Source organism: Pavona decussata, unplaced genomic scaffold (genome assembly GCF_977016875.1).
Source record: "Pavona decussata unplaced genomic scaffold, jaPavDecu1.1 SCAFFOLD_366, whole genome shotgun sequence".
Classification (NCBI taxonomy): Eukaryota; Metazoa; Cnidaria; class Anthozoa; order Scleractinia; family Agariciidae; genus Pavona; species Pavona decussata.
The window spans coordinates 1048617-1188717 of NW_028145742.1; the positions used below are offsets into that span (position 1 = coordinate 1048617).

Consider the following 140101-nt stretch of genomic DNA (forward strand, 5'->3'; position numbering starts at 1 on the left):
GATGGAGTGTAAACTTTCAGCAAGTATAAGATAGTCTTACGGTCCTCTTCAATTAAAATACACGCTTTTGAAGTTCGGAATTAAAAGAAAGAGCCTAAAGAATACTCGACCGCCGAAAAAGAGGATATTAGGGATTTTGAAAATCCTCACTTCAATGAAGCGCACCTGCCTTTGAATGATTAGACCGAAGTGCGGGCTTCGCATGGATTTTTAAATATTGGAATGGAGAACGCTTCATTGCGGTTAATGTTGTTTTCAGCACAGTAAATGCGATAAAATATTACCTCAATCTGAAAAAAAAATGCACAGAAGGAAAAACAAATGAACACAGAACTCCCCTCCGGGAGTCGATCCCGTGAAGTACAGATTACAAGCCCGAGGACTCGCCACGACGCCAACCCAGCAACACTGTCCAAAGGCTGAAAAAAAAACAACACAAAAGTGACGACGCGGATCTACTGAACTGCTGATTAGGACGGCCTCAGCGATGTTTCTTTGCTACATTAGCAAACAACTGCTTCTTACACTCTAGATATGAAAATGAAGGAAGCAGATAACTTTACATGTACACATAATACGAAATATCATTTCATTCACTTGTTCAATTCACGAGTGCGCTTTGATTCTTCCAGCTCAATGCTGATAATTTTTTTTTTGTGAATCTGGGTTTACTAAAATCAATTCGCGACATACTCTAAAGAACAAGTGGGCAAAGTATGTCTAGAAATTTAGGCAAGACACATTTTGCACAAACTATTCTCGCCATAAACACCACTTTATAAAAGAACTATGAATGAACCTAAAGCTATGTGTAAGCGTACCAGGGGTGGCCAGAAAAAACCTGCCCCAAAAAAACCCCATGGGCAAAAAAGGACAGGAAATGTGGGACAGGCCAGGCACAACTTACGTCACCCGCCAATACTCCCAATGAATCAGTGTAAATGGTGACCTTTCCTATGTTGATAGTATTTGCACTTAGAAACACGTCACGAAGTGATAAATTCATGATTTCATCAACGGCGAAAAAAAAAACAAAGCGAAACCGACTGAAAGAACACAACAAAAAAGAAAGATCAGAAAGAGAATTATTGGAGACATGATCAGCAATCGCCGGCCTGCACCGTTTTAACGGACAGTGGTTCTTAGGTCGAACGGGACGCGCAAGCTTTCTCTTAGCACCCTCTAGAAAAGATTTTACCGAGGGAAGGCTGGTAGGGTAAGCTTCAATACCAGCCACAGTGTAACCCCACCCCACACATGATACCGGTACGACTTTCATTCCGGTGCGAGTACACTCCAGTTCCCTCTTGTGGCTTTGCATTCGTTCCAGCATGATACGAGCACAAAAATCTCATATCAGAGCGAATCAAACCGGTGCGAGTTCACCCCGGTAACTGTACCGGAGCGAGATTTTTATTCCGGTAAGAAAACTCATTAGGATGTCATGTAAACACGGTGCGACTGTTCGTTCCGGCAGGAAAACACTCTCCCGGGAGTCTGGAACGGGTAGCTCATGCGTAGTCTTCGACATCCAATCCAAAATGGACGTGGAAATCCATCTTTAAGCTCATGGGGACATACCCCAAAGAGCAATTTACACCTGGAAGAAAACCAGATATTAAAAACTGGATCATTGTATAATGCAATTCCAGGGATTTGATTGGCTTAGGGTGCGTTTCTTTGAGAAAATCCGAATCCGGATTTTTGATCTAAGATCACTCGGATGATAGTGCATCAAAGGAACCAACGAATCCTTACCCAGAAAGGATTCGTCGGTTCCTTTGATGCACCATGATCCGAGTGATCTTGGATCGAAATCCGGATTCGGATTTTCCCAAAGAAACGCACCCTTAGAGGCCAATCAACCAATCACAGTGCTCGTTTTGTTGAGTGAAAGTCTAGGTATATAACAAGAGCAATTATACCATTCCCGAGAAATACTGACCATTAAATTGTCTTCTGGCTGTTCCTGCAAAGTGAAATCAACAAGATTTATCATTACCTCTCGATTGTTTCCGAATAAAACAATTATTCCACTTGCGCTTGTTGGATATCAGATGATTATAGCCAACTCGGAGCTGCGTGCCTCGTTGGCTATCTATCATCACATATACAACGCACGCAAGTGGAATAATTATTAAATATACACCTGCGAAACACAAGCAACTGCTGTGATGTGCTGTGATATCCACAAAACACTCCATTCCTTTGTATTGTGTTCCTCCAAGTTTTTATTCTTGCCATATGAAGAAGATTTCACCCTAAAGCATACATTTTCAGTATTCAAATTGTGAACTTTACGGAGGGGATGACCAATTAAGTTTCATAAACGGTGACCATGCAGTCATTAATTTTAAGCCTGCCGAGAATCGAAGGCATTATCCTATATATAGAATGTGGAGTCAAAAAAAATTTACTTCCAAACGAATCCGGTCATCTTACCACTTTTTCTGTGCTTGTTGTTTCAAAATGTTGTCTTCAAGTCCGGTGTTCGGATTAACCGACCTTCTGGGCACTTCAAAACCTCTCCCTGTTTAAACAAAGTTCTTCATTTTGTTACACCATCTAAAAGTTATATGGTAGAGTTGCAATCACAATTTACTCCAGCAAAATCGTTCGTTGCCGGGATAGCGTTTTGCCCGTGTCGATGCCGACTTTGCTTTGTTCCAATGCTGGAATTAAGATTGTTAAGATATATATACCTTGGTGAAACTGAATAACCTGTTCAAGAAGACCGTTAATTAAAACATCTGCTGTGTGCCTGCCGGTGTAGTGGACAATAAAGCTAAATAAGTTTATGCCTCTTTTACCTGAGGCGGTGGGGGGAAGGGAAAGCAGCACCACTTGAAAACTCCCCTAAGCACTAAAGCTTAAAGCTGTTACAAAAACTACGTGAGCAAACGTCAGCGTTTTGTCAAGTTCATGTGATCATCACATGGCATCTGAGCAGGTGAATATATATTTTGCACTGTCCGCAGTATCCCCATATTGTAGCTTGATTGCTTTATCGCTGCGTGTTACGTCTCCATGTGGTTAACATGATCGCTGACAACTTCTAGCGAACGTGAGTGCACCCGAACGACGCTAAATTTCACTTGAATATCATCATCGATCAGGAACCTACGCATGGAGCTAAACAAGGGATACGAAATTACATTACTTTTAGCCGCCGTGAAACGGACGTTTAACTTTGCACCAAAGCACCTGCACCAACTGGACAAAACAAAATCAAACATTTTAAGAAACATCTGCGAGGTAACTTAAAACAGGAAGTCTCCTTGAAAAAACAGTTTGGGAACAAACAACGTTTGTTTGAGTGAGAGAAGAAGAATGCCTTTTGAGAAGCAGGGCAGGACATTAAAGCTATAAAATTCTTGAATCCTTCAAGTATCGTGCTATTCCCGCTGAATTTCTTACCCTTATGTTAACTTTATGTAACATTGACCGACGTAAGTCTGTGTGCCTGAATCTCAGTCCGGAGTGAAAGCATGATTAAGTATTGAAAGAGTCGCAGTAGTTTCCCGAAAGAATTTTAAAATTATTCATCTTCAATACAGGCATAAGTTACAAACAACTCCCAGTTTGCTTGATAGCTCGATTGTTTCATTTAAAAGAGCTGTACATGTCTTCTGGCTTCGATTCCCGTTCAAGTAAGAAATTTGTTCAGGCTTTCTTTTCCCACTAGCCGTGTTTTTCAGGACCACCGTAATCCTGTGAAGGAGAAAGGCTGCGTCTTTCGATTTATTGTATTCAAACAATACACTTCCCCCATCCGTGAAGTCTTCCTTTTCTCTTTACAGTATTTCTTTTCTTAACTGCTCAAATTGCGTGTGATGAGTTTGAGTGCGGGTTTGTAGTCATCAAAAACAATTCAGTTGCCATGTAGTGTGGCGCATGGCGGTGGACATGAACTATCCTCAGTATCAGCCATTTGGGGGAGGGGTGGGGTGAGGGTGAAGGAGAGAAAGGCCTTTGTCTTCTCACTTCCACGTCTCCTAAGGGTGAGGGGGAAGGTGATCAGGCTTGACGCTCAGAAACACCCCTTTGATAATAACGCTCAAAGATCTTATGCACCGGTGAAAATCACCTGTAGACAAAATGACATCCTAACAATTTTGTTTAAAATTTCTGATTGGCTTGGCAATTCCCAGCTGTCATTGAGATTCTATGAAATTCTGCTATTGATACGAAAATGAAACTGATTCTAATAACACTAATAACGATTCTTTTTCACTTCACGGTGTGTACTGAATACTAAGGCCTGCAATTCATCGACCACATGAAATTTAGCCTCATGGAATCATTACACTGTTGATTCATTGCGCCGAGAGAAATGCCTTCAAACATTTACGTAGCCGAAATTCTGCTCGTGGTCCTTATAATCAGTGGCACTCTTAGCAATGGTGGTTTTATTGTGTTATTCCTCGTCTCTCGAAAGATTCGTAAAGTTGTCAGCATTTTCATGTTCAGCTTAGTAGTGGCTGATTTAACATTTACTGCCGTAGTAATGACGTTCCTCATTGCTCAACTGGACTCAGATTCTTGGCAGCGAGGATTATTAGGCTGTAAACTGCTTACGTTTGTCTACATCCTTGCAGCATCTGCGTCTATCCTCAGTTCCTGTTGTCTTACTGCGGAGCGCTATATCAAAATCATTTTCCCAATGCGTTACTGCGCCATCAAGAACGCCAAGCGTGTCTCCATGGCAACTGCAGTATTGTGGCTGTACTCTATCGGTTCGTCATCATTTGTCTTCGTCGATTCTTCAGACAGCCCTGCCGTTCTGACTAATGGAATCTGTAGTGATTCTTTCTCTGTCAAACTGTTGCTTTCTCTCTTTGTACTTAATTATTGCATACCCCTGAGTGCAATGTTTATTATCTACACTCACATCTGGAAGATCTCTCGGCGGCACCGCAGGCAAATCACCAGTACAGAAAAGGCAGCGAACTTTTCATCATCAGCAAATGGAATTGCATCGGCTAGGAGAGCAAAACACACGTCGATCATTTACATCTTGTTGTGTGTTTTTATCGTCTGCTGGATTCCTGTGTCCGCCTTTACTCTCTTTTTAAAAACACGTTATGATTCGGAGGTGGCCTGGCCCATGTGGGCAGACCAGTTGTATCCATTTTTACATGCCGTGGCATTTTCCAACACAGTCATCAACCCCTTGATATATGCATACAGCAACAAGCATTTTAAAAGCGGGATAAAAGAGTACATCTTCAGACGGTCTTTGAGAGTAAATCCCCTGTCAACGCGTTCCAAACCTGCTTTTACAATGAGGAACTCACAGACTCAACAAGAGAGAGCAAGATGCATGTCCACTCTAACGCACTAAAATCAGCTTGTGTCGAGTGGGTTTTTATAAGGGTGAGAGGGTTAATCTTTGCCTCTGTAACGAGTCCTCAACCCTGGAGTTAAAAGAGATGTTTGTGGTCAGGTCTTTCCACTTGACAGGAGTCCGGCTTGAACCTAACATACAGGTACTGAAGCCTCAGCGTTCAAGGGGGGTAGGGAGGGGGACATTCGTGCACTCATGCCGGACAATCACGACAAGATAACACACCCAAGGTGAAAAGGAGAAAACATGTTCGTCATCTGACTCGTGCCCAGTCGTCTAACTTGTCTTGAAGAAGAACGCGTAAGAGAGGGACTGGGGACTAGTCAGAGGCGTACCTCGTTTCACCCTATCGCAGCATGCAGTCTTAAAACCTATGGATGACTGTCATTAAGATAAGATTACTTTATTATATCACATTCAGGATATCTCTAATAAAAAACTATTTACAAAATCATTACAATCACGTAGTAGAAATAAAAATATATCAGTGTAAGCTAAGAAGATCTAGTAGGCTTTAAAGAACAAGAAAACGACAGAATTAAAACAAGATATTTTGCAGCATGGCAACATCGCGATTAGCCAATAAGTAATTTACATGTTTACTTTTATCGCTTATTCTATTAAAAATTTGTTGCGATAGTTCCCAGAATCCATTAGATGAATCAGGTTTCACTGTTTAGAAATCATTTTTTTAAGTGCTTGAAATATATGGCCTGTATTTTTTAAATTCTTCAAACCTTTGTGTTCCCTGAATAATAAATGAGTTTGAGTAGCTATTTTTATTGAGTTCGCCCAAAATACGCTAATACGCTAATTCTCTAGAATAGTGAGCGTGATCCGTTCAACAGAATCACCAGTGACAGTAGCCATGTATTGTTTGACTTGTTACCACCTACACGTAATAGTGCTTTTAGAGGTAGGGGCCATGATTTCATACTCCCTAGAGTGAAAACTGAACGGTTTAAACGGGCTTTTGTGAATAGATGCCTTTTTAGATTTCTCTCTTGATGTTTTTGAACTTAATTTGTAATCTGTAATGTGCTTGGTTCCTCATTGATTGTAAAGCCACATGTACGCTGTGTCTACTTTTTTTTTATAAGGATTAAAGATAAAATTGCACCTAACCCCCAATTTTTTTTTCGCTTAAATAAATCTTTGCACCTGTTCGAAACACATTGAGCCTTTTTGCGCCTTTTTTCAACCAAATCTTGACTTTTTATAGGCTGTAAAAGTTGCAAAATCTAGCCATCATCTGTCCCATGACCGAGCTAGTAAGGGGCATGGGTCTATTCCTTACATGACGTCACAAACTGCTTTGCATGCATTTTCACAAAGACTTAATACAATGCAAATCAGTTTATGACGTCAAGTAAGGAATAGACCCATACCCCTTACTAGCTCGGTCATGGGACAGATGATGGCTAGATTTCGTAACTTTTACAGCCTTTAAAAAGTCAAGATTTGGTTGAAAAAGGTGCCAAATAGCGCAATATGTTTCGAACAGATGCAAAGATTTATTTCAGAGAAAAAAATTGGGGGACAGGTGCACTTTAAGATTAAAGATTCATGCTCCCTCTGTTACTGCGCATGCATTGGTCCGGGAAATTCTGAATTCTTTAGGACGATAACTACTAATTCAAAGCTATTTTTGAATGGTTTGTAACATTGCAGGAAAAGAAGATCCTAGTAAGGGTTATTGAAACAAAAAGAAAATTGCGTATAACCAGGCATTTTTCAGTGATAATTAACATTGGTAATTGAACTGAGTGGAGTGGAATTTGGTCTGAAATCATACGCGTGATTTCAAAATCAAACGAGCGCGCAGCGCGAGTTTGATTTGAAATCGCAAGTATGATTTTTAGACCAAAATTGCACGACACGAAGTACAATTACCACTTAATTACATCCATTTTGAAATCACAGAATATCATTGTCAATATTAATATTCTATTTGTTTTACTTCATTTCCATTTTGATGGGCTAAAGAAAGGATGCAATTTAGAGCAAAAAATGGTGCAATTTGGGAATAAATTGCACCATTTTGGACCAATCAGATTCCAAGGATCACCAGTGATTTCAAAATGGATGTAATTAAACTTCCAAATATTTCTTTTTTGATTTCAAAATCACTTGCTAAGATCTGCTTTTCCCGCATAGTCATAAGCTGGGCAAGAATACATCTGAATAAGGAGCACAGAACAGGACAGAGAAAGGTATAATTAACGTTGGAAATAATTTTGCTGCATCAAAGCGTATAGTCAATGCAAGTTTAGCAGTCTACAATCCAAAAGTACATCAGAAAATTAACTCTCTAAAGTGGACCCATGAATTTCCCACTGAGTGTTAGCCTTAGAGGAGTGAGGAACCCACGGCCTCCTGGTACAAAAATTTAATACATTAACCACTGCACCACTGCATTTCTATGCCCTATGATAGTTTTGACAAAAAAGCAATCCACTACAAAAAAGAATTACCATGTGAACATCACAAATTTGATGATAAGGCCACCTTGCAAAGCCACATTACATACATTAGACATAGACTTCTCTAAAAGGCTATTTCCGAGTTGCTTTTTGACCTCATTATGAAAGCGAGGCTAAATGCAAAGCGTTTCATATTCACATGCAAAAAAACTAATTTTCATATGAAAAGCTTTGCGTATAGCCTCGTTATCATAATGAGGTTCATAGCAACTCGGAAATAACCTTTGAACTTCATTATGAAAGCGAGGTTAAGTGCAAAGTTTTTGTTATGAAAATTAGTTTTCATTCATATGCAAACAAAGCTAATTTTCATATGGAAAGTTTTGCACTTAGCCTCGCTTTCATAGTGAGGTTCACAGGAACTCGGAAAATGGCCTATTGCTCTTTGCTGTAGTGTCACATTTAAAAGCCGAATACAGGTTGGGGCGCTCCGTTTCTAAACCCAGATTTTCACTGAAGATATATATCAGTCACCGCAATAAAGGAAAAGTTGTTATGAAGAGGTTCTTTATTCATTCACTCGTTAAAAACAACTGTAATTGATATTTGCCAAGAAAAGATCGCTTGCATGTAACCTGACCACCAAGGCTTGAACTTAAGTAATCTTAAGTACACAGTTATCTTCTGTTTTTTATTTTTTTATTTCAGTTGATAAAAAAATACATTAGGCTTTAAATTATGAATATATGTTTCACATCTTCATATTCATTTAGACTTAAAAATGTTACACCGCCCAGAAACATTACAGTGGACTGAATACCGAATAACTAAGGCCACTTTTTATACAACTTTTGCGTTTAATTCACGACGTCGGATCAAAGCTTCATACAAAGCTGCATTATAAGTAATTTGATCTTAAATGTATAAAATTCAGCAATGTTTTGCCCGTGGGTAAGAAAACGCAGAAGCGAACTTAAAAATGTAATTTTTTCCATCCATTCTGTCTCATTGAACATCGGGAAACTTAAATGGATTTTTTTTTACTTGTCAGCAGTACCAATGGCGTGAGCTTTTTGGTCAGATTTAATAGCTCTACAGCAAAACCTGATCGATTTGACTGAACAATATCACCACCATCCTAACATTCAGACAAGCTAACTCCCCAGCGCTTATTGCTCATATGCTAGTGACCGCTCTTATTTAATGGCTTCAAGTTTAGGTCAACAATTGTGTGTACCTTTCTAGATCTTCTGCTGCGTTTAAAAGGGCTGTATCACCTATTTTAGTTTCACTTTGAATGGCCAAAAAACATATTTGAATACGAGGAATCTTTAAAATTATGGTTCAGTTTTCAAGTTACGATAACCCTACTAATGCACAGAAACTAGCATTAATTATGTTTGGCCTGCGGATGGCTGAGATGGAAATGGATTGCAACTTGACAAAATTGGCCAATTTTTTTCAAGTTCTTCCTGTGTATTTTAGAGAAGTCGCTAAAAGCAGATTATAATTAGTTCTTCCTTGGAGAAATCCCTTAATATTTTCTTCCCGGTGTTCCAAGAGCAATTTCGTGTTAGCAAAGAGGTTTTTCATGAAATATTTGAGCAGTTTCGACAAAAATACAGCAAAATCGCCGTGACAGGATCCCTTCAACTGCTTGCCAAGATAAAAATTCGCTCCAGAAAGACCAGGAAACAAAATAAGTCCGCAATGTTCTGTGATCAAATTGCTTTCCCTTTCAGATTGGCATTACCCGGCGATTCGAAAAAATACAACTTAAGGGAAAATCTCCACCAGATAAGGGATGGAAGGAAATTAAACTTGACATGGAAAGCTTGTTACATACGAGATATGGAAAAGACTAAAAGATCAGGAGTGTCAAGTATTGTTAAGAAAAAAAATACTTCATCATTAAAAGACATCTACCTGGTTCCCCCCCCTCCCCGGCATCTACCTTAGTAAAAAAGAAGTGATTTTCACTGACGTTTTTTCCTTTATTTTTCACAAGTTTCAAACAAAATTCAAGCACGTCAAACGCTTTGCGAATCTCCTTTCAATATGTACACACATTTCAATATTTACAACAGGTGACTTTAGCAAAACATGACTCTGCTATGTTACAAAAACACTCTTAATAAAGAATTGACCATGATTGCGCGGATGAGCACGTCAGCTACCTGATACTTTCGCAACAGAGGTGATACAATAGTCGGATGTTGCGGCCTGTAAATCGTTTTCACAATTATTTGCGGTCAATCCATTTTTCAGTTCACTTTACAGAACATTAATCAATGAACGCGATAAAAACTAAAGCAATTTTTAAAGGCGTTTTTCGTATGCGTGTCAATTCTTTCAGTACATTGAGCTGTCAGAGCCCCTTGTCCACCGTCTAAGAAATTTATCTTCTCAGGTACCGACCTAACACGGTGTTTAATTGGCCTACAAACTCTCGAGGTCATTGAAAACCTTAGCCGCCACTTCAAATTTTCATTCGTTTGGCGCTAATGATGTTCTGTGGACCGAAATGCAATGTTTTGTTGATGGTCCATAAAATTTAAGGCCAGATTCAGCGCTTCCTTTTTTTCCCTCAAAGCTGGAGGTATCTTTTTTTTTTTTTGCGTGCCCTCTTTCACCTTAACATTCCTTATCCGATGAAGTTTCAAAATCGAACACAAAAACAAAATGATTAAAATAAACAGTTAAATTTCTATCACGCTCGCTACAAACAGATATGTTCGCGTGTAACAAGCATTTTTATTGAAAGTTCCTTTTAGGGTATACAGCCGTCAGTCATTTTCTGTCTTTGAATTTATTTTCTTCTGCAAGGCGCTGCACGGTTGAACGAGCTGCAATTAAACTGAAACATGCTTTTTTTTCATGATCAAGGCGATCAAGAAAATGGTCAAATCGCGTATTCAATTTCATCAGGAAGTTAATGAAAATCGGCAAATGTGAATTCAACAATGTTTGGGAACTGGCTTGTTGTTATGGAAATACCCAGCAATAAACACTACAAAATTAAACAGCACGCGCCTGGTGTTTCAAAAATGATCGGGCTCGATGACTGATCGTTTTCTCGTTCCAGTAGAAAGGAAAGTTCAGCTTCCCTTAGCAAGCTATTTCGGTTTGACCCCGAGCTCGCTACAAACACGAAATCACTTGCTTTCCGCAAGGCGTTCATTTTTTCTTGTCTGCCTCCTGTTTTGTACTGTGTTAAACTGTAAACAAATACAGCTTTTGTCAACCTCGCACCTGTACATTTGTAAAGCTGTCAACGTAGAGCTAGATTAGGTACATCTCCTCCATATTTCTGCGAAGGAATATCTCCTTTAGCTGTTCTGTGATGTTGATTAAAGCCGGCTCGTTCTCGAGACAAACTCCGACCCTACGACCTTTGCGCTTTCCTTTCAAGAATAACTTCTCCGTTGCACTTAGTTTTCTCTCCCCTGTTTCTTTATCCTGATTTTCGGCATTAGTTTGTCGTTTCCTGAGCGAAGCGTTTTGTCCGGCAATCCTCTCTGAATTGTTATTTTTTTTGGCACTCTTATCTTCAAGTTTTTGTCTATCGACGGTTTCTTGTTTATCCTGTGGCTTAACATCACAACCCGCCGATTTAGATCCGTTCAAAGTTTTATTTTCCTCGTAACGTAAGTCTTTATCTGGCGCCACAACACCAGTTTCTTTAGCAAGAGGCTTCGGGATTTTCTGAATCGGAGGAAGAACCGTATATGTCTGTGGAAATTGGTGTGCTATCGCGGGTGCGAACTCTAGCGTTAATTCCCTGCTCTTTTCACTCTCGATCGTCCTATTAACAACACGTTGTTGAACAGTTTTATTCGATAAGCTGCGGTTAACATGAGGAGTCCTGTATCGGCCAGGGAAAGGATCTGTAGGCACATGAATAACCGGCCGAGGTTTGACGGCCGATCGATACATCGGTACAGCAGCCGCAGATCGTTCCTTGTTGATCGGCCATGTCTGAGTATTCCGCGCTGTTGGCTGTCGAAGGATATTTGCGGCTGGTACAGCTCCCTGAATCGGCGGTAGTTTAAAATTTCGACTGGAGTTTAACGATTTCTCCATGATTATGAATGTCGTGATCCATTCGTGTTCGATTCCAACGTTCACAGCACGCTGAGAGCGCTGTATTTCGGGCGGCCGGCTTTGACAACAGATGAACCTGCTCGATACGGCTCTAGAAAGTCAAGTGACTGGTAACACGAAAAACAATCGATAGGATGAAATCACTAACATGGCCGTATTTAAGGCATTGTGATTAGTCAAGCCATCCCCCAGCCTTGTTGAATTTTCGCCCGTTCGTTTTTCTCTATGCGGCTGCCGGTTTTCTGACTCTACCAAGTGCGTACAAGTTTCCAAACGCGCGCGCATTGCATGATACCAGACGTCGCTGTGTACATTTTCCTTTCTTAATTTATTGTTTCAGCGCTTTAGGGATATTATCGCGCGCTTGGCATAAAGTATAATTATGCAAATGCTTAAACGAAAAAAATAAAAACCGCCCACAGGAAACGACAAAAGAAACTAGCATTTCAGAATTGGATCACGAATCGCTTTAGATTAGCGGTAACAATCTTCTAGGGATGATTGCAGAAGCGAGACAATATTACCTAGTGCGCTCCGGCAATCTGTCAAAAATATTAGCGGTGTAACTTACGGCGCTAAAACCAAGCATATTATGCTGCCATGATTGACACTATGGAGTTTACTATATCCTATTTCGTCATGAAATGTGTCATATTTACTCACCGATTTATTTAAGTAATAAAAATAATGTTTTGTGAGCTTACTTTAAGCGAAGCTCAAAGAGAAATCCCCTTTGTAAGGTGAGAAGTCCTTTGTTGCAACCGGCTTATATTTTTAGTTGTTATGTATGTGTTTAGTTTGTGGTTCAGCTTTGGTTTTGGTGCAGAAGTTTTGGTGGTTATACTATTTGATTTGTTTTCTACCTCGGTTGTTCAGTTTCTAAAGTCCGTCTACGACCAACTGATTAAAAAAATAGATTTAAACTGAGATAAACCAGTCAGGCAACGACTAAAAACAAATTGTCTGAATTGACTATCATTTGAAAGGCGCAAATTAATGAAGCATGCTGTTGGCAGATGGACAATTTAGGCTTTGATGCCTTTTAATGGTAGCCAAACTCCCAGCGTCGGTTCACCAATAGAACGCTGTCGAATCGACTACACTTTATTTTTTTCTCGCTAAGGGACCGTTCATTTTTTATGAGCATGGGGGGGCTGGTGGGATTTAGGGGGGGGCCACGAGAAAAAAAATGGCACTAAAGGGGGGGGCTACCAAAAAAAAATGAGTGAAAGAGGGGGGGGTCACCAGAAATAATTGGCTAGTAGGGGAAATTGAAAGTGGCTCAACACAGAAACAGATGAAGAAATTGAATATTATTTCAGTTTTATTTAATGCGATTTTCCTAACCACTTTTAATTTGTTTTACATACTGAGGTCGAAATCTGCATTTTATATTAACAACAACTGAGGAAATGAAGCATATCTGTTGGAAAAGCAATAATGAATATAAACTGAGGTAGACACCTATGTTTGTACAAGTTCAAATTAATATAAAAACGTATCAGTCTCACTATTGAATCATCCTTGGGGGAGTAGTTTTCTACAAAGTGGTTGTACTCTGAACTATATCAATAGATTGTTTAATGTTCTTTTTAATAGTACTCACTTTTATAAAGACTGTTGATTAGTAAATTATTTGAACCCAGGAGTATCAGTAGACTCAGTAGTATGCCTAGTGTGAACATCCAGATTAGTTTTAATAATAGAACTGTTGTTGGTGACTTCAGTTGACGGTAAATCTGAGCCGTAAGCCATCTTCAGAAAAGCTTGTAACTGTCATTTTTAATAGCAGTACTTTAATATCCAGGCGCGTAGGAGGGGGGGTTCGAGGGGTTCGAACGAACCCCCTTTACAGATCAGTAATGGCGGAAGAAAAAGCACTTAATGAGGAGGTTGAACAATTACATGAGGTGTACCATGCGAGAGAGTAGAATGTCTGCCCTGGTTCTAATGCATATCAAATATGATATGCCTGTCAATTTTGACGAGATAGTCAATTTGTTCGAAGGCCTACACCCGAGAATGATGCAGTTTACCAGCTTGGTGTATGACTATCAGTAGATCGAATAGCTATCAGAACTCGACAGGGCGCGGAATGTACATTGAACTTTCTTGTTTAAGTTGAAACAATTATGCCGTAGGAATGATGTATATAGCTCAAAAAGCTGCTGTAAAACAAATTTGTGATTTGCCTAAAATGGGTCTCAAAAAATGGAAATGAGGTTTCTGGGAACCTAGATTTTCAAAAATTTCCGGGGGAGCATCCCCCCGGACCCCCCTAGTATGCAAGATTTGGGGCTCAACGAACACCCCTATCTAACCCTTACCTACGCGACTGATATCTGTGCGTCCGCTGTTTTTTTCTGTTTAATATGACTCGTAATCGTTGATTGGTATGCTTCGATCCGTATTTTGTTAGTCAGATCTGTACGTGTATTAATTGTTTCTACTCGAAGGGGAGTAATTTCACGTTAACCATTTGCTTGATTAATTTTTATAGTTTCTTTGAGAATCTAAATGGAAATTTAGGGTTTGTCGTTGCCGTAAACGTGTTGCTATCTATAGAACGTTTTTTTAAACAAGAGAAATCTTTACCTAAGTAGAGAACGGTTACTTGTTAATAGTACTGTAAAGAAATCACAGTAACAATTACGTTTATCTTTGATATAAACAGTACATAAGCGTTTTGTTAAAGTTAGGAGTATGATTCGTTTCTGGTTGGGCGGGAGGGGGGGGGGTCATCAGAAAAAAATAGTTCTGCTGGGGGGGGGCCATGTGGAAAAAAATTGCATGCTAGGGGGGGTCATACAGTTTCGTAGTGGCAATTAACCAAATCCCACCAGCCCCCCCCTGCTCATAAAAAATGAACGGTCCCTAAGTTACTAGCGGCGGCCGAGGACACAAGTTGAAACTAAAAGCAAGTAGTTAACGAAAAATGCGTGTTTTCCAATCCGCGAAAAATTTCACCCAGTCTCAATATTTTGTCTCGATATTTCTGCATAAAACAAAACTCAGCTATGCACAAAGCCTAAAAAAAGACGCAGCAACTAGGAAAATTAAAGATGGAATTAATTCAATGCTGCCAAAAACAAAATTAACAATTAACCTCTTCCCGGCCTACGTGTTCTTTGTTTAAATGGTTCACAGCTGCTGTAGATGGAACTTTTTCCACGAAAATTTTGTTTTCCCTTCAAAATTTATCAGGATAATTAAAATTAGGAAAAGTTCCAAAGGAAATCAAAAAGTCGCTTTTTTTTCATCATCAAATGCACGATCAACATGTCGATCTCGGATCTAACTGGTTACTGACGGGTGAGAAGCTGTCAGATGAAAGGAGCGAAAACTGTTAATCATGGGTTGGACATTTTCCCAGTCGCCGATCGAAAGTGATCGAATAACTGCTTATCAAGATTTTTTTTATTTATTATTAATCAGCTGACTTAGTTGAATAATGTATTCTGGGGAAAAGATGACAATTCGATCATCATTTATTGTAAAAGGCAAAAAGTAAATTATTGCATGCAGCTCAGTAAATATTTAAATATGATGGATCGAGGATAATCAGTTGTTTCACTGAGTGCTGCCTTAATGTATGCATACAAAAAGTTTTGCTTCTATTCCTTTATTTAGTCAAACTAGAGATCCGGTGGAAACGTGTAGGATTACTTTGACGCGCGTGGCACGATTAAGCGCATGGCACGTTTCACGTGCTCTCAGCTCGCTCTGATCGTGCCGATTGAAGGGTTTTTAACCTTGTTTTTCGTAAACATGCAAGAAAGGGTCGTGTAAACACATATCTCTGATCTGGCGTTGTCCTCCCTCAATGAGGGGTATCGAATGGTCTTTGCGAGCATTTGCGAGCATGCGAGCAGTGTGTTTATTTTTGCGAGCACGAGCACTTGTCAAATTGTTCTTAAAACGATGCGAGCAGTTGCAAAATTTTTGCGAGTACGAGCAAGCGAGCACCCGTGTAATTTTTGCGAGCAATTCGTGCAAAGGCCAAATTTTACGAGCACTTTAAAATTAAATGGGACCATTCGATACTTCTTCAATGCGCTGACTGTTGGAAACCACAGCATGTTACGATACACTTTATAGCTTCAGACTCAGTTTCGTACTCGGTTAGGCGGAGCAACATAAACAAACGTAAATAAACTATGTTAAAACAAAAACTCGAAAGAAACGATAGAATTGATTTTATAACGCGCGTATAGTCTACGGGTTGGCACATGTTACCAGCTTCTATAGATGATGCATACGGAGTGTATACGGTAATACTAGCATAATAGTACGAAACAGGGATCCTGTACTACAATCGAACCTGTGTTAAGTTGCACCGTATCAAGCGGCCACCCTTGATTAAGCGGTCAGTTGTCAAAGTCCCGAAGATTACTTCCCTTAATTACTGTAATTTTCACCTCTCTTTAAGCGATCCGCTTTGTTAAGCGGTTGCGGTCACCCGTTACTACTGAAGTCCCGGCAATTAAACTGTTTCATTGTCTAGGCGCACCTGTATTAAACGGCCTCTTTGCAAAAGGAAACCAATATAATCAAATATAGCAACGAATAGCCTGCCAGGTAATTGAATTTCTAACGACCTGCAATACTGACTGCAGTATCTTGGTGTTAATGTTACCGTTGCAGTTTCTCAACCGAGTGATTTTGTGAGCGCTTTTGTGCATAAACTGTACATTAATTAAGTTAAAATGGCGTTTTCATTGTATTGACCTGTATTTGACGTTTCTTCTGAGCAACCTGTTTTTTATTGGCTTAAATTTTGTGCCAGTTAACAGTTCTTTGTTTTTTTGTTTCGTTTTGTGTTGTTTTTTGGTTGCTACTGTTGTCTGCAACGCCGCAAAACAATAGACTTGATGAGCAAAAACAATGCACGTGCGTTTTAAATTTTGGTACATTTTTTTGCCGTCCTCCGAGTCGGCAAAACAACAACGTGAAATGACCAAATTCAAGGTTTTATGGAAAACGTGAGCACAAGACGTTGAATTTTTCGTTCTCTTTCTTAGCTCGAACACCACGCCTAGCAATTTGGTTCCTGGGTATAGTTCGCCGTTTTTGAACGAGGTGAATGCGTCGAATTAATCACGAAGTAGCACAAATAAATGAAATTATATTGTCAATGGACGTTTCAGGCGTTTCCGCCACCGTCATTGTTTAAGTTCCCTACTTGATTCTTAGACTTGTGCGCTAGAAAATTGTGTTTGTTTCGCAGCGGGGATGGGGGGATTTTCTTTTGCGGCATAACTTACAAGTATAATAGCTACCGTCGAGCATTAATGCAGGATATAATTGTCCATCTTTGAGGATGACGCAAGAAAGCATAATACTCGATTTATGTGCATTAGGAGCTTTCGCCATGCCGTTAATTTACAAGGCTTAAAATAGTTTCTATTTAATGCTGTTTACAACAAGGGTGTGGGGTCGGCAGGTTTGGTCTCAGCTTCCGACAAACAATTAATTAAGTGCTTTTAGCTGCAGAGGATTTGACGACTGTTTTTGATACTTTGAAGCTCGAGGCAATCACCTGTTCACTGCAAAACAGGCGTTCCGGAGTGTATATCTGACATTATTTTGGCTTTAAATTGTTTGAAAGTTTCCCTAGTGTGAACCAAATATAATACATTAAAGCCGAACGATCTCGAACAATCCTTGCGAAAAATGGAGAAGTTTGAAACAAGAAGTAGTCTGATATAGTATCGAGAAATATAGGTTTCTGCAATATCTCCTTCGTAGGGTCTCTTTCCTTTCCGGAGCTCGTAATAACAGGAGTCGCTCCAAAATGCAGGTGTTTTGACAATGGAACTTCCCCTTATTTTGAACCTTAGCATGCTCTCTCGAACAAAAGCCTGTTTTCTAACTACCTGCCGGGTGCAAAGCAAGCCCACTCACGCCTGTTAACCCAAATCATTGTATACACGAGTGTTTACAAGATTGCGGGGTCTACTTAGTGTTGTTCTAGAGAGAACGCAAATGACAAAATGAACTGTGAAAACTAAGGAAGCGCAACTTTTCCATATCATAAGAAAGATGTGAGAAACACGCTAGATCTCGAGAAATTAATAAGGAGTGATTGTCAGAACTGTATTTTACGTAGTTCTTAATTAACTTTTATTTACTCATTTTAAAATAACGCCTAAATACCATAAATAGTTCCCATTTTAGACTGTATATAATTAACGTGTAGGTGCTGCCTGTAAATTTTCGACTCTTAGAGAATTTTGTAAATTTCGGACGATTAGTTAATGTATCATTTAATTACTGAGTGTCCTGACTAAGTGGAAAAATTGCCAAAGATATCGACACTTGAATAAAATTATTATTATATGAATAATTTCGGGAGACATATCTCAATGTCCAATTGTAACTAAGTTCGTCGTCGCTGTCATGGGGAGCTTTAGCAACGACGGCGGCGACAGCAGCGAAAACATCAATATTAAAATGAATTCACGTTTCTCAAAACGTCGTCGCGATTATTCCAAGTTGTTTTAAATGTCAAATGGAGGTGACATTTCCTGGAGTTGAATTCTTGGAGACCACACCGCGTAAGAAAGAGAAAGAAAAATTCGTCGTCGTGTGTTTACGTCCTCCATAAAACGTCCCATCAGGAAGTTTCACGTCCTAGTCGTGTAGTGATGGTAAAGAAATGTACCAAAAAGGGTAATGCACGTTTTGTTTTGATTATTAAGCCTATTGCTTTTTTGACGTTCTCGTTGCGGCCGCCGTTGGTCTTGCAAAAGCTTCGTAACTGAACTCGCTCAACTCGTTTAGTAATTTTTCACCGTCAACTACCATCATCATCTTCCATATTCTCCAAGTGAAGAGTTAGACTGCATACTGCTCTCTCCCTCTAGTCTCTTTTATCGTCTGTTACTGATGCTGCTTCCACCCACGTTCTTAGTCCTCTATCCTTAAGCTTCCTCTCCACGTTCCTTCTCCACGTCTCCCGCGGGCGACCCGTCGTTTCCTCTTTCCCTCTGGCACCCAGGTGAGAGCTATGCATGGGTGTGAGTGTTGGTACATTCTAAGTGCATGACCTAATCATGTCCATCTTACTCCTAACCACTTGGTCGCTCATTGTCTCCGTACTTGTTCTTCTCGTTGTCTCCTCGTTTGTAACCCGCACTTGCCAATAGATCTTTAATATTCACCTTATGCTCCTGTATAAAAAAGCGTCCAGCTTCTTCTCATCAGCTTTTTAAAATCGCCCTCCACGTTCCACAACCATACAACAATATTGACCGAGATGGCAAGAAACATTGATCGAACTTGAAAATGTTGTTCTTGGTATTGATGGTAAACTGGGTTGTCCTTCCACGTGAATTACCATGCAAATGGTCGGCGAAAAAGAATAATAAAAAACGGACTGTTCCTTTGCTTTAAGCCTGCCTTGAGTTTTGATTTTAAGATCTGATGCTTTGTTTCGATTTGTTCATTCTATTTCATTCTTTTTGCTTTATGGTCCGGTGTGTAACAATAATGAATTATTTTTCAGTTAAAAGTAATGGGTATAAGGTCGTAAATGGTCTCTTCCCAACTGCCTCCATGACATTTTCAAGAATAGATCACAAATTCATACCCACAATTTAAGGAGTAGGGCTCACAATTTATTCATTCCCAGGCCACTGTCTGAGGCAGGATAACGTAGTTTTCGCTACCGAGGTGCTACGCTCTGAAACAGCCTTCCCGCTCAAACAAAAAATCAAACCACCATGAATTGCTTTAAAGAATTTCTGCCAGCAAATTAAATTAAATTATTTTGTAATGAAAAAGTATACATAATAAATTAACGCTCCATAATTTTTATGACTCAAATTTCTGCAAGGCTGAGCGGACTGCGTAGAAAACTTAACGTGACAGCGACATGATAGAGACCAAACCGAGAATCAACAGAATGCGGCAACTGTGGCCAGCTGTTTCGAGCTGGTTGGTTCTCTTCAGCACGGTGTAGCACAGCAAAAAAGTAGAACAACCAACGTAAGTCGAGTGGTCTACCAAATGCTCGTGGTAGAAGTTTTTTGTTTTATATAACGTACGCTATTTATGGACTCGAAATTTCTATCGCGTCGGTAGCTCCTGGCTCATTTTCCATAGAAAACGAGAGCGAATAATCGAATTGTTTTCATGTAAATCAGGAGCCGATGGGCTCCGGTCGGAAGTGGAACTGCGCAAGTGGGGATGCTGTGGTTTCGACACAGGATGAGCTCAAACTTCCGGGGGACTGGGCCCGACGACGTTGAGGTCAACAAAGGCAGCTTGTAATTCAGTTTGGGAGAGAAGTGGTTGAATGACTGTGCATTTTGTCTGATTTAGTTTGAAGTTTAATGGCAGAATCATCAGCAAATACGGCTGAAAGCCAGACGGAAACTTCAACCTCTTTACAAGAGACAGACAAATCGCAAACTGACGGTCAGTAGATGTTATTTTTAACGTTGCTCGGATAGAACTTCGCGCGAAGCGTGCAGCTGGTGTTCCATGCGGCCACCATGTTGTCATTTCAGTTGACTTTGTTCTTGTTTTATTCAATGAAGTCATATTTGTTTAATTTTCAGGACTGGCTGAGGAGGAAGTGGTTCAGACTGTGGAAGAAGTGGACTATAACCCTGACTGTCCAGTCTGTTTACAGTCGTGTTTTTATCCTGTCAAACTTCCTTGCGGCCATATCTTCTGCTTTCTGTGCATAAAAGGTGTTGTTTTGCGAAGCCGAAAGTGCGCTTTATGCCGTCATTCTGTGACTGTAGACTACCTTGAGAATCCTACGCTCATTAAAGTTGTTGAGAAGGATAAGGAGGAAGCGAAAGCCTCCAAATCGGACGAGAAAAATGTCGAAGAAAGCGAGGCACAGGACTTTGTGTGGTATTATGAAGGTCGGAACGGATGGTGGGCATACGACGAGAAAACTTCTCCTGAATTGGAGAAAGCTTTTAAAAGCGGACAGAGGTCGTGTATTCTTCTCATCGCCGGATTTCTATATGTTATAGACTTTGAAAACATGTTTCAAACGCGAAAGAACGAGCCTGGCAGGAGAAGAAGAATTAAACGGGACAAGAGAGACGTGGAGAGCAAAGGTGTTGCAGGAATCCGCATTCCACCTTCAACAAGGTCAACCGCTCCTTCACAGACAGCGGATTCCACGAGCACTGATAAGAGAGATAGCGCTGAAAACCAAACCGAAGTTAGACATTCCGCGACTGAAGTTTCAGATGATTCACCTCCCACAGAGCACATCTCAACAGAGTCTGAAAGGAACACAGAGCCAGTGGATGAGGTGGCTGCTAGGTTAGAGGAAGCATCCCTGTAGACTTACTTCCTTGCCGTATTGGTAAGGGAAATTCAAGCTTCTGAAATATCAGTTTGTTATATGTTTTCCAAGGGATTGCCAGAACTACCCATTTAAAAGGAACACGCTATCCACAAGGACTTTACATCTTCTTCCCCCACCCACCCCCCCAACCCCCTATGTGGCGCTGATTTTGATTTAGGCCAGGTAATGGAGAACTATCGACGCTGCTGGAATTAGTTAAAAGGCCACATTGGAGAGTCTTGTCTCTTAAAATAGCAGAACTACTGTTACATCTTTGCTATTTCAAAATACATGACTCCCAAACTTGATAGGGCTCTTTCCTGAAGTGTCAATGATTTTATGTTGCCAAGATGTTTCAATACCAAGCTCCATACCAAATTATGGAAACACCATATACATTTATGTCATATTTAGCTCTCCACCATTTGAAGCCTGAAACATGTCACAGTTTGAAATGGCAAATACCATGATATTTACTGTATTTGTATAATTTGCATAATTATACCCCCTCCCCTCCCCCTCCTATAGATGCAAACCTTTAAGGTGGTAAATGTGAATTTGAATGGAATTTTAAGAGGTTTCAAGAAGGGATAAAAGAAAGAAAATTATTTTTGGAACACCAACAGACAGTTGCCCCCAACCCAAGAACACACCAGGTTGGTAGAGTGACTGTTTGGGTGTCCATATATTAATTTTTTTTCTCAAATATTTCTAATTTTTAAACTACATCAAATCTTGACTATTTCTTATTTCTCCAAATTTTACTACTTTTTTGAGAAAAACTATCTCCTCCCAAATATACCTAAAAATCACCAAAAAATTTACAAAACACCCCAAAACATTGATTTCTGTTTTGAGCATAGGGTTTTTGTAATATATCAAACACGAGACACAGTGTTTCATCACATATCAAACACCGAGAAGAGAGTTGAAAATACGACGCGTAGCGGAGTATTTTTGACAAACTTCGAGGTTTTTGATATTGTGATGAAACACTGTGACGAGTGTTTGATATAACTTCTCAAACAAACTGATTTTGAGGGAGAAATTAAGGATGCAAAAACGAGGAGTTTTTCATCAGATATCCAAAGACGTCACGGTGCATGATTTCCTTTGTCTTTGGCTTTTGAATTATTAATGAGTTTGAGAAGTATTGCTTGAAACGTGAACGAGATATTTCTGTGAAAATAGCTTTCAGGTGTACCTCTACCTTAAAGCAACCCCAACATCCTTTGTACAAGGGCTTATGTTCTCAAATATGTTTGCTTTTTTCTTCTTAGTTCCTCAGTGGTACAGGACTTGTTACCATCTAGGGCTGGAGCAAAGTCTCTAGCTCAAGAATGTAGCAAAGGAAACAAATAGATCACTTTCCAATACTTACACAAGTTCTCATTCTGCAAGGATGTCCCTTCCCCAGCCTTACAGTTGTTTATATTACTTTGTTCATGTTTGTACAGTTCAGTTTAATTATCACTAGTAGACATTCTGTTCCACTCAGCAGAAAATTAATGTCAATTCAACATTATCAGCGCAGATGACAAAAATTGTGTAGCTAGCCAAGGCAGAGAAATTCGAAGGATACCAGTATATTTTGGTCCTTAATCCCATGACAAGAATGTTATTATTATTATTATTATTATTATTATTATTATTATTATTATTATTATTATTATTATTATTATTATTATTATTTTAACTAACTTAACATCAGGTGTTTAGTCTTCAAGGTTGTTCTTGAATGCCTAGGCTCACAAGCAAGTATGGTGAGACTGCTGTTTTGTCAATCTGGGCCGGGTTGTTCGAAAGCCGATTAACACTAATCTATGATTAAAAGGTAATCAAGGTTTTCATCTCGCTCTTTAAAAGTGATTTCAAACCCTAATTTCAAGCTAAAGGTAGAGAAAAGTCTAAGTCAGAACTGAGAGCCAAAAATTATTTTAAAGAATCTTTATTGATAAGTAATTAAACTCGAATCAAAGTTCATGTTAATCCAGGATTAGCTTAATTGGGCTTTGATCAACTGGGCCCTGGTCACAATGATTAATAGTAATGTCCAGATAACACCTTTAAATTAACAGCTGTGTAAAATTACCAGTACATATATTTGCTCATGTACATTGTGTAAATAAGTTGTAATTAATAAAACTTTAAATTAAAATAATGTTGTGTATTTTACTGGCAGACGTTACAACCTAGCTAGTGTGCAACTGAAAATGTGTTGTTCCACAACATTACTCCATACCCCTCCCATGGAAAGTTTTTGGTTGGGACCCCTTCCCCACCCCACCCCTCTGGAAATTTTAAGATCAATTTTGCTCCCCATCCTGGAAATTCCAAGAGAATGAAGGTATGGGCATTCCCTGGAACCAAATAATGTATACAGTCTAGCCTACTGGAGATAAAACTGGGATGGACCAGCATCCTATCCAGGAAGAGTAGTCAGAGTCTGTGGGACTCATGTCACCTGTATCAAAACAGGGACAATGTCAAAAATAACGCATTTAATGTTTTGCCCTCATTAGATGAAACTCTCCCTGAAAATTGACTGGCAGCTAACATATGGAGTGTACTTATAGTAAATAATCAGTTTGTTATTTCAACTAATGGAGAATCGGTAACTTTTCAGAACAAGATACTGTAACAGTGTGAAAGATGCAGTTTATGCAATGACAAGCCGTATGTTGGTAAATTAGTATTCTTTCATGTCAGCAGATACAATTAATGTACCACACAAATTCATTATATTTAACATTTATTAATAAACACATACAAACAAGGTTTATTTTACCAATGAATGAAAAAACTTTACCTTTCCCAACTTTGAAAATGGTGCTGGTAGCTTGCAAGCCAGATTCAAAGAGATGTACACTAATTCATTGTGAAATAAAAGCAATTTCAAAATCACAGTACATATAAACCAAACTTGAATTAAAATTACAAAGTCTGAATGATTATCTTTACCCTTTATCCCCTTACTGATATATCAAAGAACAAATTCTCCTATCTTATCCCCATACTTTTCTTATAAAAGTACCAGGGAGAAGTTATTAGAATATCGAGAAAATTCCCCTTGGGTGATCATATCCTTAATTGTCATGACCTCAGGGGTTGAATAAGCATTGATATCACAAGGAGAAATTTAATCCTGATCACTGCTAGGGCTTTAAGGGTTAACTTGTGAAAAGATATTCAAGTGTCAACTACACAGTCCATGACTCCCAAAAGCCATTCCAGTAGAGGTTCATACCCCTTGTAGGCCCAACCACATTAGGGTTTGAGCAATACCATCAAAAGTGACTATTTTGCTCCAAAAATAAATACAGAACTTAGTTTCTTACATTTCAAGGCAAAGATGTTACATAAAAAGTCCCTTCAATTTATTTGTAATTGGATTTCATCTTGTACAACTCAGGTTTGTAATATTACTATACTCATAACATCAATTTAATCAATGCAGCAGACAATAGTTACAACAAAATTCTCCATGATGATTGCTTCTCTGTGCGACATTGCCGATCACTTTCGTTTCAAATTAAACACGTCATTGGGACATCTAATTAAGCTGCACACACCAATGAAATGCACTCAAATATGTTCTTTGTTTCTCAAAATCATTGAGAGAAAACAAAGGAAATCATTACTGTGAAGGAGGTTTGAAATTATCACAAAACTTGGTGAACTTTTGCTTTGGAAATCTGATGAAACACTCTTCTTCATGTTTGACAGTTAATTTATCCACTATTTCCAAAACTAATAGAGTGGCCAAGTGGAGGTGCAGTCTGGATGTCCCCAGTTCAAGACCCCCTGGGGTGTACTCTTAAAATTTTAGGGTCCGTAGCCTATGTGTATATAGGGTCTGGGGTGTGCCGCTGGGACTCTGAAAACACATAAAACAACTATAAGATGTTTATTAAATGTCAATTCCAGGGAAACCTAGTCTGGACTACACTCTTCAAGCAGTTGATCAGTTTCCTGGAAAATGATATCCTATCCCAGACTAACTGCTTGAAAGCTATACCCTTCACTACAGGAAATTCCTATATAGCTTACAGTATGTATGGGAGTCCCCCCCCCCCCCGCCCCGACTGCTTGACAGATTTGTTTCATGGTAGTCGGCCCTGTTCAAATCGCTGGCCACACTTTGTTAATAACCAGCTGGTAAGCCTTCTTGCCAGTCGGGAGTTTTAGGAAATTTATGTCACGTTCAGTTTGTTATTTTTATTACAGGGCCTAGACAAAAATTACTCACTGTAATTCTGGTTCCCCTGTTCAAATAATGTGGTTGTTTTTATATATGATTTTATTTCTGACATTTTGTGCAATAAATGATTGCAAAGTTCCCAAATACTTTATTTATAGACTGGACCTTCATTAATGGTACCATTAATATTGGTACTGTAATATTGGACTTCACTGCATCATACAATTCAGGATAGATCAGGCTCATAATTTTTAATCATCCTTGTGCTATGCACTTGGCCAATCTGAAATTACTTCCCCAATGTTTCTGAATAATATTGTGCTGAATCCACTTAGTCCTATCACCATTATAAATAATTTAATTCAAATTACCGTAATGATCGCTAATCAATTTGTCAATAAACTGTTTTGTGATGCTAGCACCAAAGGAAGAAGGGGGATGGGGGGTTGAGATGACGGGAAACAATTTTACAAAGTTGCATTAGATAGTATCTTGGAATTAAGTTCTGATCACACACCCCCAACTTTAACAAACATCCAGTGCCTTTAAAAAACCTTAATATAGGGTCTGCGAGACCTTGCAAAAACAGCTTGGCTGCGATCATCGTTGCACTTTCCCAAAAAACAATAGCATGTAGGACACTGTCCCAAAACTTGACACAAGCCACATTTTCCAGTAAGCAGACCTTCCCCATCTGGTCGCAAGAAAGGGAAGTAATGTAGCCATGAAAAACACAAAGGATGGTAAAGTTCTGAACCAAGGTAACTTTCTTCTACGTGGAACACCAGGCATTTGTCCTCCTCCACTGTAAAACCTATTTAGGATCCTGGAAAGAAAACAAAAATCAAAAGTCACCTTCTTGTCATTAATTGTTGTACTCGGTGTAATTTCTTTGGCATTCATGAAAATATTGCTTGCTGTTTAGATGCTGGTTAGGGTGTTTACTACAATTAATGATTTAATTATTTATTGATTGAAATCACTCCTCAAGTTTCTGATAGCCTGCGTAGCTGCCGGGTTTGTTGGGGTTTGGTGGCCTGCAGCGGAGCCACAAAAACAAGTGGAATTATGAGTGACAAAGCTAGAAGAAGAATGGGGATGAAGGAAAGAAAAACCTATTGATGCTGGCAGACGGTTTTTCTCTCGCTCATCCCCATTTCTTCTTGAGGTTTTGCCGCTTATTTTTCCACTTCTTTTCGTGGCTCTGTCATGGGCCACCAACCCCAACGAAACCGCCAGCTACGCAGGCTAAGCTTCTGACGGTCGGTCTCATGGAATGACCAAATTGAGCCCTATAGATTATCTTATTCACCAAGAAGAGAGAACTAATTCCCACACTTTTGCAAAGACTAAAATCTATATTACCTGTCTTTTTCTGCAAAGGCTTCATGAATCCAATGCTTTGTTTCTTCATTATCCTAAGAACAAAAATTACAATACACTGAATATGCACTGAAACATGCATTTTTGTGGGGTGTACAAAAGAAAAGATTTCAAGTACTGTATTGAAAAACCTGAGAATAGTAAAAAGAAAACACTGACTTGTGGAAGATCACGAGCTGCGTGTCTGCGACAATACACGTGTACTTTCTGGCCTCTTGAAATAAGAAAATCTGAAAGAGATACCGGTGTATTATGATGGCTTAATATTTGTTTCAGATTAATATCTGGTTGTGAAGTTCCATAAAATATTCATATACCCCTTTCATAGAAGGGATTCCCCCCATACTCCACCCCTCTTAAAATACCAATTTAGCTTCATCCTTTCCTATAAATCTTTGTCATTTGAGATCTTACCCTCCTTGAATTTCCAATCCCTTCTGTGGGGGTAGGGGTGGTATGATTATTTGAATTGCCCAAGATTGCCCCCTCTCCCCAAAATCAATGATGAATTTGCATGCAAAGCAAAACATGCCATTTTTCCATCATTGAAATTGGAGGAAGGAGGGGGGGGGGGGGGGCCAATATTTCATTTGAATTGTCCATGATTGTAGGTAAGTGAGGAAATTGTCACAGAAATTCTGGACATTGTGATATACACTAACAAATAACATAAAAAACAGGGCAGTCATAATTGGCTCAGCTCACAAAAATGACTTCACTTGCCTGTCATACTTGGTGCTGGTCTGCGAGGTACAGTACTCTCACTTGAATCACTGTAGGCAATGGTAAGATCATAAACTGCATCCAAATAATCAGGAGTCAACACTTCAAAGCTTGCCTTTAAAATAACACACAGTATTAAGAAATATTAAAATGGTAAATTTATAATATTTATTTGAGATGAAGGTTCATAATATATACGACTAAAGGCATCCAATTGGGGTTGTTCCAGAAAATATCCATAGAAAATATCTAGCTACCTTAAATTTTCGAAAATTTAAGGTAGCTCTTAATCCCTTCCAACAAATATTTTGAGATGTATTTATATGTTCTCTGATTTGTCAATTTAATCAAATCTAAAAGTTATCAACTATCGTCAGTGTTGCAAGAGAATCACAGTGCACTGCAAAGAATATGTAAAGAATATGTGTTACATGTCAACAGTTTAATCATGAATGTGGTAGACCCACAAGACACAGTCTGTTAAGATCTAACACTAACAACTTACTTCAGCAGCTTTTGTTCTTGGGGTGAGAACTTGAGATAACACAGGTAGACCTGTGCAAAGGAACATAAACTATCTGAGCCACGTTACAAATGAAAGTGCATGAATGGATGTATCCAGTCCAAGAAGACGTATATAAATATATCATTTTGAAATGTTATACATGTATATTTATAATACTTTTTCACTTGTACCTTGCTCAGCAGCAAATTTCTGACTTTTTTCAATCACTGCTTTATTTTTAACATTGAATCGTGTGCCCTCAGGAAAAATCACCAACCACATCTACAAACAAGGTAACAATCAGTTCAGTTTAAAGGAGTTTTTAGTTTGTTTCTTAAACATTAAGCACTATACAATGGATGCCTGGGTGCTGGGTGTCCTGTTCATGTAGAGAGTCATCTTCCCACAGGCCACCCACTTGCATAGTCATCCAAAGAGAGGTCACTGAAACCCCCGGTGGGGGGTACTCCCAAAAAAATTGGATAGGGGTGTGCGGCCCGCTTCCCAAAACCCTTTCCCTATTTATGACCATAATCTGCGATTTTCCGTACCCTATTTATGACCTGACCAGAAATTTGATACCCTATTTATGACCTGATAGTGTCTGGTCAACTTCAATTTAAAAACCCCTGGAGCCCAGCGCGTGACCAGAGCGCGTGACAAGCCGTTGCGGAACGTATACAGTTGCCGTAAACATCATGATGAAGAAGTAGCTTCTTTAAAAACAACAACAACGGCAACAAAAAAACGAATTCAAAACTAGAGTGAAAAAATTGATACCCTATATATTACCGAAATGGTGGCAAAATGGCTAAAACCGATACCCTATTTATGACCAAGGCGGCTGAAAAACCACACCCTTTGGTGCCGCACATACCTATATAGCCCATATAAGGGAGTACCCCCCCCCCCCCTTCAGGCTGAAACCATGCTAGAATTTCCCAGTCAACAATATTATCAAACACATACTCACAGGCAGCTTCCGAGCTTTCATTTCTTTAAGTTTCCTAGGAACGGAGATACGGAGATATCTAATTAGAAAAATATCATGCAAGGAAATGTATTTCTCCTTTTATCCATATCAAGGAAACTACTTACCTTACAATATGTTCTTTATCATTTGCTCCACTCCTCCTCACATATATACAAGAGTGCTATCAAAAACAAATTATATCTTGAATTGTTCCATAATATGTCAGAAAGAGTTAGTAAGAAAGATGTTACAGTTATTAATTGATTTATTCTAAGTCTGGGATACAGCAAATCAAATGCACAAGAAGTTTAAATTGATTATAGCCTACAAGCAAGCTTTCCAATCTGGGGTCTCAAGCAAGGGTGTGAGCGGCAAGTGAAGCAAGCTGCAATAGGATTGGGGTGGGGGTGGGAGAAGAGCTCTCCTTCCCCTGCCCCCAACCCAATCCTCAGCCTTGCGGTTTGTTTCGCCCGCCACTTAGCGTCCCAAATACATCTCGCATGAGACAAGAATTGGAGAGCTTATTTGCAGGCTACTTAAATTATATTTTGGACAGCCCAATAAAGTGTTTCATTTCCCATCACTAAACCAACCCTATTTTTTCAAGAAGTAAAAAGGAAATGTTCCTGATTTATGGTCTCACCTGAGCAAAGTAAAATCCATACAAGGGTAAATATTTGAGTCCACTCTTCAGAATGTATCTTATTCTTCCCAAGGAACCCTGTCTGATGCCAAGGAAATCCGATACTATCCAGTCAACTATAGAAAACAAACAAGAAAAAAATCGCCATTGTTTAAATAAATTGATGGGCGTGTGAGGGGTGGGGGAGGGGAGTTGTTCTGTGTGTATAATGTTTACTGAAATTCAATAAAAATTCCATTTGTATGTGACAGGTTTGCCTAGCAGAGAGCAGTCATATTATTCTTTGTTTACATTGTCTTTCGTCTTTGTTTTGTTTTGTTTTGTTTTGTTATTTTATCATTCATTCGTTTTGCACTTTATGGTATAATTAAGCTTATCTACCTGAACTTTGGTGATTGCAAAGTATAATAACATTTTCTTGCTTGTCCCAAGGAATTGGATCGCCATAAAAAATAACCTGACAAAAGGAAAAGGTAGATATTGATTAAAAATAAGCTCAAATATTAAAAAGTCAAAACAGCTATCAGCTGCTTACGAACAGCATACATGATGTTCCATGAATCAGTAGTATTAATCTCGAAAATAACAATCTGTTTCGACCTGAGCTATTTTACCTCTGCTCCAGTGCATGTTTCGTAGAAGAAGCAGACCAGCGATTGGTACATGTCGTACAAAAACTCATCACCACGCTCGTACAATCGACGAGGGAGAGGAAATGACATCAGACGCCAGGCGAGCCATGCGAAAAGATAATGCGGTGCAACTCCTAAAACTACGGTGGCAGGAACTGCAAAACGCAGAATTTGCATGTGGTGTAGTGCATTCAGCATTGTTTTTCGCTTACAGATCTTTTAATAATGCTGGAAACGCAGATTTTCGACGACGAGTTTTCATAAACCCGTTAGCTGAAGAACGGGCGCCATGAATTTGTGAAGGCGGGGTTCCCAAGCAATAGAAAAGCTAGGGTAGGGGTGGAGGTGGGTTGACAGCGCGCCGTTCCGTGTTGTAGGCAAATATGTTTAGGACTCATGAAAGTGGAATAAAAACGATAAAACCATTAATGCGTTGTTTAACTTTATTGCTCTGTATTTGGTTTGTTGATTTGAAGCTTTGGAGAGAGGTTTCACAACCTTACTTGAAGTTTAACTCACAAATAAAGAGCAACAAAATGGCAGGTTACCCTGAAAACTCACATAATTTTTTGATAATGTTTATTACAATTTAAAAAAAAGTTAAAAAGCTGTAATGAACATCCGCCTTTAGAAAGTCTTATTGACAACTGACAAAAGCCATCAAAGCACACAGTTCAACTCAAATAGAGCGATGACAGTGCTCTTTTTGGTTTCTGTTCATTTCATTTTCTGCCAAACCTCAAATGCAAAATCTTTTATTCCGCTTAATATTTTCACCTTGCAGAAGTCAACCTTTTTCAAACTTGCTATGAAATCATACAAGAAATATTTCCCATTTCCAATTCATTATTTTTCAGCGTTAAACGATAAGGGGCAAAGCATATTCGACAGTTCGTTGTCTCTATACTATTATTTTAACTATTTTCAATTAAACAGGGGAAGCGCTGTTTTTTTAAAAGGAGGTGAAAAAACTTTAAATGAAGCCAATGTGGTGAAATATTTCCTTGTCAAAATCATCGTCTAACTATATAGTTCATAAAATTATTAGCAGGGTCTTCCTTTACTTCAAAGCAAAGATGAATATACGGTGACCGTAAAGAAAAAATATAAAATGAAATAAATAGTAAGTTTTCCACGGACAGTTATTTTCCCTCAGACTGTTATGGCGGGAAATAAACACAGACTGTGCCCCAGGCTACCCAATGTCAGTCTTCTTCCAAAAGGCGAAAGGTGTCTCGTTTCAAACGTGATCTGCAGCCGGGTGATGCGCAGTATTATTTCTCTCCTTTTGAAATGACGGATCAGCTCTCTTTGAAAGCGTTCCAAGTCATCTTGGTCGGAGAGCACCTGAGGAACCGACTGCATGGAGAAGAAGACCCTGTTATAATCCGTGATCGACGATATCACCTCAGAATGTACCCTTGTTGTTTTGTGGGTCGGGACATGGTGGACTGGTTGATTCGAAAGGGAGACGCAAATAGCCGCGCCGGAGCTGTTCAATGCATGAACGTTCTCTATGAGGACAATATAATCCACCACGGTAAGCGAATCCCTAGAGAAAGTGGAAAAGTTTTGCAAATCGCTCATAAATACTACATCTATGTCACACACACCGGTTTTAATTTGATTGTTTATCAATTGTAAGATGCTCACATAATATTTTAATCCTCGAGCCAAGAATACAATCAAATTTTTCTATTGTTCAGTCACGCTTCTACTTTGGAAAATTTATCGGTTGAGTAATTATTCTATTATTTGTGGTTAAAAATATACGTCCTTATTATTATAAGCTTATAATTAACGATTTCAGGCTCGCTTTGAGAACATTATATTTACTAACCAAAGTGTTCTTGCAGCGAACGCTTCCATTCAATTCAGCATTTAAGCTTCTAGCTGGGAAAGCCACATCAGATGCTAAATATAATATCACCTGATGTCTGCATTGTTAGGGCTTGTTCATACTAGCGATGAAAAAAGAAGTGGACCACAGAATCATTAAGTTTTTGGTGAAAGTCAAAACAAATGTAATCAAAATCGTACGGTCAACATATAATTTGAAGCAGAACGATCAAAAGGGTTTCTGTTTTCTTCTGATTCAGTTTCAGATTCCGTCACGTACAATCTAGTGAAAACAGGTTGAATGGAATCAGAAGTGAAAGCAAGGATGTTTGCATAATTAATGATGTTCCTCCGAATGAAACCAATAACTAACTCTCCGCTTTAATGAAATTTCCTGACATTGTTTAACTTTATACCTTTTTGCTATTTTACAACTATATACAGAACAATAAAATTCTTCATTTTCCTTTACCTTACTCTCTGAGCAACACAACTACAATACCTGCAGTGCATCATCTGATCAAGTCAAATCTTGTTGAACAAATCTAAGGAGGTTTTGTGTACTGTTGGTGGAAATTTTTTCTGGAACAATATTTCACATACAATTCAGGGCAAACCTACTAAAAAGTTGCTTAACAAATACACTCAAGCAATACAATGCTGCCCGGTATTAATCAATATCTTATTTATTGCAGCTTTGTGCTTCTGCTTTTTTGTTAACTAATTAATTATTCCTTTCTTTAGAGTGGTTTCCAATTGAGTATCGTAAAACCAAAACCAAAGTAATTACTCTAGCCAATCACAACAGGTGCAAGCAGCGTAATGAATCGATCAGAATTCAAAGCAGATACGTGTAACCGACACCAAGAACACCAAGAACACAAAGATTTGCTCAAGCAAGCAAATGAAAAAATTCTCAGTGGCATATGCATATATATAATTGCCAATGGCAATTATGGGCTCATAATTTTTTTTCTGTTTACTAGTTTGTGATGACCATCAATTTAAAGATGAGATGCTATACTACAGATTCCGACGTGATGATGACACAGCTGTTCTTAACCCTGACCTTGCCATAGTTTATAGGGGCTGTGATATTTATCACAGGTGAGTTAACGTGATTAGAACTCCCAGTAATACATCTGTAGTGGTGTTCACAAGCCTACACCATACAACTGTCAGTAAACTCAAGGTTAACTAACTATTTTCTAACTATTTCTCTATCTAACTATTTCTCTAACTATTTACTAACTTGATGTAAAATGGACGCCCTTGGTACCTGGCAGAAAACGTACCTACAATCTTCAGTAAAAATCCTGTTTAATATCCGGTAGGATCCCTCAGGCTTCTATGCAAGAGTTCAGAAGTCGTTTTGATTGTCCATTGTGAAGCAATGTTGTTGTTTCTAAGAGGTTGTGCTTGTCTGTCACTGATGACTCCAGACCACAGATGTTACAACCCCAGGGACTAATCAATGGAATTTTTGGTGGGGGTATGTAGCCTGCATAGCTAGTGGTTTTGTTCATGCGGGGTCAAAAGTTTTGGCAGCAGAGAGACACTATAACGAGCGGCAGGAATGAGGAGGAGGTGGCTGATTCTCTGCCACCAAAACTTTTGACCTCTTGTGAACAAAACCTCCAGCTACGCAGGATACCACTGGGACTCTAAAACCCTTATCCGTTACCAGACCACCTTAGCCACGTTTTGCCACCCTATTCTAGACTAGACATCAAAAATCCCTAGCCTATCCTAGATTTGAGTCTTAATTTGTATCCTCAGGGACCTGTTGCAGACTAAATTTTTATCAATGATACTCTATTTTAGACTCAAACTCTCTGATTTCTATATATATCCCATCCCAGACATAACTGCTTGAAAAACAAACACTTCACATGATCACATACCGATAAAGCAAAGATATGGGAGCTCCTTCCCCCCTCCCCCCTCCCCCTCCTGGAGTTGAGTGAGGCTGACTTCACATTGGTTATGCTCACTTCTGACAATAGGAGCCAGAAAAATCAGCGTCAAACGTGCTATTTTCTATGTTCTGTTGTGGTGGTCTCTCACGTTTCTGCATTGATGTTGCCCAGCTTTAGAGAACACTTGATGGTGTCTGTTGCTAGCTTTTCCTTTGGGCACCCTGAGAACACTTGCCTTTAGCTAACTCAGAAAGTATTTACAAATCTTTTGAATGCAGACTGGACCACACAATGCACAAATAAACAGCTGTTCTGAATACTGCATTGCTGGATCTCTTATAGTAGAGGTGCACATGCCAGATGTTGCTTTATATGTAAATAAATGAAACTGATTGCAGGGCTGACACTACTGCAAGGAGCAGTTTTACTTGGGCCAATATTTCAACTAGTATGCCACTGGTCAGAGTTCTTCGGGACCAGAGCTACAATAGCACCCCAAAGCATTGAATCTCAATGCTCCTGAGGTGATCATTTACAGAGTTCAGAACCCTTCTGGGTATCTAAGTAGAAGCATTTTGTCACACCACAGGGCAAAAAGTGAGGACTGTCACCTGATCAAGTCACGGCCATGCCATGACTTTGTCTACAGGAGTTGTTTTACTGGCTGTGAGCTGGTGGACTGGTTAATACAAACTGGTGAAGTTTCAGACAGAGTGCAGGGTGTTTTACTAGGCAGAGAATTGCTGGATCAGTCGATAATAAAACATGGTAAATACCTTTTGAGAACTGTAATTGTTTGCAATGTGAAGGTATTGAATTAAAAGCATTCCCCTTTAATGCTAATGTGCTATCTAGTCTACTGCAGTTCTACTTGGAGAAATTTTAGTTTGGCTGAAATGATCAAGTCACAATAGAATCTTTAATATGACCAGAGAATGTGTCACATATTTCCTAAAAAAAACTTCTGCCTAACTCAGCAAATTAAATGGTACATTGAGGATGACTTGTGGAGACCCTTGTCATTTTACCCCTTGCAATTCTCTATTGGCTCGCAGGTTTTAAAACCAGGACACTGTAATTAAAGCTAATCACACGAAACTTGATGCACTTGACTCAAACCTTCATACTATTTAATTATTTGTACACGCAATTCAGTCTTCAGACTGCGGAGTGTACAATTTTTAATAAACGGTCTTATCATTATTACTCAAAGCCTTTGAGGATCGAGAAGTGAGTCAGGAAGTTCGAGTTTCAAGGGACCGTCAACTTACTTTTTCCTGGTACTGTATTGACATTTTAACTTGCTGGCCACTTATTACATAAACAGGTTTTTCAGGTAAAATGAATACTTGTGCCAGCCAAAGCAAGTGCCTTTAATGACCAGACCAAGACCAATCAAAATAAACACAACGAACCAACCAGGCAAATAAGATGTAAATGAGAATGATGCATTAATCAGTATATCACATGCATACTTGGAATACAATCTGAGTGCTCCTATCAGGAGTCGAACCTAAGACCTTCTGATTACTAGTTTGGATGCTCTACCACTGAACTACAGGAGACTCGTGGGAGCTAAGGCCATTAAACTAGGTTCATGGGACAAACATCCTGCATGCTGCTTGGATTGGAATGTCAATGTGTGGCATATGCGCAATGGAAATAATGGAAATAGTTAATACATCATTCTCATTTATATACTTAACATATTCCATCACATTATTTCCCAAATGTTAATGGTTTTGGGTGTCAGAATTGGGTTAGGTTTCACATAATGATTGTACTTTTAACTGGTTGAGAAAGTGGTGTGGGATTTTTTAGCAAATAAAAGAGTTTAGTAAAGCCAAGCCAAAGCAAATGCAAAATTAGTTTGCACAATATTCAATTAAAAATCACTACAAGGTGGATGTATTAAGGCAATCTCGAGATTAAGTTTCAGTCTAGCTGCCCCTGAATTGGATGTACAGGACATGTGGTTCATAATCATTTAAAGTAACCCTTTAAGCCCTAACAGTGATCAGCATCAAATTTCTCCTTGTAACATCAATGCTTTTTCAACCCCTGAGGTCATGAGAATTAAGGATATGATCACCAAGGTGAATGTTCTTGATATTCTAATAACTTCTCCCCGGTACTTTTACAAGAAAAGTATGGGGACAAGATAGGAGAATTTGTTCTTTGATATTATGGGTTAAAGGGTTAACTACTGAGATGCAAGACTTGTCTGCTGATGTGTTGTTCCTCCTTCAGTCACAGATGAATTTCACTTCAGAGATGAAAACATCTTTTATCAGTTCATGATTGACAGAGTGGTAAACAAGAAGATGATTGATGCTCTGGGGATTGTCGATGACAAGACTCCTGGTTCACCAAGGAACTTCAGGCGAAGGAACCTTCCTCCCATCAACACAAATCGATCCAGTCCTGTCCCTTTCTTAAAAGAAAGACCAGCAGTTACTGAGCCATATGGTAGGTAACTCAATCAATGACCTATATACCGCATCCAGGGAAAAATTTGACCGTTTTCTGATAATACAAGCGCTGAAAGCCTGAGGCTCTAGGAGTATCCGAGGCATGCTCTCTCTGGGAAATTTTAAACAATTAATTCCTGAAAAATATCAATTCCCGGGTTTTCAAGTCACTGTGACAGTCATTTTCCATACTTAAACCTGGGAATTTTCATTTATTTTAAAAATGTCTATTTGTTGTAAAAATCTGACCGTTTTCTGTAAAACTGTGGAAACAACTGAAACAGGTCTGGATCCACGCCTGTACTAACACCTTCCTGGGGCAGGTACCGTTAAATTCTGACTATTAAGTCTCTAACCCCACCCACCCCTCTCACCAAATAATGCTCCGCCAAATACCAGATGCTAAAATCCTTCAATAGAAAGCCCTTCTGAAGAGCTGTTAGCTTAATATTTGAAGTATTTTATATATCAAACGCAAGGAAGAGCGTTTTATGCGATCGCGAGGAATAGGATAAAAAAAACAAGTGCATCAGAGTTTCTTAAACCAACTTCGAGGTGTTTGGAAATTGGATGAAACACTCTGACTTTCTTTCAACTGTTTGATATAGCTTTTAAAATCCGAAGAAATTCAAACCAAAAGTTCACCAAATTTTGTGATAATTAAGATCGCATTTAGTTCCAAAAGTCCTTCACTTTAATGATTTCCTTTGGTTTCTGGTTATGAATTATTAGTAAGTTTGAGAAGGTGTTTTAATTGTCAATCCAATTAATTTTAAAACGCAAAATTCCGACCAATAATAAACCCACCCGAAAAAATACCCTCCAAAAAATAAGGCCTTGAAAATTTTCTTTGAACAAATAATGGAGCTTAGCCATAGGGCACATAGTCGAAATTTTAAAGTGCTTCTACTTAATGAGCATCCAGTTATGGTCTCAGCAAGATACAAACTGTTTGCAGAGTACCAGACGCCTCCTGACAGTCCAGATTTTTTCCCGTCAAGTGGCAGTCCAAGCCAATCCCCCAGACCAGGTAATGTGACACCATAGTGCAACTTACTGGTGAAACATGTCAATCCGGCTCTGATTTATCAGAGCGCGAATTTTTGAGCTTTTGTACAAAACACAATGAATGCAAACTGAGATAAACAGTAAAAACAAATCAATAATACTTTTGAAAGATATTTAACAATTAGATTATGAGCTCGAGATTTCTATCGCTATCACGCATAGAAATCGAGAGCGAATAATCTAATTGTTTTAGTATAAATCTACTAGTCGTTCAAAACTAAACAAGTAAATTATCTATTTCCTCATCGCAGACACTTCGAAAACGCGAAGAAGCCGTAGCCAATCAGAGAACGGCATTCGTGATAGAACACTAGTAGATTTATATCAACACTGAATATTCGCGTTACCAAAAAAGAATAGAACGTTTATAGTTCCGGCTTGGAAAACTTCTTCGTCTTTCATCATTGAATCGTTTATGTTGCCTTAACTTTTCTTCAGCTGTTTTCCTTCTTTCCATAAAACCTTTTTTTCATTTCTAAAACTTTTTTAACAAAGTAAAGAGACACCGTGTATGCTGTATTTGGTTGAAGATGATTTATCTGTATTCTTGAACCTGACGTAGAAAATATTTTGAGCTCCTATTTTATAACTTAGATGAAGAACAGTTACTTCTTTCTTCGTTCCTAGAACAGTCGTTTAAGTTTCCAAGAGGAAACTCGAAACGGCTTAACGAGAGTGTTTTCACAGAGTAACCTCTTATCTCATTCTTCACTCGTGTTGCCATGTTTCTTAAATAGTTCATCTCAAGCCTGATAGATGTCACTCAGTTGTAACTAATCTTAAGTTATTGTTTAAGTTATTGTTAGAGAAGTAACTCCTGCTGAACTGTTGGATCCAAACGGACCGTATGTCACAAACAACATAAGGGTAAGTGGTCTTCTAAATTCTAACTCTTGCTTGATTTGTTTTCTTTGGAATCACTTCAACGTTACATTTTTTGCAAGAAACGAGAAGCCTTGTCCTTGAGTGATAACTCCGTAGAATAATTAGAGAGAAATAAACGTTCGAACGGTCACAATGTGTACTACCAAACACTCTCTATTTTCTCTGTAAAATTGTGCATACGGAAACGCGCACGAATTGATACAAAGCGGTGTTTCTTCGAGTGTATCTCGCGCGAATACCTCGCGAGGTAGTTGTCTCTACAAGGAGGAAGAAAGCCTTGCATTTTGGCATCGTTCCTCTTCATACTCACCGCCTATACGGTATTTACACTCTCTCCAGCCCAACATTAAAGAAACCACATTTGCTTCAAATGACGAGGACTTGGTCCGCATTATTGTAATGTGGCCTGTTTACGTCAGTGACGAGATGGGTAGGGTGGGTGGGGCCCGGTGACATTATTCGTGGGTGGGTGGGTGGGTGAGGCCTGTGAGAGTCCGTTTACACGTTCATTGTCACCTCTCACCTCTTTGTTGAACTACAAAACATATTTGAACATTTATGTCGAGTTTTTTTCAAAAGAGATTCCTATTACCATGTGTGTGATTGTAGGTAAAGAGTGACGCCGTTGGGTTTGGTTTTGTTGTGCGTGGCTCCAGTCCTGTATACATACAAACAGTAGATCCTAAAGGACCAGCGGCAGCCGCTGGATTGAAGGTTTGTAGTTGCAACTGTCAACATCTGTGTAGGACCGTGTAGATCATGAAATGAATTTCTTGCAGCCAGCTCTGAAGACCCCAGGCGAGTTTGCCGACCACCACTCCACGGGAAGGCTATTCTAAAGAACTTTCCCAGAGATGACCAGGCCTTAAACCGTACGTTCAACATGAACGACTCAGTGTTCGAGAGCTAGACTTCTAGATAAATCTTTTGTTCACTGCTTCAGTAGTTGACTAAGGCCGTTTTCTTGCCATACAGGTCCGGATGTATCTAAAATGCGTCAATGGGAAAGATGTACTGTACTGGACTCACAGAGAGGTTGCCCAGGAGATCCTCAGGGGACAAAATATACTAAATCTTGTGGTTATGACACATTACAAAGGCTCTCAATAGCTCTACGCATCAGAGCTCTCCTAATTCTTGCTCCCATCCGTGTCTTTCCCTCTCGAAATTGCCGAATTTTAAAAAATTAATCTCAAACTTCATGTTGTGAAATACCCATAACTCAATTGTTAGCTTGTGAAAGCTCATTTCTGATGATCACGTTGCAAGATTTCATTCACTTGCCGGCCTGTTCATCGGAAAGTGGTTTTCTTAATTTCTCACAAATTGAATACCGTAAAATTCCGAATATTATTCCCGCCGAATATAAAAAGTCCATTTTCCTCCTTACTCCGAACATCATTCTAAAGCCCTTCCGAGTATAAAGCCCACAGACAGGTGGAATAACTTGTTTTAAGCTGTTTTAGGCTTTTAACATGATACAAGGACAGTGCATCAGCTGTTTTAAGCTGTTGTTTTGTTCAATTCTATCTTTCTCAGAAACGCAAAATTCCCTCGAAAATAAGTCCGACTTTTACGATATTGCAAGTTTCTTTCAATCTAAGTTTGCAGTTTGTTTCACCAAAACAAGCGAGATTTTCCCCTCTAATTTTCTCGTTTTCTTTTTACCAAATTATCGCTCACTATTTCAGTCATTCTTTCAATCGCTCAAAATAAATAAAAAAGAAAGCATTTCGGGGATCTGTCAAGTTCAACATTTTTGTGCATTCGTGTAAATAGAAGAAAGATGAACTTTATTTACAAACACAAGAAAATGTGACAAAAGTAAAGGTCATTTATTTTATTTGAAACATAAATTGAAGAGATTTGATATGAAATAATGTATTTATATATGTGAAGGAGATGAAAATAACGAAATAAACCCGTGACAATCAAATGTATTCTCTCAGTGAAGTCTTTTTCGTCTACCTTAATAACGCCGTTGCCCCTCCCCTCCATTACAAAAACTGATTTTATTGTTTGTTGTTTGTGCATTTTCAAAAGTGGGAACTTTGAACACAGTTTTCAATCTTTTATTGTGGACACAACGAAAGGTGAAAACACAAGCTCTTGACAAGGTATGGAAACGATACGAAAACGCGACTGGGCAAAGCAGGGTTTATCGTAGAAATTAGCCAGTGAGGGCCAAATGGCCCCCCTTCTGTAATTTTAGGCCGGGCCCTTTTTCAAGAAAGGGGGCCCCAAAAAAGATATTTTTAACTTCTTTATACAGCCTATTCAGAAGCAACTCGAGAAAGTGCAGAATAAGAACACAGAAACAAACGAAGAAGAGAAAGGTAATTGAGACAGTAAGAGGCTGTAAATTTTGAAGTATAGAGCGGCGGTCATATCAATCTTATCGTCAGTGATGCTTTCACAAAATAAGTACTTATCCTTGGGCACAATTTTGTGCGCCCAATTTGACGCGCCAACGTAAATTTTATGCGGAATTTTTTATCGATGTCGGAAAACCCGCAAAGCCGCGCTGTAGAACAAACCCTGCAAAGAAAACACTTTGAGGTGTTTTCGGCCACGTACGCATGGCAGCATCCTTTCTACCCTTAACTTTATTTCCATATTATAAAACAACCTGGCAAACACAGCAATTCAGAAATTCATGAAAAAAGCCGCAAAAATAGTGACACACTTTAAAGGAGCTAGAACACGGTATTTTGGGAGAGCGTGTGCATTTTCGTTAATTTAATACGAGCTATAAACGTGAAAGTGGCGATGAAAAATTTAGTTCATGATGAAATCACGACCACATAACAAATACAGACAATCTCTGAACATTGTAGATCACACCTTCATACAAATTAAGCTGATAAACGCGAAAAATTCAGACCGCTGTTTTTCAAGTTTAGCTGAATGCAATCTCTTTTAATCTTGCCTAAAAATGCCCATCCAGGTGTCTTTTTAGCTTCCTTGTTTGTCTTCGGTGTTTTTCTATAGCGTTAAGCAGTTATTTCGAAGCTTCATTCAATTATGACCAGTTTGAATGTTAAAAACTTCTTAAAATTGCGTGATGAGACTTAAGATGCATGTTCAACACACCAAGATTTTAAATCGATATACATTGAACTTGACTTAAATACTTCAGTCGAACTTAATTCACTGGGTAGGGTAGCTGTTCGCCTTTAACTCCAGCCTTCAAATTATCCAATGCAACTGAAAGCAGTTTCCTAAGTGTCGTCTTTACGGATGCAGCAACATGCGGAGTAATGATGACGTTTGGCATTTTAAACAAAAGATGCTCTTCTGGAAGTTTGACTGGTTCTGTGACATCTAAAGCAGCACCACTGATGACACCATTCTGTAATGCTGCTGCCAGATCGTCATGATTGACAGTTCCCCCGCGGCCAACATTGATGAGATGAGCTGTGGGTTTCATAACATTCAATTCTTTGGATGAAATTAAATGCTTGGTTTTGTCAGTGAGTGGCAAACACAGCACTACGAAGTCAGACTCTTGCATGAGTTTCTTCAAGTCTGGACAGAATGTAAGACCTGAAACACAAATAAATAAATGGGAATTTCAATTAGTGGCACATCCACAGAGTGGTTCTTCATCCACCATTTCCTGGTTGAACTAAAATGTTTTTGCAGCGGGAGGAAAACAGGAGAATCCAGAGAAAAATCCTCAGAACAGGGATGAGAACCAACAACAAACTCAACCCATACCTGACGTCAACTCTGGGAAATGAACCCTGGGCCACATTGGTCGTCTTGCACCCCCAGTACTCAATGTTCAAAAATTGTGCTCTTCTCAAAGTTCTTGTATTACGCATTGCACTGCATGTCTTTCAGTTTGAAGAAAGTACCAACATTACTGCTCACCATTTAAATTGAGTAATCTAATCAGTGAATTTTAATTTTAAAATGATCATCACAAAAAATGGCCTATTGGTTGCCATAGTAACATCAAAGTCAGGGTAAACTAATAGACCTGGCATTTGCTTAAATGTTAAAAAACTTTATTCCCCATGGCAGAATGCACCCCTTCGCCCACCCACCCCGGTCTAGTTGGGGTGCAGTATTTCATTTCCAATCATATTTACCTCACTTCAAACATTCAAAATAATCATTTGATTGAAAAGCAGCAACTTCAATTACTTCAGCCATCACAAGTCAAATGCAACTACAAGTACTTAAGGTGACTCCATAGAGTTATTTGGCGCATTGTGACTGGGTACTTAAATGGCGCGAGCACGCTCAGTTTTCCAACTGATATGGGAAATTTCATTATGCTCGCGTGCGAAACAAGGCCAGTTTTAGGCTGAAAAGTCTCCCACAGTGAATTTTTGTGAAAATCGGCTCAATGTAAGGATTTAGCTGGTATTCGTACTACAAAAAATCTTAGGGAGATTTATACATGGACAACTGCAATAAATAGCAAAAAAAATAAATTGCAGAATTTGGCCAAACATATGTTCAGAATTTGTCTTGACTTTACGAGGAGATACTTTGGAGTTTCTCTTCTTTTTACTTATTTTTACCTAGCTGTTTCTCCTGCACTTCTTTCCGAGTACGGCTGTGGTACAAGATGTTCATTTTAAATCCTATGGCCTTTTCAGCAAGAGCTCTTCCAATATTTCCCAAACCAACTATTCCCAGAGTTGAGCCAGTCACTTGCACATTAGAACTAGCAAAATCCTGTTAACATTGAAAATACAAATTAGAAAAGGTTTATGGTATCATTTGTATTCCACTTTTTACCGTAAAAATAATGCCTTTGACTGGACTTATTATGGCTGTGTAAATTAAACCTTTGTCAATCTCTCTAAATCTTTTTATGTGAAGACCACTATAATTTGATAACTTTATTTTTTTCTGTGTTGTGTTTCAAGGGTTTAACTCTTCCACTCCCATGATCTGAATGTTAATTCTCCTGACTGACTGACATGCATAGTTAGTTCACAGAATTTGGTGTTACATCAAACAATATCATCTAGTTGATGATTTTCTTTATTCTCGTCACCTGTCTGGTAGACAATGTATTGATAACATAAGGAGAAATTACATGTTGATCACTCCTGGGAGTGAAAGGTTTCACCCAGTGCTTCTTTTTTAGGGGTGGGGGAGGGGTTCGATGTGACATTAAAGATTGACTGTATATTTTGGACTCAAAAAGGGCATTGTACATTTTTTTTTTTTTGGGGGGGGGGGGGGAGTTAAGTATATTCAGCTAAGGAATCTGTTTATCTTAACAAAACAAACAGAGTTAGCTTTAAAAACTACCTCTTTAGGCCCCTAAAAGTCCATTTATTCAACTTAAATGGCTAAACAAAACTTTACATATCAATTTTTGGTTAGACTTTGCATGCACCTGAAATATGACTGCTTCATTTGCAGTGAATTCTGTAACCAATGAGGTGACATATAATAAGTTTATTTACCTGAAATTTAGTGCATAAATAATATTAATTCCCAGTAGCTGACAGGCACCTGCACACTGTCTGTTTAGTTTGCGTCAGTTGGCATTCAACACCTTAACAGGTGGCAATGGTAATTTAGCCAATTTCCAAATATTTTATCTACCAATCTTGACACAGAGGTATAACAAATTCTGAAGCTGTTCAACATTAAGAAGTTAACAGACTTGTGTGTAAAATTTAATGAAATAAAATGAGACCCATTTAAGGAGAAATTTTTGGATACCACCAGTTGATTTGCCAACTTAATTTTATATATGAGCATAAAATCTTACTTTTTCTCAATTCTAATTTATTTTTCTAAAAGTCATTAGACATCTTACTCATACATGAAATTTTATGAAATACTTGTGATCCATAGTTGTGAGGAGCAAATGTTAGTCAACTGATTTCGTACCTCTTAGGGGTAAAAAAAAATTGTTCAGATCAAAAAACAGAAAAGAATTCTGGTATCTTTTAGGCATTCTTTTCAAAATTTCCGACGATCACCCCCGTCACTTTTATATGGGAGTCCAGCTCCCGGGAGCGACACACCCCCACTAAGAATACCCGGGGGACCGGGGCTAAATCCGCTTCTACCCTCTAGCTACTAGTCTAGCTAGGGGAGGGGGGGGGGGGGCAATATACTTACTCGACTTTGTTTTAAATCAGTTGTTCTTTCTATCTTATCTCCAAGCACGATAGACCTAGCAGATGCCAAAAGCAATCCAAAGGCAAATTCTGCAACAATGTCGCCCAATAAATGCCCGGGAGAGTGGCCCACACTTATTCCACGCGCTGTAGCTACTTCGACATCGATATGATTCACGCCTGTGCTTGGAGTAGATATCACTTTCAAATTAGGCAGCAAATCTATTATCTTTTTGTCCAGCTTCAATTTATCTTGGGTATAACCTCCAGTGCACAGGATGCCTTTAATACGCTCTCGTTGGGCTTCGGTCAAATCAGTCACTGCTACCTGATCCAAAAGATCAAAATCGTTCTGGTAAAGCCTAACTTGTTCAATGTTAGAAGCAGAAAATCTTGGCGTGGAGGACGAGAAACACAGAACAAGAGGATGTGAAGCCATTATCCAAAAACGGAAGAATGAAAACCTTGATTTTAAATCTGTGCAGATGCGAATAAAATATACACATTGGAGAAACAATGGCTGTGTGTGAGCGAGGGACTGGAGCCCAATGATACTCGAAGGGAACCAAGATTACTTTTGTATAGGGGGATGGGGTGGGGGAAGCTGCGGGAAGGTGCAGGGGGTAACAACCTCCTACTTCCTGTATCTCCCCCCCTTCCCCGATCCCCGGGCTTTCCGAGTTCCTCCAGTCAACGTTTTTGTATTTTTTGTCCCGCTTCCCGCCCCTTTCTTGATCTCCCACTCACCCGGTTCCTCCTGTCCCCACCCCCGCCGGTGAACCATCTTTTCACGTAATAACCCTATACTAAGTCCCAGTGAGCTGTTTCTCTTGTCTTGACCTGTTTTAAACGGTCACCTTGCATTGTAAAAGGAAACCACTTAAATATGGTAACAAATAGCGTGCCAGGCAATTGAGCTTCTAATGAGCTGCACAATCGTGGCGTTAATGTTTTACTAGTCTGTTTCAATACCATGTTCTCCTTTGTCATACCATTTTACCGCCGAACTTTCTTAACCAAGGAAATGATGTATTCTGTGCAACCTGTATAGGCCTTATCACGGTTTTCGACGCCATTTTGACGGGTAGGCAAACAAATAACAGTGTTTGTATGGGAATCCGATGTCAAATAATTTTCATAAAACATCGCTTCTGAAAAATTCATGAATTGGAAACTTTTTGTACTAGGAAAAGAATTTTAAGAACAAAATTGAAGGGATGTAGCTGTGACAGAAAGCGTCCAGTCGTGTTTTGAACTCTTCATACATTTCCCTGTATTTTTTCCCGCGAACTATTTTTAGCAGCAGCTCCCGGCTGGTTCGCTATACAGACAAATGTATGGAAAGTTCCAAACACAACTGGACGCTTTCTGTCACGGCTACATCCCTCCAATTTTGTTCTTAAAATCCTTTTTCTAGTGCCAAAAGTTTCCAATTATGAATTTTTCAGAAGCGATGTTTTATGAAAATTATTTGACATCGGATTTCCATACAAACACTGTTATTTCAAGCCTGTTTGCCTACCCGTCAAAATGGTGTCGAAAACCGTGATAAGGCCTATTAAGCGGTCACTTAGCCATTCCTCGAGGGTGACCGCTTAATACAGGTTCGACTGTACATTCTATCTTGCTTTTACACGTTAACTTGCTTTGTTCCTTGGATATAACAGGTCATTACAGTAATCCTACGTGAAAATATGGCTGATTCACCCGGATAGCTTGCGGTTAGCCTTTATATTTGGAGTTCGGCATATCTAGCCAAAAATAATTGCTGATTCTGGCAGTCAGTCGTCGGTAGTGTAGTGCTGTTTGGACTCTTCGTTCGACTCTAAGTCTGAGAAGCCATGTGTGATTTATAGGATCTGCCATCTTGAAAAATGCCCGGGCCGTGAACTATGAAGTGGGCCGCTGCCCTGTGGGCTTTGAGGTGGCCCCCTACAGGACGGAGTAAGGGCGTAGCGAGTTTAAGGTCTCAACAGCTCTTGTCTTGTCCAATCTGCCACAGCTGGCATGTATTGCTATACGTTCGTACTGTATATCAAGCGAGCGATGTCTGTTTATCTTTAGCGTTTTGAACACGTATTAAACGCGATTTGAACGTGTTTTGAACGCGTTTTAAACGCGTATTAAACACGTTTTGAACACGTATTAAACGCGTTTCAAACGCGTTTTAAAGGCGAATTAAACGCGCGTTTTAAACTCGTTTTGAACGCGTATTAAACGAGTTTTAAACGCGTTTTGAACGCGTATTAAACGCGTTCAAAACGCGTTTAATACGCGTTCAAAACGCGTTTAAAACTCGTTTAATACGCTTTCGAAACTCGTTTAATACGCGTTTAAACCGCGCGTTCAAAACGCGTTTAAAAAAGCGTTCAAAACGCACGTCTGGCTCGCATATTTTAAAGACTCCTACGGCCCGAAAACAAAGAACGCGACCGAGAATTTAAAGAATTTGATAACACGACAGAAAACGTAACTCGTACCAGACGAGTACAAAAAACGAGACCGAGAACAATAACTCGTGGCCCGAAGTCTTATCTCTCGGCCCATCACGACCCCAAAAATAAAAAAAGAATTTGATAATGCTACCGAAACCTTAACTCGGTCCGCCTTACGGCCTAAGTAATAAGTACTTATCCTTGGGCACAATTTTGTGCGCCCAATTTGATGCGCGAACGTAAATTTTTTGCGGCATTTTTCATCGATGTCGGAAAACCCGCAAAGCCGCGCTCTGGAAAAAACCCTGCAAAGAAAACACTTTGAGGCGTTTTCGGCCAAATGCGCATAGTAGCATCCTTTCTACCATTCACTTTATTTTCCTACAACAAAAGAACCTAGCAAACACAGCGATTCAGAAATTCAATCATGAAAAAATGAAGACAGCCGCAAATTTAAAATAGTGACACTCTTTATTGGGTGAGCGTGTGCATTTTCGTTAATTTAATAGGAGCTCTAAACGTGAAAATGGCGTTGAAAAATTTAGTTCATGATGAAATCATGGCCACAATATAACAAATGAGACAATCTTTGAACATTGTAGATCACACCTTTATATAAATTGAGATAAACTCGAAAAATTCAGACTGCTGTTTTTGAAGTTTAGCTAAATGCAAACTCTTTTAATCTTGTCTCATCCATGCTTCTTTTTAGCTTCCTTGGTTTTCTTTGGTGTTTTTCTCTGACCAGTTTGAATGTTAAAAACTCCTCAAAATTGCGTGATGAGATTTAAGGTGCATGTTCAACACACCAAGCTTTTACATCGATATACATTGAACTTGACTTAAATACTTCAGTCGAACTTAATTCACTGAGTAGGGTAGCTGTTCGCCTTTAACTCCAGCCTTCAAATTATCCAATCCAACTGAAAGCAGTTTCCCAAGTGTCGACTTTATGGATGTAGCAATATGCGGGGTAATGATGACGTTTGGCATTTTAAACAAAGGATGTTCTTCAGGAAGTTTGACTGGTTCTGTAACATCTAAAGCAGCGCCACTGATGACACCATCCTGTATTGCTGCTGCCAGATCGTCATGATTGACAGTTCCCCCACGGCCAACATTGATGAGATGAGCTGTGGGTTTCATAAGACTCAATTCCTTGGATGAAATTAAATGCTTGGTTTGGTCAGTGAGTGGCAAACACAACACTACAAAGTCAGACTCTTGCAAGAGTTTCTTCAAGTCTGGACAGAATGTAAGACCTGAAACACAATTAAATAAATAAATAAATAAATAAATAGGAATTTCAATTAGTGGCACATCCACAGAGTGGTTCTTCATCCACCATTTCCTGGTTGAACTAAAATGTTTTTGCAGAGGGAGGAAAACTGGAGAATCCAGAGAAAAATCCTCAGAACAGGGACGAGAACCAACAACAAACTCAACCCATACATGGCGTCACCTCTGGGAAATGAACACTGGGCCACATTGGTCGTCTTACACCCCCAGTACTCAATGTTCAAAAATCATGCTATTCTCAAAGTTATTGTATTATGCATTCCACTGCATGTCTTTCCGTTTGAAGGAAGTACCAACATTACTGCTTACCATTTAAATAGAGTAATGTAATCAGTAAATTTTAATTTTAAAATGATCATCACAAAAAAATAGCCCAATGGTTGCCATAGTAACATCAAAGTCAGGGCAAACTAACAGACCTGGTGTTTGCTCAAATATCAAAAACGTCATTCAGCATGGCAGAATCACACTTTTCCCCCACCCTGGTCTAGTTAGGGTGCAGTATTTCATTTCCAATTGATTGAAAAGTAGGAATTTCAATTACATCAGCCATCAAAAGTCAAACACAACTACAAGTACTTAAAAACAGCATGCATCCACTTCTCGGTGTTAATAATAATAATAATAATAATAATAATAATAATAATAATAATAACTTTATTTTAGTGTCAATCTTCTAGCTAGCCTATAATTGGCTTACTAATCGGGGACACTATCCAAATAATTAGGATATTTGTTAATTATTAACACACAACAATCTTTAAAATTTGCAACTTAAAATCCTAGGCTAGAATAACTATATACAAAAATAAAATACATTTCTAGTAATTAACACTTAATTAATTCAAATCTCTATCTATATAATCTACAATCTACAGGCATCTAAAATCTAGCAACTACACGTGGGGCAGTTGCCATTACAAAAGTCGTTCTCCAACAAGCTAGTGAGATCTCTTTTTCTAATATAGCCATGAAGGCCGTTAACATTTGTCTCTCTCTGTCTCCTGGGCTAAGTTTGGACCAAAGTCGTGGTACGAAGAACTTCAAGGAGTGCTTCCCATGCCTGATGCTGTTAAATCGTGGGATATAGAAATCAGAATTTCTCAGATAGTGATTAGATGGCGTTCCGCTGAACAGGTCCAGAATATTCTCAGGGAGTAACTTATGTTTGACCTTGAACATAAATATTGCTATATCTTGCAGATGCAAATGAATTCACTCTTCTTCCTTTGGATGTTTTAGTGTGGCCTAGATGTTGGAGTGTTAGATATTTTTACCTAGCTGTTTCTCCTGCACTTCTTTCCGAGTACGGCTGTGGTACAAGATATTCATTTTAAATCCTATGGCTTTTTCAGCAAGAGCTCTTCCAATATTTCCAAAACCAACTATGCCCAGAGTAGAGCCAGTCACTTGCACGTTAAACCTAGTGAAATCCTGTTAACATTGAAAATACAAATTAGAAAAGGTTTATGCTATCATTAATTTTGTACGTATTCTACATTTTATCGTAAAAATAATGTATTGCTGACGGTAACACTGTGTAAATTAAACCTCTGTCAATCTCTCTTACTCTTTTTATGTGAAGACTATTATAATTGGAAACGTTATTTTTTCTGTGTTGTATTTCAAGGGTTTAACCCTTAAATTCTCATGATCTGAGTGTTAATTCTCCTGACTGACTGACATACATAGTTAGTTCACAGAATTTGGTGTTACATCAAACAATATCACCTATGTGATGATTTTCTTTATTCTCATCACCTGTCTGGTTGACATTGTATTGATAACATAAGGAGAAATTACATGTTGATCACTTCATTAAATTGTTTACCCATTGCTTCTTTTTGGGGGGTGGGGGAGGGGGTGGATGTGACATTCTGGTTTTTAATTTTTGGATTAAGATCCTTAAAAATTGACTGTAAATTTTGGACTCAAAAAGGGCATGGTAAATTTTTTTCTTTTTTTTGGGGGGGGGGGAGAGGTGGGGGAAGTTAAATATATTCAGCTGAGGCATCTGTTTATCTTAACAGAACAAACAGTGTAAGCCTTTAAGACTACCTCTTTAGGCCCCTCAAAGTCCATTTACTTAACTTAAAAGGCTAAACAAAACTTTAAATATCAATTTTTGGTTAAACTTTGCATGCACCTGAGATGACAGCTTCATTTGCAGTGAATTTTGTAACCAATGAGGTGACATAAATATAATAATTTTATTTACCTGAAATTCAGTGTATAAATAAAATTAATTCCCAGTAGCTGACAGGCACCTGCAAACTGTCTGTTTAGTTCACGCCAGTTTGCATTCAACACCTTAACAGGTGGCAATGGTAATTTAGCCAATTTCCAAATATTTTATCTACCAATCTCAAAACAGAGGCATGACAAATTCTTAAGCTGTTCAACTCTAAGAAGTTATTACATACTTGTATGTAAAATTTAATGAAATAAAATGTGACCCATTCAAGAAATAAATTTTGTACACCACCAGTTGATTTGCCAACTTAATTTTTATATAATTATGAGCATTAAATGTTACTCTAATTTTTCTCAATTATAATCTATTTTTCTTAAAGTCATTCACCCCTAGACATCTTACTCATACATGAAATTTTATGAAATACTTGTGATCCATAAATTGTGAGGAAGCAAATGTTAGTCAACTGATTTCGTACCTCTTAGAGTTAAAAAAAATTGTTCAGATCACACCCACAAAATAGAATTCTCGTACCTTATAGGGGTTCTTTTCAAAATTTCCGATGATCACCCCCATCAACATCCTCGGAGACCCAGGGGAAGTTAGTTGGTTAGCAGGGATTTTCGTAGGCGAAAGTTCCCTGCTCCTCGACCAACTGCCACTGGGTCTTCGAGGATGCCCGTCACTTTTATATAGGAGTCCCGCAGACCTGAGAGCGACACACCCTCACTAAGAATTCCGCGAGTATACCCGGGTACCAGGGCTAAATCTGCTTCTACCTTCCAGCTACTTTTTTTTTAACTACAATTTAATGGCAAAAAAGAAGTTCATACAGTGAATTAAATAGGAGTGGTAACATCATATAAGTTATATAAGTTAAGTCAGAAAAAAAGAGAAAAGAAAGCAGACAGAGAGAGAGATAAAGAGATTAGAGTGAGAGGAAGAAAGAGCGACAGAGGGAGAAAGAAGATAAACAGAGCCATAAGGATAGCCTACAAAAGAGTCGGAGACCCCATACAAGGCAGACCACCTAAAGAAACCCTCCCTAGAACCGTTATAATTTAAAGGTAAAAATTAACTAAATAAATATTATTACAATATAAATACATAAAAAATGAAATAATCAATGAACTAGTCTAGCTAGGGGCGCAATATACTTACTCGACTTGAATTAAAATCAGTTGTTCTTGCTATCTTATCTCCAAGCACGATGGACCTAGCGGATGCCAAAAGCAATCCAAAAGCAAATTCTGCAACAGTGTCGCCCAATAAATGCCCGGGACAGTGGCCGACACTTATTCCAAGAGCTGTAGCTGCTTCGACATCGATATGATTCACGCCTGTGCTTGGAGTAGATATCACTTTCAAATTAGGCAGCAAATCTATTATCTTTTTGTCCAGCTTGAATTTATCTTGGCCAAAACCTCCAGTGCACAGGATTCCTTTGATACGTTCTCGTTGGTCTTCAGTCAAATCAGTCACTTCTACTTGATCCAGAATATCAAAATCGTCCCGGTATAAAAGTCTAGCTTGTTCAATGCCAGAAGCAGAAAATCCTGGCATGGAAAACGAGAAACACAGAACAAGAGGATGTGAAGCCATTATCCAAAAACGGAAGAATGAAAACCTTGATTTTAAATCTGTGCGGATGCGAATGAAATAAACATTGGAGAAAAAAGCTTGGCTGGCTCAGGCTGTGTGTGAACGAGGGACTGGAGCCCAATACCGACCGCGCGCTGCTCAAAGGGAACCAAGATTACCTTTGAAGAGGGGGATGGGGTGGGGAAAGCTGCGGGAAGGTCCAGGGGGTAACAACCTTCTACTTCCTGTATCTTCCCCCCCCCCTCCCCGATCCCCCAGCTTTCCGAGTTCCTCCCGTCCCAGTTTTTGTATTTTTTGTCCCACTTCCTCCCCCTTTCTTGATCTCCTACCCCCCCCCCCCTATTCACCCGGTTCCTCCTGTCCCCACCCCCGCCAGTGACCATATTTTCACGTAATACATTCTATCTTGCTTTTACACGATAACTTACTTTTTTCCTTTGATATAACAGGTCATTACAGTGATCCTACGTGAAAATATGGCTGATTCACTTAGGTAGCTTGCAGTTAGCCTTTATAGTTAGGCATATCTACCCAAATATAATTGCTGATTCTCGCAGTCAGTCGTGGGTAGTGTAGTGCTGTTTGCTCTCTTCGTTACACTCTTAGTCTGACAAGCCATGTGTGATTTATAGGATCTGCCATCTTAAAAAATGCCCGGGCCGTGAACTATGAAGTGGGCCGTGGCCCCCTCCAGGAGAGAGTAAGGGCGTAGTGAGTTTTAGGTCTCAACAGCTCTTGTCTTGTCCAATCTGCCACAATTGGCATGTATTGCTATACGTTCGTGCTTTATATCAAGCGAGCGATGTCTGTTTATCTTTCAATAAATCAATAAATCAATCAATAAATCTTTATTTAAACACGGTAAAATCCATCAGGAGTATAAAAATTAGAAATAACCTAACTATCCTAAACAAAATTCAATACCTAACTACAACTAATCTAACTAAAAGCTGTTTTTCATGAATGCCGTGTATACTAGTACTCTAACATTAAAAATGATCATTAACTAATCTTTTGAATTGACTAAGAGATTTAGCTTCTCTCACATGACAGGGCAGGCTGTTCCAGAGAACTGCTCCGCTATAAGTAAAGCTGTTTTTCATGAAATTAGTTCGCGGAAACGGGACAAATAGTTTGTTAACAGAGTCCCTCAGGGAGTAACGCGTTTCATTTCGTTTAACAAATTTAGATGATAAATATTCAGGAACAAGACCATTTACAGACTTGTATACCATTATGGCTTTCTGTATTTGAAATTGAGTGCTCAAGTCTTTCCAATCGAGTTGTCTAATTAAACGGTTAGCGTCAGCATCATAGCTAGAAAAGGTTAAAACGCGAGCGGCACGGTTCTGAAGCTTCTGTAGCCTGTCAAATAATGTTTTACCACAATTACCCCAGACAAGATTGCAATAATCGAAATGAGATTGAATTAGTGCTATATAGTTATATAATGAAGGGTAGGTGGAGGGACAAAAGGTCTAATTCTTTTTATTGCTCCTATTCCGGAAGCGACCTTTTTAGATAATTTATCAATGTGTGTTTGCCACCGTAGATTTTCATCAATAAATACCCCAAGCGATTTGACAGAGGAAACGTGTTCTATCGGAACATTATTAATCGAGAGCTCAAGTGGGTTCGACAAAGTACTCAATTTTTGTCTGGAGCCAATTAGCATGAATTCAGTTTTAGCAGTGTTCAAGGTAAGTTTATTGGAAATAAGCCATTTGTTTAGGTTATCTAAATCGTGATTCAGATTTAACTGTATTGAATTCACATCAACGCCAGCATAAGTGATGTGGGTGTCATCGGCATACATCCTAGGCTGGCACGAAGTTAGGCAGTTTGGCAAGTCATTAATATGAATGAGAAATAAAAGGGGGCCAAGGATTGTTCATTGCGGTACCCCACATTTAAGTGAGCAGATTCTAGAAAGAGTACCATTAACAAGACATCGTTGTGTACGATTAGTTAAATATGACTTAAACCAATCAAGAGCTGTTCCTTGTATTCCATAAAGGTTCATTTTAGATAAAAGGATATCATGGTCAACGGTGTCGAATGCCTTTTTTAAATCAAGGAAAACCACAGCATTAACATTACCACGATCAATATTAAAGGCCCAATTATCCGTAGCTTCCAGAAGGGCAGTTACAGTTGAGTGTAACGAGCGAAAACCCGATTGATGATTAGAAATGATATCTTCATTGGTCAAAAAGTTATACAACTGATCATAAACAATCCTTTCAAACACTTTAGCTATAACGGAAATGACTGAAATACGTCGATAATTATTCAGATCAGATGGCTCACCTTCCTTGAACAACGCAATAACTCTAGCACATTTCCAATCATCAGGAAATATACCAGAGACTAAAGATTTATTAAAGAGAGCACATAGTGAAACTGAAATAAGATCAGCACATTCACGTACAATTTTAGTAGAAATATTATCAAGACCTGTTGCTTTAGATCTACATAATTTGTTTAGATGTGACAAAACAATACTGCAGTTTTAAACGCGTATTAAGCACATTTTAAACAAGTTTTAAACGCGTTTTAAAGGCGTTTTGAACGCGTATTATACGCGTTTTAAACGCGTAAGAAAGTCAATTTGAATGCGTGTTAAACGCGTTTTAACCCTCTCACTCCCAAGAGTGCCATATGGCACAAGAAGTCATTACGCATTCGATATTGGGTCAATTTGTATCAAATTTGGACACCAAAAAGATCTTGGAGAGATCTGCACAATGGAAGCATAAAATTTTACCCCCCTCCTACATAAGACATGATTAACCACCCCTCCATTTTTTGTAACTTTTTCCTCTTACACTTTTAAGACCAAGTCACCATTTGACAAGAAACTACGTGCTGAGATCTGCAAAATAAGCTATAGTTTAGGGGTATACCCAATGTATACGAGAAGTGAAATGTATTTTAAGGTCTTTATTTTCTCGTTTTAAATGCTTTTCATTTTTTTCTGTTACATCCTTTGTTTTAGATGGAATGATTTATACAATGCCGTTTTGAACGCCTTTTAAATGCGTTTTAAACGCGTTTTTAACGCGTAATAAACGCATTTTGAACGCGTATTAAACGCGGTTTTAACGAGTAAGAAAATCAATTTGAATGCGTGTTAAACGCGTTTTGAATGCGTATTAAACGCGTTTTGAACGCCTTTAAAACATGTTTCGAACACTTTTTAAATGCGTATTAAACACGTTTTGAACGCGTATTAAACACGTTTTGAACGCGTTTTAAACGCGTTTTTAACACGTTTTAAACGCGCTTTAAACGCGTCTTAAACGCGTTTTCAACGCGTATTAAACGCGTTTTGAACGCGTATTAAACACGTTTTGAACGCGTTTTAAACGCGCTTTAAACGCGTATTGAACGCGTTTTAATCACGTTGTAAACGCGTTTTTAACGCGTTTTAAACGCGTATTATACACGTTTAAAACGCGTTTTGAACGCGTTTTGAACGCATATTAAACGCGTATTAAACGCGTTTTGAACGCGTATTAAACGCGTTTTGAACGCGTATTAAACGCGTTTTGAACGCATATTAAACGCGTATTAAACGCGTTTTGAACACGTATTAAACGCGTTTTGAACGCGTATTAAACGCGTTTTGAACGCGTATTAAACGCGTTTTGAACACGTTTTAAACGCGTCTTAAACGCGTTTAAATCACGTTGTAAACGCGTTTTTAACGCGTTTTAAACGCGTATGATACGCGTTTTAAACGCGTTTTGAACGCGTATTAAACGCGTTTTAAACGCGTTTTGAACGCGTATTAAGCGCGTTTTTCACGCGTTTTAAACCCGTTGTGAACGCGTATTAAACGCGTTTTAAACGCGTTTTGAACGCGTATTAAACGCGTTTTGAACGCGTTTTAAACGCGTTTTCAACGCGTATTAAGCGCGTTTTGAATGCGTATTAAACGCGTTTTGAACGCGTATTAAACGCGTTTTGAACGCGTTTTAAACGCGTTTTGAACGCGTATTAAGCGCGTTTTGAACGCGTATTAAACGCGTTTTGAACGCGTATTAAACGCGTTTTGAACGCGTATTAAACACGTTTTGAACGCGTTTTAAACGCGTTTTGAACACGTTTTAAACGCGCTTTAAACGCGTATTGAACGCGTTTTAATCACGTTGTAAACTCGTTTTTAACGCGTTTTAAACGCGTATTATACACGTTTAAAACGCGTTTTAAACGCGTTTTCAACGCGTTTCAAACGCGTTTTGAACGCATATTAAACGCGTATTAAACGCGTTTTGAACACGTATTAAACGCGTTTTGAACGCGTATTAAACGCGTTTTGAACACGTTTTAAACGCGTATTAAACGCGTTTAAATCACGTTGTAAACGCGTTTTTAACGCGTTTTAAACGCGTTTGGTACGCGTTTTGAACGCGTATTAAACGCGTTTTAAACGCGTTTTGAACGCGTATTAAGCGCGTTTTTCACACGTTTTAAACCCGTTGTGAACGCGTATTAAACGCGTATTAAACGCGTTTTGAACACGTATTAAACGCGTTTTGAACACGTTTTAAACGCGTATTAAACGCGTTTAAATCACGTTGTAAACGCGTTTTTAACGCGTTTTAAACGCGTTTGGTACGCGTTTTGAACGCGTATTAAACGCGTTTTAAACGCGTTTTGAACGCGTATTAAGCGCGTTTTTCACGCGTTTTAAACCCGTTGTGAACGCGTATTAAACGCGTTTTAAACGCGTTTTAAACGCGTTTTGAACGCGTATTAAACGCGTTTTGAACGCGTTTTAAACGCGTTTTGAACGCGTATTAAACGCGTTTTGAACGCGTATTAAACGCGTTTTGAACGCGTTTTAAACGCGTTTAATACGCGTTCAAAACGCGTTTAATACGCGTTTTGAACGCGTATTAAACGCGTTTTGAACGCTTTTATAGTGCGTTTTTAACGCGTGTTAAACGCGTAGTAAACGCGTTTTAAACGCGTCTTAAACGCGTTTTGAACGATGCGCCCATTTTAAGCACATGTCCAACAGGTAGTTCTAAAATTCAAAAAGCGAATGGTTCATCTTGACCTATTTTTTAAAATTTAATCGGGGTTTTTTTTTTTTTTAGGAAAGACCTATCTTTCATTTGCTGTGAGTGGAAATTAAGAAGGCATTTTGGATTATCAGAAAATCGCTTCTGAAAACGGCGCCTATACAAAAATTGGCCTATTATTGTCCATTTTTAAACTTAAAAAGTGAAACCTTATTCCTTGTATATTCATTTACTTTTCGGTTTAAATTGAAGATACAACCTTCTTCTTCATACAGCCGCGCGTGAAAGTTAAAGTTCTAACTCCAGGAAATCAGAAAAGTAAGTTTTATCAATCCTTGTGGGGTAATTTGGGTCCATTCTTCTATTATTCACACCATTTCACGGCACGCACGTATTTTAATTTGCGGCTTCACTGGTAATGAATAATTAACGATGTCTAGGCATTCTGCGCGATGGCGTTTTGAACGCGTTTAAAATGCGAATGTTGTTGAATGCGTCTTACACGTCGCTGTTTTTTTTTAGAGAATGGGAAAGAATTGTGCGGAGCAACTGTTTAGTTTATTAGATGAGGACCAGAGTGTGAGGTACAGGAAGTTTGAGGCGACTCAACTGCCCAGACAAATAAGAAACAACGTTTTATAAAGCAGACAGATACAAAAAGGCTCTCTGATTGAAAAATAGCTTTATTCGCCAGTTTGCGACCTAAACAATATAAAATGCAAACTGGTGTCAACCACTGCTTCCCTAGAGTCACTGATGAATCACACTTGACACTGAACGCCTTAAAATAATGAAACTTCAACTATTTTAAGGCGAAGTGAAAAAAAAAAAACAGACTTGCGATGGCAAGCGCGGGAAAACTGTCCCGGTAAGCTCCATCCGATCCAATGCCAGGCACGGGAAAATAAGGCTAATAAAAGACTCAGGACTGGTCTTGATTTGCCTCTTTTAAACCTTTTTCACGTTTCATCCTACATATGTAAGCGTCTATTGCTTGACGGCAAGATCTCCAAACCATATCCTTGTGCGACGGTTCTGTGTTGTCAACCTTAAAAACAAGTTCCTTGATTATTTCAACTCTTGTCGGGTCGACTTTATCTTTACCCCGGGATCCCGAAATGTTTTTGCCTTCGAGTTCCTCCAGTGTGAATAGCTCCCGCAACAAATGCACAGAGAAGTTCATAGTAGAGTTGGATTTTGATTTCAGCATACTGAGCTTTTCCTGAGAAATCGGAAAGTTACCGGCCGAGCTGGCAGTTGCAGCACCTAAATCGTCTTCTTCTTCTCCGTTGTTTTCCACCGCGTCTTCAACTAGGCAGAACTCAGCTGGCGTTTCAACATTTGATGGGGTGTGCATTGGATTGCACCCATTTGGTTGGTCTTCCATGATTCGCGCATTCTGCTGGTTACGCATGTCGCCCATTTCGGCCATAAGCTGGTCCATTTTTTGATCCATTTTATCGATTTTTTGTTCCAGTCTCGCTATTGCATGCAGCAAGAAGCCCAGTGTTTCACTATGATAACCATTAAGGGAACTCGTGGTGGACGTCTGGGGAGCTGTCAACGTAGACGGGAAAGAATGTTGATGAGGAGGATACAAGATAGTGTCCAACGATGGTGAAGAACAGATGGTGGGTGAGGGGTGTGTCACTGTCTGCAAAGGATGAAGTACTGTTGCTTGAGTGTGTGACACTTGCTGTGGAGATTGAAGTATTGCCTGTTGAGGCTCAAAAACTGTTTCAAGGGGGTGACGAAACGTCTGAATAGGCTGCACTTCTGTTTGTGGAGGAGGGGAAGACTGACATGTTCCTGGTGGAGACTCCAATACTCTTTCTGGTGACAATTGCTGGCGTGAAGGCTTTTTCTTTGTGGTAGCCTAAGAAAAAATAAACAATATGTGAAATTCCACTCTTTGGACAATATAATCAGCGATCAGACATGCTCTATCCCAGGATTGTATTTTCTAATCCTCGATCTGTTGTTTAGTTATTTAATATTCTGCTAGAGTCCACAACATCGAAAAAAACTGCTGCTCTTATAAAATTGGCGCGAAAACAGGACGAGCTCTAAATCTTATTTCGTAGAAATGGCGTGCTTAGCCAATCAGGAGCAAGAATTTTCGCCGCTCCACCAATCAAGGGTCAGTAATTTTGCCCTCGGTGAAAGGAAAATTAAGAAAAAATGCCCTGTTTTAATCAATGAACATTCAGTAATTTTGCACTCTATGTTATAAGCACAGTTATGCCATTCCGCAAACTCACTCCTCCTTATACCCTCACCGCTTTAATCCTCGTTTAACCTGTCAAATTTCTCCCCTTTACTTTTTTTATTTCTTTCTTTAATTGTCTTTGGAATGAAAAATGTTTACAATATCTAAAATAAATCGACGCACATTTGTCAGTCAAGCGGCGGCAATTGTTTGTTTCTAGTCTCTTGCCTAAAGGCCCGTTTAAACTGTTTCAACATTAAATTACATGCGTTCAACAAAACTAAACTAAATTTCGGGGTCGTTCAAACAGGTCTTTCAACATTGTTGAAAGTGTAAAATATGTCGAAAGCTTGTTTAAAACGTGTTGAATCAAATTTAAACTCGAAAATGTTGAATGGCGCTGAAGCCGTTTGAACACTCCGTTCAACATTTGTCCAACATTTGCCCAACATCCGATCAACGTTTGTTGAACGAATGTTGGTAAAATGTTGAAAACGTTTAAACGGACCTTATCGCGTTTTATTTCTGATCAGTGCACTAAAGAATGTGAATAAATTAAAGTGGTTCGCTGCATAAATTAAAAATGGTTTGCTCTGCAATATTAAAATAATCTTCGCATTTAATTGATTTTTCTTCAATTTTTCTTTTCTGATTTGCTTTTGTTTTTCCTGTCGAATTTTATTTCCTGTAGCTCGTTTTCTCTTTATGTTGTTTTGATTTTGTTATTTTTTTAACCTGTGCAATTTTTTTGGCCGTTACTAGTTTTCTCGTTACTTCGTTACACCGTTTAGTAACACCCTTGTTGAAGAGACTGTGTATTCAAGTTTATATCTAGCTATTGATTGATTAACTGATAATTCGATCGCAGCTATAATGGCTGCGAACGAGTTGCGGTGATGTGATTGAGTCTCGTATTTTAGTTCCATTCATACAAAATGGGAAGATATTTTTTATCAACACCCTTACAAAACAGATCACACGCTGTCAACACGATAACATAAAGGTTAGTCAGACCTGTTTCACTGCTTTCCTTGGCCTTCCCTTCCTGCTAGTTTTGGTCCTTTTCTTGTCCTGGAGAATCGAATCAGAGACGAAATATAAATGCAAATTTCGCGACAAACGAACTGATCGAACGCACAATTTTTCACTCATTTCACTCAATTCACTCATCTTTTCGTAATCAGAAATTGAGATCTTACCGTCACTGATTCGGGTTCAAGTTCTTGCTGCTGAGTGCCGGCGGAGTCGGACATTCTCGGGCAATGACAGTTTGAAGATCTATGATCGTTGATTGTTGATCGTTGATCGTTGATCGAAGATTGAAGAACGCGTACTAGTTTCGTTTGCGCAAGATACACCCGAGATGACGTTCTAGTTAATTGATATGATTGGGCCGAAATAAATTCGCGCGCTGCATAAATTAGCACACTTTTCCTCTTGAGACCTTCGTAATACCCATAGGTATTGAGCATAGTAATCGTTCTCTTAAGGCCCTTTTAAACGATTTCAACATGTGAACTTACATGTGTTCAACACTTTGCTGCACCAAATATGGGGGGGGGGGGGGGGGGCGTTTGAACAGGTCGTTCAACATTGTTGAAAGCGTAAAAAATGTCGAAAGCTTGTTGAAAGTGTGTTGGTCGAATGTTGAAATCCTTATGCGTTCATACCCCAAGAGGTCTGTTCAGAGTTTTCCATTTCCCTCCATCCTGCTGCACTCCTTTGCCTTTGCGTGCGCGGAAATTATTTTCGCCAATATCTTATGGCGCGTTCTTTTGGGACTATTCCGGAATAGGAATACTCGGAATAGACGGTATTTGTGTTCTTTTGGGAGCTCTTCCGTTTTCGATCGGAAAGAACGGAATATTATTCTGTTCATTCTGCTCCCGATAGCAGAATGAACAGAATGGAAGGAATATGGTTTACTCGGAATAGACAGAATACGCGTTCTTTTGGGAAATTTTTGGCGGGAAATCCTACGTGGCCGCTCGCGCGCGCAGACATATTAGTTCTCAGGTCACTTACTCCATGGGTATTCCGTTCCAGATCTTAGGAGAGTTCTTTTCGAGATTGAAATTCCGTGTATTCTGTTATTCCTAAACCGGAATAAGAATAGCTAGAATAGCCCCAAAAGAATGCACCCTTAGTTATCCTTGTTCCCATAGTCTACGATCTTTTGGTCAGCGGTAGCAGCCGTTATCGGATGTCTTGAACGCTCAATGTGAAAAATTACCGACTGCGCTTGCTCAGTAGCAGGAAGCCAGAAACTTTTTGTCAAGGAATTTCAACGCAGCGATAGAAAGTTTAAAATGGCGTTTTAATATATAACCAATTTAGAAAAGATTTTAGTTGCCTTACCTGACGCTACCCTGAGAAAATCAAAGGCTCCTGTGAGCCAACTCGTGAATGCAGAAGTGAATAGTGGTAACCCTATAAAGTACTCGCATCAAACTACGCTACAAGGATTCGTGGACGCCATGCCGCATTGCCAGATAGTCTGAAATGTCAGACGTCTCCTCCCCTAACCCACAGGGTTAAAGAAAAATAAATAAACGATATAAAACATTGTTCGCGTTGTGTTTGGTTGGTCCAGGAATCGAAATGTCGTGTTAAGTTTTCTACGCAGTCCGATCAGCCTTGCAGAAATTTGAGTCATTTATATTTTTGGCTGATTAGATCTTTCACAGATCCTGAGTATACTTGCAGCATTTTCGTTGTGCAGTTCCTTGCTTATTGTTTGCTAACAGGAAATTGAGTTTTTCCCTTTTTGGAGCGTTTTCATGCCATTGCGTTTGTAACGTCAAGCTTTTCCTGCTCGTGGAAAGGAGCAAAACCACGCCAAAAAAGGAAACATTCGACTTCCGGTTGCTGACCGTAGAAGTTCTAAGCCAATCACAGTTAAGCCAATCACAGCTAATAAAATCACAGAACCACCGCACGAGATTCGTGGAAAAACAATGGCGGACAGTATGGAGGACGCGTTTAGGAAAGTTTGCGAGGTTTTCATTTTGAAAATACGTTTGCGTTCGCAGGCTGGAACTTCCCTCGTGGTTCCCGGTTGCAACGCATTTTAGCCTTTATTCAAAAATTTTCACTCTAACGAGCATATATTTGAGTGATTCACCTCCCGAGACTGCTCACAGTCCCCTATTTTTCCGTGGGATTTTCGAGACTCGTACGCTACGCGCGCCATCTTAGTTTGTAAAGGCGAGGGCAGCCTGGGGAGGGTGCCTAGAAGTACCGAGGGGGGCCTAGTCAGTAGTTAAAACACTCTCTCCAGGTTGCCTTCACCGTTATAAACCGAGAAGGCAGGCGTTCAATCGAAGCGTACGAGTCTCGAAAATGCCAGGGGACTGTGAACAATCTACTATTCACCCGGCTCTGTCCCCACCCCCACCCCCGACAGAAACATATTGGAGATGCCTAAAGCATACAGGAAGTTTTTTTCTGATTCTATTTTTGGGCCTCTTCAGTAAATTATAAAAATATCGAATAAACAATATTACTAACAAGGAAGCAAATACAAAACAAGTATAATTTTACATCAATGATGTACAGTACTGGCTGTAACATGGTATTAAGGGATTTCAAAATGAATGAGCCTGGGCATGTGTAACCTGCGAACGCAGATGTATTTCCGGCTGTCACTTCTCTTCGGCGGAGAGAAGCGGCAGGCTAGGGCATGTGCAACCTGAGCGAAGGTACTCAGTCCAGTCTACGTTTTCACTATATTGACATTAAATCCATGTTTTTGAATGCACAAAGGAAAACAGTATTGCTGACATATCAAACTTTTCCTCTCACCATGCCAACCCTCTCCAATCAGAGAAGAACATATTAATAACCTGAGTATCAGGCCTTCCTAGGGGAAGGGGGAGGGGAACATAATAAAGTATATAACCTCCCTAAAAACGAATGCTTAGGAGGCTTGCTACCTATGCCTGACTCCTGCCGCTCAGAGAACAAAGACACTTATAGCGGGGGGCTCAGTAACTGCAGCTGTAATATTGATCCTGTGATTCAAGCATGCACGCGCGCTACAGCAAACAAGGGGTCATTCACCTGATTTTAGCGCGGCCGTGATCAATTATTAAAGTGGCGTGTGATATTAGCATGATTCACTTTATTCTTTCAAAGTTTTATATTTTTCTGTCACTGTGGAAACGAGGTGTTGTTCATAGATCAGTTTTCCCAGTGCAGATCGAAACCGCCATCTGGTTTGACTGGTAACGCCGCTTCTTGACAAACTCTCTTGGGATATGGACACCTCGGATATTGCATGATCAAGGAATTCGATCTGAACATGTTCACACGACCAACATCAGAATTGTAATTAAAACGGAATGTTATTTTCTCATGTCAGGTAATGTAGGTTTTGTCTACTGCGAATTTCTTGCTGTCAACGTTACGAATACACACAGTGGATGTCGACAAATTGAATCGTGCCCAGAATACGAACATCACAGCTGGACGCAGTAAACTCGTGTCTTCCGTCACGAAAACGAAATTTCATATCTCGACTTTTATTTTGTGCTTTAGAGGAAGATACGCCATTCGCGGAAATATTTCCCGCGAGAGAAATATAATGTTGAAAACTGAAAGCTAGTTGTTGTGTCAGTTTCGAATCTTGAGTGTTTTATTGTCGACGGAAACGGCCTAGTGAAAAAACATGACGCAATGTGAAAGGACATCCGTGATTTTCTATTTCCGGTTTTTTCTTGGCCTCACTTCTTTGTTATTTTTGTCTGAGTATTGTGATTGGTTCTTTTTTCTCATGTTATCAAAACGTCTATCAAAACACGCGTTCTAATTGGTTGAAATGAACAAAACCCCAGCTTGTTATCACGTGTGTCAGAAAGCAAATTTTCAAAACATTATTGAATGCGACAGAGCTGAGAAAAAATTGTATATGTAGTCGGTGGTCGTCATTTCGTCTCATTTAATTGAGCTTCTCCGTGATAAAAATTTAAGCGAGTCGTGCTTACGCTGTTAGGGGTTGGACGACCTTGCCGTCTGTAAAGCGTTTCAGTTTCGAATCATACGGCCGATTCAGAAGTGAACTTTCGTGTCCTTCGAAATCATGGTGAAGACGTTTCAAGCCTATTTGAGTCCCCATTGTCACAGAAAATATAGCTGCATTCATTGCCGGGCTCACCTGGCGAACCACGACGAACTTATTTCAAAGGTAAGTGTACTATCTTGATGGAAAACTAATTCACTTACAGGTTGTAAGAGATTGCCTTTCGGTTGTTGACAACATTAACATCAGCCATATTGATTTTATGCAAACTCTATATATTTTGTTTCAGTCGTTCCAAGGTAGCCAAGGCCGGGCTTACTTGTTCAACAAAGTGTAAGTTGATTTTCAAAGGAACATGTTTTCTAAATTGCTGTTCGAATTTAGTATTTCATACCCTAACTATTTTCCTGGCTTGTGTTTTTTCCTCTACAGAGTGAACGTTGGTTGCGGTCCAGCTGAGGAACGTGTTTTGTTGACAGGCCTTCACGCAGTTGCCGACATTTATTGCGAGTGTTGTAAAACAACGCTGGGATGGAAATACGTGAGTGAACGTTTACAGTTTCTTCTTTCTCGGTAAACCTAAATAGTCAGGAGAATTTTAGTCGAATTTCTTGTCGAAAATTTCGCGCGTGTTTTTCGCGGGTCGGTGACCAAAACAAACCTGACATGCAAATTTTTCGCCATGTTGTTACTGACAATACAGTCGCTGCGCTTTTAAAATTAGTCTCCTAATCTTTCATTTTCGTTGCGTTTACTAGGAACACGCCTTCGAAAACAGCCAAAAGTACAAGGAGGGAAAGTTCATCATCGAAATGGCACACATGATAAAAGACAACGGATGGGACTGATGGAGAGAAGACGAACCAGAGGCAACTCAAAATTTTTATATTTCCAATGGATTGCCATTGGATTTTGTACAGAGATTATGTTTTATTCATAATGTGAAAAGAGCTTTTATACTGACTCCCTTATACTTGAAAAACCACACAGACATTCTGATCTATCAACGATCAGAATTATTTAGATCTCTTTCGTAAGAAATCGACGTTTTCTTTGTAAATATCAGAGAAATTTCTACAGCCTTTAAGTTCTTATTGTATAAATACATTGGTTACGCATGTAAATAAATGTCACGGGTGCAGTGTTAGGCGGTTAAGCTTATAATTTCTGTCTTCAACTACTGCTTGTACAGTTAAGTTCGTTATTATAGTGGAAGACTTGTAAATATGAAAATATTCTTGTAGTTTATGATGTTTAATTTAAGTCGAGTGAGCGAATGGCAAGCGGTAAAATAAAATTGTTTTATTGCGATGTATACGAGTTTATATTTTGCTGGGTAAATCGATGACCGAATTCGAAGCTACATCCTCGAGCGATGGAAGAAATTATACAGCAATCGAAATCTTGCAGTAAACGTAAAAGGGTCTAAAATCCAACTAGGAAATGTTTGAGTTCAAAGTGACTTGGTTTCAAAGCATCAGTTTCATTTTCGAGGGAATTACCCCTTGTCGGCTGGAAGGTTTAAGATAGCATATTCTGTGGTCGGTGTCTAACATCTTAAAGCAGATTGTTTACATCCTGTCGAAAAGCTTTTATAAATTTGCATCTAGATTTTGAAGATTTGGCAATTTAATCCTCGGCAGCTGAAAATAAGAAGGAACTCGAGAGCAGCATATATTTTCTATTGTCAAATTTTTATTACGTGACACGATTTAAAATATGTCCTTGTACGGTGCGAAGTTTAAACTTCATTTTTCCTGCCTTATTAACCATTCGTGTAGGAAGTCAAGCTGAAGGTTTAGTAAGCAGGTTTTGAAAACCCGCTTGCATTAACAAAAAGGAATCGATTTCTCATTGTTTTCGTTTTGAGATCTCCGACATTAATCTTCTCCTATGGCGCATGGTGAATTATGTGAACATGTGGAGATTGAGGGGGGAGGGGTGGTTGCATCGCTCGCAAGTGAAAAAATGCCGATTTCGTGAATTCATCAAGGAAATGTTGACGATTTTTCGTACCTGAGGTTCGTGTACGTTGTTGGACATATCGGATATAGAATCTTAATTAACATTGTTTTAAAAAAGAAATTCGTGCGACGTGACAAGGTGCCTGTTTCATAAACCACTCATGAAATATTCAGATTGCGAAGAGACTTGGTAAAAACAACTATTAAAATGCTTTCTAATGCAAAGCACGTTTAACGAGGCCATTATTTATGATAGCTTTAAGTCTTTATCACTTATGGCAGGCAGAGAGAAGACGGTCCAACATTGAAACAGCGGAGGAGAGCGAAGCACAAGTTTTTCACTCCGTGGAATACCTTTTCAATGAATTTTAAGATCTATTTTATTATTTACTTTTTTCAGCCGGGATTGAATCGAGGCTTGGGCAAGATCCAAAAGAGAAATTCTGTTTTGTCCACGAATCCATCAGACGATATAATATGAAAAAAAAAAAAAACAGCGATTTCGTATTTGTTAATTTGTGACATTTGTCGATTGTGCTCGCGTTTCAAGGTTGAACTTCCGGTAGACGTGAAGGCTTCAAACACGCGCTGAACTAAATATTCTCCCTGGAGGCTGGTTAAAAATCATGAATCAAAACAGGAACCAACCAATGCTCCATTTTAATTACGGATCAGGATTAAATATATCAATGAATATAATCCCTCTCTGTCCTTACGACTTTATACTGATAAAATCACACAGCAAAATAAATTGGTTTGCACGTCAGCTGGCTAGACAGAAAATTTCGAAAAATTTCTTTGAGTGTTAATATATACAGTACCCAATCAACACCATCGCCTAATCAAGACCAGCAGTTTAGCTTTCGAAACGTTATGATCCAAACTCCCACTGTGCTTATACAATCGTGAGACAAACGATTCATTTGCATGAGCGATCAAATTCTGAACTTTCAACAACCCAATATATTTGGCAAAGAGTTTTAAATGGCGCTCCAGCTACACTGTGACGATCAGAAAACCTCTGGTACTTGCCTCTAATAATTATGAGCTGACGTTGTTGTTTTGTCTTCTAGGACGGCTACTTCCTGATTAGAGTGAATATTCCCTGATTGCTTTAAGCTTTAAGGCATGTCTGAGTAAGCTTAAATTCCTTAGCTGAAAATCTAAGTCGCTGAAAGCTTTAGAAAACGGAATTTTATTTATCCGAATTTCCAACCTGTTGTTGGCTTAATGAATACCGTATTTATTCGAATAATAGCCGGGAGCGATTTTTTTTCGCACTGAAAGGGGGCGATTATTCGAGGGGGTGTGATTAATCGACGGTGCCTACCAATACTGAAGCATTTTTGCGCGGTTTATGTCTATGCGGGAAAACCAGATGTTAGCAAGGGCTATGGAAATTCAATGAGAGAATTTGGGGGAACCACGCATTTTTTAGAGTGACTAAAAAGTCTAAAAAGCAGTAAAATGATGTATGCTGTTTTCAGTTTTATTATCTCTGAAGAACGCATGGTTACCCTTAATTTTCTTTATGGATACCAAGAGCACTTGCTAAGTTTTGCTTTCTCCGCATAGTTTTAAACTGCGCAAAAACATCCCTGTATTAGTAGGCACCACCCATAGGAAATCCGAGTATCTCAAGATGCGCAGAACGTATGCGCAGTAACAATAGTAGGCACCGTCCTTAAATATCGTTCGCGGGAAGTTGTGTAACGATGTCTGTTCAAGTAGGGGGAGGGGTAGAGGTATAGGGGTTTGAGTATTCGACGGAGGTGAGGGGAGAGGGCGGGGATATTATTCGAGGGACGCGATTATTTCAATTATTTCCATCTGAAGGGAGGGGTCGATTATTTAAGGGGGGAGGGGATTAACATATTTGCCCCTCCGAAAATAAATTAAGAATAAGTTTTCCAGCGTAACGAAGTTTTGAGGGACTTTTTGCTAAAGAAAACTTTAGATTTCCTTCAGAACAGAATCCGAATTTCTGAAGAGATTAATTAAGCCTTCTGGACCAGTTCCGAACAGATCTTCACCAACGTGAACGATCCCCTTGTGAAATAATAGCTAGACTTTCGAAAGTCCCTTCTCATTGTTCGTAGGTGACCCTCCAAAGCTTGCGACTTACAGTTGAAAGGTTTACTTGTAACAAGTCTATATATATAAATTGTCATAAACGGTCGCTAGATCGCTGGCTGGAAAATTCGTTTTTGCCAGACAGCAAAGTGTCCTCTTTAGTCGAGCGTGGTGTGCATGGAGTTCTGGGACTGCTAATAGGTCAATACAGGAGCGGTTGTGTGATGTGAGCCACCGGTCGGATAAAATTTAGAAAAGGTATGAATGGTATGTGTTAGAGAAAAAGCGTTTAACCGCGCTCAACTTTTTCACATTAAGGCAAAACACTTCAGTATATCTCTCATTTTATTTACTCACAGAATTAACTCGGTAGAGTGTGTTAAAATGCTAAATGAACCCATGACTCCTACGTGAGGAAATTGGAGACCTCACGAGGCAAGAGAAAAATATCTTGACCTTGGCGTGAATCGAACCGGCCTTACCTAAGGTTTTCAAGGGTTCATTTAGCACTTAAACATACGCTACGAGTTAATTCTTTGATCCATAATTACCACCATAATCATCCACCACTTGCTCCCGTCTGGCCTTATGGCTCAGTCGGTGGAACAAGGGACAATGAAATCCGGCGGTCGTGGTTTCGAGGTCGAAGATTTTTTAATTTGCTTCGTGCGATCCCCAATTCCTTACTAGGGCTAACGCTCAGTAGGATTTTCATGGGGTCATTTAGTACATTAAAAAACACTGCAGAGTTCGGTTTTTTTTTTATACACCATTTGTATCCTTGGATCCTTCGTATTTGCGCACAGGCCGTGCACGTATAAACTACACGTCATCTAGCTATTGATCACGGGTTCCCACACAGCAAAGTTATGGACGTATTGATTTCTTAGGAATCCGTTTCCCAAATTGCTACGAAAACAATATTTTGTGACCGCGCCTATTTCCGAATTAGAAGGGAACGGTATTTTTCCATTTAGCATATTGGTGTACCAAAGTGATGAACCAATATAGTATACTGTTGTGGTACAAGATCGAAACAAGATATTGCGTGGTCGGCTTTGTCACAGTGGAAAGAGAAAGTGACTGTCCGTAATTAACCACGGCGGCGAAAATCATTTGGTTTGTTTCGTTCACAAGTACCGCTGAGTTTGCATCTACGATATATCAGTTTTGCATGCACTCGCCATATCCCGAGAAAAAAATGGGGCCTATATAAGCTTAAATACTGATTCATTCTCTTGCTTAGTTGAAAATGTTTAAAAAAAAAACATTCTTATCTTGATTGCTGATATCTGACAAAAAAAATACTATCGTCGCATTTTTCTTTCTGAAAATCAAAACCAAGGAAAAAGGCGGCAATCATTTGTATAAATTTTGAGGAATCAGTTGTTCGGCGAATGACGGAATTCTTCCTAGCAAAAGTGTATTGACAACACTTTTCTAAAATTGTAATTCTACAACCATCTTTTTACAGCCACAATTACAACTGGTTTTATCACTCCACCTTCGCTCAGATGCTACAAAGAATAATATGTTCAGGTGCTGACGTTTAAATGCCCACTGGTAACAGCTAAACAATGTTTTTTAAATAACAATTTCATTTTCAATTCTTCCTTATGAGTCCATGAGCTGGCTTCTTTTATATAGACTTTTCGCTCTCGTCCAGAAAGCACTATATTTAGTTATACCGCAAACTAACCGCAGCTTAACGGCTTGCCTTATTTTGACTAATATTCAAGAGGCTCGCCTGTCTGTAAATTGTTAGAGAAGTCACACAAAAAGTATTTCCTTAGTACTTTGAGGAAAAGGGCCACTGATGCCAAATAAACTCTACTATTCCAATGTCAAGAGCTGACTAATATCCGGCCTATATTGTTGATCTGCAATCGCAATTGGAACGGGCTGTGAAAAAAAGACTATTTTATAAATAGAAATGATGTAAGTAGGTCCCATCTCTAGGTTGGAGTTTATGGACCACCACAAAATTCTGTATTTATGTCCCTCTAAAAATAAGCCCCCATTACAATAACAGGCCCTCACTAATGTAGGCCCATAATTGCTGCTTGAAGTTTGCTAACTTCTTGTTCGTAGCTTTGACTTGTCCCTGCCTGTACGGCTTGGCTCAGGCCCTCACGATCAATTCGTTTCGAAGAAGTAAACGAACGGCTGTTCGGACCAAGTGACCCGAAACAGATTGACCGAGATGAAAGACAGAGAGAGGCCTAGGAACTAGGCAATTTCAAGCTCGGTTCAAGTTTTTACTGTCAAGCCTAGCCGTTTTTGAAACGTAAAGTTTCCTCTGGAATAAACTCCTCCGAAACAAAACAACAACAACAGCCATCACTAAACTGAGTCCTTGTGATAAAAATAACGTTGATGTGGCTAGGAAGGAGCTAGAGCACAAGTACTTATCTCAATTTCTAACACTTCACGTTCACGATCGGCATAGAATTGAAAGTCTATCAGATAAGACGAAGTCAAGGGTCAATAAACTTGACAGAATAACTAAAGTAGTCGGGTCGAAAACTGGTTTTCTCCTTTTGTTACTGCGCATACGTTCTGTGCATCTCGGGATGGTCCGGGGAAACTCTTTTGAAGATGCCTAGTGATTCAAAGATATTTTTGCGCGATTTGTGACTTGCGGCCCAAGGGAAAAGAAGTTCTTAGCGAGGGCTTTTGAAATCCAGAAAGAAAAACTGGGGGTAGTCACGCATTTTCGAAAAAACACATCAAACAAGTCAAACAAGAACGATCAGTAATTGCTTTGAGTGAAAATTTTTGTGCAGGTAGACCAGAAGTGTGAGTCATACGCGATAAGATACAAGAGATGAACTTAGGCTTCGTAGTGGTTATCTATTTGGTGAAAAACTCGCCAATTCGAGATTGCTTCAGCTTCCGGCTGAAGGCTACTACTCTGAAGCAATTCTTTTACTTTGCTAATGGATTAATGAGAAGCCTGACCTTTTGCCAGTGTCCATTTACACTGCAATAGAGATTTTTTACAAAAGAAATGAGTCACGATTAAGATGTCTGCGTCCGCTTAATAGAGGAATCCGTTGACGAGGCATTTTTTGCAATGAATGTGGGGGAAATTTTTGGGACTTATGAAACACTCAGTCATACCACTATTTAAAAACACAAACAGTTCAGTGAACCTTAACGACACTCGGTTTTGTGTTCCTCAGAAAAGCGTATGATTAAGGGCGTCATGGTGTTTGAGTGATCGAACGAAACTGAAACTAAGTTAGTGTGCAGTCTAGGCATAAGTATTGTAATTCAAATGTAGTTATGTGCATAAAGGAAAGCAGAAGCGAATTGAAAGAACTGTAACTGTGCGCTTGCTGATGCTTTTCACTCTGAGTTTCAGCTGAGTCGCGTGTACCTCCAAGATCAGTCAACGACAACTGACCCGCCGGGAATCACGCGTCCATCCATTTAGCACAAAGCAAAGGAATTAGGTTTTGCTAAACAGATGGCGAAGATGGCAATGAACGAATTAACAAACATTGAATCGAAAGAAAAACAACAGCTACAGGGAAAGAAAACGGAAACCGAGGAATCTTCTGCGAAGGGAAATGCTGAAGGCGAAAAGGATGGAAACCCTAATGAGTCAGTTTCGGGTGAATCAAACGCAGCCGTTCCTAACAGTGGTCAACCTGGCCGGAGAGTTAGAAGTGAGTATGAGTGCCTTTTCCATGCTGTTATCTTTTATTCTTCCGTTTATGGATTGCAAAAGTGCATTAAAAAGAAAGTGAAACCCCACTTATCGACACTTAAACGAACAGGTGACACAGGTGGTCCAAATTATTTTTTAGCGCTGCTGTTTAGTGCATTTTACTGGGGATTTAGCTTCTAATTTGAATTGTATAAGGAAGAACTGAGACTCATTAGACACATGCAGGCCAGTTCTTGGTTGGGGGCTTGAAACAATGTTAAAAGGTTTTAAAGCTGCCTTGAACTGCAAAGCTCTATGACGTACCCAAGAGCTCTCAAGACAACGTACTTATATCAGATGAGTTGGTCTCATGGATTGCTCAACAGTTTCTATCTGTTTTGTCACATACCGCTTCCATGAGACTACACTATTTCAGACAAAACGTCAAATTCTGACTGATTGCTTTTTCATTTAATTTAATTTGCTGTATGTAAATTGGATAGGTCTGAAACAAACAACCCGAAATCTCGATCGACGAGAATCGCGACCTGGTTGACGGCCAAGGCCCTGGGGACCAGTTTGCGAAATTCGAGCTTACAGTCACTGGTGGTCAGCAGTTTTTCGATAAGACAAAACATAAGTGAACTTCCGTTCCTGTTCCTGAAACAAGCTGAAACAAAACATGGATTAACAATCGAACAACGTACCATGCCTTTTCATCTTCGGGAACTGGGCAACGTCATGTCAGACAGATATGAAGGTTAATATTAACTGTATTAAAACGTCCAAAACCCGGAAATTCTCTGTTGTTCTACAGTGGAACCTCGATTTAACGAAGTGCCACGGGACTACGAAAATTGTTCGTTATATCGAGGTTCTTTTCCATACATTTTAAAAAGCCGGGCTGTAGAATATCGTTCGTTATACCGAGGACTTGGTTATAAAGAGGTTCGTTAGTATTCACATTTGTCATCCGTTTCCACCACAGAGCTGAGAAACACTTCGTCGGTGGGTAATGAAATCGAAGACATGGATGATGAACCAGGTTATTGCTATCAGGTAAAGTTGTTGTTAAGATAAAACACCACACTGTTCCTTGAAGTGCTTCTTTGTGATATCCTTTACGACGAACAGCACGGTGAGGAAACAGACTTCATACAAATTTCACGTACACTTGAATTCATAACTATACATAAGTTCTTGGAATCCCTTTTTGACAGTTTTTTGCCTATTGTAACTACTACTTTGTGTAAAGCTGCTCACTTTGAAAATGAAGAAAACGTATAAAATGAGTGTAGTTAGTGCAGAACATAGAGCACAGTAGCTTGAAATGATGAGGAATGAGGAATACTTTGTTAGCTATATAGTCTGAAGTTCAGCCTCAGCTTACATACTGTCATACATGTTTAATCTCAATAGCGAATTAGGTTTAGCTTCAATAGCTTTTACCCCTTCTGATCCCCTGCAAAATGGTAACCGATGTGAAACTAGCCATCAGGTTAGATGTCAATGATGATGATGATGATGTCAATGATGGTGGTGGTCAGTTGTGTTATTGTTGTAATGGTGACGTTGATGACGGCAACAGCTGCCAAAATTTTGTCATTGAATGCATATGGGCTGTGTGGTCCCAACTACAAACAACAACAAAGAGATTACGTAATTAAGAAAATAATGAAAAGGATTTATAACTCACTGGTAGCTGTTGCTATTCACGGCAGGTAATAATTAGTTTTAAAAATCATTATGTTTTACACAAAAAGACAAAAACAAAGTCATATTTGTTCACTAAGCCCATTTTTTAAAAAAGGAAAGAAAGAGAGAAAATACAAATTACTAAGAAGGCGGTATAATAATAAAAGGACATAATAAAATTTAACCTGAAACCCCTACCTATTTTCAGACCTGTCCAAAACGTATAACTTGCACCTTTTCATTTTCTAACCAAATGCCAGTTGTAAGCTTTCTGGCTATACAACCTTGTAAGAGGTTTTCAGTGGGCTTATGAATGGGGGAGAGGGTAGGGAGGCTTTTAATAATATATATTATTGGACAGTTTTAATTTGTTTGCATGTATATGGACCTAAGTTTACATGGGAAGGCTTGCATCTGATAGTTTACAGTATAATAATTTTTGACACCATTTTCGGACTTGATGCCGAATAGGAAATTCAATTTCAGACCTGAGTCTTGAATTGATGTCCATTTTCAGACCCCAAAAATCTTACCAATTGGGGTGTGCAAACCTACTCTCATGCAGCTTGTATACATGGTTTCATGAATGTTTCTTTTGATTCTTTCTTAGGATGCAGCCATTTTTCTCCAGGAGGGAAAGAATAATGATCGCTTTGACACCCACCCTTCCCGTGGAACAGTCAGATGGTATCTCATAGCTCACAGTAAACTTTTCTATTTGCTGGATTTAATGGCTGCATTGCTTCTCCTTTGTTTGGGACTGACTGAAAAACCAGCTTCTGGGGAGGTGCCTCTTGATAATAAATTATTTCTACCAGTACCTGTAAGTAAATGTGAAGTTCCAGAAGATATCCATACTCCCCTACAGAAGGTTGTTTTACACCCCCTCCTCACAGGAAATTCCAGGCCAGCTTCATACTTTCCCTTTTAAAATTTTGGCCTCTTAGACCCCCCTTCCCCCTAAGAATTTCCAATGACCTTCCATGGGTAGGTATGGATTTTTTCTGGAACTGTTTTGTATAGCAACTTCTTAAAAGATAATACCAACAGTACATTAAGAGGATATCATAATTACCATCAAATTACTTCATCAAATCCTTGATTCACCCTTTCAGCTTTGTAAGGCTGACTTTGTTCAGAATTTAGTTTTGAGTATCAACTGAACCTCAGGTAATCTGGGGCATCCAAGATTTTGCTCTGGGAACCTACAATATTGGAAAGATTAAAATAAAAAATTACCCCCCCCCCCCCCAAAAAAAAAAAAAAATCAATGATGAATTTGCGCACAAACTGGTGTCTAACTTTTGCTCTCGGGTGATTAGAAAATCTTATTTTTTTCATACAAATCATGTGCTGGGCACCCTAGATTTTAAACTTTCGGAGCACTGGGCTCCCTTCAATTTTCCTTAGAGCACAGCCTTGACAAAGCAAAACGCACTATTTTTCAATCATTGAAATGGGTGGAGGGGTGGTCTTAATTTTTTCATTTGATATGTCCAAGATTGCAGTCTTGGACAGATTAAAATGAAAAATTAAACACCCCTCCCCCAAAATCAATGATGAATTTGTGCACAAAGCAAAACATACCATTTTTCCATCATTGAAATGGGGGGGGGGGAGGGGTGGTCTTAATTTTTCATTTGATCTGTCCAAGATTGTAGCATTTAACATCACAGGGGTTCAAATCGTGTCCGATTACATCAGGTTATTCAACCTATCTTGGTTCCAGGACCTTTGTAGAAGTCATTTTGTAATCACAGCTCAATCGATATCATCTCGACAGCAGTACCTAACATTCCGCAGGTTAGATCTTGAAATTTTTCTTAGGCAACAGCCAGACGAGCCTTGAGTATAGTCTGAATGATCACAAGATGAAAGTTATTATTGTTGACAATAAAATATTGCATATAATAATATATTATTTGTAGACCTTTAATTATATCTTTGGTAATTAAATCTTCAGGTTCACGGGGCCCTTGAAATTTTGTCACTCTCAGTTGTTGGTTGTGGTCTTGCCGTAAAACTAAAATGGCAAGGAACAAAGAGTTTCTTTACCCACAAGAGAACACTCCTGAAGGTAGGCCTCAAACATGACTTAGATTACCTTGTCAAGTGCTTGTAATTCTTGTGTTCTTGCATGCTTCATAACTTGTTAAGGGTACCAAATGAATGTAAAACTGTAAATGGCTTTGAACCCTGGAGTCGTGTCATATTTATTTAGTAGGTAAATTAAATAATTTATTGTGATCATCATCCAAGTGAGAGTAGCACAAAGAACAACTTTTTGAGGTGCATTGATCAGTGATGTTTTGACAATCTGAGTGGAAGTCATTATCAGTGATGTCCAGATTATAACCAAATGGTTAGCACAGCTTATTTAATTAAAAAGAAGAAAGATCCTCGCAGTTACTACGCAACTTATTAGCAGTTGGTGAAAAGAAAGCCTGAAAAAACATTCAGGCTTGAACGGGATTCGAACCCATGACCTCTGCGATGCCAGTGCAGTACTCTACCAACTGAGCCATCAAGCCAAGTGGGAGTTGGTCATATTGTGAGTTCGTAATATAGCCACGAAGGATGAATATATGAAAACATATATTGAAACATACATAATTATGTTTCATACATTTATATTCAATTACACCTTATAATGTTGCTCACTTTTGGTATGAGCATGGATCAGAGTTATGCCACAGCTATTTCTAGTGGGCAAGATTTTATGCTTTGTAGGAATGTGACATTCAGTACGATGATGGCAAGTTATGTTGTTAGCAAATGTTATCATGCTTGTGTTGAGTAATATTATTAGCCTCTGTTTTATTCTTACCAGGTTATTATTTTAGTTGTGATGTATGTGGAAGCTGTTACTGTTCTTATACGAAGGGAGAATCACGTCAGGGTGACAAGATCTCTTCGACCTCTCTTTCTTATAGACACTCATTATTGCTATGGGGTAAGAAGGTGAGAACTTGGGAAATATGTTTTCTACTTTGCTTTGTAACATTCTTCATACATTCTTAATATATATACAGTTTGCAGTGTCTTCCAAACTTATACCTCTATACCTTTAAAATACAACTACTTTCTTCTGTTAGTTAATCTGTCAATACACTGTATTTTCCAGCTAATTGTCATGGTGTCTTGTTGCATATTTTTGTCTTTAGTACCCGACCCTAATTGAAATTGATGTAATCGCTAATGATGGTTGTCCAGCTTCTAATAATTATTAGCCCATAATGGTTATTCTGGACAGCCGTGTACTCATTTTTATTTTATTTAGCCTAACTTTGTAATGTAATTCTTTAATTTGGGTACAAATTTGTTGTTGTTAAATGTTGTGTTGTGTTTTTGAAATGTCCACTACTACATTATATTAATAATAATATTGTTATTGTTATATTTATTATTATTATCATCATCATCATCATTATCTTTTGTATATTTATTCTTATTGGTTAAGTGTGAGGGGCCTTAATAATATAATTAATAGGGACACGACTAACATTACGTCCTAGTGGGGGAGGGGAGGGGGAGGATACTCCTTGGAATGTTTGGTGGGGGTGTGTGGCTCGGTTCTCCAAACCCTGACCCTATTTCAGTACCCTTTCACAGATCTGGCTGGTAATATCCTGCCCATTTTCCAGACCTGGTTTCTAGAAACCATGGATGCTGATTTTAATCTGTAAAATCCATACCCATTTTCTGACTTTCAGAACAGAATGGTTAAAATCTATACCCTATTTCAGACAAAAAAAGCTAAAAAACCATAGCCTTTGGTGCCACACATATCTATAGTGGAGTACTCCCCCCCCCCCCCCTGATTGATGGTGTAATACAGAAAAAAATAATGGTTGCTTGAATCTTGGACTTCAGAGTCCAAAAGTGTTGTTATCCCAACATGTGTGGCATTATGTTTTCAATTTTCCTTTTCAGAGTACTCCGACAGATCTTACTCTCACTTCCACCCATCTTGGACATGCTGTTTTTGTTATTATTTATTATGCTAATTTTTGCAATGCTGGGTAAGTTGGCTTTTAAATCACATATTTAATATTTTTCTTTAATTATAATAGGTATTAACTATTTTAGTAAATGACCAGTTACTCAGCTTTTGTTTCCCTCGTTTTGTTATTTGTACACTGATATGATTATTGTTGCCGTTTGATATCAGCCATTGTAGCTAGACATTTTAATATTGCTCATTTGTGGATTAATCAGAACAAATTGAAGTTGAAATAAACCCGAGGTACATGAGACTATAATTAATCTGCATTTTGAATCAGGCTCAAAACTCCTGTCTTTCTGAGGCATGTTCAAATTAACATTTAAATTAGCATTAATTATTAGTAATTATTAAAGTTAGGTTGCATGATCGTAGACGTTACATAATTATTTACCTTTCTTATTTTTAACAAATGTGCAAGGTTTGAATATTTAATGTTAATTGCTTCTGCAGGGTTTTATTTATTTTCTGACAATGAAGAAGATCAGGTATGAGATGTTTTATGAGATATTGTATTTATAATTTTTTAATTTATTTATTTATAATAATTATTGCCTGCTGAATATGAAAAAATTCCCAGTTCAACAAAAATGATATTTATACCTGTGAAGGGCAAAAGTTTCTTTTTCCTTCCAGTCCTATCAGGGATGCAAAATATGAACAGCAGACTAATCCTAATGAAAGAGGTGGTGAAAAGTAAACAAAATAGCTATAGAACAACTGGTTCCCTATCTAAGCAAGTGTCATGCTCACAGAAAAGAATGCTAGTCTTGCTCTCTTGGAAAGTTTCAAATTTTCGTTCTGTCACCCCACTGAAACACAGTTACCTGCATGAATGTAGCCAGGTGAATCCATTTGCTGAAAGTTTCATGGTTCTTGTTACTCCTGCTAATTCTCTCCTGGATTAATTTTGGTTCTTCTTGTGGTTTTTTAATTTTAGTATTTCAACAGTTTTTGGAGGAGCTTCATCAGCTTGTTTGTATTACTGACCACAGCTAAGTACGTACATGCAGTTACTACTTTAAATCAACTTTTAATGATAATATTGTTTTTCAGTAGCCCAATTTCGACATACCGTATTAAGCCTGAAACAATGAACATCACTGTAATACTCCAGGGAATAAAACCATAACTTAAGTTTGTCTTAACTGTAATTAATTTTAGTTAGATATTAACGAATGAAGAGCCACTCTGTGGAAATGCTGTTAATAAAGTCTTTATTATTATTATTATTATTATTATTATTATTATTATTATATAAACTCTATGATTTATTTCCCGGAGCCTAGAAGTGTTGTTATTGTTTCAGGCTGAATTTTAATAATTTTATTAACCCATTAAGCACCAGCCGTTTCCAGAGGTTTTCCAAAATTCAGCAAAATTGGCAAAGTGGTTATTTCCTAACCCATGTGCAGTAAAAATACATAACTTACAGGGCAAAAAAAACAACACCCCTTTGGTCTAAGATAGTTAAAATTACTAATTATGGAATAAAATACACTAGTTGCCAATTAAAAATTTTTCAAAAAACAAACTTGAAGGTAAAAATTTCCGAAATTTCGATGTAATTTGATCCGCGCGTCACATGGGCGAAATTGGATCCGTCTCGAGAGCATGTGTTTGTTTACGCAAGATTACACAGTTGTCACGTTTTCTCAATGAAAATAGAAAGAAAAACACACAGAAAGCTTTCCTAAATGAAAAATTTATTCAGAAAAGTCTTTGTTTACGCCTTAGAAAGAAACGCGTATAATTATAAATGCGAGACGAGCGACGCGCAAGCGATTTGAAGGAACAACAAGTCCAATTCGAAGCGAATTTATCGACCCGTGCGGGGCACGTTTCTCAATAATTTCGCAAAAACTGTTCAGAATACAAAGAATCGGTCAATTAGAATAGTATTTCAGTACAAATTCACAATCAAACCTGTATTTTTTTGGCTGTTGAATTCCCAGAAGTAGTCTAAAATTTCGCAGAAAGTCCGTGGCCTGAATAATGATTTGAGCTGTCCGCTCGCTCGTCGCCTGGATAAAACAACAATTCGTACTCGAAGCGCAATTTCTTCCCCGTTATTTCTCGGATTTTCGCTGTCGAAACTGTTGAGTATTCCTTAGCAGTTCTTCTTTCGATTTACCATTTCGAAAAGGTGTGTTTTCCTTCGGAAAACGCGAAAATCGGCGACTAAAAATTTAGCCGCGCGGCCCACGAGGCAACAAAAATTGAAATCGGACACCAATTCCTAAAGATAAAAAGCTCTTTTGTCTGGGCCCCCCTAAGACCTAAAAATATATGCGCAGTAAGTGGATTCTGATTGGTCAGTCCTTTCTGAAGACAATGAGAACAATAGGGGACAAAAAATTCCCTTCTAGGGGAGGTAGGCTCAAATCGTGGAGTGCGCGCAGATGAGGCCAAAATCACGGCCGGTTTTGGCCGGCACGGTGCGTTATGGGATAGTTATATGATCATACTGACGTAAGGCCCTTATACTCATGAAATTCTAGTCACCTGTCCTGCCTGCATATCATACTCTTCATTTAAGGCATACATGATTCCCTAACGTATTTGCCAAAGTCGCTACAAATTGTTATGATCAAATTAATTAGACTCGTGCTGTTGCCACCGGACAAAGTATTGCTTGTTTGTAACAAAATTTATTTTATATCTTTTTTGGCACCTTTCTACTGATGGATTTCATTACAACTGGCCAAATTATTAAAATTCCAGAACAACTTGAATGTGCATTCCGCAGACTTGTAATTTATCAGAAGGCAAAAGTGTAGTCTCCAACACAGCTGTTCTTTGTGCCGTCACGCAAGGCTCCTCTGAAGAAGAGCATTGCGTGATGACACAAAGAAGGGCCCCCTAGGAGAGTCACTAGCAAACATGTAACTTGACAAGTATTATACATGTACATGTAACACTGGTTCTGAGAGCACTAGTCTTAAAGGTTGTATTAAGTTATTTTTAATTTAATTTCTTTTTACTGTAGCTATCCAGATGTAATGATGCCAGCCTATAACCGTTCACGGTGGTCAGTCATCTTTTTCGTGGTTTATGTTACAGTTGTGCTGTACTTTCTCATGAATCTGGTAAGAATTTTGTCCTTACGTACAATACAGTGCATGTATGCTAAGTTTTTTCAGTTCAATTAGTTATTGACTAAAGGTAATAACATACATGAATGTATTGCACTAATTAACTCACAAGCTAGGTACTAAATGTAACGGCATGCAAGTTACTCAACTGGTTACAGTGTGGCCATTATACATTAAATTAATATGTAGCCCTGGACTGCACTTTAATTCCTAAGAGTAAATTGTTAAATGTTATGTTAAGCTGACACACTGACCACTGAAACATGCTTATGGTGTGGGTTTAAATCTCCAGGGCCTACCGGTAGTTGTTCAAAGCCTGATTAAGCTTATCCTGGATTAACGTGAACTTTGATTCAATCTTTACCTTAATTTAGCTTGAAATTAGGCTTTAAAACCACGTTAAGTTTAAGAGCAAGATGAAAACCTCAATTAACTTTTAATCATAGATTAGCGTTAATCGGCTTTCAAACAACCCGGCCCAGAGTTTCTAGCAATATATAATTTGTTTTCAATAAATTATTCTTGAACAGGCAGGTAAGAGGTCAGTGCACCTGGATATGATAGTTTGGTTGGATATGTTCTTTTACTGAAAAAGTTGGTCAAGATGTTAAAAGCAGCCAAGCAAAGTCATGTCCACAGACCATCAATTTGTCTGGTGCCCAGCTCTTAATGAAACCCCTGCTTTGAGGACCACTGTACCCACAAAATGAGAAAATTTGTATGCAAGTTGTACTAATTATTAATTTGTTATTTTCTCTGTTACAATGAACTTTCCCTTGGGAGCTCTGCTTTTATGCTTGCTTAATTTAATTACTTATTTATAAGTTATAAAATACTTTAGGATTTTAACCATACTTTCTAATTATTATTTGTAGCTTTTAGCTGTTGTTTATGACACATTTACCAACATTGAAAAGGAAAAGTTTAGAAAGCTGTACCTTCACAAGAGGTGAGGTTAATGTCTTATAGGTCCTCTGTTGTAAGTGTTTGTGAATTGATCAGTCTCGCCAAACACAAAATGGCATCAATCAAAAGACTTGCTTACTTATATTAGATCCATCCAAAAAGTTCACCTACAGTCAGTAATGTCATAATGTATAAATATTATATGTTGCAACGTCAGGTATTTTCTTTTTATTTCTAGGTACGCTGTTAGGCAAGCATACAAGCGACTTTGCTCTGAACATGTAAGATTCACATTCAGATCTACAGTATCTAAAAAGCATTTTGAGTTACTGTAACATTTTGTTGCCATCCACAGTTAGTATCTATAAGATCCAGCAGTTTTTAACAATTAGCTGTAAACAGAATTAACCTAGATGACAAATTAATAAGTGTTTAATTAATGATAGTCAGAACAAGATGAATTAAATTAAAGATTTAAGCTTTATAATAATTGATGTATCATTCCACTAGCCTCCTCATTGGATCCCCTGGCATCATTTTGTTGGCTTAATGTCATTCTACAAACCTAAAAGAAGTAAGTGATATTTCTTCTTTAAAGTGACAATGTCTAACAAAACAACACAACACCACCCTTCAGATCTGAGATTCAAGTTAACTTGCTATTAATTAATTGAAGCACCACACCACCTTGTCTTGTGGTACAACATACATGTATTGGTAGAATGTATTTTTTTCTCAGTGCGTGAGCGGGAAGAACTTTGTAAATCATGCAATCTGATTGGTTCTGGCAGCGAGTGGAATTTTTCGATGGTGGCTGCGAACCCGGCCAGTTAGATTTGTTGCAAAACCTGGGCCTTGTTTTCTTTTGGAAATAATTAAATGATATTTACCGGACTAGGTTGGTCCATATTGGGAGTACGCACTCAGGACCGTACCTCACGCACAGTTTTTTCCCAATACCTCTAGTGAATAACATTCATTGCCATCAGTACAGGAGATCGAGTGGGCTTAAAAGGTTATTAACACCAGCTGAAAGCTGTTAAATTCTTATGTTTGAACCTTGTTACTATCCAGTTATCTCTTTAAGATTTCACTGAATTAATCCGATTAATTATGGCAGACCTTCAAGGTCTGGCATAATTGATAACTTTAGAGTGTGGAAACAGTTTTTCTGAACTTGTAAACCACCCATGGATTGAAATTTATATTTGTAGCCACAAATATGTTTTCTAGTTTGCAGAGGGTCTTGCTATACTAATATTTATTATGAATAACCTCTTTAAGCATGAGGCCTCAACAAGCTTACTTGCAATCATTGAATTTTTAACAGCACTTCTGGAGAAATATCTTGTTTACAAGTCACTAGATGCAAGCCAAACTCAGCAACTGAGGTAAGTCATTGTAAGTTTATTATCTAAGAACCTGGCCTGGTATTGCTTTAAAAAATTCATTTGAAATGAATTTGATATGAATTGCGATTATTTAAGATTCGGTTTGTGTAACACTTACTTCCCAACGTGACCAGGGGAACTTGGTCTGTTGGAATGGTTATCAAGGAACAAAGAAAAATGGAATTCAATTGTGGAGAAAGTTGAGAACTCTTACAAACAAACCTTCACACTTAATCTGGGACAGAAATAAATCTAAATAATTTGTTATAAATAACTGACAAGTGTCAGTTTTGCAAGCTGATTAATTTCTCCGGTTTTCCCCTCTCGTCACAAACCAACATTTCCAAATTCCAATTCATTCTGGATTTTATTGTCAAGCACTTTATCATGAGCCTCTGGCTCTGGAGATTGTGCAAGCACTCCTTGTGTTATTGGCATTACTTTACTTTACTTTACTTTGCTCTACTCTACTCTACTCTACTCTACTCTACTCTCCTCTACTCTCCTCTCCTCTCCTCTCCTCTCCTCTCCTCTCCTCTCCTCTCCTCTCCTCTCCTCTCCTCTCCTCTCCTCTCCTCTCCTCTCCTCTCCTCTCCTCTCCTCTCCTCTCCTCTCCTCTTCTCTCCTCTCCTCTCCTCTCCTCTCCTCTCCTCTCCTCTACTCTACTCTACTCTACTCTACTTTACTTTACCTTATTTTATACTACAAAGTCTTTATTAACATCAAACACATTCTGCTCTACTATAATCCTAAAAAATTCTAGTCCATTTCAGTTAAGGTTATTTATCTTACTTGTAAACTCTTGCAAATAACAAATAGACAAAAGTTTAAAACTTTTATTATGGCCGCATCAATATATATATTGCTGATGGTGAGATCTTCTTTAATTTTTCATTAGTTTGGATGAATTTTATCAAGTGTTTGAGAACAGCGAGATGAAATGGAAAAGGGTATGTATATGTATCTTTGCATTATTCATACTTTGTTATGTTTAGCTTGATATCCTTCAGAAGCATTTCTTAGTCAACAGTTTTCAACACATACCTGCAGCAAAGCCAGAGTGATGCACATGGTCAAACGCGCAATATATGAACAGCAAAATCACCTAGAAAGAGTGCGCTATTAAATCGGGATTTTCCACAAGATTGAGCAGGATAATTGTTTAAACTATTATTCAACATTACACATTGATAACAAAGCACAGTTTTATTGCAGAAAAACTGGAGGTGATCTTTATTTTGAGTAACATTAAAAATAGCTTAAACGGAGTGAATCCGTCTTGCCTTCCTCTGCGGATGTACCAAAAGTTTGACATCTAGTAAATTACTTGAAAGATGTATATATCTGAATTGTTAAGCTTGAAATACGAGAAGCAGAGTAGTTAACCTGCATTAAACTTGTGAGCTCTGTGGCTGCTTGGCGTTTTAGGACTGAACCTTTTTTGCAGAAAACAGAGCACTACAATCAGTGGTACGTTTGCCTTAAATCATGGAAATGTTTGTACCACACAGTCAAAGGTGAGATACAATAAATGCGAATTATTTATGGTCAAAGTAATGTGTACAATAAAGAATTGAAAAAATGTCACTTGTGAAATGTTCGTGGCTAGTCTGACGCGGCGTTTCGTCTCGGCCAAGAGACTCTTCAGAGACCTTTAGAATTTGTAGGCAAACTCGTTGAGCATCGCGCTCAAAGTCCCGTTCGCAAATTCAAGATGTTAGCATAAATTTCAACTCGTGTACGTGCGGTTGGGAATCCTTCTGCGATAGATGGCCAGACTGCTAACATCTTGAATTTGCGAACGGGACTTTGAGCGCGATGCTCAACGAGTTTGCCTACAAATTCTAAAGGTCTCTGAAGAGTCTCTTGGCCGAGACGAAACGCCGCGTCAGACTAGCCACGAACATTTCACAAGTGAAAAGTAATGTGAAATAGTAAAATCAAAGGGGAAGTCGCATGGGGTTTTTGACCTGTTTGGTTAAAAATGGTGAAATTAAAGACCTTCACGTAGCTACAAAACAATTTAGAACAACGAGAGGAGAGAGATCAAGTCAATTCTTGAAAAGAACAGCTCGTGATCTGTTCTAGCGCATTTTGAAAACAAAAATGCGAGAACTTGAAAAACGTTAGCCTACTCTGTCTCTGGCCAGAGGCACCTATCGACAGTTTTATTGCACTGGGGTGATAATTTATAACAAAACTAGACAATTGTTTTATGTTTCTGTTGACAGACAAACATTTTTGGGTTTTGAAATGGCATCAAATTCGCGTGATACTTCCCCTTTAAAGTAAATAAACAAGAAACCATGAATTAGTTGTAATCAACTTGAAGCAGTTGACCATTGACAATTGAAATGTAGAAAATACTTCTGAGCATTTGAACGTCATAACCTATAAATTTCTTTCTTTGTTTCCGTAAGTTAAGAATAATCGTGGCTAAGCCACGAGCGTTTTGGGAAACTAACACAAATTGTTCAGCCTTTGGCTCAGATTTCCATTGCTTTACTCTTTGCTGTCAGCTCTCCACCTTTCGTAATTTCACGGTATGTCATAAACAAAATACTTCCTAGATCTGGAATAAATGTGATGGTATATGTCATTCACTGAATAACACATCGTTCTCATTCATTCGCCATCACATTTATTCCATTGCGAATATGTCACACATGACATTCAAATCCTGGCAGTATGCAGGATGTTTGTCCCATGAACCTAGTTTAATGACCTTAGCTCCCACGAGTCTCCTGTAGCTCAGTGATAGAGCATCCCAACTAGTAATCGGAAGGTCTTAGGTTCGACTCCTGGTAGGAGCACTCGAATTTACTTTTTCCGAGTATGCCTGTATCACTCACTGAATGATACATCATTCTCTTCCTAGATCTGGTTAAACTTTACCTTCCCTTTTGAAACACCGGTTTTTTTTTTCTTTTTTTTGTCTAAACAGGGATCCGCTGGTTGATCACAAGAAAACTATTTGAGTTCTTCATTTGTAAGTTTTTTCAGTTTTCTGCATAAACTACATACAAGTTTCAATTTATGCACAGGGTCGGCGGCAGTTAGTACATTTTTGTTTTCTTTGTTTGTTTTTATAAGGACAACAAGAACAACAACAACAACAATCTTTATTCGTGCCCAGAAATTATACAGTGTAACATTAATACAAGAAAGAAAAATTATTAAAGAAGAGGGCACAGCCACTTAGAAATAGCAAGCTAATCGAGCTAAGTGGCTGGGCCAAGCGGAAAATTGAAAGCGTTGTCTTGGTTACTTTTCAACAGCCACGCCTTTCTAAAATACTAAATTAGGTATTCATGGAGCCTCTAGAACCAGGGTAGGCACAGCAATGACAGCATTGCTTCTCTTTTGGCCTTAATAGGGAGCTTTACCAACGACGACGACAACGGCAGCCAAAACTTCACCAATCAAAAGTACTGTCATTAATCATGAAACGTATCAATCCTTTAAGCCCTAACAGCGATCAGCTTCAAATTTCCCTTTGTAATATCAATGCTTATTCAACCCCTGAGGTCATGAAAATTAAGGGTATGATCACCCAAAGTAAGGTGGATTTTCTTGATATTTTAATAACTTCTCCCTAGAACTTTTATAAGAAAAGTGTTGGGACAAGATAGGAGAATTCTCGTTCTTTGTAACTAGCTGACACTTACCAATAATAATTGTTTTAAGCATTTCAACGTCTTCAATCTGCAGATGCTGTGATCTTTTCGAATGGAATCTCCTTTATCATTGATATTATTGTGTTTTCGAGTAAGTATCTCAGTTAATTTTAAAATTTCTTGCATTTTTAATAACAAAAGTCTAGGCAATGTGTAACGAGGTAGATTTGTTTGATTCATATTTTATTACAAGGTTGATTTGTTTGATTAAATTCACAGACACACCACAAAACGAACGGTCCAATAAGAGGGAGGAAATTATGTGGTATCATATCGCCTTCATTTCTGGTGAGTTGTAATAAGTTAAAGGGACTGTGTCAGCTAGGGCACATGCGCAGTAGAGTTTAGTTGGGACTAATTTGCATTCAACTCGTCGCGGGATTTTTGATTTTCCTCCATTGCAAAAGCTTTCAAAATATCGCAACACACAACTTCTGTAATTACTAAAGAACGTTTGTAAATACAAAATTGAGCAACTTTCCGAAGATGAACGCGATTCCAACAGACGAAAACAGCTTCCTGAACTCTCCGACGGTATTTGAAAATCATCAACGCACGCATGCGCCTGAGGTGACATAATATTGCCTGAGGATTGTTGGTTGATAGATTTGCCTGATCATATTCAATGGAAAACATACCTCTGATATGATAAGAATACCTCCTAGCGTCATAAACAGCATGTTCCACTGTGTGTTAACTCGCAAGTTTATAAATAAATCTGTTCGTTTTTCTTCAGTTTATGCGGTTGAAGCCTTCCTCAAAATTGTAGGCCTGGGATTAAGGAAGTATTTTCTCTCTGGTTGGAATATGTGAGTATTTTTATGCATTCAATTTTCACTTCCCTGTAAGTAGTCATTCAGTAAGTGACACAAGCATACCAGGAAAAAAATCCGAGTGCTCCTATCAGGAGTCGAACCTAAGACCTTCTGATTACTAGTTCGAATGCTCTACCACTGAGCTACAGGAGACTCGTGGGAGCTAAGGCCATTAAACTAGGTTCATGTGACAAACATCCTTCCCACGAGTCTCCTGTAGCTCAGTGGTAGAGCATCCAAACTAGTGATGGGATGGTCTTAGGTTCGACTCCTGATAGGGGCACTCGGATTTCTTTTTTTTTTAAATATGCCTGTGTCATTGCCTGAATTATATATCAAGGCATTCTCCAAATTTGTAGTGACCTTGAATCCCGGACCAATATTTGCATTGTGTATCACTTTTGTTTTGTTTTTTTGTTTTTAGATTTGATTTTGTTGTGACTCTCTTTGGTGTCATTGGAGCCATCAGTCCCACATCTTTCAGTTTTATTGTGTGCCTCAGACCTCTTAGACTTTTGCTGTAAGTTTTTCAATTTTACTTCTATGCTTTCTCCGTTTTCTTGTCCGTATATGTTAGTAGCGGAGGTTTTGTTTTTGCGGCCACACCGTACACACGAACTTTATTTCACCTTGGATTTGAGAGTAGCAAAAATGTGTTAATGCCTTCAACATAAAAGGCCAAAACTTCGCTTTTATAAGAAATATGCATGTAATGATTACAGTAATTTACATAAAAATATATATAAAATACAAACAGTAGATCATAATCATTCCAAAAATCAACATACATGGGTATTATGCCTAAAATAACTTGAAAAAAAAAGCAATGAAAACTCAAGGTATCACTTTTTACCAATTACACCAATTGACGAACCAGAAGTCAACCAACAAATGTAGGCAGTGCCAAACGCCGGAAAAATGATGTTTAAGTAACACAGGTAACATTTTCATGTAAAGTAGACTGCAAACAATCCTTTGTTTTTCTTAACGGTAGAAAGGTGAACGAACCTCGCGAGCGCGCGCACAAATTGCCTCCACGTGTCGCGTCTCCTCGCGGGAGACAATTTTCGCGCGCGCGCCTGGTTCGATTCCCAGCTTTACTATCCCTAAAGTCTACATGTACGCATAGTTGTAAAGAGCATAATAAACCGATTATAAGACCAAGAGAAAACACTTTGTACTACTCTATTCACTGCTTATTTCCAATCACAAACCGGAAAAGTTTTCTATAACGCTTTAATTAATTTAAGCGACAATTTTTTGGTTTTCTCTGCAGGCTGTTTAAATTAAAGCAGAGATACCGTGACGTGTTTGAAACGTTGATGGTGTTACTACCGCGCATGCTCAGGTAATGCAAAGGATTTATTGGTTAGTAAGGGGCATAACTGCATGTGTCACGTTTACAAACCATTACGTGGTGAAATTAGGTAACGCGAGCAGCGTAACACAAAGTAAGAGAAGATTTGTGAACGTTGTTTGAATCTACTGAAGGTAAAAGCATCACTCACCACCCCCCACCTCTATCCCCGCCCCTACTCCCCCATCTTCCCGGCCCCTACCCCCCCCCCCCCCCTCCCCACACACCCACACACACACCCTCTTGGAGATCCTTTGAGGTGCATCCAACTGAAGCGATGCTGCATGTTAGAGAGAATTCCGGTTTGGCTTTTTGGCATGGTGTTCTTACAATGCTCTATTCTTCTTCTCTCTCTCTCTCTTTTTTTTTTTTTAGTGTGGCTTTAGTGATCATTTTGCTGTATTACTCGTTTGGAATTGTTGGAATAGAATGCTTCTCTGGACTTCAGCTCAAGAACTGTTGTCAGTAAGTGTCTTTATTTTTTCGTTACTTTAAATGAAATGTTGAGCACACTTCCTTGGAGTACAGAGAAGTCGTGTTGCAAGATAGCAAAGGGGATATGTTGGTTGAAATTCTAATATATGAAACTCTTGACAGCAAGGAAATTCTGTGTATCAGTAGTATAATATGACCATCGTTAAAGAGAATTTTAAAACCACGTTTAAAAGCGTTGTTTTCTGTTGCTAATTACCTCTAAAACCTCTTTCCTCATAAGCGTTTCGTAAACTTCGAGTTCTTTTAGCAGTATTTTAAGTTCGTTTTCCTAAAAAGTTTTTTTGTTCTCTATACAGGAACCTGTCAATTGCAGAAGAATACACAGAATCTGGACATTATTATTTGAACAATTTCAATGATTTGCTTCATTCATACGGTAGGGTATTACTCATTTGTTTAGCATTTCAATTCCATGGCGTGTCTTTAACTAATAGCAGCAGTGAATTCAGCATAACAAGATTCATTGTTTATCTTTATCTTCCAACAGTGACACTGTTTGAGCTGACAGTAGTAAACAATTGGTTCATAATAATGGTAAGAACTCGTAACATTCTAATGGAAAATATTCTTCAATCACTAACAAATTTAAGAGAAGGTTCAACAGAGCTTTCGGGTCCCATCCAAGTTCCTTTCTCAATGATGCAGTCACTGATGTGCAGCCTCGTTTTGGTGGCGAGGCTGTTTCCCTTTTTTAATTTAAGTGTATATATACGATGACAAAATTGCCTACTCAGGATTAATATTATTTGCAAAGGTACTACCTCATATCTCTCCCTTGATGAGGAAGTTGGAAACTTTGTAGGCTTGACGTAGAGAGTCTGGCGTTATTTTCTGTAATATATCGAAAGAGTTTTCTCACAAAAACCAAACTGAACTAGTTCTAAAAGATCACAGGAAAGCGTGCTCAGCCAAAATTACTGTCAAGAAGCTGCAACTCACAATCCCTTGACTGCTCTGTTTTATTGATCTGTCTGTTAAATTAACCGGAATTTGACCTTCGACTGACGTGTGCCTTTCACGTGATAGGAAGGGATTGTTTACGTGACGTCAGAGTGGGCAAGAATCTTCTTCATGTCCTTCTACATTGTTACCATGGTGAGTAGTGACAGGTAGCACTCCAGATATTAATAAACACACCCCTTTGTTCATACAGAAGTTAAATCTCCTCCTGTAGTTAACGGACAGCCTCGCCCTATTATCCCACGTGAGCTGAACGATGTAGTCTGATGATGGAGACGATGATGACGGCGAGCAAAACGACAATTATGAATACGATTTAGCTACGCTGTTACGACAATGTTAGTTTTTCTCGGCGCACAGGGTCACAATTGATAATAATTACGAGTATACCTGTCTCACTGGCCAGATTATCTTAAAATGATAAAACAGGAATGCCCTAAGGAACTACGCTCAAGCAATTTAATTAGATTAGTGGTCCCGACCGAAAATGGCAATCTCCAAGATAATGCGTCGAAACTATTTAACAATCTACCAGAAACTACTAGAAACTGTGAAGACTACAGAACCTTTATGAGACTCTCAAGGAATTTTTTAAGAAACAGAGTACAAAGCGATTAGTTAGTTTTACTGTAATTGGTTTCCGTTAATCCTGTTTCTACTGTATAATTTGTAAATAACTTAATTTGATATATTTTGTAATTGTACTTAATGTAATTTAACAGGGAAGAGCCACCCAGTGGATCTGTTAATAAACCATTATTATTATTATTATTATTATTATTATTATTATTATTATTATTATTATTATTATTATTATTATTATTATTATTATTAAAAGATACATCTATCATTTATTCACCAGGCTTAAAAAATAACATCACATTTCTTTCCCATATGCCACTCATTGTCATTCCAATCCTAGCAGTATGCAGGATATTTGTCCCATGAACCTACAACTGCAGTCATAATTAGTTGAAACACTTCGGTTAACACCCAAGGTAACTAACGTGCCAGTTATATAGCACGTACTCGCCCTCGCCTCTCCTCCAATGTTGTGTTCGTAGCGTGTCTTTCACTCCGGCTCGGTGAAATTCAACATTGAAGGGGAAGAAAGAAGGGAACCGTTTCAACAATTTTGTCTGAGCATGTAGTTTAACGGCCCTAGCTCCCACGAGTCTCCTGTAGCTCAGTGGTAGAGCATCCGAATTAGTAATCGGAAGGTCTTAGGTTTGACTCCAGTTGACTCGAGTATGCCTGTGTCACTGTAAGGAAGTCGCGAAATATTTTTTTTATAAACATTGCGTGGACATTTGTATAAGCGCATTAGGAAAGTGTTTGTGAAGCTTCTCTGGTGTCTTACATTTTTTGGGGTTGTTTTGTTTTGTGTGTTTACACTGTTTCTGGTATCCTTTAAGTCCAAATGTAAAATGCATTAGGCAGGCTCATTGGTTTGACTGCAATCGTGTTTGTTTTTTATTTAGGTTGTTATGACAATCATTGTAGCGTTTATCCTTGAAGCTTTCCTCTTTCGAATTGAATATCGTAAAGAACATCCAACAGACGAGAAAGGTATGTTACTGTTGTTAGTTTAGGACGCTTTTTTTTCTTATTTTAGAAAGCTCGTGTCACAAGTATTAAAGAGCATATATTTACAGCTGCAGTTATCGTAAAGAAAATTCTCTTTGATTAGTTGTCGTACAGTTTAAAGGGACTATGTCACCCCAGGCGCATGCGCGCGTTGATGAGAAGCACTTTGAAATCGTTAGCCCAACTTTTTCAAATACCGTCGGAGAGTTCAGGAAGCTGTTTTCATCTGTTTGAATCGCGTTCATCTTCGGAAAGTTTGCTGATTTTTTTATTTAAAAACACTCTATAGTAATAACAGAAGCTGTTTGTTGCGATGTTTTTGATAGATTTCGCAGTAAATGGCGGAAAAGCAAAAATCCTGCCAAACAAAAAAAAGAAAAGAAAAAAAATAAATAAATAAATAAAAATCGTGCGACGACTTGTATGCAAATTATTGTAATCTCAATCGGACTCTACTTCGCATTTGCCCCAGCTGACATAGCGAAGGTATTAACGTAATCAATTTCGGAATCGATTGGAAAAATTAACCAACGAATCAGCTGTGATTTGGGCAATAAGTCAGTTTGCTTAATTGGTCCCTTGAAGGAACCAGCAAAATTTGAAGGAAGGCCGTCTCTCACGAGCTTTTTTATCATTGATGGACTAGTTTCCATTTTACGTACAGTAAAACTCTGAATACAGATTCATTTTTTTCTCCATCAACAGAGGACATGAAAATCCGGAGAGAAATCACGGTTTCGTATGAAGAGCTCCAGTGTTTGGGTGAAGAATATGTGACGGACCTACAGCCCAATCAGACGGTGAGAGACATCCATGGCTGTGCTTTTTCAGTTATTAGAGAAATTTACCATCGCGTTTACGTGAAACGGCAAACGTCACCTTCCGTTTCACGTTTCACCTAAAATAGCGTGAAGCTTTTGGCTTTAGCTTTAATTTTGCGAGTTTCGATGAAGCTGTTTTGCGACTCACTGTGGTGAGTTCATGAAGAAAAGTGCGGTAAGGAGTGAGTTATGAAGGATTTTTGAACCTAAAACTTTTATTTTCCCTAGTATGACTTGCCGGAAAAATTATTGGGGTACTTGTTTTCAACAATTAGCTACTTATATGTATAAGAAGAAACGAAGAAATACTTACGTAGTTCTCACTTAGACAGCAAACGCGAAATAACCTGTTTTCACGTAGAAACGGCAACCGGCAAACGCGAAAAATGGCGGGAAAATCGTGGTCACGTGGTCATTTTTTCCGTTCGCTTTTCACGCATACGCGAAATCTCGCCAAATCTCTATTATTTTCACATCGTTCTGTGGAGGCGGCTGTGAGAATTTGAGAGTTAAGTTTTGCATTCAGAGATGAACCTTTGCGAAGGGTTTTCTCAACTCTCCTTACCAGTTTGCTTGGTATTGTATTGCTGTTATAAGGAGACTTTGGACGCTGGTACGGCAATTTGGTTGCGCATCCATTATTTTCGATACCATCACAAAAGTAAACAAAGAACTAGCTTCACATTATTTTCATCTATTGCAGGTGTTGTACATTGGGAAAAGATCCAAAACAAAGATGGATTTAAGCGTCAAAATGTACGCAGATGAAGTTCAGGTATGTAGGTTGCCTTTGCTTGCATTTGTGATTATCTGTTAGGGAAGTTTAGTGTACAAGCAGTGTTCCAGATTAAATAAGGGAAGGATCTCAAGTCAAAAACCCAGCAAAGCTGACTTCCTGACCCAACAAACTGAATGGTGAACTTAAGAAGATTTGGAGAGAATCACACATATTGACCCCTCAAAATTCTACATCGACTCCCTGACTCTAAAGGTAATCTGGAACAGTGATAAGGAATTGATTTGTCACACGCAAAAATGGTTTATTTCTTGAGACTTCTCGTTGGTACAATGTACTTATCAACCTTTGAACGTCACAAAGGGTCTTGTGACTGGCGCGTCGAGAAAGACCCCGTTTCTCCCCACCCTGGTGTATAAATGGACCCCGGTGAGGCTTTGGGAAAGCAAAGTGTTGTGGGATAGGGTGCACAAAAATCGGGTGAATTGAACGAACGGTGCGAGGCTTTGGTAAGGGAGGGTCTTCAGAGCGGAAAAACGTTCTGCGCAATTTTTCTGCGCATATCCGTTCGCGGGCGCAAGTAAACTGGAAACGCTGCCGTTCGATTCTGTTGCATTGTTGAGCAGTGGCTTTTGTGGTAAAAATACATTTTATCATCTACGTTTTGTCCAATTTCATCAAATATGCTATAAAATCGGACCGGGCATTTTACCAACACCGTGTAAGGACAAGAACGAAAACTGGACTTGCGGTTCAGGTTCCGGTACATGACTATAAACACAGCAAAGGGACACTTCTTTCGTAACTATGCTACACGACCTTCATCTCTATTTAATTCTCTATGTTCCTCATTACAAGGCAATTCAATTTGCCGTCAGCACAACTGAAATTGAAGTAAGATTCTATTTAAAAAGTTGCAGCTGGTCAACCTCTGCTCACTGGATGCATTTATTTATTTATTTTTTTTGTTTCTAAAACAAAATTGCGCGACGAGTGAATGATTGCAAGAGTGCGACCACGGAAGGCTTTGTGAAACAAATTCAAATCCCCGCTAAGCACAGTGACAAAAGGGATTATTTGCGAAGTTTCCGTAACTAAAGATAGTTTTCCTGCCTTCAGTTGACCTGTGCAGATAAACACTGTTACACATCAGTTTTGTAATTGACCTGAGCCTACTAGATAGATGCACACACACCGTGTCAAAAACAAACTTTTTTATTGTGTTTATCAGGATCAACTTTTAGCTAATTATACTGGACCGCAAGTCGCGAAAGCTAAAACTAAACTAAAGGAAATAAAACAGTACAATATACTAAGAGATCGAAAGTATCTGAAGTATTAGACGCATCGCATGAAAATGTTCCCTCGACACCGATAATTAGATCCTTGCGAAAAAATTAAAAACCCACTCTGGCAAACAATTATATACTTTGGCAAACTCAGGAATTAACGACTAACTATTTTTCTACTCAGGGTTGAGCTCTCCACCTTAAATATTCAGGGGTTTGCTTATATAGATGCTTTTTGTAAAAAGATCCATGACAATAACATACCCGTAGAGGCGATTTGTTTACACGCCACGGGAACAATGAAGGTTTGAAAATCTTTCTTTAAGTCTAAGAAGCCCTAAGAAAATCGAACCACAGCAAGGTTACATCAGCAGCTATCTTCTTGTGTGGGATAATTATCGCTACTTACCGAGATATCTGCGGTAGCATAGTAAATTGTTGAAAATAAGAAAATTAAAATTGCCGCCATTTTTGAAACTTTTGGTGCCCCTTTGGTGCCCAGCCCTCACGCAGAGTTCGCGCATGCTTTTTGCGTTTTTCCGCTCTGAAGGGAGGGTCCTACTACACTCGCACCACCAGGTCCTCATTTCCCTATAAGGATCCTGCACCAGCTAACGAAGTCGGACGTTTAAAACATGGCCATTATGTCCTTGTCTTTTTTTTAGCAATGGATTCAAAGCGAAAGGGTGATCGACTTGGGAGAATCCCTTGCTCAGTTTGAAGTCGTGGAAGAAGCACCGCGCATGCCTGCCACTCCCTCGTCACCAGGCTCCACAAACGTCACACCGAATGGCCCCTTGGCTGTAGATCTGTGCTTGGGTGAAATTAACACGTCTATGGATGAGAATGAGGGATTATAGCGTTTCCTGTTAATACTGGATTGAGAAAAATGAGCGAGTGTGAGGTACATGGGAAGCATTGCCCTCCCCTACCCCCCTCCCCTCTGATGTACAATATTGCTATGTAGAACGATTTGCCGTTTAAGGGGATGTGTCGCCTATTTTTAAAATTACTTTAAAAAGCTAACAGACACTTTAGAATCAAGAGAAATCCAGAAACACTGGTTCAGTTTTGTTTAGCATTTCTCTAATAGTTTTCCAAGTTTATAAATAAGAGGTTTTTGGCGACTGGTGACCAGGATGAAAATGGATTGCAATTTGAATAATTTGGGACCAAGTTTTTGTTGTTGTTTTTTTTACAAATTCTTCCCTTGCATCTAACCTTTAACCCCGTAAACCGTTTTTCTGGCTTTGTAAATGAACGCTTAAATTGGTTTCAAATTTCGTGCCACAAACTTGAGCTCTAACCAATCAGAGTTCGGTAGAGTTTTAGCAGCCAATCATGAGCAAAGTATCAACAAGTTGATTTGGTGCGCGCGAGTTTTCCCGCGCTCACGGCTTACTCCGTGTTTGGGACGACTTGTTACTGTTTGCAGTGATTGGCCAGACAGGCTCCGCTCTGCAAGGTTAGGCCCATAGTTGGGAGATTGAAAAAAGTTATCTGAGAACCTTGAGGATAGACAACTTAGTTGTCTTTTTGTAGTTACGTTCTGTATATATTTTCTGAGTTCTTCTTCAAGGGAGGGGTGTTGAAATAAGCTATTGATCCTAAGAAGATTGATGCTTTATCAAAGTCCGTCTCCCTTATTGTTGTTCAAGGTGGTGGTACAATTATACGTTTACTTGTTGTTTTTGAATGTTTGTATAAAGTCAGTGAACTTGTTTTAAAATGATTTCTCGGTCTGAAACGATGTCAAAAGGAATCTAGTTACGTTTGCTTTGTTCACTGCTGTGCAGTTAAAGTGCGAGAAACTTGTGTATCACGTCAGGATGAAAAGCTATTTGTGAGAGAAGTGCAAACATGGTGGTCAGAATATTAGGATGTCAGTTTTATTAATTGTTATTATTATCGTTATCATCATCAACATCATCATCATTATCATTATTACTATTAATTTGCCTTTCAAAATTTTATTTTACATATATTTTAACAAACAAAAAATACATTTAATTTTTCGTGCAGTATTTTAACGTTGGCAAACTGATACTAGAATTCATGACTTTTTTGTATAAAATGTAAAAGAAATATTTTGTATCAGAAAGTACCGTAAACTAGTGCCTTTCGATTTTATCGAGAGCGAAAATATCCAGTAAAATATATATGCTTTGATTTTTCCCAAAATTTATTGAATACGAGACAGAATAGAATAATAATAAGAAATCTGGCGTTAATAGCCAGTACAGATACAGATACATTTGCATTCAATTCGTGAGAGAAAATGAAAAATGACTACATCAATTGTATAATAAATAATCATGATATTTTTGTAATATTAAATAGATTATCATGAAAATTCTTACGGAATTATTTCAGTTGTAAATTAATGAAAACATAACAATCAATAAAATGGAAAGTTTACAAAACTAAACGGGTGGTCGAGAGATACTTTTCAGTTGGTTATACAAACCACTTTTGCTTTCGTTTTGTTGATTAATTTTTTTTTTTTCGGTCAGTTTTTTTTCTGGGCGTTTACAATAGTCTTGATCAGGTCCCGGTTGTTCAAGGCGAGGTTAACTTAACCTTATCTAACAACGTGAGGTGATAAGTATCAGTTCTAATTTCTTGTGCATAATTTTCATATGTTGCTTTGTGTAATTATTTCATCGCTACCTTGTTGCTTTAAATGCTTTCAAACGGCAACTGAATCAACAGATTATCTTTAACCCGCTTTTGACCAACCGAGCCTGGGGAAAAAATTATTATTCTTAAGTTCAAATCACGAAATTCATGCTCTATTTGTATAACACTCGGTGTTCTTTTTGACATCCTTTCAAAGCGTACGTTCAGTTCAATAAAGAGTTCCGTTTAATAAATCAGGAACATTCTGTCTTCATTCCGCACAATTGTTGCAAGGTTTACATAGTCTCATGTCTGTTCACATGCGGATATCCTGAAGTATTCACTTCATAATATCGGGGACGTTCTGCCAGATTGTCATAAGCGCGCATTGCACCATTGGAAGGTAACACAGTCACATGATAGTACAGCATGTTTTGGCTCGTTTAAGGGCGTTTATCGAGAGCATGTTGCCCAGTTGGCGGGTAATCTCCTCATTCATTTCTAAATGTTGTACCATGATCCAGGCGTTGGGATTGTTACTGAATGGATCACTTCTCTCCAGGTCAGCTTTGTGTATTTTCTTTTCGTCTCGCTGTTTTTGTTTCACTGCAAATTCTTCATCAACCGCATCCTCGCTCTTCTCCGGTTCTGTTAAAAGTACTTTCACCGTTTGCCCCTGGAGACATGTCTCGACTTTCGGTTCTTCGTTGGCGGCCTCTTCGTTGCTGACTCGAACTTCTTCACCACTGGTTTTCGGCTCGGTTTTATCTTCGGATTCACGTTCAGAAACTCGCATTGCTTCGGCATCTTCCGTTTTGGGTTCGGTTTCTTGGTCGACTTCTGGCTCAAAGTCTCTTGATTTCTCTTCCTCGGAGTATTCTTCGACGTCACCAGTCTTGTGATTATTTTGTTGTTCAACTGCCGACTCCATGACTTCGGTTTCCGAAGATTTTACGACATCTTCGGCTTTTGGTTCTGTTTTGTGCTCTCGTAGTGATTCGCTGACTTGTGATGTCTCGGTTTCCGAAGATTCTACGACATCTTCGGCTTTTGGTTCTGTTTTGTGCTCTGCTTGTGATTCGCTGAATTGTGATGTCTCAGCTTCCAAAGATTCTTCAGTCTTGTGTACAGTTGTGGACTCGGTGACTTGTAATTTCTCGGGTTCTGAAGATTCTTGAGTATCTTTGGTTTTCGTTTCTGCCTCCTGCTCTGTTAGTGGTTCGCTGACTAATGATGTCTCAGCTTCTGAAGGTTCTTCGGTATTGTGTACAGTTTGTTGTTCAACTGTGAACTCGACAACTTGAGTTGTCTTGGTTTCGAGAGACTCGCAAGGTTCTTCGGTTACTGACTCTGTATTAAATTGTGGCTCGGTCTCTCGTGTTGTGTCGGCCTCCGTAGATTCTTCGGCATCCTGGTCGACTGCTGACTCGCTGGCTTCTGATTTTTCCGAATACTGTTTGGCATCTTCGGTTATTGGTTCTGTTTTGTATTCTACTTGTGGCTCGGTCTTTTGTGATGTGTCGGCTTCCGAAGACTCTTCGGCATCCCGGTCGACTGGTGACTCGCTGGCTTCGGATTTTTCCGAATCATGTTTGTCATCTTCGGTTATTGCTTCTGTTTTGCATTCTACTTGTGGCTCGGTCTCTCGTGTTGTGTCGGCTTTCGAAGATTCTTCGGCATCCTGATCGACTGGTGGCTTGCTGGCTTCGGATTTTTCCGAATCGTGTTTGGCATCTTCGGTTATTGGTTCTGTTTTGCATTTTACTTGTGGCTCGGTCTCTCGTGTTGTGTCGGCTTTCGAAGATTCTTTGGCATCCTGGTCGACTGGTGACTCGCTGACTTCGGATTTTTCCGAATACTGTTCGGCATCTTCGGTTGTCGCTCCTCGTTTCTGGTCGACTGGGACTTGTGGTTCGGTGACTTGTGACGCCTCTTTTTCCGAAGATTCTTTTTCATCTTCGGCTTTTGGTTCCGTCGTGTCTTCGCGGTTTGTTTCGGCCGCTTCCAGTAACTCAGTTTCCGAAGATTTTTCTTCGTCTCCAGTGTTCGGTTCCGTTATGCCTTCCGATTTTGTATCGGCTACTTGAGGTTTCTCCGTATGCGAAGATTCTCCTTCCTGGGTTTGTCGCAATTCTTCGTCTTGGGGCTTGGGTTCGGTTTTGTGTTCCGCTGCTGCTTCGTTAATCGATGAAACAACAATTGCGGATACAATTGTGAGGTCGGAGTCATACGCTTCCTCATCGGTGTCTTCTTCTTCTTCTGTCATATCGTCATCACTCGTGGGCCTTTCACTGGAGCCAGCCTTGTCACCAGTGCTTGATTCGACGTTTTCTTCACCGTGAACGCAGTTTTCTTTACCAATCTGCCCCTCTCTCTTCTCCATGACGTCAACCAACTCATCTATGACCGTTTTCATTTGCTCACGATAAACTCCCTGAGCTTCGCTCGATGTTTCGTCTTCGTCTTGCGTGTCGTCGCGCGCGATCGGCTCGTGTGAAATTTCATCTTGAACACCGCCTTCTTTGTTTTCTGTTTGCTCTTCCTTACTGTTCTTTTGTTTCGAGAGTTCATTGTTTGCTTGAGGATTAAACTCATCAGCACACTCATCTTTCTCTTTGGTGAACTCTTCAACAGTTTGGTCGTTAGCGATTGCCTCTTGTTCTTCATCTTCGTCACTTTCTAATTCGTCGTAATTTTCACTATCTGCGTCGTCTCCTTCACAGTTTTCGTAGTCTTTTTTCGTCCTTTTCATGGCTCGAATGCGTCCAATGTTCTCTAAATCGCTCGTCTTTCTCTTCACTGCATCGAGCGAACCTTCTTCTTTTGTCGTCTCGGCTGTTGTTGTTTCCTCTTCTGTGGCTTGTTTCGGCTCAGAATTTTCCCCTTTATCTGACTGCTCCATTTTCTTCTCATCTTCGTCGTTCTTGTTCACGATATTTTCATTTTCTTGTGCCTTTTTCTTCCCCTGCTGAGATTTGTTATTCGGAGACAAACGCTTTCTAAATGAGCGCAAAATTCTTGATTTTCTGTTTTTCTTTGTAGAAGCTTGGCTCGTTTCTTCAGCTCCACCTGTTGCTCCTTCGTTAGCCTTTATTTCCGGGCTGCTCATTTCTTCCTTGTTAGATTCGTCTTTCATTTCCGCTGCTCCTGACGTTTCTTCCATTTGTAGATCAGCTGTTTCCGCTGCGTTTAAATCGCTTTTATCTTCAGTTTTAACCGTCTTCTCTTCCAGTAGAACACCTTCCATAGCGCTGACATCATCACTTTTGCTCGCGGAATTTTTCTCGCTTTTATTTAATTCAGCGTTCAGTTCATCTTCGCTTTTCGACGATTTCTTCTTCTTAGAGTGTTGCTTGCTTCGCTTTAGGCCAAGAAATGATCCTTTTCTTTTCACATTGCCAGCACCTTTTCTTTCATTTTCTTCGGCTCTAGCGTCAAAACTTTCTTTGGTTAAATCGCTGTTGTCAAGAGCAGCAGGTTCATTTGACGTAGCGTCGATGTTTTGACTTCTCTCACTTCCAGATCCTTCAGCCCTAACCGGACTTTCCTCTTTAGCCGACTCTTGCGTTTCGCTATCGGGTGATTCATCTTCCTTACTCTTCATTGCAATATCCGGTCTCTTCTTGTTGCGTCCAAAGCTCGCAAATTGCTTTAATTTCTTTCCTTTGTTGCCTTTGTTGATTGGTCTTTCTTGTACTCCCTCGGGGGACTTGTCAAACTCTTTGGTTTTCATGTCCACAAAGATTGCACCAAGTTCGGTTTTCGCCGCCTCATCGTACATTTCCTCTTGTTGCTGCTCGCTTGTTTCGCTTTCCTTCTCCGCGGCTCCCTTTGTTTCTACTCCAGAACTTTCACCTCCGCCTTCCATGTCCTGAACAATTTTATCTTCGCCGTAGGAGAGCCTGCCTTTCGAAAATCTTTTCGAGCCGCGGAGAAACGTCAAAGACGACCGTTTGGTTTTCTTGCTGCTGTCAGCTCCATCTTTTTCATTTGCTATGTCACTTTTGACGTCTTGCTTTCTGTCGGTCGAGTCTTGAACCAATTTGGGATCTTGTGGAACATCTTTGTTTACAATCTGTTCGTTGTTTTTGTCCACTTGTTCTATCCCATCAGCTGCCATTTCGTCGCCGTGTTGTGTACTTCCTTCCTTCCCTTCTTTAGAAATAATTTGTCTCTTTTCTCCAATATTTACCATGGAATCTCCGTCATTTTCTTCGACGTTTTGTTCATTACCAGGCGAAGTACCAGCGGAACATTCCTGGCTTTTACTCTCTAAATTTTCGTTGAATTTCGCTCGGCCGAACTTTTTGCTTCGTTTGCGCTTTTTCTTCCCTTCCTTTCCAGGGTTGCTTTTGGCGCTGTCCAATGGCTTGCCTAATCCAGTCGATTTTGAACTGTCTGCCATTTTCAAGGATCTTCAGGACGTTCTCTTCGCTTCAGTCGCGTTACCAACTTGTTCCCTGCAAAAGTGAATATTTTAGTTGAAAGAAAAATGTTAAATAGGTCTACAAATCAAGGAGGTGTCAAGCTATTCAATCGTAGTCACGTGGTGTTTTGTGCACGTGAAGTTACAAATTTCCACGAGAAATTTAGCAAAACTCGTGTTCTTTTAACTCCCTTTCCTTCAATTCAATTTTCATCCTTCCAAAAAAGCTTTATTTTACGGAATCAGTTATGAATTAAAAGAGCTGCGTTATAAACTGGTATAAGCGACCAATGGGAATTGTTTTTTAAGGCGGTTCAAAGTCTATTCCACAAGTTTGCAGAGTGCGAAGGTGACACCTAACCTCGGAACCTTTCAGTGCGGCACGCGCGCGTGTGAAATTTGCATGTGAAAACAGCGTGATCTGCGAGATCAAAACAAAAATTCTGTGGTGTATGCGAAGCGGTTTGAATAAATCGTCGTACTATTAATCTTGAAACTAGAATTCAAGCTCCATTTCCGGCGTAATTCGCCGATTAAAGAGCGAAATATGCGTGCGAGAAAGAAAGAATCGGGCGCAATTCATAATATAATTTTATCACGACACGACCGAAAAAGTATCAACGTCTTAATTCTCCTTACAACTGCAATTTGTCGATGAGATGACAAGTATAGAGAAAAAAGAAGTTAATCTGTTATGTCGAATTGTTTGAACTTCGGACTGAGTATAATAAATAACCGTTTGAACACTGTGTTCATTGTGCGTTCCCGATGTAAAATGGCTGAGGTCTCAGTGCAAACAGTTCGACAAACTATAATTCAGTTTTCGTATGAAAATATTTCGGAATAGTGTATGGCTAAATTCGTTTTATGGCACTGTCTTTTTTTTTTGTTACTAATTGTACGTCAACAAATCAGTTTGGCCTCACACTGTTCTCTGAAAAAAGTACAAGATATCCATGAATATTATGCCATAACAAATTTTTTGTCCTTCCAATACTGACTACCAGACTCTTGTCTGTCCAAAGCGCATAAGAAACTCCAGGTACCTTTTCACTTGTCCAAAAAAGCAGAGAGTGGATTTCTGTATCTAGATACTCGATTGCTGACTGTAACCTTATTTTTTTAAACATTTCAAAACAACGACTCAACGGTTGAGTTTATAAGACATGTTTCCGATACTTTAATATCAATCGCCAGTTCAAGGATGTTTACAAATTTTTGACCATGTATATAGCAGAGAGTAAGGAAGTGCTGATTATAAATTGCAGAAATAATAACTGATTGTGAATAACGTGATACGGATACAAATCTGTGAAAATATTACATTTTTTTAAATAATTCGTTATTAACCGCAAAACAACGATCTTACTAAAAATATAGTAAAAAGAGACAACGAATTTTACAATTAATGTAAAATCCCCAAAATGCGAATTTTGCAATTTTTAATATATAACTTAAGTATTGTGTCAAATTTTCACATTTACTGTGTTGCATTGTGTAAATGTCAAAATTTTACATAGAACAAAATTAGCGAAGTGCAAATAAAGTGATACGGATACAAATCTATGAAATTGTGATACAATACTAAAGGGAAACAAGAAAATACTTCTATGAAAAACAAAAAGCGTAGTGACGATGACATGGAGATGAAAATTAAAGTAAAAGTGGAAAGTCCATCTTGGACTCGGCTCACACGATTTCCACTGACAGACTTAACATTAAAGAAGCTCTTCATATTGAAGGGAACGACCCGCACTGAACAAACAACTTAAATATGTTTTTCTTTTTTTTTTTTTGCTTTTTGTTTTGTATCTCATTTCATATAAGTATTTCGTTGTATCCTTTAGTATTATATAATCACTTCACAGATTTATGTCGCTATCACGTCATTTGCACAGTTGATTTGCACCCTTCAAAAGCTCTATTTTCACTGGACCCTTATAACCTGCAGCTGCCTTGTTTTTTAGGGTTAGGAACATTGTTCTGTTGTTCGTTCTTTTGTCCTTCCGACCAACCATGTAAAATTTTTTAAATGGTGCAGGTCGCCCGCCATTTGCAATTCGCTAATTTTGTTGTACTACGTAATATTTTCACATATTTGTATCGGCATCACATTTCATCACGTTTTTGTATCAGCATCACGTTTTTTCACAATTAGCTAAAATTTCTACTTTTTTTATTTAACACACCCTTCTTTCTGCTTTTCGCATAGTCAAAAATTTGTAAAACATCTTTGAACTGACGATGTATACTGAAGTATCCGAAACATGTCTTCCGGCTAAACTCAAACGACGTCTCGTTGTTTTGAAATGTTTAATACCTATTCTACTGCTTCGAAAATTCGGTAACTTTTTGTTTTGTTTTTGTTTTTCTTAGCTTTGTTGGGGCCCCCGGCGTCACTTACAAATACAGTAATATCAATACATTTATCCAGGGGAAACTCTGACTTGTTCGCATAGGCCATTCTATTCTCGATGGGGAGGGTGTAACTCTTCGCGTTAGGCGCCATATTGGATTGCTCAAAACACAAGGGACTAAGAATTAACCACTTATTTACAAGCAGAACTTTTTCTTAGCAATACCTCGAGAAAAAACGATTATAATAACTGTTGTTTGGTCAAACCTTTTTTACAGGATTTACCCTCTTTTCTGAGGAGTCGCCTACTGGAGCGAATTCTTATCAGGGAAATCAACTGCTCTGATTGAAAGGTCGAATGTCCGTCTTCAGACAAGTCTACAATTTAATGTATCTAGCGAAGCCGTGAGAGCAAATTCCAGACACATTAAGGCAAATAAGCTTACTTTGTACATACCGCTAAAACAACTTGAAAAACGTGTGATGTTCCTCTCGCGGGATGTATCATTCGCTCGCAAAGGCGGAATTCTTTTTTCTTTCTTTTTTTTAGCCCTGAAACAAATCACGAAAATAAATAAACACGTGTATTCCACCAGACCAGACCAGTTCAAATTCTCCATGACTCTTCCAAGGCGAAGGTCGAATTCCCCTACCCCCACCCCCCTCACTTCCCCCCCCCCCAACCCGCTTGGAAGGGCTACCGCGCCAAACTCTCTTTTTCGGGGTATGCTCGGGGGGGGGAGGGGGGATGCATATGTTTTGAGTTGATCGGCTCATTAAAGCGGCCTTCACACGGCAAACTAAAGTTGGCAAACTCGTGTTGGCGACCTTCAAAAAGTTGGCAAACTCGTGCCTTCACACGTCAAACTCGCGTCAAATCACAAAACGCTAAATTTGCAACATGGCCGACGTAGTGCAGGGGCACTCACGAAGAGTTGCCGCTTGTGTCTTGGTCCTATTGTATGTTAATCGCCGAAGAAGAAACAGAAAGCGCTGGAAAAATAGAAACGTTTGGACAAAACCTTATATCAGTAGAAATCCCACCCTTGGAGCGTACAACACGCTCGTCCAAGAGCTTCGCGCGGAAGATGCTGCGGCATTCAAAAATTTTTTTGCGAATGGATCAAACTTGCTTGTTTTTGTGTCTTTGTACGCTGCGGACAAAACGTCCCACAGATCTGGACAGTTTTGAACTTCCTCGATGAATTGAAAATTTGCATGTTCGTCTCCACGTCCGTCCGCCATTTTGTGAAGTGTCACGCAAATCACGTGAATAGAGCACGTGTTTTGATTGGTTGACAGTCACCAACACACGTTTGCCAACCGTTCAACCGTCAAATACGAGTTTACCAACACGAAAAAGTTGGTGAAAAAGTTGGCGAGAATAGAGGTTAGTTTTATTTGTCGCCAACAGTTTGCCAACTTGTTTGCCGACTGTTTTTGTGCCGTTCACACACACCAATTTGAGTTTGCCAACTTTAGTTTGCCGTGTGAAGGCCGCTTAAGTGATTTGCGTTTAATCGATTTACCGCGATTCATTCCAGGACATTTCGACCGGAATTTTTTCAAGTTTTCATCAGCGGAAACTTGTTACCACTCCAAACTGGCCGTCTAACACTTCGTACAATTTGTAACTTCTCCCGTTTCCAGTCTACTATCACGTGATCAAAGTCCACAAAATGAAATCCATTTTGCTTCACCGTGGTTGTTTATGGGTGTTTGCAAGATCAGCGTGGAATAATGATAAGGTTTTTTTTACAAAATGCCATCTGGCAAAGACGGCGCTTCCGTCAACTGGTCAGCGCTTAATTACGCCCTCGTTATTGCCAAGTACCACATTTTTAGCACTAGTGTTTGCAATGGCATTTTAAACTTTGAAGGCTTTGTTTTACGCCTGAAAAACAAAATCTCTGTTATGCGAACATTAGCAGTTCCAAATAATAAATTAGAACAATTTGTTCAATCCTGGGCCCCTGTGTTTTTGTAATTTGTATGCACGTGTTTCTCTGTTCGTGAAGAATGCTGTGTAAAGACTTGTAAATAATTTTAGTTTCAAACTTCACGTGCAGTGTGTATTTATATGTAAGTGTGTGTATGTGTTAATTCCGTAAAGTGTCTGAAAGTCCATGTAACCGGGTTAAGCTTTAAGCGTTATCTTGTAACTTAACTTGTATATATGTATCTCGTAAGTTAGCAGGTTTTATTTTGTATTTGTAAGTAACGTTTTCAATCATTGAATTAAAAACAAAAAAAAACAAAAACAGTCGCGGCTATATAGAGGCCACGCGGCTCTCGCTACTCCGGTTGGGCTGACACGTGCTTCGCTCAAATACAAATACACAGTCACATTTTTTCACCACAGTTTATTTATTCACAAGATTGATTACATAAACAAGCATAAGCACGCCTTTCTTGGTAAAGCCGATCACTAAAAAACAGTAATCTCATCGAATGTTGAATGATTCAGTCAATTATTCAAAGTCAAGATGATATGCCTAGCATAACGCAATACTAAAATCATTTCCGTCCAAAAGCTTCCAAACAATGGTTAAAAATGATCAAACGTTGTCGTAATTCAGTGATTTAAATAAACTCTATTTTTGTTGTCTTCATGGCAAGCAAATAAAATGTTTGCGACTGCAAATTTATGTTTAGTTTTTTATAATATGTCCTTCAAATTAAGTAACCAATTTGATTTCTTTGAGAAAAACAAATGAAGAATAGAGCTAAAACCATTTTAAAAATTTAACCAATTTAATTAGCTTGACTAGGGCCTACTCTAAGGTGCATGCGAAATTATGAGGATTGAAAAAAGCTCAAACAATATTTGGTTAAAGCGAAAGCCAAACAAAATAATCATTTCAAGCCAATTGCACTCACAGCAAACACGTGAACAGAACTCCACGTCATTATGCAACATTACATTCAAGCGCGGGAAACATTTCTGTTTCGTGATTACCGATTGGCTGAAAAAATGCCCTTAGTATGTCCGTTCTGATTGGTACGGACACGCAACGACCCTTCACCCTTTTATTTTTAACTGAAAAGCACAGCAATTTTGAAGAGCCAAATCAAATACTTGAAGCTTACTTCAGTTTGAAGGTCATTCGCGAGCTCTTATTGAAACGAAATTAATCTTCGTTTGAAATGGACTCTGTATGAGTCGTGTGAACTTTAGACTCTTCCTCGGGTTTGCTTAGCCGTTTCCTTTTCTTCACCTGAATGTTGAAACACTGCGGATATCGCTTGATTAAGGAGGAAACAAAATACAACAAAAGCTGCCTAAAGGCGTCACTGGCCTTACTGACAATAAAACTCCACAAACGAATTAGCTTAGCGGGACTGAAGTCACGTACAGACAGGCAAATTTCAAAATGAGAAAATGAGGAAAATGCGGCAACCCTAGCTCTGTTCAAACTGTTAAATGCAAGCCCCATTATGGGACTTGTCTTCTCCGCTACTAGGTCGCTGTATTCCTCGGGATTCGGGATTGTTACGACCAAAGAGTTAACGTCGGGGAAAGTCTCTTGACTAAACATGCCGGCAGGCTCTTGAATGTTCGTGGTAACATCTGAAATCACGTCTTTTGGAACGGCATCTTTAAGCAGCACGAGAAATGCTTCCTTCTCTTCCTCTACAGACCTGACGCTTTCAACGATCAGTTCGTTTCCGTCTTTGCTGCATCCTGTAAAATCGATGGCTGTCTCAAAAGTCACCTTGTTTGACTTTGGTGTTGCATTAGACCCTTCTGGGAGGAAACATTGTGCAGCTGAATGCACTCCTGGCTTCTCTATGGCTTTGGATTTCCCAAACGGCAATCTTCGGCGTGTTTTTCTCGGTTTTTCAATTTCGATTGGTGCCACTGGGGGTATGCCATCAGACTCGTCAGCTGTTTCTGTACCGGGGCGATTTCCATCGTCTGCTTTGTAGTTATGAAACTTCCAATCTTTTGGGAATCTAACCGAAGGCAGTCTTCTGTGTTTCTTCTTCTTCGTTGTAGCAGGATCGTCGGCTTTTCTCTGATCGCGTTTCTTTTTTAAGACGCCACCAAACTTTGGGGACGCACCTTCAGACATGTTCCGCGTCTTGCTGAGCTTGAAAACTCACCAGTTGAATTCTGAACTTTACTGAACAAGTGTTGGAGCTTATAAAACACACGAAAATGACACTTGAAGTGGATTATTCGTTATGTACTCTCTTGTGTCTCTCCCAGTATTGTTTACTTATGAAAACAAAGCGGACTTTATATAAGGAAAATTAGTGGTTCCGATCAAGGTCCAAATTTCATCCTTATTCGACTCCAAAACACAAGCTCAACACAAATTACAAAACCTTCGAAGTTTCTCACCTCTAGAATAATAAGATCAATAATTATTTATTAGTCTATTTATTATTTTGTTCACATATCATTTGAGCTTTTGAAACTCACGGCTTTCACTGTCAATTTTTCGGATTTTGGACCTGTGCGGTTTTCACCGTCAAGTTTAGAAAGAGACGTGAGTGGACTTAAATTTTCACTGCGTGATTTAGCAGATGATGACGAGATCAAGTACAGAATATCCATACAAAATCATAAATCGACGCCACGTGAATTAAAAAAAATAAGGTTGTCGGCTCTAAGAGGACTGCAAATTCAAACCTAAAATATGCTCAGCGAAAGAAACAGTCTTGTTTCCGGAAGACACTTGCGCTATATCTTATGGTGTGTATGGACATTTCAAAGGGGGGTGGTTTTCATAGATCTCGCTCAGTTAAATCGGCTAATAAGGTGGATTAATTTCAGTCCGCAAGAAACAGTTTTTTTGCTTCGAGTTACTCATATACAAGGACTGTACAAGAAAAATCAACAGTAACATAGAACACGCGAAAACTTGCACAAACAGCAACATTCAATTGATTTTAAAAGCAGTTGGAAACAATAGATTTGCAGGAAGGATTTAAGCGGGAGTTGTTTTTCAAAGAAAGTGCACGATGGAAACACGTGAGGAAAGGGGAGAAGGTAGAATCGTGTGAGCAGTGAATGTGTACCTTGAACCTGGCAATTGAAGTGAATGACTCATAATTTATAAATATTCCTTATTGTAGAAAGACAATGGACTTTAAGCAACGAACATTACGAGTTATGTAAATGTCTCGTGTTTGTGTACAGTAGATTGGCAGGGATGTGATGACAGATCCCCAATAGCGGGCTATATACGGATTGTCTGTGTTTATGTATAAAACTGCTTTGGTTACCGTAGAATTCCGCAAGGAACGCCCCCCCCCCCCCCCCCCGCTCCCTCTTCCCCCGAAAGTAACATTTTTTTCCAATTTATTAAGGATCATAAACATCTACTGAATAAAAAGAACCTTAGAAAGATGTACCCCCAATACCAGAGTACGATTCCGTGACGTTTTCAAATGGCTATCCGTTTTACATTTCACTCGTAATTTTTTGTTCAAAACTTTCAGTCGACCCCAGTATGGTGTGACGGAGAGAGGTTTGACAGTTACAAATTAAACCCCTAGAGGTAACAAGACTTTGCCTGTTACCCTTAGCATCTACATGTGCAGATTTTTAGCCTTTGAAAACTGTGAGTCATTGTGAGCGTAGAGCTAGGGACAAATTCTGTTCCAGGCGTTAAGACGTCTTAAATCAACGAGCTGAAGATGGCAACTACGAAACGCGCGCTTGCAGTATTACACATTTTAAAAATTTTATTAGCACTCGCTAGGAACAGACTGCAAGGCAAAGAGGTGGTATTGTAGATATCCAATCAGCAGTGTAAACATAAACATAGCATCATAAAAAGAAAATGAAAAGGCTAGTCCCATATATGGAATTGGTAACATGTTATCTCGGAGCGAAATGCACGCCGTGATATCTGAAACCTGAACTTGGCTATAAATGTGTGCAATGAAGGTCTTTCTGCTATGTTGTCAAGCCCAAACAAAGGCGAACGAGTCGGATCTTGCAAAATATATCAGTTATAAATAGGAATCTATGCAGTCGGCGAGAGGTTTGCCTGGATCCTCCTTATCTCATTACATACAACCAAACTTGGGTTGTACAAACGCTCTGTCTAGCTGGAACTCTGATCAAGACTTTCATGCAGTAAAAGGCTATAAAAGCTTCGAAGACTTAAGCTGATATCAAAAAGCCCTCTTAGGTAGTCTGCAGAACAAGCGTTAAGGCTGGTTTCCATATGATCGCAGATCGCAATAAGGTCTGCGATCCTGCGATCGTGATCGCAGACGATCGCAGAAGATAGAACCATGTTCTATCTAAAGGCTGGTTTCCATATGATCGCAGATCGCAGATCGCAAACAATCGCAATTGATCGCAGACGATCGCAGGAGATAGAACATGGTTCTATCTTCTGCGATCACGATCGCAGGATCGCAGACGATCGCAGACCTTATTGTGATCTGCGATCATATGGAAACCAGCCTTTATTTTTTAACGTGCACAAAAGAAAATATTATTTTATTATTTTCTTTTGTGCAATATTTTCTTTTGTGCACCTTACATTTAAAATTGGGGTCAAGTAGACTGTTGACCTAAACAACAACAGACAACAAAAGAACGCGAGCCATGTGGTTTACGAGAACTAACATTTCGTAATCGTCCTTGCTCCGTTAACCGGGAAGTGCATAAAACTTCTCATTTATACTTCCTCTACTAAATCTATTGAAGGTTGCAGAGTTGTTGTTGTCTCCAAGGACATTTTTTCCGTGCTGTTGAGCCGTTAACGTATGTTTTCGTGGGAGCTTGCGGAAGATAGGACCGGTATACACCGTCCATACAAAACGCTGTGATTGGTTGGAGATTTGGGGGTGTGTTTGGGGACGGACTAGCATGAACAATGGTGTGTTGCGCGTTCGCCTTGCGCTTTCTTCCGCGCGTCTAAAAAACGAGAAAAACTAAAATCACGCCTCAGTGTTCTGCAGGCTACAAAATCCATGACCGGTCTCGCTCCCTGTGACGGGAAGAGGAGAAGAGACTCTGGGAGCGTGATTGCCGGATAACGTGATTTCCGGGAAAAAAAAAATTTTGTCATCACGGGATTCCCCATACAAACCCTCTGTTTGCCGTGAAGTGGCAGCAAACCAGTTTTGCAGGCCTAAGAAAACACGAAGGATTTTGCTGGGGATTTTTGCTTTCACGAATGAGTCAACAGAGTATAAGTATGTTCCTTTACAGAGGGCCAAACTATTGTTAAAAGATGTTTCATTTATAGAGGCGCCATGTTATGTAATAGAATGCCTCTCGTGCCGAAAAGCAGGGCTTGTACTGTCGAGAATATCAGAGTATCGGTGCGATTATAAAATTCGCTGAAACTTCTGAAACACAACGTTTAAAGTGATCTACTAGCGTGCACAAATGTCTGTAGGCCGCGTGACTCGTAGAACTTGTGAAATGAAACTATAATTATAAAGTGTACTGAAATAAGAATGTGGGAGTGCTGTGAAAGGTGAAATCCTTATAAATCAGGAGAATATATTGATAAGGAGTCGTTCCAACCTCAGTATTCTTTGCCTGTTGTGAGGAGTGAAAGCCTTATAAATCACGAGTTTTTATTTGAAGGGTTCCACCTTCACAGAACTCACACTTAATGATTTCATTTCACTTTTAAAATGTCACTGAATTACTTTTGTTTTTGGTAGTTTTGTCGATTCATAGAATCATTGTACTTGAGGGAATTATCGTGTATAAATAATAAAAAGTACTTACCTTTCTGAAGCGACTTGCTCAATACTGTTGCGTGAGATGGCAGTGAATCTTTCCTGCTTGTACTCCTGTAAACATGACGTGTCAATTAAATTAAGTCGCGAAAAGAAATGCGATTTTCCTGTCAAAGTTCGTTACTTGACACGAAACGAGCTTGTGACAAGGATGTGCACGGACAGGACGACAGCGTCAACGAAAAGGCAACTTAAACATTACATTCGTGTTTTCTGAAAAAATTCGCAATAATTTCTTCTCATTTAGTTTGTGCAATATGGCCGAACTATCCAGGAGATATAATATAATGCGGTTAGGGGTGGCTTTAAAGTTCAGAAAGAGAAATGAAAATTTTAAAATCATCATGCGTTCACGTTCTCCATAAAGCATTGCGTGTGGTCCGAGTGTCACGTTGTTGTCCGATCCATGGTGCGTGCACGCGCGTGTATGGTTCGCGCACGTTTTGTGTGCACGATGAACAGCAAATTTAGTTTACTGAAGGAACTTTCTGGAAAATAGCCCTTACATACCGTTCAGAGTGTTGAATTTCCACTAAAAAAAAGTTGTCCTACATTAATAAATTTTATAACAGTAGAACTTTGTCAACTTTTAAAATACAGCGTTGTTTACATTCCACCCCTGGGACAAAGAATCACCTGGTTGAGCAACCTGCACACGCGCGTCAGTGCATTTCCAAGGGACAGCTTTGTCCTAAGCATTGTTTGTTTACAATAGCCCTTTGTTGGCTTAACAATAGACAATAGGTTAGCAAATTATTTCAATTTCAATGATGTGTATTTAATGAGTTTTAAATAGTGTAAGGCTTGGTGGCATTTTTTGCTTCGTTAGAATTTAGTAAAAGATAGTTAATTATCTTGAAATCATCTCTCTTTTCAAAAATTCCAAGCATTACATTATTAGTAAATCCCGCACGTTAAAAGGTAAAAATCCTGTAGTTACACGTAGTTACAATCTATAGAACCTAAAATATAATTCACAGTCCGGGCGATCCAAAGTACAAACATGAGGGTTATCGAATGGTCCCATTCAATTTAAAAGTGCTCGCAAAATTTGGCCTTTGCTCGAATTGCTCGCAAAAATTACACGAGTGCTCGCTTGATCGTGCTCGCAAAATTTTTGCAACTGCTCGCATTCTTGTTAACATGTGCTCGATTGCTCGAAATTTCGATAATTCTCCTTTGCAGTTACTTTTTATACGTATATAAATGATAGGGTTAAAACAAAAAGGTTTAAACATCCTTACCTCTTGCTTCACTCTTTCTTCAACAGTTCAGCCTGTAACTATTGTTCTGTTTTGGAGGTGTCAGCCAGATTGTTAGCTATTACTTGGCACAAAACATTTATCCTATTAATAAAAGAGAGATTCTGGCTAGAGGAAAATTTACGAAATACTCGAAGTGCTCGTTGCTCGCCATCTGTATTTTTCTAAAGTGCTCGCTGCTCGCAAGAAAAATTTGATAACTGCTCGTGCTCGCAAAAATAAACATACCGCTCGCATGCTCGCAAAGACCATTCGATAGCCCTAACATGTATACATGAAACATTTTGAGTTGAAAAGCGTTGGAAAAAAGTTCATGGCACAAGTTAAAACTCAAAACAATTTGAAAATTTGACTTTTGCTTTGAAACAATTCTCCTTCTTTTCACGTATACAGTCGACTCCAGATAACTCGAACCTTCAAGCCGGGAAATTGAATATGGTTCGAGTTATCGGAAGTTCGAGTTAAATTATATAGAAAATGCCCGGGGGGGGGGGGGTACTTGGGTTCAGTTTTGCCGTGTATGTTCCGCTGGCCTCTCAGAGCCCCTGCCCCATTATAGTCTATTTTGTGGCCAATTATAGACCCCATCTTAGTCACTTTTTGGGAAAATGTAATTTTCGCGATCCCAACTAAGTCACTTTCTATTTATGCATCTACTTTCAAGAACGGAATGTAATGCGAGGTGATTGTTACATTTAATAAACAACAACTTTCTGAACTTTTTAACCGAGACCATTTTGAATCCCTACTTAATATAACTTTCTTACCCCAAAAATCCGAAAATGTGCGACCCCCTTCTAGTAACTCTATTAAAAATGCAACCCCATTCTAGTCAATCCACTCGTGAAAATGCGACCCCATCCAGCGGCATATCCCCATTAGCCTCTTATAAGGAAGTACCCCCACCCCCCCCCCCCCCCGGAGAAAATGGCCTGAAAGGAAAGGAAAATTGGTTCGAGTTAGCGGGAGTCGACTGTACATATAAATTACGCCGATCCAATGTTAATTATATAAATAGTTTCTGACCAAACACACAGACACAATAGACCAATTTTGATATATTAAAATTCTATCTTGGCTACGACGCTAAGAGGAATAAAATCAAAACCAAGGAAATTAATTATTCATCTCTGAGCCTCAACATAATTTCTGTTGGGTCATTCCCCTAAGCCTCGTAGCCAAGCTAGAATTTTAATATATCGAAATAGAAAACAAAGACAACTCACGCCTCACTTCCATTCAATGGTCAGGTCACTAAGAACACAAACATTCGCGCGGCAAGCTCTCAAGATTTGTTGTGTGAGGTAAGTTAATGTCCAGTTTTCATCCCTATGAATCCCTATAAGCCCGAAATAATGTGCCTTATAACGCCTTTAGTCTAACGTGGGTTCGAAATTCGTTATAGTTCGCGTGAAAATTAGACCCGTGAATGTTAATGGACATACAAGCGCAAAGGTGTTAGTAACACGACGCTTACAACAACAACAAAACTTTATTAAAGCACAAGCAGATAAATTCATTCAAATATTCTTCCACCCGCATGTAGTTAAAAAAAAACGAGACGGACGATCTGCCGATTATAGACGTTTCCTTCTGTACTAAAGCTGGTATTTTTCTCATTTTTTGATGGGCTTCGTAAAACATCGCGAGAATTTTACCCCAGAAATATTCTGAACATCTTAAATGGCGTCCACCAAAAAATGCCATGACAAGAAAAGTTAACTCTCTAGAAAACCTACTCCGATGGCGTGAATTTTCATTACAAAATCTTGCACACACTTTCAGGTTCAACCTCCTTGTACGAAGAATTTTTCATTCTCAAATAAAATATGCGCCTCGCATCTTCCTTTTCAAAAACCTCAGGGTCCAGATCTATGACTGTCCATTCGCCGATCGATGAAAAAAATACCGGGCTTTCGGAAATTCCCGCTTCATCTTTAGCACTCGTGCGATATACCTCCGCACTCTTCGCTCTTCGCCATAACTTTGGTCTGACTTTGGTATTGTCCTCCTCTTTCCTTCCAAAGTAGCAGTTTGGTTTCTGCTTCTTGTAATTGATTCGTCCGTCCGACTTGGCTCTAACATTTAAACTCACGTATTCGGAATCCTCTTCAGATTTCTCGACGCCACGGTTCTGTTTCTCGGGTTTGCGTGCGATCTGCACAGGAATCAAATCTTTGTTCGTAGTTTCCGTTGACGCGGATGAATCAGGTAGTGTGTTATTGTCCATATCTTTTCTGGTGCTGTGTTTCCCTAAACAGTCTTCGGAAATCAAGTCGTCGGCATTGCGATCAAGAGTTTCCTCCGTCGTGTGTGTTTGCTTTGGATCGCCTTTCGTTTCAGCGCACTTCGTTATTTGGCAGCAAGGACATTGAAAATGGTACGAATCGTGGGTTTGGTTCTCCTTTTTCGTCATTGATTCCACTTCAGATTTTTCTTGCTTTCCTTCAACAAAATAAAACAAAACAATTCGGTTCCGTTGGCATTTTACAAACCTCTTGGGAATTTTAATCACATCAACACAATGAAACTTATAACAATATTTTCAATGTGCTAAAAAATGTCATTCTCCATACTAATGACGAACGTGGAAGGAGTGATATAAATTGAAGTCAAAGCTATGTTAGTCAGTGGAATGTTTAACCATTGGTTGTCAATGTAAAAACCTATCTTGTTCCTAGGGTCTCTCCTCGATTCCTGGGAACGATGTTGTCAAAATGGTTCGTTTTACTGTACATCCCTGCCATTCAGGCTAGTATACAGAGGAAAAAAATTGGCGATGTAATGGCTCGCAGTTTTATTTATTATTTTTTTTTTTCTGTTTTGTGTGTTTGTTTTGTCGTCCAATTTTTTTAATGCGCGTAGAAAATTTGCGAATTCGAAGCAAAGAGATGTAACCGACGTCAAGCGCGGGAAAACGCGTAGCGTGCGAGCAAATCGTGATTGGTTTTGTTTTACTTCTCATTGGTTGAGAAAGTGGCGGGAGTTCTGACAACCAATCACAGAACGTAGTAAAGCACAACCAAAGACACTCAAATCAAAATCGCTCTAAGTTCAAATCAAATCACGCCGACTCAACGACAGGACACAGCCCGAGGCCATCGCTTCTCCACGAGGGGCGTAAAAATAAAAAGGAATACGAGCCTGATAATCGTTTCCTTGCAAGGATGCATTACGGTGCAAATGCGTTGAAGAATTATTGTATTCGCATGCTCAATTAAGGACACTTTTTTCTGCCTTTGGAAAATATTTCGAGTATTTCAAAAAAAAAAGAAAACATGAATAACACACAGATTAACCAAAGTTCCTAGAGTGATTTCTACATCGCTAACGCGTAAAAAAACAGATAATAGTTATATAGACAATTCAAATAAACTACTATGCAATGGACGCGAAGGGGCCTCAAGGGCGAATCCAGGAATTTTTGATAGAGGGGATCCAAACTTTGATTAGGCAAATTACTTATCCCCCACACCTCCGAGTCCCCTTTTCCCCGTCTCCCCCACTCGCGGTTACACGTTATAAGAAACCCCTTACCGTTTACATGAATTCTACTATTAAAGGATGCACCCTTGGAACATCCTGCTTTTGTGCTTGGTAACAAAGGTTGTACAGATGTCATCAATATCAGAAAGCAGAGAAGAGCTCATGTTTCTGTGAACACCGGTCGGACAATACTGCTTTGCGAGCAGAGGTGAGCAGACCACTAGAGGGTACCCCCCAAAAATTACAATTTTGAATATACCTGGAATTTAGTTTAATGGCAAAATGATTTAAAAAAATCTACTAATTGAATAGTGATATGCTATCCTGTCGATGAAAAAATTTAAGTGTCAAACAAGTAGTAAAAGAAACCAAGGGGTCTTATGGGGGAGGGGGGTCCGGACCCGCCAGACCCTCCCCCTGGATCCGCCACTGGGCCTATGTTACGCCACAAAATCTAATAACTAACACAAAATATTGAAACATATCTTATTAAAAAAACGTAGTTTTATACCAAAGTTTAGTAAACAAAGAAATGCATTTGTCCCTTTTCGAAGGCTTTTGTCCATGCAAAAATACTGTTCCGAGGCGCTTTTTCCTGGGTGCGCCATATGAATTTCCCGCTAGCTCACCTATTCACGCTTTCTTCCCTTAAACATGTTAAAAATCAAAGTACCTTTTGGAAATTTTCGAGGTGTCCATCAGTTAACCAAACCACAGTTGCTTTGCGCTAAAAATCACCCATTGGTCCCTAAAATCGCGATTTCGGGACTGAAAAGAACTGTCCCTTACAAAGCCTTATATTTCGAAGAAATACATACCACCCAAAATATTATTACATTTTGTGCTATTACATTTTGCGTTACTTACATGTGTTACATTTGCGTCAAAAGTTATTACATTTTGCGTTACCGACGTTATTTCATTTTACGCCGAAAGTTATTAAAGTTTGTGTCAATATTACATTTTGTGGCGTGGGCCTATCCTCGCTTATATCCCTGCTGCATGTCTCCTAGCATGTCCCGACCTTTAACCGGTCCTACGTCCAACCTTCCTACTAAGTTCTCGCGACTAAGTCTTCCGTCCTCGAGGCTACTGTTGTAAAATACTGAAGCAAATTTGGCAGGGTAATAGCTACCTGCCTTATGATAAGCTGTGAACATCAGCAACGACTTATAACATTTTCGTTCTGATAAAAATGGAGAAAAAGGCAACGGTCAAAAAAATAGAGTCGAGTCCTAGCAACGACCGTGGACGATAATCCTGCTGGTATACGTTGGATCAATTGTTGATCTGATCGGCTTAACAAAACAAATGATAAAAGAAGCAGAGACCGATACAAGTAGAATTACGGTTTAAAGGTTACTATTTCGGCTGGCCAAACCAGCCTTCTTCAGGTACAATGAAAATTTACATTGGGACATACGCTTATATAGCTGACAAATATTTGCGCAATAGCGGTACTCATTAAACTAAATTGATTGACAGTATAAAATATTAAGCAAATGAAATAATAATAATAACAGAAAATAAAAATAATAAAAGGAAAAAAAGCTAGTACATTTCTTCGCGAATATTGAGGCCATGTGGAAAAAGTGTTCTGCCTTTTGAGATTAAAAAGGCTTCCCTGGCCTTACGGATTGGGTCTCGGTTAGAGTAGACTTTTTCTATGGGGATTAATTGCATGTCGTTAGCAGTGTGGTTAGGAGCGGTGAGGAAGTGTTCTGCGGCACCATAGATAACCCTAATACTAAATCTAAACCCACCACAGCCGCAGAACACTTCCTCACCGCTCCTAACGACACCGCCTACGACATGCAATTAAGCCCCATAGAAAAAGTCTACTCTAACCGAGACTCAATCCGTAAGGCCAGGGAAACCTTTTTTAATCTCAAAAGGCAGAACACTTTTTCCACATGGCCTCAATATTCGCGAAGAAATGTACTAGCTTTTTTTCCTTTTATTATTTTTATTTTTTGTTATTATTATTATTTTATTTGCTTCATATTTTATACTGTCAATCAATTTAGTTTAACGTAGTTCTGCTATTGCGCAAATATTTGTCAGCTATATAAGCGTATGTCCCAATGTAAATTTTCATTGTACCTGAAAAAGGCTGGTTTGGCCAGCCGAAATATAGTAAACCTTTAAACCGTAATTCTACGTTGTATCGGTCTCTGCTTCTTGTATCAAAAAAATAGAGTCGAAAATCAGACAGACTGAAAGTTAATTGATAGCCAATACCACGATCATGCGCCGAGCCGCCCACTTGTCGCGTGTAGCGTCGCACGCCGCGACTCGGTCTGACATTTTTTTAAGTGGCTCCGCTAAAAAAATAATAAAGGAATAAGCGACTAAAACTAATTAAGATGTAATAAAAGTTATTTAACAAGGTAAAAATTGTTTAGCATGTTTACAAAAGGTGAAAACATGAAGAAAGAAAAGACTTGCGTGACTTGTGAAACGAAACACTTTTAAGTCGACTACCTCAAAAAAAAAATTACTTCATCGCTTGTTATTGTTAATATAAAGCACAGTTGAATTAGAAAAGAAGATACCTTAATATGTCTTAATATGTCAATTAATGTCCCTGCACCTCCGACGAGCAATTGTGAATGAATATGTAGCTCAGTTATTGAGATATATATACAGTAATCGATAATATTTTCAGAGATTAAATCGAAAACGGAGAAATATCACCTTCATTGTCGAAACTAAATGGCAAGATTTCTTTCATGACGAATATCACTCTACATTTTTGCGATTGAAATATGGCAAGCCAGTTGCAGCAATATTCAATTTCAATTCAAGGATTTGCTACAAATGGCTTGCAATAATTGAACTTTGAATCTATTCAATGCAACAAGTATTTTACGGACTTTCTAGAATTAAATCCAAACTTTGTACCTACCAACCGAAATTTCGTCATAGTTCACACGAGGTCAATACCTTCGGGGATGTGTTTAATATTGGGTCGTTCGATTTGCAGACGTTGTTTTTGATCTTGCAGGATCAGTTTCACTGATGAATTAAACGAGGTTGCGATCCTTACATTTGTTTCAGGAAAGCAATGAAGCGATCTATAATTAATACACAGAAGTTGTATCGTACCTTCGTGAGCAGAGAGTTCCTTCAAACACTCCGTCCCTCGCATTTTCAAGTTACACTGCAAACGCTCCCTTCCTATGATCTCGAAGAAATATTATCTCCGCTTTGTTTGTTTTTTTCAGTTTCTTTCCATGATTCCTCAGCATCATCAATGTATTTTTGAATATTTGCGAATTCGTTCTTCCGTATTACGACTCGTGACTAGTGAATTTGACGTCTATTTGTTTGTACAGGACAACACGAGATATGACTGTACTCTCGATATGACCCGATATGGCTGCTTATTTCATCAAACGTCGAAGCAGCGAAAATAAACCTCTTTTTTCCCAATATGAGCCGTTCACTCACCTTTTGCTTGAGTTTCACCTTCCTCGCGTCAGTTCTGGCGGCCAGTTTAGTATACAGTTAGTCACGAGGCTGTGCAGTTCCGCCTAGCTTGCGGCAAACAGGAAATGAGGCATGAAGTGTCGCGCAACTAGCATTGTTGTACATAACTCGGGGGTCACACAACTGAGGTGATTATTGCCATTCTTGAACATTAATGAACTTAATTATGTTCAGTGCAGTAAACGTAACTTTCTAATATGACCAAATTCAGAGCGATATTTTACAGAATGTTTCAAATCGAACCTGTATAATGGGTGTGTAAGGGGGGATAGCACTGAAAAATACCTCTCTGATGACGCACTTTACTCGTGATCAAAGAGGCGAAACTAAAATGAAGTATAGTATGCTGCTCCTGATTGGCTAGAATCAGTTTTACTTGTCTCGTAACAGGAAGTGTAAACTGGATGTACAAAGTTCAAAGGAAATCCTCCAGTCCAGCCTCATGCCCAGTCCTCCTCGAATGTGACTCTGCTGTTGGGAGAGATTTGTCTCGTGAGTCGTAACTCGCTTCGAACCTAGGATAATAATTTTCAGAATGTCACTTGCTCTCTGCTGGGCCGTGTTACAAAAAATAACGTCAAACTATGTTGGTAAGGAAATAACCCTTTTCTTAGGTATTTGTTTGTTACACTATGAATACTACGTCATTCCGCTTGTTACGTCACCCCCTCGACGTGATACGTTGTCTCACTGATGTTCCTCGGTCCAAAGTTCGTCCATATGACTTCCCGACCATCTGTATCTGCAACTGTTATGTATAATCTACAAGCGTTTGTACCTGTTTTTCCCAGATTGTTGTTTATGTCAAATTTACAAAAACAAAAGGAAATGAGAAGAAAACGATAAGTAACAAAAATTCATTGAAGTCGTATCGAGAAGCGCGCGTGCATATTCCTCCCGCGCTCCGCGAAGATGGGATCTCAGGAAACTCTGACACTGAAATTCCGAAATTGAAAGAATCTTCTTTTACTTGATTTGTAAAATGCAGTCGGCCAGTCCTTTATTACAGGTAAAAACTGACAAATTAAAACTTTGCTGAGATTTTGCTAAAATCACAAATGTAAAATGATACAAATAAAAAACCTAAAAACTATGAAACAGATAAATTCACATGAAAACATTCCCAGCAGCACCTCCGAACAATCTTGTACCCAGTCTCTGCTCTCCTCAGTCAGCAGTAGGCCGACGACCTACCACTGACCAAGGAGAGCAGAGACTCTGGGTACGAGATTGCTCCTCTGTACTAAAGTCTTGTTCAAGTGGAACGCTCCCCCCCCCCCCCCCCCATGGGCTTCCATAAGGTTTCATTACTCGCAGAGTGCTCTATGCATATTCATAAGTAGCTAAGACTTCAATACACCATCAACCACAGCAAACCCTACTTTCAAAATTCCATTTTGATCAGGATTATTGTCAAGCACTTTATCATGAGCCTCTGGTTCAGGAGATTGCATAAAAAAACTCCCCGTGTTATTGACAATAAATAAATACAAATTACTATAAACAGTGTAATTTCCATTGAATAGTAAATTAGAAAAATGTGCTTAAATGGAATTTCTGCTCTCAATCAAAATGAATGATGCAATGCATTTCTTTTTCGTAACTCACATATGTAAGCTAATGCAGAGGCTCGATTTTGTAGTTTTTTTCGTTTAACTTCTTTTGTTATCTTAATTTTTTTTTTTCGTCTCTTCTTTTCTTTTTCTCTATCACTTAGTTGTCTTTTTTTTTTCTCTTTTAACTTAACAGAAAAGTACTTTGTAAAATTCAGATACTGTATAAGTGTAAGTAATTTATATAAGTGTAAGCAACCTAAGTGTATTAGTGTATTTGCGTATTTAAATAAAGCGTGTTATAATAAATAATAATAATAAAAAAAATAAAAATAAAAAAAAATAAACAGTGTAATTTAACACAATTTATTTGATTCTTTCACCATAAAGATACCAGAACTAAATGCTATTTTGCAATTTGTCCCTGCTATATTGTTAATATTATCATATTTGAATACTTTAACATATAATTTCATCTATAATCTACAGAGGAATTTTGTACTATCTTATCCATTCATTCAGAGAACCAAGTATGATGAATTGAATACAATGGGTTATCAACAAATGTAAAACTGACCAATATGGTATATTACAATAAACAGATATGCAAAAAAGACAGAGTCAATAATAAGAACTTAATTAGAGCAAAATTATCAATGAAGATTACATCAACATGATCAAGCACAAGAAAACACGTGCAAATCAGTCACAGCTGGTTTGCATTTAACTTACTGATAAATTGATTGAGAAAAGATTCAGTGTTGTTAAGTAAATCCAACGTAAATGCATTTACAACTCAAAGCAAGTTGTATAATCGAAAAAGCTCAAGACCGAAATTAAAGAACTTGTGTGCAATGTACAGAGAATATATACAATCTGTTAGCTATAGCTACCACAAAACCAAAATTCCTCGCAGCCGACTGCATAACAAATCATACTGCCAGTAGTTAGCCAAACAGCGATTAGTGCAACTGCAGATCAAAAAAGTTAATGTTCTCTGCTAAAACTGGAAAACACATGTTAACATCTAAGTAAAAAAGGAAAATCCTGTTTATACAAGAATCTAATTCATCAACTTGTTCCCAGTTCTTTCTTTGGCACTGCTGTACCATCACATGCTTGGACATACGTGTTACCCTGAACTGCCTTAGCATATGTATAAAATCTTAAACAACTAATCTAGTAACAGGAAAATGCATTTCATGCCAAATCTAAGTGATGTATTCTGCTCATCGTGATTATTTAAGGATGGTGTCTACTAATACACAGGTATTTTTGCAAAGTTTAAACTTTATGACTATATGAGAAAGGCAGATATTAGCAAGGGCTATTAAAATCCAAGAAAGAAAATTGGGGATAACCATGCACTTTTCAGAGATAATCAAGCAACAACAATAGACCGTATATTTTGCATCGGTTTGTTATATGAATGCGTATGAATATTTGCATGAAGAAGCACCTTGCAAGTTCATGCTTTCAGCAATAACATTCATGTCTCCCTCCTTGAATTTAACGAAAAAATACAACTATCTTTCAGTCTACTTGGGAGGGACTTCATTGAATTACACACATACCACCCCTGGGTAGTTGGAATGTACCAAATGTAAAGTACTCCAATTTTACACTGTTACCCTTTAAAACAATCATACAGTCAAATAAGACTTTGCAGATTTAGTAGTCTAGCCACCAAACACATTTTATGAATCTACTCCTTAGGTTAGTAAAGATCATCCTTAACCCTTCAAGAGCTAACAGTGATCAGCATCAAATTTCTCCTTGTAATTTCAATGATTTTTCAACCCCTGAGGTCATGAGAATTAAGGATATGATCACCCAAGGTGAATTTTCTTGACATTTTAATAACTTCTCCCCAGTACTTTTATAAGAAAAGTACAGGGGCAAGATAGGAGAATTTGTTCTTTGATATTAGGGGTTGAAGGGTTAAAAATAGCAATCTTATGTATAGGCCTGTTCTATTTTAAAATAACATTTGCCGTGAAACATGTTTAAAATTATATGCAAGTCCCTAAATTGTTCATGGGCCAAACACCTTGAGGTCGAGGAAAGAGAAGCCATAAAATTATAGTCAGCTTGCCTGACATTAGAACAATATTTTTCTTATTAACATGTTCATTTTACCTCCTATTTCTGTCGAATGACAGCAAATAAACTGACCCCTTCATGTATGTTACATCCGTTCCACATACATGTCATAACTTAGAAGCTTTACAACCAGCTAAAAGTAAAATACCTTATCTATATCTATTAAATTTAATATACAGTCAAACTTTCTTACAATCACATTATTGAACAACATGCCTGATCATTTCCGTACACAGAACTCAAAAGAAGCAGGTTTTCTTTAATCTCAAAAGTTGAGTTGTTGACATCCACATAGATCCATTCTTCGTAAGCCTTGGCATTGTCTGCTGAAAGTTCTGTTGATCTTTCCTTCGAAGATTCTGACATACCAGCGAAGTCTTGGTCTGTGACAACAACCATTTCATCTATGTCCAGCTCTTCGTCGTTTTCGCTGATCATCTGTGTTTCCTCCGTTACTTGCTCGATGCCGATATCAATGTGGTCTTCATTTGGATTATCATCCACTCTGAGCTCGATGCTTTCAATCGTTTGCGTTTCTACGCCACTATCCGCCATAAATATTTTCCAAAAATCTCCAAACTATCAAACGAAAGCTCGATCGAACAAAATTGGTCGTCGCGTCTTTAAATCGTAGCGTGTCTTGGCGTGTAGTAAAACAGAAAGTAGAAATCACCTCTTGTTCAGCTGATACAGCGAAAACCTCACGTATAGCCTTCTTCTTGCTTTGCACCTGGCCACAAGAACTTTGTTTCTTATTTGAACAACATGCAACAAAGGTTTTTATGTCCTCAGCAAATATTAAAACGTGACCATCATGATCAAAGTTTACAACATGTTTCCGGATATATGCCTCGCCTCGGTTTCAAGTTACCAATTCCCGCCCCAGTCCCACCTCGACCTCTGCTTGTGTTTTTGTTGAACCCGGGGGCTGCTTCTTCGGGAAAAAATGACAGTAATCGAGGGGATAAAATTTGGACTGGAGTTTCTGCGGATCGTTTTTGGTTACCTTAAAAATTCCAGCTGTAAATGTTACGAAATCCACCCTGCTAGTACATGTAACTGACTCATGCAGGAGCCCATCAATCGGCTCCTGACTTGTGACGGTCGCGGTCAAGAGATGATGAACCCGTGACTGTTTTTCAGTTTGTGTCCGTGATCGGGTCTGACGGATCCTGGACAGATCCGCGATGAGTTTTACCTTAACCTTTATGTGTAGCTACCTTAAACCACGATAGCTTGGCAATGTTGGAGAGGATCTTATAACTGATTGAGTTTGAGCGTCTTTCAAACGGCTCCGAACGGGTATTTGGAGGGGGGGGGGGGGGTGACTACCCCATCTCTAGAGATTTGTTCTCTAAATATCGCTAGACTTAATATAACGGACTATGTATCTTATAGGGTCCCTCGATCGACATATCGACTGATGTATCAGTCGATATGTTGGTCGTTACTCCATCGATACTCGACCAACACGCGAACGATATGCCCGTGGAAAGGGCAAAAATTTGTTTTTTTAAAAAAACAAATATATTTCAGTTATTCTAGCTTTTGTTGTCTGTTCTATTAAGCTCGTCACCTCCGCCGTTGGGATCACTCTGCCGTTAATATTTGCTGATCCAGGTCTACAAGTGATCCGGCACCACTCATTGGTTTGTCGCTGTGGAATTGCAGATTTTATTGTATTCGTTTGGCTATCGACCGAGAGTCGACCGCCAGCGCACCGATATAGACCATCGACCGTCAATCAATGAAAATCCACCGATAGTGAATTCCGACGGGGTTCGCCGCTCCTACGATCCGGGTAAAAAACTAAACACAGAAATAAACTCTGGTAACCAGAGTAGTATTTAACCATCGTATTTAAGTGTTTCTTGCTGTACGGCTATACGTAGCCTAGCTACGCCTTGCACCCCTTCCATGGACTCTTACTGCATAAGCTCCGTGTGGTATTTACTATAAAAGCTGTGATAGGGACCTAGTGATAATTATGCTAGGGATCCTTAGCCCTTCGTTCATGACCGAGTGCTTTTCTTACGAAAAGAACTGTCTAGTTCACCCGAGAACTATGGTCGAAGAGGGACTTTGAACCTTACGCTCACGAGAATTCAATTAGACTGCAAGCAGTCCTTTCCCGCTAAATAGTCGAGCAGGGGAAATGTAAAGAGAATCTCCGATTCTGATCGAACAAGCCATAGGGAAGCTCACTTTGCCCTATGGAAATATCCCCGAAGCATCTTCTGTTTTATCTGACATAAAGGTATATGGCCTCTTTTCTTCTCCTAACTACAGAGATGAGCGAAAAGCCCCGAGGACTTGTCTAGTTTGAAAACAAGTTAGCAGCACCTGCGTCATGTAAACCAATAATACCATGTATCGCAGATGTGTTGATTACACTGATACATTTTAATAACAAATTTTCATGATATTTACATCCTAATATATATCTTCCATCAACACCCGGAAGGCAAGTAACTGAGTTTGAAAGCAAATGATAAGAATGACATTTAGTTTTTGTAACACTGGTGAAAAAACGGCCCAAATGTGCACGGGATAGAAAATAGTCCTCACTGCTTAGCTAACTGCTTGCTGTTGTTGATTACATTATAGAACAATTTCCTCCTCTGCCGCACATGCACTTCACAGTCTTTTCATCAAGATCATCGACGCTCCGTGACAGCTCACGCCTCTGTTTCACTATTGCAGGTTCCGAGTTCAAATCAACGTCCACAAATTGCGCTTCCTCCAAGCTCGCGGCTTCCTCTACCGAACCTGCTTCGCTGTGTTTAAGTGTCAACGGTTGTCTGGCGGCTATATTTTCAAATACAAGTGCAGAAAGTTGAGGTTTGAATGACGATTTCACCACGTCATCGTGGACACTGTCCCTCGACTCTACACTTTCGTTTGATTTCCTTGTGGCGTAGAAATCTTTACCCAGAGACGATTCAATCACAAACTTTGGCTTGTCATTCTTCGATTTCGACTTTGTGGATTTCGAAGCTTCCTTAGGTTTCTTCTCTCCCTCGAACGGAGCTGTGCCAAATTTGTCTTTTTTGATGTCCTTTTTAGGTTGCTCTTTCTCCGATTTTTTCTCCTCCTCAACATGACCTTCTTTGTCTGGTTCCGCCACAAATTCTTTCTCAGGTTCCTCCGAGTCAGGACTCACTATTTTTCGTTGACGACTTCGCGATCGCCTGGCATGCTGGGCGTATTCACCCAGAGTATCGATACCAGGCCCATCCGCGCTTTTCGGCGTTCCTATATCGGTTCTTTCTTCAGTCTCGCTGTCACCAGATCTCTCTGTTGGAATATCAATTTTTAAGCCTGGGGAAACAGCTTTGTTTACTACTGGTTTTGTTTCTTCCTTCTCCTCGGTAATTTTTGCAGTGTCTCTTGGGACAGTTTGCTTTTTATCGACCGTATCTTCTTTAACAGTTTCGCCAAATTCCAAATCCACTTTTGGCGGCGGTTTCTGCTGCACTTGTGGTTCTTTAGCTGTTTGATTTCCGCTCTCGGCCGGTTGCAGGACAATGTCGTCAATGTTAACCTTTTCCCTGATATTTTTATTGTCATCTTTCTCTGTAAACAGCTTCAAATCCTCCAACTCAGGTTGGTTTTCTTTGTTGATATCGGGAGCATAGCTCTTCAAAACCTCACAGATTAAATCCTCGGCTTCTTTGGAATCCAACATCGCGAGTCCCTTCGCGCGTTTTTCCTCTTCCAGTTTCTCGATTTCCCTTTCTTGCCTCAAAAATTCATCATCATCGTTATCATCATCATCATTGTCATCTATACCTCCTCTATCAATCACCTCCACCTCTATCGGCTCATCTCGTAGTATTTGCTCCATTCTCTTAGCCTCAGAGAAAATGTATTTGTCCAAGGGCGACTCAGCAGCATCCTTACGTATTGGAGTGCTGGGGGGCGTGGCCGGTTCAGCGGGGCTAGATGACTCCTTCTCCATGGAACGCTGTCTCCCTCCCAGCGTTGGTATTGCCTGTTTAGGCTTGGAACCGGCTTGCTCGTTTCCATTAGTTATATTTGACTTCGGCATTGATGCAAGTTTAGGGATTTTGTTCTTGGTTTCTACAGGAGAGGATATTCCTGTTTGTACAGTCTCTGAATTTGAAACTTTACGAGCAGATTTTTCGCCTGGATATCCGGGAATTCTGCTCCCTTGCGCCGACTCTCCTGGTTTTGGGATCCCACTAGTCTTAGGAGCAATTGGTAATGAGCTCGGCGGAGACTTGGTTGGAGTCTTGGACCCTCCAGGAGTAGGTAACTTCGACTCGACGGCCTTACTTGAGGGCGTGGTTGGAATCGTTGGAATGCGTGACTGGTTCACAACTGGTCCATCTGGCTCCGTGACGTTAGACCCTCCAGGGGTTAGCAATTTGGACTCAGGTGCCTTGTTTGCAGGTGTTGTGGGGTGTGTTGGAATGCATGACTGGTTAGAAGCAGGTTCGTCCTGTTTTGGAGTTGCTTTGGTGAACGACGGGATCCTGCTGATTCCCAATGGGATACCAGTCCCCTGCTGGGCGGGAACTGCTCCGGGGATTTTACTCTTGGTAGAGTCACTCACTGGAGATTGTACCTCCGCTGTGCCGTTCTTTTTCGATGGCTCCTCATTCTGGCTTTCTTTTCTTGTCACTGAAGGGATTTTAGATTTGGGAATAGATGATTTGCCAAACGATGGTATTTTGCTGAGTTGTTTGGCTGGTTCGTGTCTGTTTGCGGTAGGATCCTTATTTTCTTTGGCCGAATCAGGTCTGTTTTGTGAAAGCGTCGAGGATGCAGGTATCTTGCTTGTAGGCTTTTCTTTCTGTGAGGCGCTCTCTCTACGACCTGTCGTGGGGATTTGAGATCTCTTCACCGCCTCTTGCCCTTTATCACCTTTATTTTTAGATGGAATTTTACTCTTGGGCGGTGTGCGCTCTTCGCTCCCATTTTGTTTCGCGATGGAGGGGATACGAGAAACGTGCGACTCTGGCTTTTCAGCGTTCGCTGGCGAACGAGCGAGTGACGGAATCTTGGACATCTCGCTACTGCTTCCTGAGCGAGAACGACTTCCTTCGATTGAACTTTTTGAGGGCGATTTAGACAAAGTATTTGAAGTCAAACTTCTGTTACTAGACGATCTACTTATGTCACCTACTGACTGCTCGTTACTCACAATTGGCGAGTTAGTTCTTGATTGGCCTCTCGGTCGAGCTACGTCACTTTTTTCCCGTCTTACACCTGGCAAGCCGCGGTGTTTGGTGACGTCACTACCTTCACGCTGAAGACCAGCCGGTGAATGTGAGCGCGGGCTCGCTGTACTATTGTCTTGTTTAAGACTAGAGGAGGAGTTTGATCGCGCGGGCCTCGGGATTGCAGAAACGGGTGATTGCGTGCGATGCGGTCTGACGATGTCACTTTTTTCGCGGCGGAGGTTACCGTTTTTCACGGTATCCTGAGAAAGCCGGTTTGGAGCACCAACTAGCGGTCTAGATTCACCTGGCCTTCTCGGTGCGGTAAAGCTAGCGCTTCTTCTCGGCCGAACTGGCTGCTTGCTCTGGGGATTGTCCTGTTTTGCAGCGCCTTGATTCGAGGCCCTGTTGACAGGCTTTACGATGCGGGGTTTGTTCTGAGCCTGCGCACTGTTGTTGACTTGTATAAACAGCGGGTATCGGTTAGACGGATCGTCTGATTCTTGGGAAAGGTCCGGCAAAGGGAAAACGATATCACCGGCTTGATCTGTACTATCACTTCCTTCCGATCCGGGGGATAATGGAGCTTGAAATTCGGAATCTCCGTTACAAGTCACACCGTTCAGATGTTCACTTTCGCTCTCGCTATGTTTTCTTAGCTGGCTGAAATCTCCTGACTTGCGTCTCAAATTGGGCCTTTTTCTGAGTCCTACATCACTGTGGCTCCTTTTGACCTTCCTTGGTTGCGGGGCTTTTTTGACTGGGGCTGGTCTAAACTGGGGCTTGGTCTCTGCTGGTGTGAGGCCAAAGCTTGGTCCGGCACCAAAGATGGCGGAAGCGTTGCGATTTCTGCACGACGGGTCAGGAAGCCTGGAAACGAAATATAGAAAATTAGAAGGAGAAGGAATAAGCAAGCGCGGGAATAATCTTTGACTGGATCTGACTGACAGTGAAGACGGGCACGTTCGATTTGAATCCTACGTAACCAGGCAGTTCTTTCGCGCACGCGCGCGCGCACTCGCGCGGTTATCGCGGCTAACTGTTTATGAAAACGCGAAATAGAAACCTTAGGGTTACGGAAAGGGTTAATAATTGAGCTGAACTAACTTAAATCCAAACCAGGTGAGTTATTCCTTTAAATTCACTGAAATTGAAAGCTTCATCTGTTGTTTTCTTTGGGTTTAGAGCATAAATAAAGTAACAAAACACTTGAAAACCCAGCTGCAAAAATGTTTATTTGGATTTTAAGACCCGTCCTTCACAAATGTCACCAAATTCTTATGGTCAGATTACAATGTGCTTCTAAAAACAACAAAGCGTGCTAGCGGAACAAGATCGCATAGATTCTCCGATGTGATGTTTCATGGCAAAACTTTTGAAGAAGAAGAAGAGCTTTGAGCTAAGATCTATAATTTATACAACATAGCGGGAACTAGCAAACTGGATCAGAAAGCAAAAAAGACTCAAGCTGTTCATGTTTTTGTTATGAAAACATACCCATCGTTTGTGTTCCATTCTCAAACAAGTTTTACAGTCGGATTACTATAGTAAACACAGTCAGTGTTTACGCAGTTGAGTAATCTCGTGCATTGCTGCTTCGCTAGGCAAACCAGCGTTTAGCCCGCTTCTTTTTGGAAGACAACAGTTTTAAATGAATTTCTCTAATTGGAGCTCCCACGAGGCCCTTTAGTTTAGAGGTAATTGATTTTAAGGGTGATATTGAATAGAAAGCACGTGGAAAAATCCTTTAATTAAGTTGATAATAGTTCCCTACCAATACGCGGTAAAACACAAAAAACAATACCAATTTAAGCGCACAAAAGACAAACTTTGCTAGTGAATAATGACCCACTGTACAAAGGAACAATGATCAAAGCTTGCAAACGAACCCGACGCGATACAAATCCATCAATTTCACTTGTGACCGTGTATAATTTTGTACATTTGCATAATGCGTGTTATTTCAAATAATTTTGCAACAAAAACCAGCGGTGAAAATTGTTTCGACCATAAAATGGCACGTGCCATGAAACTTATAACTCTTTTGCATGTAACCGCAAAACAAAAGAGAAAAAAAAAACCAACGAGGCTGAACTCCAAAAAACTTGTTAAGGAAGTTTCTAGACATTATTTGTAAAAGGTGCTAAATTCTTATGATAATATACGTAATGGCAGAAATCATGAGATCTCAATAGATTGTTTTCTATCACTCGAGCGGGTGAAATTTAACAAACAAAAACTCACAAAGGCACTGAATTTGAGTTAACGCGAGCGAACAAAACGTAACTATTTTGGTACGAATACATTAAACTTATCTCAATTCAAAGCAATTTTTAAACACGGAATACTATAAACTTAACGAAACCTTGACCCAAGACTAATAATGCTCTTGATTTCTATTTAATAAGTGTGTCAGAAAAATCCATTTGAGAAAATTAGTAGAAAAATTCAGTATTTTAAAGACAGTTAATGCGCTACGTGCGAAATGTTTACCGGAAAAATAAAAAATTCAGACTAGAATATTCATTGGCAGAACGTAAACAATGTAAACATTCAACTCCTTTAACCGCAAATTAAAGCAACGTTCCAGTATCTCCGAATTCAAGCAAAACCTTAATTTTTAACACTTGAAGAAAGCTAAATTGTACTTACGTTCCGAAACCTGTTTAACTTATTTCCAAGCCTTCTCGAGATTGAAAGATCACAAAGCGCGAATTGGGTGATGTCAAACAATTTGCTTTCCCTGCGTGAAACAGCTTTGCTTTACGATCCTTACCCAATATTATTCTGAACGCTCATAGAGACTAAAGGTAAAACTGTCTCCTGTTTTGATAATAATAAAATCTTTCTTGGAGAACGTGACAGCCGAAATCACACGTGAAGGGCCATTTCAGATTTCAGCAGTCAAAATGTGACATGTTTTAAGCGAATATTGGACAGATGTCGACAAATGGTTTTTGTTCAACGAGAGCTTGAAACAGCCTACTTTCGCTAAATTAGGTTTTAAAATTTTCTCCAGTCAACACAACACGTCATTTAGTAATTCACCTCAAGAGTTAACTTCTTCGATACGACGAAACTGCCATTCTGGATTTAAGAAAAAACGAAATTATTGAGCAATATACCGAAGAAACAGTTTTCAAACTCTACCGGCGTATGTTTTACCTGTAACATTTAATGAACGAATTTAATTCATACTGCTGTATTTCACGATAACACCACCGATATTGTGATTTGAATTGTTGTTTTGATCGTACAATATCGAGGGTGTTTGGGAATAAAATCTTACTTACGGTTGAGAAAGCATTTCCCAGAAAGAAGCCATGTTTAGTCGAACCGTAGTGGTATCGCTTCCAGAACAATATCGACAACGAGGCTGCACCTGTGATCATCAAGTTATCTTTTTCTTTAATTTCACTCGAAACAGTCATCGAGCTGAAGGAACTGTTTCCACATTCGTTCGGCATCTAGCAAACCAAGCTTTGTAGTGGCAAAATGTCTTCGATCCAAACCATAGTATCCTTGCCGCAACAAACACACCATAACCTCAACACCCGAAGCCTTGTCATAACAAAACGGGCTGGCCAAAATTTCACGAAAGCGCGCTAAATATATTTGAATGTACAGCAAATCGGTCCTCCCGTGCGGTTTGGCTGTTAAATTTTTCTAAAAATACGGATGATAACATCCGCCTTAGAAAAGAAAGCTTATTTACATTTTCAACAGACTAGGATGTATGCCCTGCTGGTTATTTGCCAGGACCTATCAAGAGCCAACTACAAACAATAGCTCTATTTTTTGACCACTTGGGCGTAACCGGCTGTAGCGGTTACATTATTTATGAGCATAAAAATTCAGGAAAGAGTATCGACAACTGCGACATTTGCAAAACTAATCATGGAGTAACCTTCAGTGTTGACGGTAAAGAAACCTCACGGTTTGTTTTCTGCTCAAATAAATTCTCCCAATCAACGGTTGTCTTAGCTTTAAAAATCTCCTATGTAATACCCAATGTATTTTACTGGAAGATATTTTGATAAAAACCGTGACAGGTATCAAGATTTGATGCAGGTATTATAACAAGCGTACTTATGGTAACGTTTTGTAACTTGCCGTGAAAGAAATGTTTTCTTAATGTCACATGAAATAGCGATGTGCCGTCCGAATGTCGACTGTTCTGTCTTAAACGGGAATGATTTTCTCGTGAGAGGAGTACACCATTAAAGATTTTCTTAATTGCCTCTATTTGCATAAAGAAACATGAAAACATCAGTGTTACATAGCGAATTTTTGGAAGCTGAACGCGTCGCTACCCAAAGGTGAAACGGCCGACCGTAAAATATTGAATTCCCTAGAAGAACGCGGAACGAGGAAAACGTTTTGTTATAAGCGATCTACGAGCTTTTTCCGCAATAGTGTCTTGATTTGCACGTTTTTAATTACAGTTCTCTGTTTTCACTTCAAGGCCTCCTCCTTTGTATAAAGCATGAAGAACGCAGCAACCAAGACTGATTTCATTCCTTCAAGTTAACCATTCCCTTGCCCGCACTCCGCAGAAATGATTTTCATCTTTCAATTTCCCTTCAAGAACGGCACACGATGGAAAATCGTTAAATGTGCCAAACAAAAGAGAAGTGTGCAAAATACGTCACAGAATCCTGAAAGGCGCTAATGTTCTGCTACCCTATTTAACACACACAACTCGCACTAGCACTCAAAATCTTTGGCGCATTTCCGCCTATTCTCGTAGTCAATAACGCCACAAAATTCCGACATTGTCAAAAAATGTTAGCTTGGTGGAAGGTAATTGCGACTTGGGTGTCATTGTAGACAGAGATGTGGGCGATAAAACCCCTTCTTGTTTCATCCAAATAATCTTAACGCAAAGAAAACTTTTTTAGTTTGAATAGACTTGAGAACTTTATAGTCGATCAAACATTCGGTGTGAAATAAAGCACGTACCTACCCAGGCTGTCTCTAAGGTAGCAGTGAACGAACGTCCAGTTTTTCAGAGCAAAAACTTCGCACAAATCGTCGCTGTTTGGGTCGGGTCGTGAAATACAGAGGGTCAATAGTAAAGTTTTGCTGGTTGCATTCTGACAAAGACACGATTATGCAAATAAGAAGTGTTTTGCGACAAGTTATCACTAATGTGCGGAAGGACGTCACAAAATGTGCCCCTCAAGAACCAATCAGCGGTCACCTTTGGCAAGCTTTCATGACCTAGCGAGTTTTTATGTGTTTGTATTTGGTAAATAGGAGCAGGAAGTTATTATTTCTTTATTCAATAGAGTTTCGCAATATTATGCTTTCTATTCATGGTACAATATCGCAGATCGGAAAGATTATAAGCCAGACAACAGGTACAACGGGTATAAGCTTCAAGGTGTTGTTTCACAGATGCTACATGGTGACACATGTTGTAGGTGTGCACATTTCTTCACGTTCCTCTCGGCCTCTTGAATTTCTTTCGTTTTCGAGAACATGTCACCAGCTTGATATTTCGCTTTCTGTAAACCCTTCTTTCAAACACTTGATAAACAAGTTCTTCAACCCGATATCGATCGGACAAATAACAGAAACAATAGACCACGTGAGGTATTGTGCTACGGTTCGATGAATATTCGTCAATTCTAAAAATAATGGCGACCAGGAGCTGTGGCGACTCGATAGTGATTATTCGACAGTTTGATTTCTCTGTCATCTGGTGGTATTATGATTCTCAAACAAACAAGTACGACTCAAGAAAGAAGATTCTGCAGTTTTCTTGTAGAGTAAAAAGAAGATTTCTTTCGAAATTAACAAATCAAATGGATGATTGGTACAATAGTATAAGGGGGGCCTATAAGATGTAACGCTGTTATCTTTGCCAAAAAACGAAGATATACAAGAAATATAAGTATTTCCCTTTATCGAATTGTACCGGTTTTAATTCGAAAATGAAATCACATTCGGCGTCTTCTTGTCGACAATAAATCTTGGTTTCTACAAATCTCCCCTTTGAACTTGCGTTCACATGCACTCGTACTCTCCATCATCGGTCCCTCATCCTCTACCCTCCTCCCCCTTCCCCTCCCCTCCCCCTCCCCTGGCCTGGCCTGCTTGTGTGAAAACCCAGACAAAACGAAGAAAAGGTCTCTCTTGGTGTGAACGAGGCGATTTCTTCCTGTGATTTAGAGAGTTGATCTCGAAATGAATTCCACAGATTGACGGCGGAGACACAATCCGATGGCACCTGTCAATTCATCCCTGGTGTATTCCTGTCAGGTCTTCAAATGAGACACCCCTGTAACACGTGATTTCACTAAAGTTAACCTGACTGTCAATCAAAAAAGCTAAGTGAACATTCAAAGAAACGTAGAGGTTTTTCAAAATAATTAAGCTTCAAATTGAAGCAGATTTTATTTTATTTGAAACTGCCCCTGGAGGCTTTGATGATCTAGTCAGTTCAATCTATTAACATACGCGCATGCGCGCAACACGTGTCTGCTACCATGGAAGGGAAGCAGTTGATCGTTACTATTTGTTTGTTAAGTTTGTTTGTTCGTTCGTTCCACGATGTATATATCTGCTTGTTGGCTTGTCTGTCCTTCTAATGGTTGTTCTTCACGGTCAATCCCCTGATCACGTGACGCAATCCCCTGATCATGTGACTGCGTCAGATTAGTCGTGAATGAGTGAAGGGATAACATGACGTCACGTTTTACTCGGGCCAACTCTCCACGTGGTTAAATTCGCGGACAATGTTGAATTAAGTAATGGCGGCAAACTGAAGGTGGAGATTCACTTGAAATAATTAAACTTCCAGCTGGAATTACAACTTAAAATTTGGCATGGTTTGCACTTTCCTCCTATACTTTCGAATGCTAAAGATAAAAGGAAAGATAAAAATTTTGATCACAGTCGCAAGTTACAAATATAAAGTTAAGCAACAGATCGTTTTACACCCTTTTAAAGATAAATTTGTATCAAGCTTACAAAGTTTTGTCTGTCTGGATTATTCAGCTGAATATTTAAATGGTATAAAAGTTAGGGAGCGTAATCTTTTCCTCCGAAATTTCCGAGCGGCTCTTGATTTTTCGAAAATGCTAGCTGACCTTACCTCGCACTATAAACAACATATGTGCCACTCCGAAAACCAAAAGGAATTAGTTTTCCAGTGTGGTTACGACAGTTTTGCTGGGACGTGTCATTAGAGCGCTTTTCAATTGAGTGTCGAAAGTAATTTCGCGTTTGCTTTGGTTTTGCATTACTACGCTCTGTGATTGGCTAACAAAACTAGCGCCACTTTCTCAACCAATGGGAATCCAAACCAAAACTAATCGTGTTTTCGCCGCACGCGTTTTCCTGCGCTTGGCGCCAGTTACATGTATTTGCTTCGGATTCTGATTGGCTCGTTGTGTTGTTTACAACTATTGCCATTGGCCAGAGTAATTACTTTGATTTTGGTTTTACGACACTTAATTGGAAACCGTTCTAAAGAACACGCGTTAATTAAGTTTTCCTTCGCAATTTAATCCAAATTTCTCAGGTGCGTAAAACTGTAGTTTAATTTTGGGATGTTCATTTAGTTGTTACTTAGTTTACAATAATTCTTGCAGTGTTTTTGTGACCGAAGTTAAATGCAAGCATTTTCTTTTTTTTTTTTTTTGTCCAAGAAATGTAAGTCTGCGCGTGAGGTTACCCAACGTCTCCTCGAAAGTTGAAGTGGGAAAACACTTACTCTTCCTTAACCTGATTGGCTGTCTGCTTATCAATTTCCTGAGGCCAGTTGGCCTGTTTGTGTGTTTTGGCTTTCTTTATCACTTATCTTTTCAAAATACTATCTGCAACTCTCTGACGTCGAATCACAAACATGATAACCTTAAGGCGCGAAATCGTAACTTGCAGGGATTTCATTAAGTTTTGAAGTTGGGGGGCACCTATAGGAGAGTAGCTGGGCAGAAAATTACACTTGAAGTGAATTTCTTTATGTTCAGTTTGAAAGTAGGCAGGTACTGACTCTTGTGTATCCTGGTACTGGTACCCGGGTCCCGCCTTCTAATGAGAACCCTGAACTTGTAGTTTTTGGATAAGCAGATATCTCGTTAAGAATGCCGCAAAAAAAAAAAATGGCCAGCTAGCATTTTTGGAAAGCCAACAGCAGCTGCTAAATTCGGGGTATAAGATTCCCTTCCCTTAAATTCTCGGCAATTTAATTTTCAGCTGAAGTATTCAAACAGATTAAACAGAAATTTGCCTTTTCATGGCCATAAAATGATGTGGGATTGAAGGAAAGAACCTTTTTAACTGTTTTGCTTTAATTGTCTCGTTGGTAGCCCCTGGTAAAGGAGAATTCGCTTTTTAAAAAAGGCTCAAAGCCCTGGTAACTCTAACGCTTAAGCCAAGCGAGTACTCCCGCAGCAATACTGCCGAGCAGATTCCTCAGAAACGAACCGTCGGGACACATCACATGACAGAACAGGCAAGTGCCGAACCGGGAATCACACGGTAATCTACTATAATTTAAGTGTTCCTAAAGTTAGATCCAGACAAATGCGTTTTGTTTTGTTTGGCTTTGTGTGTTTTTCTTTACGGATAAACTCTGAAGACTTCATAACGATAATCGGTAGTATCAAATGAACAGGAAAATTCAAGCAGCTTACATCAAAGATATATTGGTGGCTGACCAAAGTTTGACGACCTCTTTCAACGACCATAGAAAAAAACCATGGTTACAGCAATTAACAGTATTGTTTAAAGCCATTGAAGCAAATTCCTTGGGAAGTGCCCTCTCATGGATAACTAATTTATAGAAAATTTTATAAATTTGAATCGTATTTCTACTTCAGTGCCATACTGAATCAAGCGTAACATGCTTTTAAACTGTCATATTTGAGAGCAAAAGTTTACATATTTCCAGCTTGTGAAGATGAAAATCCGGAAAGGAAATAGACCCATATAAAAAGATAGAAAAAGATTAGCGAAACAAAAGCTAAGTGCACGACTTCACTTGATACCTGTTGCTATCAGGTCTGATCAGTTATAAAAACAAAACAGAAGATCGTAAAATTATGTTAAACTAAGTTTCTCTTTCGGACGCAAAAATGTTGGAAAAGAATTAAAGAATGGCATGCATTTTAAATGTTGTGAAATCTCCAGAAACGTCAATGACCTTCTTAGTTAACGTAATGGCTATATTTGGCATCGCAAGAATGATTATGTTCTGGAAATCTTAGAAAACTATTGCGAACCAAATTAAAATAAAAAGAACGATGAATTGGATGAAATAGAAGTCGAAATTATTACATTAAAAAATCACACGTCTTTCCTTGTATTTAACAGACGTTATTTCTTGCAAACCAGAGAACGTGATCCAGCTAAAAATAAGTTACAGGAAAGGCAGTCGAACGCACGTCCAGTAACCGCCGCTTAAAACCTCGTTTAAACAGAGAAAACACAGAAATCGATCCGGAGCGCGTGATAAAATATGATGATTGAAAATGAAGTGGTTTCGAATGTGGACTGTAAAATGAAATGAACCAAGCTGCGTTGAATGATTGCAGACTTATAAGTAGGGTTGTAAGGATTACAGAATAGACATAAAATACAAATAATGAAATATACTGTACCAACCTTGGCTCTCTTTCACCGAAAAACGCGAGCATCGCCGAAACCTCACAGAACGACACAACGTAACAACCTACTGACCAAAATTTCGGCTATCGCGTCCTCAATCGGCACATCGCGGGAGAATATTTCAGCCACAAATGCTCGCCACAGAATGAAAAGGTTCGGAAATAAACACACAATGGTTGAACCACACTTCAGGTGATCGACTGTAAAACGATATTAGTACATTACTTGTCAATCATCGGACGAGTGCATTTATTATGGTCGATTGCAGACATGTTCAACAATAGGTTGCAACGAGGCAATAGTTTTCAAGTGCTCATAACCAAGTTCTGCTTAAAAAAAAGACGTCATCGAATTCTTTTTTTGGTTTTTCATTTTGTGTTAATTAATTAAGTGAACGTGACTCAAAAGCCAAGTCGCCCACAAAGAGAGGATTCCGGATTTTCCTTAATTTAAGAAGGTGTGTCAATAGGTGTTGTGCACAACCGTTCTTCACTAGAAGTTAGGGGACAGATTGCAAATTAAAAGGATTAAAGACAAGTACTTGCGCAATTCTGGATTACCGATAAGCTCCTCAGAGCATTTACTGAAATTTCAATAATTACAACAACATCTTTCATTTTGTGTATCAAATGTGTGCAAGTCTAATATAAAAGCCTTTTTATTGCAATAGAGTTAATCTTGTTCAGCCACTTAACCGCTTGGAATTTTGCCTGTCGAGTCGAATCAGAAAATTTCCGGGATTTAAACTAAAAATCCTTTTATCTAATTATACTTAAGCATGCAGACCGGCGGAATTATTTTCAGCGAAAAACGGATTAATTATGATACTGATCGGCTGCACTCTTGTGTGTGATTCTAGACATTCTAAGCTCGTTATAAAATTGCTTGGTGAGACGAAAGCCAAAGAGATTTTCAAAGAGCTGAATCCAGTCTCTCCCCCCCCCCTCCCCTCCCCTCGTAAAGTCTGCTCAGAACAAGGGTACCTCCCGACTCGATTCCGTGATGATTTGCTGGGCGGGAGTCGAGATAAGGATCCGAGAGTTCAAGCTATCGTGTAATCATGATATTAAGCCTCTCTTGGCCAAGACTTAGAATCTTCCTCCACGGAGGGTTTGTCAGCAAATGAAGTGTGAAAATTGTAAAATATGTCGCAGATTATTCCGGTAAGGGCTGTGTTTATAAGCCTCAGGCAAAATCAGGACAGGCGGCCACTTACAAGCTTACCACGACAGGAAAGGCACGCAGATACGACATGGGTCACTTGAGACTCAAGACAGATTATAAGAAAATGCATAAGTGATCAAAGCATTCAGGGTATAAATAACCCTTAAACACTAGAATAAAACTATTCGGACAAGTAACTCATGTGACGTTCTCTTACCAAAAAATCTTGGTCCTTTAACATTATTACTGAGCGCCAGTTTTTCCACG

The 140101-nt window shown here is 39.2% G+C and overlaps 15 protein-coding genes across 23 annotated transcripts in view; 5 read left to right on the plus strand and 10 right to left on the minus strand.

Annotated features, from left to right (window-relative positions):
- Nucleotides 1-4507: 4507 nt before the first annotated feature.
- LOC146452607 (alpha-1A adrenergic receptor-like) lies at nucleotides 4508-5344 on the plus strand. Its single transcript, XM_085097743.1, has one exon. The coding sequence runs from the start codon at nucleotides 4508-4510 to the stop codon at nucleotides 5342-5344; it is 837 nt and encodes a 278-aa protein (XP_084953869.1).
- Nucleotides 5345-10504: 5160 nt separating this feature from the next.
- LOC146452608 (uncharacterized) lies at nucleotides 10505-12194 on the minus strand. The gene has a single exon (XM_085097366.1). The coding sequence runs from the start codon at nucleotides 11851-11853 to the stop codon at nucleotides 11053-11055; it is 801 nt and encodes a 266-aa protein (XP_084953492.1). The 5' UTR covers nucleotides 11854-12194; the 3' UTR covers nucleotides 10505-11052.
- A 7926-nt stretch (nucleotides 12195-20120) lies between these two features.
- On the plus strand, nucleotides 20121-23966 carry LOC146452609 (E3 ubiquitin-protein ligase rnf146-like). 2 transcript variants are annotated; one of them, XM_085097316.1, is made up of 3 exons: nucleotides 20121-20295; nucleotides 20439-21165; nucleotides 22471-23966. In XM_085097316.1, the coding sequence occupies exons 1-3, from the start codon at nucleotides 20211-20213 to the stop codon at nucleotides 22550-22552; spliced, it is 894 nt and encodes a 297-aa protein (XP_084953442.1). In that variant the 5' UTR covers nucleotides 20121-20210; the 3' UTR covers nucleotides 22553-23966. The 2 variants fall into 2 exon arrangements, with proteins under 2 accessions (XP_084953442.1, XP_084953443.1); XM_085097317.1 differs by having other exon boundaries at nucleotides 20124-20295; nucleotides 20439-21208.
- Nucleotides 23967-25627: 1661 nt separating this feature from the next.
- On the minus strand, nucleotides 25628-30551 carry LOC146452610 (1-acyl-sn-glycerol-3-phosphate acyltransferase epsilon-like). Its single transcript, XM_085097315.1, has 11 exons — nucleotides 30233-30551; nucleotides 30000-30075; nucleotides 29619-29734; nucleotides 29101-29156; nucleotides 28976-29009; nucleotides 28194-28284; nucleotides 28003-28052; nucleotides 27498-27612; nucleotides 26934-27004; nucleotides 26757-26809; nucleotides 25628-26217 (listed from the first exon to the last, which is right to left on the minus strand). Exons 1-11 carry the CDS (start codon nucleotides 30446-30448, stop codon nucleotides 25992-25994), a joined length of 1104 nt encoding a protein of 367 aa, XP_084953441.1. The 5' UTR covers nucleotides 30449-30551; the 3' UTR covers nucleotides 25628-25991.
- Nucleotides 30552-31437: 886 nt separating this feature from the next.
- LOC146452611 (DEP domain-containing mTOR-interacting protein-like) lies at nucleotides 31438-39783 on the plus strand. The gene is made up of 8 exons (XM_085097414.1): nucleotides 31438-31790; nucleotides 33076-33196; nucleotides 34598-34776; nucleotides 36259-36477; nucleotides 37438-37509; nucleotides 38344-38414; nucleotides 39042-39146; nucleotides 39408-39783. The coding sequence occupies exons 1-8, from the start codon at nucleotides 31544-31546 to the stop codon at nucleotides 39540-39542; spliced, it is 1149 nt and encodes a 382-aa protein (XP_084953540.1). The 5' UTR covers nucleotides 31438-31543; the 3' UTR covers nucleotides 39543-39783.
- Nucleotides 39784-41020: 1237 nt separating this feature from the next.
- On the minus strand, nucleotides 41021-45043 carry LOC146452613 (uncharacterized). The gene is made up of 3 exons (XM_085097416.1): nucleotides 44535-45043; nucleotides 42968-43124; nucleotides 41021-41978 (listed from the first exon to the last, which is right to left on the minus strand). The coding sequence occupies exons 1-3, from the start codon at nucleotides 44970-44972 to the stop codon at nucleotides 41578-41580; spliced, it is 996 nt and encodes a 331-aa protein (XP_084953542.1). The 5' UTR covers nucleotides 44973-45043; the 3' UTR covers nucleotides 41021-41577.
- LOC146452612 (uncharacterized) lies at nucleotides 41021-52145 on the minus strand. 2 transcript variants are annotated; one of them, XR_014859656.1, is made up of 4 exons: nucleotides 51623-52145; nucleotides 49545-49701; nucleotides 47578-48230; nucleotides 41021-41276 (listed from the first exon to the last, which is right to left on the minus strand). XR_014859656.1 is itself a non-coding variant. In XM_085097415.1 (3 exons), exons 1-3 carry the CDS (start codon nucleotides 52061-52063, stop codon nucleotides 47830-47832), a joined length of 999 nt encoding a protein of 332 aa, XP_084953541.1. In that variant the 5' UTR covers nucleotides 52064-52145; the 3' UTR covers nucleotides 47173-47829. The 2 variants fall into 2 exon arrangements, 1 of the variants encoding a protein (XP_084953541.1); XM_085097415.1 differs by lacking the exon at nucleotides 41021-41276 and having other exon boundaries at nucleotides 47173-48230.
- A 5873-nt stretch (nucleotides 52146-58018) lies between these two features.
- On the minus strand, nucleotides 58019-60475 carry LOC146452614 (uncharacterized). Its single transcript, XM_085097744.1, has 2 exons — nucleotides 60320-60475; nucleotides 58019-58972 (listed from the first exon to the last, which is right to left on the minus strand). Exons 1-2 carry the CDS (start codon nucleotides 60473-60475, stop codon nucleotides 58019-58021), a joined length of 1110 nt encoding a protein of 369 aa, XP_084953870.1.
- A 3718-nt stretch (nucleotides 60476-64193) lies between these two features.
- Nucleotides 64194-65640, plus strand: LOC146452615 (protein yippee-like 1). The gene is made up of 4 exons (XM_085097607.1): nucleotides 64194-64490; nucleotides 64615-64658; nucleotides 64758-64866; nucleotides 65084-65640. Exons 1-4 carry the CDS (start codon nucleotides 64386-64388, stop codon nucleotides 65171-65173), a joined length of 348 nt encoding a protein of 115 aa, XP_084953733.1. The 5' UTR covers nucleotides 64194-64385; the 3' UTR covers nucleotides 65174-65640.
- Nucleotides 65641-68407: 2767 nt separating this feature from the next.
- Nucleotides 68408-96540, plus strand: LOC146452616 (two pore channel protein 1-like). Of its 3 annotated transcripts, XM_085097708.1 has the most exons (30): nucleotides 68408-68620; nucleotides 71730-72036; nucleotides 73006-73076; nucleotides 74323-74535; nucleotides 75676-75789; nucleotides 76543-76673; nucleotides 77646-77734; nucleotides 78169-78203; nucleotides 78656-78714; nucleotides 80705-80804; nucleotides 81686-81759; nucleotides 81955-81997; nucleotides 82227-82290; nucleotides 83047-83107; nucleotides 84006-84057; nucleotides 84555-84624; nucleotides 86052-86096; nucleotides 86819-86875; nucleotides 87004-87072; nucleotides 87521-87593; nucleotides 88024-88119; nucleotides 88876-88947; nucleotides 89332-89421; nucleotides 89748-89827; nucleotides 89939-89985; nucleotides 90478-90546; nucleotides 91893-91980; nucleotides 92704-92798; nucleotides 93523-93594; nucleotides 95510-96540. In XM_085097708.1, exons 2-30 carry the CDS (start codon nucleotides 71835-71837, stop codon nucleotides 95702-95704), a joined length of 2526 nt encoding a protein of 841 aa, XP_084953834.1. In that variant the 5' UTR covers nucleotides 68408-68620; nucleotides 71730-71834; the 3' UTR covers nucleotides 95705-96540. The 3 variants fall into 3 exon arrangements, with proteins under 3 accessions (XP_084953834.1, XP_084953833.1, XP_084953835.1); XM_085097707.1 differs by lacking the exon at nucleotides 68408-68620 and having other exon boundaries at nucleotides 71574-72036; XM_085097709.1 differs by lacking the exons at nucleotides 68408-68620; nucleotides 71730-72036 and adding an exon at nucleotides 72415-72777.
- Nucleotides 96541-97005: 465 nt separating this feature from the next.
- LOC146452617 (uncharacterized) lies at nucleotides 97006-112092 on the minus strand. The gene is made up of 3 exons (XM_085097706.1): nucleotides 111960-112092; nucleotides 104703-104797; nucleotides 97006-101923 (listed from the first exon to the last, which is right to left on the minus strand). The coding sequence occupies exon 3, from the start codon at nucleotides 101866-101868 to the stop codon at nucleotides 97876-97878; it is 3993 nt and encodes a 1330-aa protein (XP_084953832.1). The 5' UTR covers nucleotides 101869-101923; nucleotides 104703-104797; nucleotides 111960-112092; the 3' UTR covers nucleotides 97006-97875.
- LOC146452618 (uncharacterized) lies at nucleotides 106589-108482 on the minus strand. Its single transcript, XM_085097595.1, has one exon. It carries the CDS (start codon nucleotides 108319-108321, stop codon nucleotides 107377-107379), a length of 945 nt encoding a protein of 314 aa, XP_084953721.1. The 5' UTR covers nucleotides 108322-108482; the 3' UTR covers nucleotides 106589-107376.
- Nucleotides 112093-114705: 2613 nt separating the features above from the next.
- LOC146452619 (uncharacterized) lies at nucleotides 114706-120511 on the minus strand. 3 transcript variants are annotated; one of them, XM_085097586.1, is made up of 3 exons: nucleotides 119827-120159; nucleotides 119627-119736; nucleotides 114706-115677 (listed from the first exon to the last, which is right to left on the minus strand). In XM_085097586.1, the coding sequence occupies exon 3, from the start codon at nucleotides 115646-115648 to the stop codon at nucleotides 114992-114994; it is 657 nt and encodes a 218-aa protein (XP_084953712.1). In that variant the 5' UTR covers nucleotides 115649-115677; nucleotides 119627-119736; nucleotides 119827-120159; the 3' UTR covers nucleotides 114706-114991. The 3 variants fall into 3 exon arrangements, with proteins under 3 accessions (XP_084953712.1, XP_084953710.1, XP_084953711.1); XM_085097584.1 differs by lacking the exon at nucleotides 119627-119736 and having other exon boundaries at nucleotides 119827-120511; XM_085097585.1 differs by lacking the exons at nucleotides 119627-119736; nucleotides 119827-120159 and adding an exon at nucleotides 120172-120496.
- Nucleotides 120512-122115: 1604 nt separating this feature from the next.
- LOC146452620 (uncharacterized) lies at nucleotides 122116-124722 on the minus strand. The gene has a single exon (XM_085097623.1). It carries the CDS (start codon nucleotides 124419-124421, stop codon nucleotides 124062-124064), a length of 360 nt encoding a protein of 119 aa, XP_084953749.1. The 5' UTR covers nucleotides 124422-124722; the 3' UTR covers nucleotides 122116-124061.
- A 1526-nt stretch (nucleotides 124723-126248) lies between these two features.
- The window catches only part of LOC146452621 (uncharacterized), a 16885-nt gene continuing 3032 nt past the window's right edge, over nucleotides 126249-140101 (minus strand). The window contains exons 1-2 of one of the 3 annotated variants that reach the window (XM_085097352.1): nucleotides 138668-138827; nucleotides 126249-129922 (exon numbers count right to left, since the gene is read on the minus strand). In XM_085097352.1, coding sequence (XP_084953478.1) covers nucleotides 126463-129922; nucleotides 138668-138699 — 3492 coding nt within the window. In that variant the 5' untranslated portion in view covers nucleotides 138700-138827 and the 3' untranslated portion in view covers nucleotides 126249-126462. Of the gene's footprint in view, nucleotides 129923-132345; nucleotides 132753-138667; nucleotides 138828-140101 lie in introns of those variants that run through there. The other 2 variants (XM_085097351.1, XM_085097350.1) reach the window with 2 other exon arrangements.

Excerpts from the sequence above, each read along its gene's own strand:
- LOC146452617 (XM_085097706.1), bottom strand. The coding sequence starts at position 101,868 with ATGGCAGACAGTTCAAAATCGACTGGATTAGGCAAGCCATTGGACAGC.
- LOC146452615 (XM_085097607.1), top strand. The coding sequence starts at position 64,386 with ATGGTGAAGACGTTTCAAGCCTATTTGAGTCCCCATTGTCACAGAAAA. Across the intron at positions 64,659-64,757 it reads GCTTACTTGTTCAACAAAGT|AGTGAACGTTGGTTGCGGTC; the intron begins GTAAGTTGATTT and ends TTTCCTCTACAG. Across the intron at positions 64,867-65,083 it reads CAACGCTGGGATGGAAATAC|GAACACGCCTTCGAAAACAG; the intron begins GTGAGTGAACGT and ends TGCGTTTACTAG.
- LOC146452609 (XM_085097316.1), top strand. The coding sequence starts at position 20,211 with ATGGCAGAATCATCAGCAAATACGGCTGAAAGCCAGACGGAAACTTCA. Across the intron at positions 20,296-20,438 it reads AGACAAATCGCAAACTGACG|GACTGGCTGAGGAGGAAGTG; the intron begins GTCAGTAGATGT and ends TTTAATTTTCAG. Across the intron at positions 21,166-22,470 it reads GTGGATGAGGTGGCTGCTAG|TTCCTCAGTGGTACAGGACT; the intron begins GTTAGAGGAAGC and ends TTTTCTTCTTAG.
- LOC146452610 (XM_085097315.1), bottom strand. The coding sequence starts at position 30,448 with ATGCTGAATGCACTACACCACATGCAAATTCTGCGTTTTGCAGTTCCT. Across the intron at positions 29,010-29,100 it reads GATAAAGAACATATTGTAAG|GAAACTTAAAGAAATGAAAG; the intron begins GTAAGTAGTTTC and ends CTCCGTTCCTAG. Across the intron at positions 27,613-28,002 it reads CAAGAACAAAAGCTGCTGAA|GCAAGCTTTGAAGTGTTGAC; the intron begins GTAAGTTGTTAG and ends GTTATTTTAAAG.
- LOC146452614 (XM_085097744.1), bottom strand. The coding sequence starts at position 60,475 with ATGAGTGAATTGAGTGAAATGAGTGAAAAATTGTGCGTTCGATCAGTT. Across the intron at positions 58,973-60,319 it reads CAAGGAAAGCAGTGAAACAG|GCTACCACAAAGAAAAAGCC; the intron begins GTCTGACTAACC and ends ATTTTTTCTTAG.
- LOC146452613 (XM_085097416.1), bottom strand. The coding sequence starts at position 44,972 with ATGGCTTCACATCCTCTTGTTCTGTGTTTCTCGTCCTCCACGCCAAGA. Across the intron at positions 43,125-44,534 it reads CTGATTTAAAACAAAGTCGA|GATTTTGCTAGTTCTAATGT; the intron begins GTAAGTATATTG and ends CAATGTTAACAG. Across the intron at positions 41,979-42,967 it reads AGTGCAGGAGAAACAGCTAG|GTCTTACATTCTGTCCAGAC; the intron begins GTAAAAATAAGT and ends TTTGTGTTTCAG.
- LOC146452608 (XM_085097366.1), bottom strand. The coding sequence starts at position 11,853 with ATGGAGAAATCGTTAAACTCCAGTCGAAATTTTAAACTACCGCCGATT.
- LOC146452607 (XM_085097743.1), top strand. The coding sequence starts at position 4,508 with ATGACGTTCCTCATTGCTCAACTGGACTCAGATTCTTGGCAGCGAGGA.
- LOC146452619 (XM_085097584.1), bottom strand. The coding sequence starts at position 119,869 with ATGCGAGGGACGGAGTGTTTGAAGGAACTCTCTGCTCACGAAG. Across the intron at positions 115,678-119,826 it reads GGAACTCTCTGCTCACGAAG|GAAAGCAAGAAAAATCTGAA; the intron begins GTACGATACAAC and ends ATTTTGTTGAAG.
- LOC146452618 (XM_085097595.1), bottom strand. The coding sequence starts at position 108,321 with ATGTCTGAAGGTGCGTCCCCAAAGTTTGGTGGCGTCTTAAAAAAGAAA.
- LOC146452620 (XM_085097623.1), bottom strand. The coding sequence starts at position 124,421 with ATGGCGGATAGTGGCGTAGAAACGCAAACGATTGAAAGCATCGAGCTC.
- LOC146452616 (XM_085097708.1), top strand. The coding sequence starts at position 71,835 with ATGGCGAAGATGGCAATGAACGAATTAACAAACATTGAATCGAAAGAA. Across the intron at positions 72,037-73,005 it reads ACCTGGCCGGAGAGTTAGAA|AGCTGAGAAACACTTCGTCG; the intron begins GTGAGTATGAGT and ends TTTCCACCACAG. Across the intron at positions 83,108-84,005 it reads AGCCAAACTCAGCAACTGAG|TTTGGATGAATTTTATCAAG; the intron begins GTAAGTCATTGT and ends ATTTTTCATTAG.
- LOC146452611 (XM_085097414.1), top strand. The coding sequence starts at position 31,544 with ATGACGGATCAGCTCTCTTTGAAAGCGTTCCAAGTCATCTTGGTCGGA. Across the intron at positions 37,510-38,343 it reads AAGCCAATCCCCCAGACCAG|TTATTGTTAGAGAAGTAACT; the intron begins GTAATGTGACAC and ends TTATTGTTTAAG. Across the intron at positions 39,147-39,407 it reads CGGCAGCCGCTGGATTGAAG|GTCCGGATGTATCTAAAATG; the intron begins GTTTGTAGTTGC and ends CTTGCCATACAG.
- LOC146452612 (XM_085097415.1), bottom strand. The coding sequence starts at position 52,063 with ATGGCTTCACATCCTCTTGTTCTGTGTTTCTCGTTTTCCATGCCAGGA. Across the intron at positions 49,702-51,622 it reads CTGATTTTAATTCAAGTCGA|GATTTCACTAGGTTTAACGT; the intron begins GTAAGTATATTG and ends CAATGTTAACAG. Across the intron at positions 48,231-49,544 it reads AGTGCAGGAGAAACAGCTAG|GTCTTACATTCTGTCCAGAC; the intron begins GTAAAAATATCT and ends ATTGTGTTTCAG.